The sequence below is a fragment of the Mustelus asterias genome, chromosome 6 (genome assembly GCF_964213995.1).
Source record: "Mustelus asterias chromosome 6, sMusAst1.hap1.1, whole genome shotgun sequence".
NCBI lineage: Eukaryota > Metazoa > Chordata > Chondrichthyes > Carcharhiniformes > Triakidae > Mustelus > Mustelus asterias.
In genome coordinates this window covers 141,183,316-141,327,494 of record NC_135806.1, presented here as the reverse complement: position 1 = coordinate 141,327,494, position 144,179 = coordinate 141,183,316, and the positions used below count along the sequence as shown (strand labels likewise).

At 48.2% G+C, this 144,179-nt stretch overlaps 1 protein-coding gene across 2 annotated transcripts; it reads left to right on the top strand.

Annotated features, from left to right (window-relative positions):
* The first annotated feature begins 33,379 nt into the window (after positions 1-33,379).
* phf24 (PHD finger protein 24) lies at positions 33,380-134,675 on the top strand. Of its 2 annotated transcripts, XM_078215476.1 has the most exons (9): positions 33,380-33,745; positions 62,365-62,550; positions 70,863-70,941; positions 101,021-101,223; positions 102,956-103,122; positions 108,470-108,495; positions 124,116-124,122; positions 126,463-126,564; positions 134,579-134,675. In XM_078215476.1, the coding sequence occupies exons 1-9, from the start codon at positions 33,380-33,382 to the stop codon at positions 134,673-134,675; spliced, it is 1,233 nt and encodes a 410-aa protein (XP_078071602.1). The 2 variants fall into 2 exon arrangements, with proteins under 2 accessions (XP_078071602.1, XP_078071601.1); XM_078215475.1 differs by lacking the exons at positions 108,470-108,495; positions 124,116-124,122.
* Positions 134,676-144,179: the final 9,504 nt, after the last annotated feature.

Sequence of the window (144,179 nt, the reverse complement as noted above, 5' to 3'; positions counted from 1 at the left end):
CAGAAACGCCTATCTGCACCCCTAACTATAGAGTCCCCTGTAACTATTGCTCTAGTCCTCTTTGTCCCTCCCTGCTTACAGAGGCAGCCATGGTACCACTGCTTTGGCTGCTGCTGCTGGTATCCCCTGATAGCCCATCTCCCCCAACAGTATCCAAAACGGTATACTTGTTAGAGAGAGGGACGACCACAGGGGATTCCTGCACTGACTGCCTGCCCCTTCTGGTGGTCACCCATCTATCTGCCTGCACCTTGGGTGTGACCACGTCTCTAAAGCTCCTGTCTATGACACTTTCCGCCTCCTTCATGCTCCTAAGTGCATCCAACTGCTGCTCCAACCTATCCATGCGGCTGTAAGGAGCTGCAATTCAGTGCACTGCCTGCAGACATAGTAAACCGAGACGCTGGAAACATCACGGATCTCCCACATCTCACACATGCAGCACTTAACCCCACTGACCAACATCTCGAGCACCAATTAAATTATTTGAAAAAATGTATAAAACTCTTATCTTCACTTTTACCTTCTCACAGTGGCCTTTTTTTTTGGTTAGAGGAGGAGGAGGGGGGAGGGAAACACTAATATAGTGTTTCGGGTTTACCGCTCCTTGACACCAGATTTTCTGCTTCCCACTTCTTGGTAAATGTTGCTGGTCCGACTTCTCCCAGAATGCACCAGTGAAGTCCCTCAGCCACTCTACCAGATCCAATCAGCACCATCCACATTCTGGAGCTGTCCATCCACACTTTTGCTGATAGCGATGAGGACCTTCAGAGGATACAGCAGGATATAGATCAGTTGGAAACTTGGGCGGAGAGGTGGCAGATGGAGTTTAATCCAGACAAATGTGAGGTAATGCATTTTGGAAGGTTTAATACAGATAGGAAATATACAGTAAATGGCAGAACCCTTAAGAGTATTGATAGGCAGAGGGATCTGGGTGTACAGGCACACAGGTCACTGAAAGTAGCAATGCAGGTGGAGAAGGTAGTCAAGAAGGCATATGGCATGCTTGCCTTCATCGGCCGGGGCATTGAGTTTAAAAATTGGCAGGTCATGTTGCAGCTTTACAGAACCTTAGTTACGCCGCACTTGGAATATAGTGTTCAATTCTGGTCGCCACACTACCAGAAGGATGTGGAGGCTTTGGAGAGGGTACAGAAAAGATTTACCAGGATGTTGCCTGGTCTGGAGGGCATTAGCTATGAGGAGAGGTTGGAGAAACTTGGTTTGTTCTCACTGGAGCGACGGAGGTTGAGGGGAGACCTGATAGAAGTCTACAAGATTATGAGAGACATGGACAGAATGGATAGTCAGAAGTTTTTCCCAGGGTGGAAGAGTCAATTACTAGGGGGCATAAGTTTAAGGTGCGAGGGACAAGGTTTAAAGGAGATGTACGAGGCAGATTTTTTTTACACGGAGGATGGTGAGTGCCTGGAACTCGTTGCCGGGAGAGGTAGTGGAAGCGGATACGGTAGTGACTTTTAAGGGGCGTCTTGACAAATACATGAATAGGATGGGAATAGAGGGATATGGTCCCCGGAAGGGTAGGGGGTTTTAGTTCAGTCGGGCAGCATGGTCGGTGCAGGCTTGGAGGGCCGAAGGGCCTGTTCCTGTGCTGTAATTTTCTTTGTTCTTTATTTTTTGTTCTGGAGCTGTCCAATCAGCATCATCCACAATGTGGAGCTGTCCAATCAACACCACCCACTCTCCGGATCTGTCCAATCAGCACCATGTACAATCCGGTGCTCCCTTCCACACACATGTCCATAATCTAAGAGGCCCAAGTCAGGAGTGTGATGGAATACTCTCCACTTGCCTGGATGAGTGCAGCTCCAACAACACTCACAGAATCGTAGAACCCCTACAGTACAGAATGAGGCCATTCGGCCCATTGAGTCTTCACTAACCACAATCCCACCCAGGCCCTATTCCCGTAACCCCACACATTTACCCTGCTCATCCCCTGACACTGAAGGGAAATTTAGCATGGTCAATCAACCTAACCCGCACACCTTTGAACGGTGGGAGGAAACCGGAGCACCCGGAGGAAACCCACGCAGACACGGGGAGAAGGTGCAGACTCCGCACAGACAGTGACCTGAGGCCGGAATCGAACCTGGGTCACTGGCGCTGTGAGGCAGCAGTGCTAACCACTGTGCCATAAAGCAGCCCACGTGATTGGCTTCATATTTACCACATTAAACATTCCCTCTCTCCAGCACGGCTGGACTCACTAAAGTCCCATTTTTATTATTTCACTCATTCATTCAATCCTGCCCACTCTTTGTCATTTTTCATGTCACTCTCTCTATTTTTCCCCGTGTTGTCCGTACCCAAGGAAATATCTCTGATAGTGCAGCATTCTGTCAGTACGGCACTGAGTGTTAGCATTGATTATGTGCTCGAGTGTCTGCATTTGGTCTCTGACACAGATTAGAGGATGCTATGCAATGAACCATGACTAACTCCTGTATAAGCAGTGAATGATTACAGCACTGGAATAGACTATTTTCTTTGTTGTTACCATGCCAGTTCTCCCCAGAGCTGCACACTCCCCTGCCATTTGCCCAGAACTTTGCAATTGGTTTCTCTGCAGGTGCTTATTCAAAGCCATGATTGAATCTACCTCCGCCACACTCTCAGTTCATTCCACATCCTCATAAACATAACACGGTCTTCCCTCTTGCTTCCTTTCCCAAGACAGATGAAAAGTAATAATTTTGTATCTCAGTCATAGTCTCTCCTCCCACATCTTAATCCCCTTTTGGAATCTACATTATCACATAGAAACATAGAAGATAGGAGCAGGAGGAGGTCATTCGGCCCTTCGAGCCTGCTCCGCCATTCATCACGATCGTGGCTGATTATCCAACTCAATAGCCTAATCCTGCTTTCTCCCCATAACCTTTGACCCCATTCGCCCCAAGTGCTATATCCAGCTGCCTCTTGAATACATTCAATGTTTTGGCATCAACTACTTCCTGTGGTAATGAATTCCACAGGCTCACCATTCTTTGGGTGAAGAAATGTCTCCTCACCTCCATCCTAAATGATCTACCCCGAATCCTCAGTCTGTGACCCCTGGTTCTGGACTCCCCCATCATTGGGAACATCCTCCCTGCATCTACCCTGTCTAGACCTGTTAAAATTTTATAAGTCTCTATGAGATCCCCCCTCATTCCTCTGAACTACAGTGAAAACAATCCTAATCTCAGCAATCTCTCCTCACACATCAGTCCCGCCATCCCCGGAATCAGCCTGGTAAACCTTCGCTGCACTCCCTCGAGAGCAAGAACATCCTTCCTCAGAACAGGAGACCAAAACTGCACACAATACTCTAGGTGTGGCCTCACCAAGACCCTGTATAATTGCAGCAACACATCCCTGCTCCTGTACTCGAAACCTCTCGCAATGAAGGCCAACATGCCATTTGCCTTCTTTACCGCCTGCTGCACCTGCATGCTTACCTTCAGTGACTGGTGCACAAGGACACCCAGGTCCCACTGCACACTCCCCTCTCCCAATTTACAACCATTCAGGTAGTAATCTGCCTTCTTGTTTCTGCTTCCAAAGTGAATAATCTCACATTTATCCAAATTATACTGCATCTGCCCTTGATTAGCCCACTCACCCAACCTGTCCAGATCATTCTGAAGGGTCTCTGCATCCTCGTCACAGTTCACCCTCCCACCCAACTTGGAATCATCTGCAAACTTTGAGATGTTACATTTTGTTCCCTCATCCAAATCATTAATATATATTGTGAATAGCTGCGGTCCCAGCACCGATCCCTGTGGCACCCCACTAGTTACTGCCTGCCAGTTTGAAAAGCACCCATTAATTCCTACTCTTTGTTTCCTCTCTGCCAACCAGTTTTCTATCCGTCTCAATACACTTCCCCCAATCCCATGAACTTTAATCTTGCGCGATAATCTCTTGTGTGGGACTTTGTCAAACGCTTTCTGAAAGTCCAAATATATCACATCGACTGGTTCCCCCTTGTCAACTCTACTAGTTACATCTTCAAAGAATTCCAACAGATTTGTCAAGCATGATTTCCCCTTCATAAATCCATGCTGACTCTGTCTGATTCTGCCACTGCTTTCTAAATGCTCTGCTATAAAATCCTTAATAATGGATTCGGGAATTTTCCCCACTACCGATGTTAAGCTTACTGGTCTATAATTCCCTGTTTTCTCTCTACCTCCCTTTTTGAATAGTGGAGTGACAGTCACTACCCTCCAATCTGCAGGGACTGTTCCAGAGTCTATAGAATCCTGGAAGATGATCACCAATGCATCCACTATTTCTATAATCACACTCCACCTTTCATTGCATCTTTGCTATTTATGTGCATATGGATTTCTGGATTCCTTTTCTTGTCAGCTGCTGATATCTTCTCATACTCTCTCATTGCTGCTCTTATTTCCATTTTCTTTTCCCCTCTAACCTTTCACTCTTCTGTGGTTTTCACTTGTGTTATCAACCTGACATCTGCCACATGCTTCATCTTTCTCTGTCTTTCAGCATGCAGGGGGCTCTGGCTTTGCATGGCCAATCTTACCTCCCTCATGGGAATGTATCTCGACTCCACTTGAATCATCTCCACTTTCAAAAACTTGTCATCAAATTGTTTTGCCAGTGAATCTTTCATTCCTTTTTGTTATTCATTTCTGGGACATGGGTGTCGCTGGCTCGGCCGGTATTTATTGCCCATCCCTAATTGCCCCTTCAGAAGGTGGCGATAGAACCATAGAACCATAGAAAATTACAGCTCAGAAACAGGCCTTTTGGCCCTTCTTGTCTGTGCCGAACCATTTTATGCCTAGTCCCACTGACCTGCACTTGGACCATATCCCTCCACACCCCTCTCATCCATGAACCCGTCCAAGTTTTTCTTAAATGTTAAAAGTGACCCCGCATTTACCACTTTATCTGGCAGCTCATTCCACACTCCCACCACTCTCTGCGTGAAGAAGCCCCCCCGAATATTCCCTTTAAACTTTTCTCCTTTCACCCTTAACCCATGCCCTCTGGTTCTTTTCTCCCCTAGCCTCAGCGGAAAAAGCCTGCTTGCATTCACTCTATCTATACCCATCAAAATCTTATACACCTCTATCAAATCTCCCCTCAATCTTCTACGCTCCAGGGAATAAAGTCCCAACCTATTCAATCTCTCTCTGTAACTCAGCTTCTCAAGTCCCGGCAACATCCTTGTGAACCTTCTCTGCACTCTTTCAATCTTATTTACATCCTTCCTGTAACTAGGTGACCAAAACTGTACACAATACTCCAAATTCGGCCTCACCAATGCCTTATATAACCTTACCATAACACTCCAACTTTTATACTCGATACTCCGATTTATAAAGGCCAATGTACCTCTTTACGACCCTATCCACCTGTGACGTCACTTTTAGGGAATTCTGTACCTGTATTCCCAGGTTCTTTTGATGAACTACCTTCTTGAACCCCTGCAGTCCATGAGGTGTAGGTACACCCACAGTGCTGTTAGGGAGGGAGTTCCAGGATTTTGACCCAGTGAAGGAACAGTGATATATTTCCAAGTCAGGATGGTGAATGACTTGGAGGGGAATCTCCAGATGATGATGTTCCCAGGTATCTGCTGCTCTTGTCCTTCTAGCTGGTAGTGGTCATGGGTTTGGAAGGTGCTGCCTAAGGAACCTTGGTGCAGTGCATCTTGTAGATGGTACACATGGCAGTGAAGGAACACAGATATATTTCCAAATCAGGACGCTGAGTGGCTTGGAGGGGAACCTCTTGGCCAGGTATGTTCACACTCCATTGGAGTTGTCTCTTCCATAAGGAAGTGTTTTTTATTCTGGATTGCACCTCCTCCTCTCCCATGGCCAGCTTAAACCTTCTGATACAATGGGTGCTATCCTCTACTTTCCCTCCTACTGACACTTGATGCACTCAACCCAGTTCATTCTCCAGCTCCAGCAACACCTCCTTCTCCACTGGGCCAGAAATTTACTGGTTAAGAAAGTTCTCCTGAATGCACTGCCCTCTCTGCTCATTACTGTATTATCACCCCAGGCTGTATTAGGATAATCAAAGTCTATCATTATTCCTGCTTGATAGTTTTTTTTATTCATTCATGGGACATGGGCATCATTTATTGCCCATCCCTAGTTGCCCTTGTTCAGAGGGCAGTTGAGAGTCAACCACATTGCTGTGGCTCTGGAGTCACATGTAGGCCAGACCAGGTAAGGACGGCAGATTTCCTTCCCTAAAGGACATTAGTGAACCAGATGGGTTTTTCCAACAATCGGCAATGGTTTCATGGTCATCAGTAGATTAATAATTCCAGATATTCTTTATTAAATTCAAATTCCATTGAATCTCCCACTTTCTGCGCCCTTTAGCTTTGACAAAGGGTCATCTGGACTCGAAACGTCAGCTCTTTTCTCTCCTTACAGATGCTGCCGGACCTGTTGAGATTTTCCAGCATTTTTTCTTTTAGTTTCAGATTCCAGCATCCGCAGTAATTTGCTTTTACCCATTGAATTCAAATTCCACCACCTGTCGTGGCAGGATTTGAACCCGGGTCCCCAGAACATTAGCTGAGTTTCTGGATTAATAGTCGAGCGATAATACCACTCGGCCATCGCCTTCCCAATAGTTTTTGCACTTCTTTGAAACTTGCTTGTCAAAGTTCCGCTCTGTATCTTTCCCACTATGTGGAGATGCCGGCGTTGGACTGGGGTAAACACAGTAAGAAGTCTCACAACACCAGGTTAAAGTCCAACAGGTTTATTTGGTAGCAAATACCATAAGCTTTCGGAGCGCTGCTCCTTCGTCAGATGGAGTGGAAATGTGCTCTCAAACAGGGCACAGACACAAAATCAAGTTACAGAATACTGATTAGAATGTGAATCCCTACAGCCAGCCAGCTCTTAAAGATACAGACAATGTGGGTGGAGGGAGCATTAAACACAGGTTAAAGAGATGTGTATTGTCTCCAGACAGAACAGCTAGTGAGATTCTGCAAGTCCAGGGGGCAAGCTGTGGGGGTTACTAATAACGTGACATAAATCCAGCATCCTGGTTTAGACCATCCTCATGTGTGCGGAACTTGGCTATCAGTTTCTGCTCAGCGACTCTGCGCTGTCATGTGTCGTGAAGGCCACCTTGGAGAACGCTTACCTGAAGATCCAAGGCTGAATGCCTGTGACTGCTGAAGTGCTCCCCCACAGGAAGAGAACAGTCTTGCCTGGTGATTGTCGAGCGGTGTTCATTCATCCGATGTCATGGCGTCTGCATGGTTTCCCCAATGTACCATGCCTCGGGACATCCTTTCCTGCAGCGTATCAGGTAGACAACGTTGGCCGAGTTGCAAGAGTATGTACCGTGTACCTGGTAGATGGTGTTCTCACGTGAGATGATGGCATCCGTGTCGATGATCCGGCATGTCTTGCAGAGGTTGCTGTGGCAGGGTTGTGTGGTGTCGTGGTCACTGTTCTCCTGAAGGCTGGGTAGTTTGCTGCGGACAATGGTCTGTTTGAGGTTGCGCGGTTGTTTGAAGGCAAGAAGTGGGGGTGTGGGGATGGCCTTGGCGAGATGTTCGTCTTCATCAATGATATGTTGAAGGCTCCGGAGGAGATGCTGTAGCTTCTCCGCTCCGGGGAAGTACTGGACGAAGGGTACTCTGTCCGCCGTGTCCCGTGTGTGTCTTCTGAGGAGGTCGGTGCGGTTTTTCGCTGTGGCGCGTCGGAACTGTTGATCGATGAGTCGAGCGCCATATCCTGTTCTTATGAGGGCATCTTTCAGCGTCTGGAGGTGTCTGTTGCAATCTTTCCCACTACCCAGAACTCAAATCGGCTCCACACTACACTCTAGACCACAATACACCCAACCTTTCTCCAATCCACATAAGGCCCATTTGTGTCAATTGTGGCTCAGTTCCAGCCACAGGAGAGGAAACTCTCGCTCCTTTATAAACTGAGCTTGGTCTACATTGCGTGGATTCTGGTCTCCGGCCTCAAACCCACCATGGAAAGATTAGCATCCTGAACTTACATCTGAAATGACAATGAAGGCTGCGGGATCATCAATAGGGACGTCATGGTAGCACAGTGGTTAGCACTGCTGCCTCACAGCGCCAGGGACCCGGGTTCGATTCCCGGCTTGGGTCACTGTCTGTGTGGAGTTTGCACGTTCTCCCCGTGTCTGCATGAGTTTCCTCCGGGTGATCCAATTTCCTCCCACACTCCAAAGATGTGTGGGTTAGGTTGATTGACCATGCTAAAATTGATCCTTAGTGTCAGGGGGATTAGGAGGGTAAATATGTGGGATTACAGGGATGAGACCTGGGTGGGATTCTTGCCGGTGCAGATTTGATGGGCCAAATGGCCTCCTTCTGTATTGCAGATTCTATGTTTCTATAAACTTCAACTGCCTGACAAATATTCCGTAGGGCAAGGAATCGGACCCATCTACCCAGTCTAGGTTATATGTGACTCCAAACCTAGCCTACATGATTGAACCGCAATGCCCTCAGGGTGACTAGGGAGGGGCAATAGATCAGCTGCAACAGTGGAGGCTGCCATACAGAGAAAAAATATGAATATGGGGCTCAGTGAATTAACTCACTCACAGGGTTCCTGCCATTGGTATGTTTGAAAAGATGATGCCACACCCATGCTGTCCTCACCTTTGGGTGGAGGTGCAATTTTTTTAAATGGATAAGGGAGATTTATTCTGAATCTGGCTGTGTTTAAAGCTGTCACTGAGATGGGGAGTGTTCATCGCTGTCATTAAAGTGGAAAAGATCCAATTTCCCAGCACTCACATCCTTCATCTTGATTAGCAAAAGAAACCGCATGTTCGAGAAGAAAGCAATTTGTATGAAATTGGCCACAGGACAAGAAAGGAAATGCGCTGAAACCTCAAACAAGAGAAAAGCAGCTAGGTCGGGCTTTAGCGAGAACTCTCTTACGTGCGAGCTGCCAACTTGGAGCCTGTCAGTGCCCTCGAAGGGAAGGGGAGATGTGGAGTAGCTGTTGGGGTTACAGCGGATGACATTGGGCGAGCTTGCCATCTGAGGGACTGAGGAGCGGAGCAGCAAGTTGCCAATGCCCGCGGCGTCAATCCTCAGAGTGTGCTCCAGCAAGCATGTGGCTCCTCCCCCGTTTCAGCCTTCCTCGCATTTCCATGACACAAGCGATAAGTGTCAACGTCCCATTGATTCTGCTCTGCCCAGTCAGTGCTGGAATGAGGACAGGCTGCTGATCACTGTCCAATTTCTATTAAATCATTTGTTCTGGGATTGTTTTTTCATCTTCCTGAAGACTGAATGCATGATTTACCTCAGGGTATGTAGCAGCTGCCACGACTGAGAGATTATAAATATCCTACGAGCGTGAATAATGGCCACCTCAGGCTTTACACTGATGGATTATACACTCCAAAATGGGGGCTGTATTTAAAGAGGCAGAGTCCTAATGGGGGGGGGGGGGGAGTGATTGTATAGACACAATGCTAAAGAAACCATTTGTTAGAAATTGGGGTCTTCCCATCACTTCCACATATACAGCTTTTATAAGATTGGCTAAGGAACAGGGAGGTGATGGCCCAGTGGTATTATCTCTAGACTATTAATCCAGAAACTCAGCTAATGTTCTGGGGACCCGGGTTCAAATCCCGTCATGGCAGATGGTGGAATTTGAATTCAACAAAAAATATCTGGAATTAAGAATCTACTGATGACCATGAAACACGGTAGCACAGTGGTTAGCACTGCTGCTTCACAGCTCCAGGGTCCCGGGTTCAATTCCCGGCTCGGGTCACTGTCTGTGTGGAGTTTGCACATTCTCCTCGTGTCTGCGTGGGTTTCCTCCGGGTGCTCCGGTTTCCTCCCACAGTCCAAAGATGTGCGGGTTAGGTTGATTGGCCAGGTTAAAAATTGCCCCTTAGAGTCCTGAGATGTGTAGGTTAGAGGGATTAGCGGGTAAATATGTGGGGATAGGGCCTGGGTGGGATTGTGGTTGGTGCAGACTCGATGGGCCGAATGGCCTCCTTCTGCACTGTAGGGTTTCTATGATTCTTTCTATGAATTGTCGATTGTTGCAAAAACCCATCTGGTTCACTAATGTCCTTTGGGGAAGGAAATCTGCCGTCCTTACCCGGTCTGGCCTACATGTGACTCCAGAGCCACAGCAATGTGGTTGATTCTCAACTGCCCTCCCAGGGTGACTGGGGATGGGCAATAAATGCTGGTCAGCGAAGCCCATGGCCCACGAATGAGTAAAAAAAAACCATTGGCCCTTCTCTCTGGAAAGGCAATTTCGAAAGACCTTGACTTCTAACCAATGGCTGGAATTATCAAGGTCACTTGGTTGAGGCAGCCATGTTAACATTGCTAAGTTGGTAGGACGGCATCTTGGGTTTATCGATGCAAATGTTTAAAAAGGTCCAGGAAATCACCCCTTCAGTGTGATGTAAATCACCAGGCTGACCTCGAGCAGGGTGGGAGGGAACCGCCCTGACATCTTGGATACCTGTCCTCTCTCCATTGGACAGCAAGGTTTGAATAGGTGATTGGCACTGGGTAAGCTCCCAGCCTCCAGTAACAACGCTATAGTCACAAGCACGAGGGTACAGGGGCCTGTCCTGAGGAGGTGGCAACATTCACTGGGCAGTGGCCTTCTTCCGATGGAGGAAGAAGCGGAAGAGGAGGAGGAGAGATAGGAAGAGAAGGAGAAGAAAGAGGAGGAGGAGGGGGAGGAAGAGGAAGAGGAGGAGGAGGGAAAGGTGGAGGGGAGGGAGGAGGAGGAAGAGGGGTAGGAAAAGGAGGAGGAGGAAGAGGAGGAAGACAAGCAGGAGGGGTAGGAAAAGGTGGAAAAGGAGAGGAAGGAGGAGGAGGAAGAGGAGGAAGAGGAAGACTGAGGGAATAGTTCCCCAAACACTTTGACAAGAGAGCAGATTGTGGTTTGTTGCAGCAACTGCGATCGATATCCTGAGTGCCAAGCACCTGTTGTTCTGTGGGATCAGTAAACCGTTCCCACTGTCAGGAACAGACTTCTTCTGCATAATGGATAATGCATCGTATCTAAACTGTTGCTGTTTCGTAAACTTCAATAAACTACCTTCAAATTGCTCCTGAATAATCGACAGCCAATCTGAGGTACCTGTGACCCCCCCTGCCTCCCCATTCCGGAAGCTTACACAGTGCACCGGTCTTGTATGATGAATGTGATGATTATCTGTCTTCTCAGCAGATGCTGGGAATCAAAAAACTGTTTCAACATCGAGTGCTTCATTTTACAGAAACACTTGGAATTGGCGGCGGGGACAGGGCAAAATACAGCTGGGAACATCAAAATGGGCTTTAGGAACCTACATTCCACCAGATATTCCTGATATTCCCACATCCTACACCCTGCCAGATATTCCTGATATTCCCACATCCTAAACCCTGCCAGATATTTCAAATATTCCCACATCGTAAACCCTGCCAGATATTCCAAATATTCCCACATCCTAAACCCTGCCAGATATTCCAGATATTCCACATCCTAAACCCTGCCAGATATTCCAGATATTCCACATCCTAAACCCTGCCAGATATTCCAGATATTCCCACATCCTAAACCCGGCCAGTTACTCCAGAAATTCCCAGTACAACCTCCTTGCTATTGTATTCTGTGCCCCTGTTATTAAACTCCAGGCTACCTTATGCATTATTAACTGTTCTCTCCACCTGTCCTGCCACCTTCATTGACTGATGCACAGAAACACCCAGATCCTTCAGTCCCTGCACACTTTTAGATTTGTATATTTGTCACAATTTTCAATTTAGCGGACCATCTTGCACTGTTGTTTGTGGGATCTTGCTGTGCACAAATGGGCTGATGCTTTTCCTACGTGACAACAGGGACTCTGCTTTCAGAGTAATCCACTGATTGAGACACACTTTGACACATCTTAAGGTTATAAACATTGCAAATTCTTTCATTGAAGACTTGCTTTATCTGCTTTATCATTGAGTCTGCAGCAGCACCGAGTGTGGGGACGTGTCTCTGCCAGACTGTTATTGAATAATCCCAAAGCAGAATCAGACTGAAAGAGGGAGCTACGATTGGCCGTTCACTGTCTACTCACTGATTTCATTCAACAATTATATCAATTGACAATGCAGGAAGAATGAATTGTCGGCTTTATCCTCCCTTCCTCCCTCCCCTCCATTACACCTCCCTCCATTACACTTCCCTTCATTACACCTCCCTTCCCTCCCTCAATTACACCTCCCTCGATTACACCTCCCTCCCCTCCCTCCATTACACCTCCCTTCCCTCCCTCCATTAAACCTCCCTTCCCTCCCTCCATTACACCTTCCTCCCCTCCCTCCATTACACCTCCCTTCCCTCCCTGCCATTACACCTCCCTTCCCTCCCCTCCATTACACCTCCCTTCCCTCCCTCCATTACACCTCCCTCCCCTCCCTCCATTACATCTCCCTCCCCTCCCTCCATTACACCTCCCTCCCCTCCCTCCATTACACCTCCCTCCCCTCCCTCCATTACACCTCCCTCCCCTCCCTCCATTACACCTCCCTCCCCTCCCTCCATTACACCTCCCTTCCTTCCTCCCCTTACCCTCCCTCCTCTCCACTCCCCTCTTCTCACTTCCTCTCCACTTTTCTCCCGCCTCAAAACCCCTCCCCCCACCGCGTTCAATAAAGAGGGAGTGCTACACTGTCAGAGGGTCAGTACTGAGGGAGTGCCGCACTGTCAGAGGGTCAGTACTGAGGGAGTGCCGCACTGTCAGAGGGTCAGTGCTGAGGGAGTGCCGCACTGTCAGAGGGTCAGTGCTGAGGGAGTGCCGCACTGTCAGAGGGTCAGTGCTGAGAGAGTGCTGAACTGTCAGAGGGTCAGTACTGAGGGAGTGCTGCACTGTCAGAGGGTCAGTGCTGAGGGAGTGCTGCACTGTCAGAGGGTCAGTACTGAGGGAGTAGCTCCAGGACATCACTGCAGAAGTCCCTCAGGGTAGTGTCCTCGGCCCAACCATCTTCAGCTGCTTCATCAATGACCTTCCCTCCATCATGAGGTCAGAAGTGGGGATGTTCGTCCATGATTGCACAATGTTCAGCACCATTCGCGACTCCTCAGATACTGAAGCAGTCCATGTTCAAATGCAGCAAGACCTGGACAATATCCAGGCTTGGGCTGACAAGTGGCGAATAACATTCACACCACACAAATGCCAGGCAATGACCATCTCCAATAAGAGTGAAACTAACCATCGTCCCTTGACATTCAATGGCATTACCATCACTGAAAAGAGGATTAGCGCTGCTCCTTCATCAGATGGAATGGAAATGTGCTGTTTTGTGTCTCTGTGCCCCGTTTGAGAGCACATTTCCACTCCATCTGATGAAGGAGCAGCGCTCTGAAAGCTAATGGTATTTGCTACCAAATAATCATGTTGGACTTTAACCTGGTGTTGTTAAAACTCTTACTGTAAATACTATGGCTACCAAAGCAGGTCAGAGCTGCGAATTCTGTGGAGAGTAAGCCACTTTCTGACTCCCCAAAGCCTGCCCACCAATCAACAAGTCAGGAGTGTGATGGAATACTCCCCACTTGCCTGGATGGGTGCAACTCCAACAACACTCAAGAAGCTCAACACCATCCAGGACAAAGCAGCCCCGCTTGATTGGCACCCCATCCACCACCTTTAATATTTATTTCCTCCACCACCAACACTCAGTAGCAGCCGTGTGTACCATCTACAAGATGCACTGCAGCAACTCAGCAAGGTTCCTTAGGCAGCACCTTCCAAACCCACGACCACTTCCATCTAGAAGGACAAGAGCAGCAGATACCTGGGAACACCAACACCTGGAGGTTCCTCTCCAAGTCACTCACTATCCTGACTTGGAAATATATCGCCGTTCCTTCACTGTCGCTGGGTCAAAGTCCTGGAATTCCCTCCCTAACAGCACTGTGGTTGTAACTACACCACAGGGACTGCAGCGATTCAAGAAGGCAGCTCACCACCACCTTCTCAAGGGGCAATTAGGGATGGGCAATAAATGCTGGCCTAGCCAGCGACACCCACATCCAATGAATTCATACAAATGACCCTGAGAATCGGATTTGATATGTCTGACCTTCCCAACTGTTCTTCAAAGATGTTGTGGGACATTTTCCCCCAGCTCCGAGAGCAGAGACGACTCGGGTTAACATCCTGTCTGAAAAGGCAGCACATGTTGTCACACCAGCCCTGCCCACCGGCCCTGCCCACCAACCCTGCCCACTGGCCCTGCCCACTGGCACTGCCCATTGACCCTGCCCACTGGCCCTGCCCACTGGCACTGCCCATTGACCCTGCCCACTGACCCTGCCCACTGGCCCTGCCCACTGACACACCCCACCGGCACTGCCCACTGGCACTCCCCACTGGCACTGCCCACCGGCACTGTCCATCAGCTGTGCTCACCAGCACTCCCCACTGGCACTGCCCACTGGCACTTCCCATCAGCACTGCACATTGGCACTGCACATTGGCACTGTCCATGGGCACTGCCCACCAGCTGTGCTCACCGGCACTCCCCACCAGCACTGACCACCGGCACTTCCCACTGGCACTCCCCACTGGCGCTGCCACCGGCACTGCTCATCAGCACTGCACATCGGCACTCTGCATTGACACACCCCACCGGCACTGCCCACTGGCACTCCCCACTGGCACTGCCCACCGGCACTGTCTATGGGCACTGTCCACTGGCACTGCCCAGTGGTTCTGCCCACCAGCACTGTCCATGGGCACTGTCCGTGGGCACTGTCCACTGGCACCACCTACTGGCACTGCCCACGTGCACTCCTCACTGGCATTGCCCACTGGCCCTGCCCACTGACCCTGCCCACTGGCTGTGCGCACTGGCACTCCCCACCGGCACTGCCCACCAGCACTGCCCACTGGCCCTGCCCACTGGCACTGACCACCAGCACTGCCCACCGGCCCTGCCCACTGGCACTCCCCACCGGTCCTGCCCACTGGCACTGCCCACTGGCACTCCCCACTAGCCCTGCCCATTGTCACTGCCCACCGGCACTGCCCACTGGCATTCCCCACCGGCCCTGCCCACTGGCATTCCCCACTGACCCTGCCCACTGGCTGTGCGCACTGGCACTCCCCACCGGCACTGCCCACCAGCACTGCCCACTGGCACTCCCCACCGGTCCTGCCCACTGGCACTGCCCACTGGCACTGCCCACTGGCACTACCCACTGGCACTGCCCACTGGCACTGCCCACTGGCACTCCCCACTGGCCCTGCCCATTGTCGCTGCCCACCGGCTCTGCCCACTGGCATTCCCCACCGGCCCTGCCCACTGGCACTCCCCACCGGCACTGCCCACTGGCACTGTCCATCAACTGTGCTCACCAGCACACCCCACTGGCACTGCCCACTGGCACTGTCCATCAGCACTGCACATTGGCACTGCCCACTGGCCCTGCCCACCAGCTGTGCTCACCGGCACTCCCCGCCAGCACTGACCACCGGCACTGCCCACTGGCACTCCCCACTGGCACTGCCACCGGCACTGCTTATCAGCACTGCACATCGGCACTCTGCATTGACACACCCCACTGGCACGGCCCACCGGCACGGCCCACCGGCATGGCCCACCGGTTCACACTGAGTGTCTGTCTTGGTTTTTGGACTCACACCTCTGGAGGTGAAACTGAAATGCCTTGGCTGGGGAAGCTAGTGTGCTCCCCACTGGGTCTGAGCAGACTGAGAGCACTGTCTGCTTCCTGCTCTCTCCAGCCCCGGCAAGATCAGTCCTCTCCTGTATTTGTCAGTTTGAAAGGAGTTATCGATTGAACTCCCTGAAATAGGCCTGATCTTTACTGAGGGAAAAGAGCATTTGGCTCACTTCCAAAGTGGGTATGCTGGCACAGAGAGGCAGAAATTCAATTTGTATTAAAAATACATCATGGTGTGACAGAGACATCACTGCGTTTCCTGCAGTTAAGTGTTCGAATTGTTTCCCATTTCAGATTTAAGGGTAAGATTGTGGAGGCTGAATTCCTTGGAGCTTGGGTCAAACGCAGCCCTCTATCTCGATCCAGATTTACTGCTTTCCGGGAACTGGTTTAGATTCCTGGCTGCAGTCCGGGATCATGGAGTCTTTCTGATTTTCCTGGAGCAGTTATCACTTCTTATCTACTGTGGTTCAGAAAGTTTCCACTCACTGAGGCGTCCTGGATGGCAGGGAGATCTAGAACACTCTCGCACAACGGCCGCCGTCAGTTAAAGTTTCCAATTCGAAGGTCAGTTAGATTTTCGCTTGTTAAAGATGTTAAGGAGAAAGGTCGGTAAAGAGGATTCCAATCAACCCCAATCCCAGTGTGTGACAGAGGGGCTGAATGGCCTCGTTCTGTCCCTGTGTCCCACAATTTCAACATTCTTGTCGAGTGCTTCATTCAGTTATGTGCCACACCGTTCAACAATGTTCAGTAATTGGTTTGGAGCCTATGCAGTGTTACCTGGTGAGGGATCCTGTGTATACATAGCCCTGTAATTCAGTCTATGCAAAGACTTCATTTTAAAATATATCTGCCTATGCACCATTACATTTAAATGCCAGACTGTAGGGGTTATCTAACTAATTGTAGCTATCTTGACTGCATGTAGAATCAGAAGGCATGATGGGTTGGCTAAAAATTGACTGCATTCCTGAAGGGTACACAGTGCAGACAAACAACAGTTTCCCATAACAGCAGCTGCAAGGATTGTTTTTCTAGACGGAGTCAGCAGGCGAAAAACACTTCCAATAACGAGATGTGATGTGGAGTTGCCGGCGTTGGATTGGGTGGGCATAGTAAGTAGTCTCACACCACCAGGTTAAAGTCCAACTGGTTTATTTGGAATCACGAGCTTTCGGAGCGCTGCTCCTTCATCAGGTGAGTGGATTTAAGGCTTGGTTAAGAGATGCCAGAGGGATGCGAGGATGAGGTTTTTTACACAACGAGAGGGAATGACCTGCAACTCTCTGCCCACAAGGGAGGGGGAAGCGGAGACGTGAATGATTTCAAAAGGAAATTGGATGGGCATTTGAGGAAAACATAGACACTAGAAGCAGGAGGAGGCTATTCGGCCCTTCGAGCCTACTCCGCCATTCATTTATATCATGGCTGATCATCAAATTCAATATCCTGATCCCCCCCCTTTTCCCCCACATCCTTGATCCCTTTAGCCCTAAGAAGTACATCTAATTCGTCATTGAAATCACCCAACGTTTTGGCCTGAGCTACATTCTGTGGCAGTGAATTCCACACATTCACCACTCCCTGCGTGAAGAAATTTCTCCTCACCTCAGTTCTAAAATCTTTAAGCCTTATCCTCAAACTGTGACCCCTAGTTCTGGATTCCCCCACCATTGGGAACATTCTTTCTGAATCTGCCCTGTCTAACCCTGTTAGAATTTCATAAGTTTGGAAAACTTGCAGGGTCAGAGCGGGGAATGGGACTGACTGGATTTCTGTACAAAGGGCTAGCATGGACTGAATGGGTGGAATGACCCTCATTCTCTGCTGTAATTACTCTGTGGGTCCTTCAGGGATCAAGGGTCTGTCAGCGGCCATAGGTAAGTCAGGGGCAGTAAGTGGACCCATTGATACATTGTCCAGTAAAATTCTAGGAACGAGAGGAGGCCATTCAGCCCCTCCACCATACCCTTGCATCCTGATCAATCTATAGCTCACCTCCATCACACTCCCTTCCCTCCAGAGCCCTCGATACCCTAATCCCAGCAGAAATCATTAGTTTGAAAGTTTCAGCTGACCCCCTGGCAGAGTCAGCAGATGTAACTGGGCAGTGGGGGATGGGCAGGGGTTGGTGGGTGGGTGAGGGGGGGAGGTGGTGTGGGCGCGGAAGCTGGGAGGAGTTGCAGAAGTGTGGGTACAATCACTTGGCAATCTGACCTGACTCGATCGATCGAGTGTGAATGATAACAATAAGTTTTAAATTCCTCTTGTATCTTTGGCAAATGGCAGCCAACAATGGAAACCATCATAAAGATTGTCCAAACGACGATGTGGCAAGTTCAAATCAGTAAAACAGCAACGGGCACTGAGATTGGAGACGGTACAGAGCTGGTTCGGATACACTTGGGGCAGCACGGTGGCACAGTGGTTAGCACTGATGCCTCACAGTGCCAGGGACCCAGGTTCGATTCCGGCCTCAGGTCACTGTGCGGACTCTGCACGTTCTCTCCATGTCTGCGTGGGTTTCCTCCGGGTGCTCCAGTTTCCTCCCACAGTCCAAAGGTTAGGATGATTGGCCATGCTAAATTGACCCTTAGATTTAGGGGGATTAGCTAGGGTCAATGCATGGGATGATGAGTGGGACTGTGGTTGGTGCAGACTCGATGGGCCAAATGGCCTCCTTCCGCACTGTTGATTCTCTGATTCTATGGTACACTGAGGGAGAATTTAGCATGGCCAATGCACCGAACCAGCACTCTCCCCACCATTCCCCCCTCCGCCATACCCCCCTCCCCCTGCCGCCTTGTCCTTGCACCATCAGCCAATGGGAACAGATTTTCTTTGTCCATCTCAGTTAAACCTGTCACAATCTTGTCCACCTCCATCAAACCTCACCTCGGTCTCCTTTTCAATCGCGGCCCCCTCGGGAACACATCCCTTGGAAAGAACCAAATGGACAAAATTAACCTCTTAAAACTGAGCAGGGAATGCTGGGATTACGTAGTCAAAACCCAGTTAATATTTTGGAGTGACAGTGGAGTTCCCGCTCGCTGTCGATTGATTCTGGCTTCATCAAAAGAGTGACTGAAATAATATAGCGCCTTTTGCCACCTCAGGACATCCCAGAGAGCACACAGCCAATGAAGAACGTTTGGAAATGTAGTCACTGTTGGAGCAATGGGAAGAATATGAAACTGCAAAATTGTACACAGCAAGATCCCACAAACAGCCATGTGATATTTCACACAATCCCAACAGTGCAGAAGGAGGCCATTCGGCTCATCGAGTCTGCACCGACCACTATCCCACCCAGGCCCTATCCCCATACATTTACCCTAGCTAGTCCCCCTGACACTAAGGGGCAATTTAGCATGGCCAATCCACCTAACCCGCACATCTTTGGACTGTGGGAGGAAACTGAAGCACTCGGAGGAAACCCACACAGACACAGGGAGAACGTGCAGACTCCACACAGACAGTGACCCAAGCCAGGAATCAAACCTGGGTCCCTGGCGCTGTGAGGCAGCAGTGCTAACCACTGTGCCGCCCCAATTTAACCAAGAAAGTCCCTTCTTTATTTTGATGTTGAGGGATGAACGTTGGGCAGTACACTGAGGAGAACAGCCCAGTTTTTGCTGGATTGTGGGTCATTTGGTCCAATCCAAGCGAAGGCCTCCTGACAGTGCACAACGCCCTCTGTACAACACTGTAGTGTCAGCTCACACTTTGAGCTCAGTTTCCCCGGAGTGAGGCCTGAAACCACAACCTCCGAACATCAAGAGGGAAGAGTGCTGCCCGCCGAGATCCAGCTCACAGCCAGACTGCCTCTTTCATCCCAGAGGCCCCTTCAAGCAATTTGTAAGGACAGGTTTGGAATCACGAGGAAGCCCTGTTCTCCCAGCAAGACTGATCAAAGGTCAGCTCACATCGACCGGCCGACTGCGAGACTCAGAGTAACACAGCAAGAGAGAACACTCGGCGTTGGCTGATTAAAGGCTGCTGTAAAGGCGGGAAAATGTTATCGAGAATTACATCGAATTTACAGCACAGAAACAAGGCCATTCAGCCCAATTGGCCAGTGCTCCACACAAACCTCCTTCCACTCCCTCTTCAGCTCACCCTCTCATATCCCCTTCTCGTGCCTCATGTGTTTATCTCACTTCCCCTTACACTCATCTTAAATTTCACCTAAGTCGCCTAACGACCAACCTCCAGTTTCGGACTCTTACACAGGAACATAGGAATTAGGAGCAGAATTCAGCAAATTCAGCTCTTCGAGCCTGCTCCGCCATTCAATCAGATCGTGGCTGATCTCTCCCTGCTCTCAAATCCACCTCCCCACCTGTTCCCCATATCCCCTTATCCCTTTTCTTTATTAGAAATATATCTATCTCTCTCTTGAAACCATTCAACGATTCAGACTCCCCCGCGCGATGGGGCAGCGAGTTCCACAAATTCACCCCCCTCTGCGAGAAGTGATTCCTCCTCATCTCAGTTTTAAATCTACCGCCTCTCAACCCATACCTGTGACTTCTTAATCAAAGCAAATTACTGTGGATGCAGGAATCTGAAACCAAAAGTGAAAACGCTGGAAAATCTCAGCCGGTCTGGCAGCATCTGCAAGGAGAGAAAAGAGCCGACGTTTAAAAAGCTTTGACAAAGGATCATCCAGACTCGAAACGTCAGCTCTTTTCTCTCCTTATGGATGCTGCCAGACCTGCTGAAATTTTCCACTTGTGACCTCTTGTTCGAGATTAACCCATAAAAGGAAACATTTGGTCTACATTTACATTATCAATCCCTTTGTAAAATTTTGTGTATAGGGGATCAGATCCCCTCATCCTTCTAAACTCCAGCGAGTATAAATCCAAACTGTTTAATCTCTCCTCATACGCCAACCCCTTCATCCCCGGAATCAATCTGGTGATCTCCTCTGAACTGCCTCCAATGCCACACCACTCTTGGGAACTTTGATGTTTATCATGGGTCAAAAGGTCGCTCGATAAAACCCTGACTAATGGGCCATTCTGGTGAAACATGCAGGAGGGATTTTCCAAAGAATTGTAAGATGGATGGGACCAGTGTCTGTTCCCCAAACCCAACACTGAGTCTGAGTCACATTCTGTGCAATGTGGGAACTGCTTCCTGTCTGTCAGTTATTGCTCAACCTTTGACCTCACGTGGAATTTGCAGAGTAGAAACTACCAATTAGTCTCAAATTTTTTAATTGATTGCTCCTGGGATATGAGAATTATCTTTAACATTTATGTTTTTAAGTAAGGTTATTACAATGTTTAGTTTTAAAGTTCATTATTAGTGTCACAAGTAGGCTTACATTAACACTGCAATGAAGTTACTGTGAAATTCCCCTAGTCGCCACACTCCGGCGCCTGTTCAGGTACACTGAGGGAGAATTTAGCACGGCCAATGCACCCTAATCAGCACATCTTTGAACTGTGGGAAGAAACCAGAGCACCTGGAGAAAACCTACGCAGACACGGGGAGAACGTGCAAACTCCACACAGGCAGTGACCCAAGTCGGGAATTGAACCCGGGTCCCTGGTGCTGTGAAGCAGCAGAGCTAACCACTGTGCCACCGTGCCAGTCTAGATAGTCTAAACCAGCAATGGAGATTGACGATTTGATAGTTTCAGAAAGACAAAGGTGCTTGTGCGGATGCAGATGTGACTCTAGAATGGTGCCAGCATTAAGGATGCAGCATTAAGGTGAACAGCTGCAGAGCACCCTGAGCAAGGAGGGCAAACAGCCAGATGTTTGTGGTCCACATTGGTACCAATGACTGAGGTGGAAATGGGGATGGAGTCCTCCAGTCTGAATTTAGATAGAAAATTGGCAAGCAGCACCTCAAAACTAGCAATCTCTGGATTACTCCCAGTATTCGCCATGTGAAAGCGAGTATGGAAATAGGGGGATAAGGCAGATGAATGTGTGGCCAGAAAGGTGGTGCAGGAGGGAGGGCTTTAGATTCCTGGGACACTGGGACTGGCTCTGGGGTAGGTGGCACCTGTAGAAGGGACGGTGGCAATGTGGATCTGACCCCATCAGCATAATTTTCTGCTCCTTATCCAACATCCATTTTCCTCATAAATGAATCGATATTATTCACCTCGACTGCTGCGTGTTGGAATGAATTCCGCACTCTCATTGTCTAAAGAGGGCATTCCGGATTTTTTCAGTGACATATCGGTGGCAATCTTTCTTTGATTTGATTTGATTTGATTTATTATTGTCACATGTATTAACATACAGTGAAAAGTATTGTTTCTTGCGTGATATACAAAGCATACCGTTCATAGAAAAGGAAAGGAGAGAGTGCAGAATGTAGTGTTACAGTCATAGCTAGGATGGAGAGAAAGATCAACTTAATGCAAGGTAAGTCCATTCAAAAGTCTGACAGCAGCAGGGAAGAAGCTGTTCTTGAGTCGGGTTGGTACGTAACCTCAGACTTTTGTATCTTTTTCTCGACGGGAGAAGGCGGAAGAGAGAATGTCTTATGTTCCCGGTCCCCTGCTTTTGATCGAATCTATTCCATCAAATCCTCTCAGATTCACGTGCTTCTGTACAGGAATCATAAAATTCAGCAGTGAGGACAAAATAAAATCCACAAAGCTCCTGGAAGGTTGAATGGAAGTGTTAGGATAGGGAGAGGAACAGGAGGAGATGATTCAGCCCCTTGAACCTGCTCCTTTATTCAATGTTATCATAATGCATCCTTACTCCATGGCTGGAATTTTACCATCCGGCCCACCACGGGAATCAGAGTGGGTGAGGGGCGGATAATGGAAAGGTCTGTCGACCTCGGGTGGGATTTCACGGTTTTAGGGCGATCGAGGCATAAAATCCCACCCCATGTGTTTTCTGCTGCCTTCAGGACTCAATGGTCCATGTGTATATTCATTGTGGGGGGTGGGGGGGATGCTACAGCCCCTCTATAATTATCCGGAGGGGCTGCCCTTTCACCTTTGGTTACACTTTAACCCATTGCTCCTAATATTGCTTCCAAGCAAGAAGTCTCACAACACCAGGTTAACGTCCAACAGGTTTATTTGGTAGCACGAGCTTTCAGAGCGCTGCTCCTTCATCAGGTGAGTGGAGAGTTGGGTTCACAAACAGGGCATATATAGACACAGACTCAACTGCAAGACACTTACAGATTGGAATGTGAAGAAGGGTTGGATTCCAATGTAATCCAACCTACCTCCACCTACCTACCTATCGCTTGACTGTTAATCCAGAAACACAGCTAATACTCTGGGGACCTGGGTTCGAATCCCGCCACGGCAGATGGTGGAATTTGAATTCAATAAAAAATATCTGGAATTAAGAATCTACTGATGACCATGAAACCATTGTCGATTGTCGGAAAAACCCATCTGGGTCACTAACATCCTTTAGGGAAGGAAATCTGCTGTCCTTACCTTGTCTGGCCTATATGTGACTCCAGACTCACAGCAATTTTCCAGTTTATTTATTAGTGTCACAAGTAGGCTTATATTACCACTGCAATGAAGTCACTGTGAAAATCCTCTAGTCACCACACTCCGGCGCCTGTTCGGGTACACTGAGGGAGAATTTAGCATGGCCAATGCACCCTAACCAGCACGCCTTTCGGACTGTGGGAGGAAACCGGAGCACCCGGAGGAAACCCACGCAGACACGGGGAGAACGTGCAAACTCCACACAGACAGTGACCCAAGCCGGGAATCGAACCCGGGTCCCTGGCGCTGTGAAGCAGCAGTGCTAACAACTGTGCCACCATAGTTGACTCTCAACTGCCCTTGGGCAACTAGGGATAGGCAATAAATGCTGGCCAGCCAAGCGACACCCATGCCCAGGAATGAATTTTTAAAAAGCACCACCTTCTCAAGGGGCAACTAGGGATGGGCAAAAAATGCTGGTCGAGACAGTGATGTCCAAAAATGAATAAAGAAATAAAGAATTCTACTATTCTAACCAAGTGAGATTCCTGACTGGCCCATAAGTGGGACCAGACTCGGGGTGTGGGAGGGGACTCAGTGTCGCCCCCTACAGACATTTCCAAAAGCCTGTCCATTCCTTGTCTGCAGGGTTGTAAGCTGCCTGCATTAGCCTGGGATCTTCCCGCATCGCTGTCAGTGCGCTGCTGCCGGCAGGAGCGGAGAAGGAGGAGACTGGGGAGGGATTAGCATCCCAGCTGTTGGTGCAGAGACACACACACAGAGAACTCTGCAATTGGAGACTGCTCCACAACACATCTCCAAACCGACACCGACTGACAGCAGCAAGAGTTGGGAATAAAATTCAGCCACAAAGCGAGAGCTCAGCACCCCCTCCCACCCACAGTAAATAGGAGCATCATTCTAACCGGGAGCACATTCCGACAGGACAAGGAGCATTGCTGTGAGTACACCTTTGATTCAGTGTGTGTCTGTGTGTGAGGGGTTTGCCTGACTGGGGTCTTTCCCTGCGGTGGATGGGAAAAGGTTACTTCCAACTCGCAAGCTGGAAGAAAGTGAATGTGGCAATCTCCAATCGCAATCATTCATCTAACACTCCAGGAATTAGCCAGCACAGAGTTAAAAGTGGTGATGAGATGTGACACTGATGGGGCCAATCATTTACTCCAGACTGTTTCTGAAAGAGCTGTCACTGATTCAAATATCTGTTCAAAAACTGCTTTCAAATGGATGCTTTGCCCCCCTCATCCTTCCCCCTCCCCATTTAAACCCCTCCCCCATTCACACCCCCTCCCTCACCCCCATCCACACCCACTCCCCCCATCCACACCCCCTCCCTCACCCCCATCCACACCCAATCCCCCCATCCACACCCCTCCCTCACCCCCATCCACACCCCCTCCCTCATCCCCATCCACACCCCCTCCCTCACCCCCATCCACACTCCCCTCACTTTCCTCCCCCCGCACCCCCCCGCACTGCCCTCCCCCCCAATACCCCACACTGCCCCTCCACCCCCCGCACTGCCCTCCCCCCCACCCCCCGCACTGCCCTCCCCCACACCCCCGCACTGCCCTCCCCCCCACCCCCCGCACTGTCCTACCCCTCACCCCCCGCACTGCCCTCCCCCCCAATACCCCACACTGCCCCCCCACCCCCCGCACTGCCCCCCCACCCCCCGCACTGCCCTCCCCCCCACCCCCCGCACTGCCCTCCCCCCCACCCCCCGCACTGCCCCCCAACCCCCCGCACTGCCCTCCCCCCCACCCCCCGCACTGCCCTCCCCCACACCCCCCACACTGCCCTCCCCCCACCCCCCGCACTGTCCTCCCCCCCACCCCCCGCACTGCCCTCCCCCCACACCCCGCACTGCCCTCCCCCCCACCCCCCGCACTGCCCCCCCCACCCCCTCACTGCCCTCCCTCCCCACACCCTCACTGCCCTCCCTCCCACACCCTCATTGCCCACCCCCCCACCCCCTCACTGCCCTACCCCCCCACCCTCACTGCCCTCCCTCCCACCCCCCGCACTGCTCTCCCCCCACCCCCCGCACTGCCCTCACCCCCCCACCCCCTGCACTGCCCTCACCCCCCACCCCCGCACTGCCCTCACCCCCCACCCCCTCACTGCCCACCATCCCCCACCCCCTCACTGCCCACCCCCCCACCCCCTCACTGCCCACCCCCTCACTCCCCACCCCCCCACCCCCCTCCCCCCACCCCCTCACTTCCCTCCCCCCCACCCCCTCACTCCCCACCCCCCCACCCCCTCACTCCCCACCCCCCCACCCCCTCACTCCCCACCCCCCCACCCCCTCACTCCCCTCCCCCCCACCCCCTCACCCCCTCACTCCCCTCCCCCCCACCCCCTCACTCCCCTCCCCCCCACCCCCTCACTCCCCTCCCCCCCACCCCCTCACTCCCCTCCCCCCCACCCCCACACCCCCCCACCCCCTCACTCCCCTCCCCCTCCCCCTCACCCTCCCCCTCACTGCCCTCCCCCTCACTGTCCTCCCCCTCACTACCCTTCCCCTCACTGCCCTCCCCCTCTCTGCCCTCCCCCTCACTGCCCTCCTCCTCCTGCCACACTGCCTTCCCCCAACCCCCTCACTGCCCTCTCCCCTCCCCCCTCATTGCCCTTCCCCCACCCCATTCACTGCCCTCCCCCCTCCCCCCCCTTCTCCCTCACTGCCCTCCTCCCACCCCCCTCACTGCCACCCCCACCCCTTCACAGCCCTGCCCCCAAACCCCTCACTGCCCTCCCCCCAACCCCCTCACTGTCCTCCTGCCTGGGTCTGAGGGGCTGGGCTGTCCACACTCCCCAGTTTCTGGTTAAGGGGGTATCGAGCAGGGGGCAATCCTAATGATGTAGGAGTGAGGGGCAGGGAGATGTTGGGGTACTGGGAGGGAGAGAGAGATGAGGGAGGGAGAGAGACTGAGGAGGGAGAGAGAGAGAGAGAGGGGAGAGAGAGAACAGGGTAGAAGGCGGGAGGGGGGAAGGAAGAGAAACAGAATGGGGAAGAGAGGAGAGGAGGAGATGAGGTGGGAAGAGGGGGATGAGAAAGAGGTAGGGGAGGAAGAATGGAGTGAATATTAGATAAATTCTAATTGAAGAGGGGCATTGTCCCTGTGAGGATGGATTCACAGTTTGGGGGAGTTGAGATGGCAAACGAGGTGAGGATTCTGCCTGTATGGTGTGTAAAAAACAGGAATGATTTTGAGATAAAATGAATGAAATCAGCCACACTCTGATTTGACAGCGTGGATGGTAGTTTGTGCTGTAATACCATGGTTGGTGAGAGTGTTTCTAACTGTTTTTAAATATATAAATCTGTGTTTAACCTCACCCAAATCCTCCCAGATCCCGGCTGATGGAAATGGTTTATGTTCAGATTCACAGACTCCTGTTACCCCCGTCTACAGAACCATTAATGTATGAGTTTGCATTGGTCTATAATCTAACTGAGGATTATCAGCCTTGAACATGTCTTCCGCTCTCCCCGTATAAATCCCTCCAACAACAACTATTTGTCTTTATGTAACACCATTTATGGCATAAAACGGCCCAAGGTCCTTACAGCTGTGTTATCAAACAAGATGTGATTGGATCAGATGATCTGAAGCTTAGCCAGGGAGGGATGCATGAGGAGAGTCTGAAAGGAGGTGAGGGGGGGGTTTCGGGAGGGGAATTCCAGAGCTTGGGACCAGGCAGCTGAAGGCAAGGCCACCAGTGGTGGAGTCATTAAAATCAGGGGGTGACCACGAGGACAGAACTGGAGAAACGCAGAGACCCCGGAAACCTGTGGGGCTGGGGGAGATTGCAGAGATAGGGAGGGCTGAGATCACGGAGGGACCTGTAAAACGGGGTAAGAATTTTAAAAATCGAGGCTTTGCCAGATTGGGCACTAAGATAGGTCAGTGAAAAGAGTGGACTACTGTTAAAATGGCAAATGGAGTGTTGACCTTTATCTCAAGTAGGTTGGAATACAAAGTGGTGAAAGCTATAATTAGAGTGATACAAAGCTCAGGATCGAGCCCATTCACAGCACTGTCTTCAGCTTTGGACAGCACACCTCAGGAAGGACACATCAGCCTTGGAGGGGATGCAGCACACATTTACCAGAATGTTATCTTGGCTAATAGGGTACAGGTTGGCTAATGGGTACAGGCTGGCTAATGGGCATGGGTTGGTGAATAGGGGGCAGGTTGGTTAATGTGTGGAGGTTGGCTAATAGGTACAGATTGGTTAATGGGTACAGGTTGGTAAATGGGGTACGGGTTGGCTAATGTGTAGAGGTTGGCTCATGGGGTACAGGTTGGTGAAAGAGGAACAGGTTGTTCACTAGATTGATTCCAGAGATGAGAGGTTTGTCACATGAAGGGAGATTGAACAGTTTAGGCCGATATTCTCTGGAATTTAGAAGAATGAGGGGAGATCAAATTGAGGTATACAAGATGATAAAAGGTATGAATAAAGAAGATGTGGAGCGGATGCTTCCTCTTGGGGACATTCTAAGACAAGAAGCCATAGCCTTAAGATAAGGGGTAACAAATTTAAAACAGAGTTGAGGAAAAACTACTTCTCCCAAAGGGTTGTGAATCTGTGGAATTCGCTGCCCCAAAGTGCGGTGGATGCTGGGACAGTGAGTAAATTTAAGGAGGAGTGAAGCAGATTTTTAATTGGTAATGGATTGAAGGGTTATGGGGAGACAGCAGGAAAATGGGGATGAGGAGCATATCAGCCATGATCGAATGGCGGAGCGGACTCAATGGGCTGAATGGCCTAATTCTGCTACTATATCTTATGAACTTATAAGGGTGCATAGACTTAATCTGCTCAGTTTAGAAGGTTAAGGGTAATCTACTTGGACTGTTCAGGATAATGAAAGGAGTTGATGGGAAGGGAGCTATTTCATTAGGGTGGGAGTGTCTATAATAGGTGGCACAATATTCAGATTAGGACTGGGATGTTCAGAAGTGATGTCTGATGCTCTCATTCGCAGAATGTCTGGTTGAATTCTGGAACTTTCTCTCCCAAAATGCTCGAGGTGCTGGTGGACAAATAGAAATGTCAACATTTGGAATCGATAGATGTAGGTTGGGAAAGTCAAGAGTCATTGTACCGAGAAGTGTAGACAAAGGGTTTTTTAAATTCAGTTATGGGATGTGGGCGTCGCTGGCTAGCCCAGTATTTATTACCCATCCCTAGTTGTCCTTGAGAAGGTGCTGGTGAGCTGCCTTCTTGAACCGCTGCAGTCCCCAAGGTGTAGGTACACCCACAGTGCTGTTAGGGAGGGAAGTCCAGGATTTTGACCCAGCGCCAGTGAAGGAATGGTCGATATATTTCCAAGTCAGGATGGTGAGTGAGTTGGAGTGGAACTTGCAGGTGGTGGTGTTCCAGGTATCTGCTGCTCTTGTCCTTCTAGATGGTCATGGGGTTGGAAGGTGCTGCCTAAGAAGCTTTGGTGAGTTGCTGCAGTGCATCTTGTAGACGTTACACACATCTGACATTGTGCGTCAGTGGTGGAGGGAGTGATTACTTGTGGATGGGGTGTCAATGAAGCGGGACTGCTTTGTCCTGGATGGTGTCAAGCTTCTTGAGTGTTGTTGGAGCTGCACCCATCTAGGCAAGTCCATTACATTCCAGACTTGTAGATTGTGGCAGGTTTTGGGGAGTTAGGAGGTGAGTTTCTCAGCGCAAGGTTTCTAGTCTTTGACATGCGCTGGCAGCCACAGTATTTATGAGTAGTTCCATTCAGTTTCTGGTCAATGGTGGACCTCAGGATGTTGATAGCGAAGATACTGATATTGATAACAATTAGTCATGGTCTAATTAAATGTTTGAACAGAGTTAAGGGGCTGATTGGCCTCCTCCTGTTCATGTGCATAGAGAACAGTAACAGGAACAGAAACGGAGGGTGCTGGATAATCTCAGCAGGTCTGACAGCATCTGACAACGGAGAGAGGATAGAGTCAACGCTTTGCATCTGGATGACCCTTCGTCAGAGCGCTCAGGCTGATTTCCCCACTACTGAGCCAAGGATTCTGAGACCAGTGATAACAACCTCTCCTGGTTTCTATGAGACAGCAGGACTCCGGATTGAGCCGTTCCAATTGTGCGATCAGCTACTCAGTCAATGAGAGTTTCTACTTGGACCTAGGTGGAGTCGCAGCTTGGACAGAACACTGCATCAGAGCTCCCATCCTCACGCTGACATTGGGAGTCTGTGTTCCTGTCTTCGCTGTCGGCTGGGGAGCAGTGGACAGTGTTCTCACCTCCCGACTCTCAAAGTTGTGTGTTCGAGCCTCACTTCTTCAATGTGAGTTCATAATGCAGGCTGACTCTCTCCGATGCAGCACTAAGGGAGTGCTGCACTGTCAGAGGGTCAGTACTGAGGGAGTGCCGCACTGTCAGAGGGTCAGTACTGAGGGAGTGCTGCACTGTCAGAGGGTCAGTGCTGAGGGAGTGCCGCACTGTCAGAGGGTCAGTGCTGAGGGAGTGCCGCACTGTCAGAGGGTCAGTGCTGAGGGAGTGCCGCACTGTCAGAGGGTCAGTGCTGAGGGAGTGCTGCACTGTCAGAGGGTCAGTACTGAGGGAGTGCCGCACTGTCAGAGGGTCAGTGCTGAGGGAGTGCTGCACTGTCAGAGGGTCAGTACTGAGGGAGTGCCGCACTGTCAGAGGGTCAGTGCTGAGGGAGTGCCGCACTGTCAGAGGGTCAGTGCTGAGGGAGTGCCGCACTGTCCGAGGGTCAGTGCTGAGGGAGTGCCGCACTGTCAGAGGGTCAGTACTGAGGGAATGCCGCACTGTCAGAGGGTCAGTACTGAGGGAGTGCCACACTGTCCGAGGGTCAGTACTGAGGGAGTGCCACACTGTCAGAGGGTCAGTACTGAGGGAGTGCCGCACTGTCCGAGGGTCAGTGCTGAGGGAGTGCTGCACTGTCAGAGGGTCAGTGCTGAGGGAGTGCCGCACTGTCAGAGGGTCAGTACTGAGGGAGTGCCGCACTGTCAGAGGGTCAGTACTGAGGGAGTGTCGCACTGTCAGAGGGTCAGTACTGAGGGAGTGCCGCACTGTCAGAGGGTCAGTACTGAGGGAGTGCCGCACTGTCAGAGGATCAGAAGGGAAAGTTGGAATATTCTCCCCGTTTTAGTGGCCAATATTCCTTGCTTAATTGTTGATTTCAGTTATCGTTCTGTGTGGAGTCTGCATGTTCTCCCCGTGTCTGCATGGGTTTCCTCCGGGTACTCCGGTTTCCTCCCACACTCCAAAGATGTGCGAGTTAGGTGGATTGGCCATGCTAAATTGCCCCGAATGTCAGGGGGATTAGCTGGGTTTATGGGGAGAGGGCCTGGGAGGGATTGTTGTTGGTACAGACTTGATGGGCTGAATGGCCTCCTTCTGCACTGTAGGGATTGTATGATTCTGTGACAATGCATGCACCCTGAACCCTTTCTGAGAAGAAAGTTATCGGATTTTACAGCACAAAATGTGGCTATTCATCCCATCGTGCCTGTGCTAGCTCTTTGAAAGGATGATCCAAATGGTTGCATTGGCTTGCTCTTTCACCTGAAGCAACTTGGATTTATTCAGGACCCTGAATGTAATAAAACGCAGCAACATTAGAAAACAGAATCTGAGACTCAGCAACAGAAGGAAGGATTAGATCAGGTGACCAAAGACTTGGCCAAAGAGGGAGGCTTCGAAGAGTGTCATAAAGGAGGGAAGCGGCGGGGGAGAGAAATTCCGGGAGGGAATTCCAGAGCTTGGAACCCAGGCAGCGGAAGGCATGGCCGTCGATGGTGTAGCGATTACAATTGGGAACACGAGAGGCCAGCATCAGAGGAGGGCAGATATCTCGGAGGGTCGTGAGACTGGAGGAGATTGCAGAGATAGGGAGAGGCGGGGCCATCGAAGGTTTGGAAATCTAAGGATGTGAATTTTAAAATCAAGGTGATGTTTGACTGGGAGCCAGTGTCGGTCAGTGAACACAGCGCATGCCAGGGGAATGGAACTCAGTGGCTGCAATCTTATGATCACGACCCGCTCGACTTTTGGGGTAAGATTGGGTGGGAGGCGAAACATCAGGTTCGTGCCCAGTTTTACACTTCCCCCCACCCACCCACCCCGGTGATCCCGGCACTACTCTGCCAGTGAAATTGGCTTTTGGGAGAATCCCGTAAGATTGCATTTTCAAACTCCCCTAAACAACCGGTCTGAAACTCTCCCGCCTCCTGGGCACATTCGACACTGGAATGTTTTCCGTACGATCGTGCCCAGTGCGTGTTAATACCCGGGCAGGAGAGATTCGGATAAGCTCACGTTTACAGAGGTGTGGTGAACCATAGTTGGTTACCACTATGAGTGCTGAGCCATGGATGGTTAGCACTATGTGTGTTTGTAGATATGTTACTGTAATTACTGTTGGGGTTAGGGTTGGGCTGTTCTACCTGTTGATATTGTTCTGTGGTACACTCCAGTTGGCTCCGCCTACCAGGGGAAGTATAAAGGTCACTGCACTGCCTGGTGACCCTTTAGTCTGGGATTGTATTGTATATAGTGTGCTCCATTCTTGTCAGTAATAAAAGCCTTTATTTCCCGGGTACATTCTAGCCTCCCGAGTGATTTAATTGCGCATCAAGGGGCTGGAATGTGGGAAAGTGTTGGAATAGCTGTGTCTGGAGGTAACTAGGTGTGGAGGATTGTTTCAGTAGCAGATGAGCTGTGACGGAGGTGAGGTTGGGCCTGTGGAAATAGGTGGTTTCAGGACTTGTGGCTAATTATCGTGCAGTTTGCCTCTTTCCCCATATTTTCCTTTCAAAGTATTTTCTTTTCCAAGCGTCTATTCCATTCTTTTCACATTGGGATCTGGAAGGCACTGCCTGAAAGGGCAGTGGATTCAATAATAACTTTCTGAATGGAATGGGTTTTTCACTTCAAGGGGGAACGGGGAGGCAGTAGGTGTAGTGGTATTGTCATTGGATCAATAACCCCGGTGGCACAGTGGTTAGCACTGCCAGCTCACAGCGCCAGGGACCTGGGTTCGATTCCCGGCTTGGGTCACTGTCTGTGTGGAGTTTGCACGTTCTCCCCGTGTCTGCGTGGGTTTCCTCTGGGTGCTCTGGTTTCCTCCCACAGTCTGAAAGACGTGCTGGTTAGGTGCATTGGCCGTGCTAAATTATCCCTCAGTGTACCCGAACAGGCACCGGAGTGGTGGCGACTAGGGGATTTTCACAGTAACTTCATTGCAGTGTTAATGTAAGCCTACTTGTGACACTAATAAATAAACTTTAAAACAGAGCAGAAGGTGAAATTTGAATTCAACAAAAATCTGAAATTAAAAGTCTACTGATGACCATGAAACCATTGTCGCAAAAACCCACCTGGGTTATTAATGTCCTTTTAGGGAAGGAAATCTGCCATTCTTACCCGGTCTGGCCTACATGTGACTCCAGAGCCTCAGCAATGTGGTTGACTTTTAACTGCCCTCTGAAATGGCCGAGCGAGACATTCCATTCAAGGGCAATTAGGGACGGCCAATAAATGTTGGCCCACATCCCCTGAATGAATCAAAAAAGAGAAACATGATATGGACAGCACGGTGGCACAGTGGTTAGTACTGCTGCCTCACAGCGATTCCCGGCTTGGGTGACGGTGTGGAGTTTCCTCCCACAGACAGTCTCCCATAGTCCAAAGATGTGCTGGTTAGGTGGATTGGCCATGCTAAATTGCCCCTCAATGTCCTGGGATGCATAGGTTAGAGGGATTAGCGGGGTGAATATGTGGAGCTACGGGAATAGGGTCTGTGTGGGATTGTTGTTGGTGCAGACTCGATGGGCCGAATGGCCTCCTTCTGCACTGTGGGGATCCTATGTTTCTATGAAGATTTTATGTACGGGTTTTCCAGAGGGAAAGACGCAGGGGTTGGGATTAATTAGTAAACTCGCCCAAAGGACTGGCACAAGCGTGTTGGACCTCCTTCTGTGCGGTTTCTATGATTCGATGATTTGAACTATCATTGTCTTTTCTCTTCACAGGTGCCTCAAGTTGTTTTATTAAGAAGTCGGAGCTTTGGCTAGATCATGGTGTAACTGAACGATTGGATCAGTCTCGATTGGATACTGGTGAAGGAAGGAGGATTTGTGTGTTGCCTGCTGAGCCTCGCTGCTATCCCAGTCTGCAATGGGGGTACTGATGTCCAAGAAGCAAACGGTGGAGCAGGTGCAGAAGGCCAGTGTGGTGGTCTCGGCCTTCAAAGAGGGCCTGAAGGACAAAGGGTCGACCAAAAGCAAAGCTGAGCCGCCCCGGGGCAAGACTGAGGCGGAGGGACCCGGCCAACAGGACAAGGAGGTGGCTGGAGCATCCCAGCCAAGGACGGAGGAGGCAAAGAGGAATCAGACAGCCTGGGAGAGACTGAGAGACGGCAAAGGCATCGAACCAGAGGATCTGGAGTGGAACGACGAAGCCATTCCGCCAGCTTTCATCAGACCCAAGCGGCAGCTGGGAGACGATGAATCGCCTGATATTAACCTGCAGGAGAAAGAGGAGGTAGGCTTGATTTTCACTTCTCCGTCCCATCTGACTGCCCTCCCTCCATCTCCTACTCTGTCCCAATGAAGCTCAATGGAAGCGTAAGGAACATTATTCTTCAATTAGACACTTCACTACCTCCCAGATTTAACACTGACTGTAACACATTGCAGACTTGAACTTCTGCTCCCACTTTTATCTTTGTGATTTTGAGATTTTGTGATTTTTTGACCGTTTATTTTAGGATTTTGTGATTTTTGATTTTCTGATTATTTTTAGTTTTTTGTGATTTTTTTTGTGTGATTTTGTTTTGTTTTGATTTTTATGTGTTTATTAATTTGTGATTTTTTTCCAACTACAACTTCTGGTTCTTCTTGGTTACTACAAACTATTCCAAATTTAGAATCACAATGTGTCAAAATCCTTTCTCATTCACATTGTACAGACTCACAATGGATCAAACCCCTTCCCATTCACTCCCAGTGGATCAAACCCCTTCCCATTCACTCCCAGTGGATCAAACCCCTTCCCATTCACTCCCAATGGATCAAAGCCCTTCCCATTCACTCCCAGTGTATAGATTCCCAATGGATCAAACCCCTTCCCATTCACTCCCAATGGATCAAACCCCTTCCCATTCACTCCCAGTGGATCAAACCCCTTCCCATTCACTCCCAATGGATCAAACCCCTTCCCATTCACTCCCAGTGGATCAAACCCCTTCCCATTCACTCCCAGTGGATCAAAGCCCTTCCCATTCACTCCCACTGTACAGATTCCCAATGGATCAGACCCCTCCCCATTCACTCACACTGTACAGAGCCCCAGTGGATCAAACCCCTTCCCATTCACTCCCAGTGGATCAAACCCCTCCCCATTCACTCCCACTGTACAGAACCCCAATGGATCATAGAAATCATAGAATCATAGAAACCCTACAGTGCAGAAGGAGGCCATTCAGGCCATCGAGTCTGTACCGCCCACAATCCCACCCAGACCCCACCCCCATATCCCGACATATTTACCCACCAATCCTCAAACCTACGCATCTCAGGACTCTAAGGGGCAATTTTTAACATGACCAATCAACCTAACCTGCACACCTTTGGACTGTGGGAGGAAACCGGAGCACCCGGAGGAAACCCACACAGACACGGGGAGAATGTGCAAACTCCACACAGACAGTGACCCGAGCCGGGAATCGAACCCAGGTTCCTGGAGTTGTGAAGCAGCAGTGCTAACCACTGTGCTACCGTGCCGCCCCAAACCCCTTCCCATTCACTCCCACTCTACAGAATCCCAATGGATCAAACTCCTTCTCAGTCACTCCCACTGTACAGATTCCCAGTGGATCAAACCCCTCCCCATTCACTCACACTGTGCAGAGCCCCAGTGGATCAAACCCCTTCCCATTCACTCCCAGTGGATCAAACCCCTCTCCATTCACTCCCATTGTACAGAATCCCAATGGATCAAACCCCTTCCCATTCACTCCCACTGTACAGATTCCCAGTGGATCAAACCCCTCCCCATTCACTCACACTGTGCAGAGCCCCAGTGGATCAAACCCCTTCCCATTCACTCCCACTCTACAGAACCCCAATGGATCAAGTCCCTTCCCATTTACTCCCACTCTACAGAATCCCAGTGGATCAAACTCTTTCCCATCCACTCCTATTATTCTTTTCAAGCACTGGTTAAATTATAGATGCCCGTTAAGTTCACGTTACTGAACACTGCACATCAGAGAAAACTGAGCACAAGCTGCAGGAAAATCTGGCTAACCTTGGGACTGGGACAGACAGAGAGCAAATGAGATTCAGTGCAGAGAAAGGTGAAGCATTTCACTGGGGATGTAGGACTCAGCAAAGGGATCAGTACTTCACTGGAAAGAGAATAGTGTGGATGACAGATTAAAGAGTTCCAGGGAGCAGACGGGCAATAAATTGAAGCCATAGTTTCAGTGTTTGATAGCAGTGAATAAAACAAGTTAGATGTTAGGAGATTTTGAAAGGTTCAATATTGAGCCAACAGAGTGAGGTAATCCTGCCACTTAATAAATTATTGGTGCACTTGCACTTAGACTAGCGTGCCTCGCTCTTGTCCTCACGGTGTAGAGAGGATATTACAGCAATTATAAAGATATAGATCCAAGCAGCCAGAATGATCGAGGGAATTGATCGAACTCCCACTTTCCAAACTATTTTCCAACAATTTCCCAATTTAACATTTAATAACTAACCTGACCCCAGATGCTAACATAAACGAAACATCAATGAAGCAGCACATTAACATTCAGTATAGAATTCTTCAGGTTTGCAAAATATAGGACATGTAAACAAGCATCATATCAATATAACCGGAATTTTCCGTGCCCGAGGGTTTGGTTTGATTTGATTTGATTTATTATTGTCACATGTATTAACATACAGTGAAAAGTATTGTTTCTTACGCGCTATACAGACAAAACATACCGTTCATAGAGAAGGAAAGGAGAGGGTGCAGAATGTAGTGTTACAGTCATAGCTAGGATGTAGAGAAAGATCAAGCTAGTGCGAGGTAGGATCATTCAAAAGTCTGACGGCAGCAGGGAAGAAGCTGTTCCTGAGTCGGGTGGTATGTGACCTCAGACTTTTGTATCTTTTTCCCGAAGGAAGAAGGAGGAAGAGAGAATGTCCGGGGTGCATGGGGTCCTTAATTATGCTGGCTGCTTTGCCGAGGCAGCGGGAAGTGTAGACAGAGTCAGTGGATGGGAGGCTGGTTTGCATGATGGATTGGGCTACATTCAGGACCTTTTGTAGTTCCTTGCGGTCTTGGGCAGAGCAGGAGCCATACCAAGTTGTGATACAACCAGAAAGAATGCTTTCTATGGTGCATCTGTCGTGGACGTGCCAAATTTCCTTAGTCTTCTGAGAAAGTAAAGGCGTTTGTGTGATCAGTGTCGAGATCAGAGAATCTCGCGTGAAGGCGCTGGGCTTGGTTTTCTGAAGTATAGATCACAGCCCCGCCCCCCCCCCCCCCCCCCACCCAAGTCAATGACAATGGAACCTCATTTGAATACATTTGCATCTCATTATTGTAGCCACACGCTGCAGTCACTGCCGAACATAATAAAGCCCAGCTCAGCGGGACTTACAACAGTGTGAGTTACAGCTGCCTTCAGAACGCTCTCTCCTGGTGACCTGAACGTCGACGGACTCAGAGCATACAACCTGGCACAGCGCTCGAGAGGATCCCAATGCACAGAAGTGGCTCCGCGGATTTGGGTGGGCGGGGAGGGGGGTGTGGCGGCGGGGGGGGGGGGGGGGGGGTGTGGCGGCGGGGGGGGGGGGGGGTGTGGCGGGGAGGGGGGGTGTGGCGGGGAGGGGGGGTGTGGCGGGGAGGGGGTGTGGCGGGGAAGGGGGGGTGTGGCGGGGAGGGGGGGTGTGGCGGGGAGGGGGTTGTGACGGCGGGGGGGTGTGGCGGGGAGGGGGGTGTGGCGGGGAGGGGTGTGTGGCGGGGAGGGGTGTGTGGCGGGGAGGGGGGTGTGGCGGGGAGGGGGGGTGTGGCGGGGAGGGGGGTGTGGCGGGGAGGGGGGTGTGGCGGGGAGGGGGGTGTGGCGGGGAGGGGGGGTGTGGCGGCGGGGGGGTGTGGCGGGGAGGGGGGGTGTGGCGGGGAGGGGGGGTGTGGCGGGGAGGGGGGGTGTGGCGGGGAGGGGGGTGTGGCGGGGAGGGGGGGTGTGGCGGGGAGGGGGTGTGGCGGGGGGGTGTGGCGGGGAAGGGGGGTGTGGCGGGGAGGGGGGGTGTGACGGCGGGGGGGTGTGGCGGGGAGGGGTGTGTGGCGGGGAAGGGGGTGTGGCGGGGAGGGGGGTGTGGCGGGGAGGGGGGGTGTGGCGGGGAGGGGGGGTGTGGCGGGGAGGGGGGCTGTGACGGCGGGGGGGTGTGGCGGGGAGGGGTGTGTGGCGGGGAGGGGTGTGTGGCGGGGAGGGGGGATGTGGCGGGGAGGGGGGGTGTGGTGGGGAGGGGGGGTGTGGCGGTGGGGAGGGGGTGTGGCGGGGAGGGTTGTGTGGCAGGGAGGGGGGGTGTGGCGGTGGGGGGGTGCGGCGGGGAGGGGGGGTGTGGCGGTGGGGAGGGGGGTGTGGCGGCGGGGGGGTGTGGTGGGGAGGGGGGTGTGTGGTGGGGAGGGGGGCGGTGGCGGGGAGGGGGGTGTGGCGGGGAGGGGGGGTGTGGCGGGGAGGGGGGTTGTGGCGGGGAGGGGGTGTGGCGGGGAGGGGGGTTGTGGCGGGGAGGGGGTGTGGCGGGGAGGGGGTTTGTGGCGGGGAGGGGGGGTGTGGCGGGGAGGGGGGGGGTGGCGGGGAGGGGTGGTGTGGCGGGGAGGGGGGTTGTGGCGGGGAGGGGGTGTGGCGGGGAGGGGGGTTGTGGCGGGGAGGGGGTGTGGCGGGGAGGGGGGTTGTGGCGGGGAGGGGGGTTGTAGCGGGGAGGGGGGGTGTGGCGGGGAGGGGGGGTTGTGGCGGGGAGGGGAGGTGTGGTGGGGAGGGGAGGGTGTGGTGGGGAGGGGGGTTGTGGCTCTGAGAGCTTTAGGTTGATCAGAATCGACTTTCCAGTCAGGTTATTGTGCCCACTCGGGCTGCACTCATTCCTGACAGTGTCACTGATTGCTGTTCCACTGTTAACCCCTCGCCTGTACACTTTACACCCTGTGAGTGCCATGGTGCTGCCACTGGGCAGGCTCAGGGATCCTCTTGGGAAAGCTGGCACAGTGGAGCAGGGCGCCATCTATAGTCATTTGCAATATGGTCAAGTTGACGGTAAAAGGTTCCACTCCTGGTGCAGGCGAAGCACGATGCCTTGGCGTGCAGGTCAGGGCAGTGCCAGCACCTGAGATGAGAGGTCAGCAGAGTGACCGAAGCTGTTGCCGCTCGATCATGTGGGTGAGGGCTTGGTGAACCATCTTGTGCACCAAACACTGGGCACCCACGTGGTGGCCTGGACTCTCTGGCAGGGGGGTGACTTGACCAAGGGTCACCCTTAGGAGACAAAGGCTGACCCTTCCGTCCCTCTCTTTGATAGCGCAGTGAAGCTTCCGTCAGAAACCTGGTGATCGCACTGTCTGACTCATTGGTTCGAGGCAGCAGAGAAGGAGAATGTGAATCAGAGACCACCCTGCTCGCGATCTAATGTAACTCCCACGCCTCTCAATTTTTCAAACCAAGTGGCACACACACAGTACGACAGAAAACTGTCTCCGAGTCACACGCCGGTTTCCCTGCCTGATATCGAACTTTGCTGATTTCTGGAACAACTCCGCCCTCTGTGTTTTTGTATAAATGTTGCTATTTTATGTGCTCACCAGTCCATGACTTCACCATGATTTCATCTGAGCTGATCCAGGGAAGATAATGGTATTTGGTATTGTCACTAGGTTAGTAATCCAGAGACCCAGCGTAATGCTCTGGGGACCTGGGTTCGAATCCCACCACGGCAGATGGTGAAACTTGAATTCAATAAAAAATATCTGGAATTAAGAATGATGTCCATGAAACCATTGTCGATTGTCGGAAAAACCCATCTGGTTCACTGAAGTGGTTGAATCTTAACTGCCCTCTGAAATGGCCCAGTCCCTCAGTTCAAGGGGCAATTAGGGATGGGCAATAAATGGTGGCCCCACCAGCAAATCCCACACAACATGAATAAATTTAACAAAAAGCTGATTGACCAAGTCCGGGGAGCAGCAGAAACACAGCCCCAGGCTCCTGGCTTTGGAGCCCAGGTCATTCTGCAGTGTTAGGGTGAGAGTCAGAGAGGTTTACAGCATGGAAACAGGCCCTTCGGCCCAAATTGTCCATGCCGCCCTTTTTTACCACAAAGCTAGTTCCAATTCGCCAAGTTTTCTCAACTGAGCTACTGTCTTCCCCAATAGTTTTAGGTATTGTCAGGTTCTCAGGAATGTCCCGGTCTTCACTTAAAGTTAAAAGTTTATTTATTAGTCACAGGTAGGCTTACATTAACACTCCAATGAGGTTACTGCGAGAATCCCCTAGTCGCCACACTCCGGTGCCTGTTCGGATACACTGAGGGAGAATTTAGCATGGCCAATGCACCCTAACCAGCACGTCTTTCAGACTGTGGGAGGAAACCGGAGCACCCGGAGGAAACCCACGCAGACATGGGGAGAACGTGCAGACTCCACGCAGTGACCCAAGCCGGGAATTGAACCTGGGTACCTGGCGCTGTGAAGCAGCAGTGCCAACCACTGTGCCACCGTGCTGCCTGGCACAGCTTGTTGTGGACTCTTGGTAAACTCTGGCAAACTGGCTCTGATTGCCAGTTGGTCAGCGTGCCTTCTCCACACTACATTGCCTCGAGTTTGTACGGTATAGGAGACAGGTCCTGCCTGTGCTAATACGATGACAGGTATCCACTTCTCACTGGTGGTGTGGTTCCTTGTCAATACCTCCTGATCTTTCTGAAACACGTGGCGTTTAGCCCGGTTCTCAAATCACATAACCTGACTTTGCTGCTTCTCCAAGACAATTTCTCTTGTCTTGGGGGACTTCAGCAATTCAAACACTGTGAGTAATCGATGTTTTATCATAAACAATGCAGGAGAACTTTGCAGTGTTGAATATCAGAGCCATAGAGGTTTACAGCATGGAAACAGGCCCTTCGGCCCAACTTGTCCATGCCGCCCTTCTTTTATCACTAAGCTAGTCCCAATTGCCTGCGTTTGGCCCATATCCCTCTATACCCATCTTACTCATGTAACAGTCTAAATGCTTTTTAAAAGGCAAAATTGTACCCGCCTCTACTACTACCTCTGGCAGCTTGTTCCAGACACTCACCACCCTCTGTGTGAAAACATTGCCCCTCTGGACACTTTTATATCTCTCCCCTCTCATAAACCTATGCCCGCTAGTTTTAGACTCCCCTACCTTTGGGAAAAGATATTGACTATCTAGCTGATCTGTGCCCCTCATTATTTTATAGACCTCTATAAGATCACCCCTCAGCCTTCTACGCTCCAGAGAAAAAAGTCCCAGTCCATCCAGCCTCTCCTTATAACCCAATCCATCAAGTCCCGGTAGCATCCTAGTAAATCTTTTCTGCACCCTTTCTAGTTTAATAATATCCTTTCTCTGATAGGGTGAACAGGACTGTACACGGTTCTGTGTTATGATGTGTTAAGATCAGGCAGGCTATATTAGCGCCAGGGTTCAGAGTCTGGGCTGAGCTTCAGGGAGCAGTCACTGGCAGGAGACCATGGCTCGGAGAGAGAGAGAGACTGCGAGGTGAGGGGTGTGCCAGGGCAGGGCTGGTTGTTGCCTGGGTCTTGGTGCTGCTGTGAGACACCTTCTCGGAAGAGGGAGGAGCTTTGTTATCTCGTTCGCTGTTTCTGTGACACCCCCCCCACCCCCCCCGCCCCCCCACAACCCAACGCCCCCAACAACACCCCCTGTCCGCCTGCCCCACAATCACAACTGGCAGTATGGGAACTATTGGATGAGATGATGTAAGTTGGGCGTGTGAAGGCTGAGAGGTGGCCTGAACTCTGTATTTCAGATCCTACAGAGACTTTGATAATGTTGAGCAGAACAAAGTTTTTCACTCTGTTCCCAGCAGTAGAACCAGGGGATGCCCTTGCAGGTTAATCCGTGGAAATGTTTCAGTAAGTGAGCAGCCAGCTTCGGGTGAGTTGGTGGCAGAGTGGGAATGTCACTGGGCTAGAACTCCAGAGAACCGGCTTAACGCTGTGGAACTCAACACAAACAGAGCAGCCATGAATGGTGGAGCAGGCGCGAGGGGCTGAATGGCCTGCATCTGCTCCTATTTCATATGTTAGCTTGTTTGTATGCTCCGGAGAAAATGGTTCAAATCCTACCTGGTTAAATTCAATTAATAAAATCTGGAATCTGAATAAAACTAATCTCAGTAATGGCGGCCGTAACAGCAATCATCAACTGTTCACGGGATGGCACGGTGGCACAAGGGTTAGCACTGCTGCCTCTCAGCGTCAGGGACCCGGGTTCGATTCCCTTCTTGGGTCACTGTCTGTGCGGAGTCTGCACATTCTCCCCGTATCTGCATGGGTTTCCTCCGGGTGCTCCAGTTTCCTCCCACAGTCCAAAGATGTGCGGCTTGGTGGATTGGCCATGCTAAATTGCCCGTTAGTGTCAAGGGGACTAGCTAGGGTAAATGTGTGGGGATAGGGGGATAGGGTCTGGGTGGGATTGTGGTTGGTGCAGACCTGATGGGCTGAATGGCCTCCTTCTGCACTGTAGGGATTCTATGAATTGCTGTTAAAAACAAACCCATCGGGGTTCACTGATGTCCGTTAGGGAAGGAAATCTGCCGTCCTTTCCTGGTCTGGCCAACCCCTGACTCCAGAGCCACAGCAATGTGGTTGGTTCTTAACTGTCCTTTGAAATGACCCAGCAAGTCACTCAGTTCAAAAGTAATTAGGGATGGGAAACAAATGCCCACATTTCAGGAAAAAAAGGAAAATGAGATGTGTGGGAGCAGCTCCCCAAGGAGAAGATGGAGACGGTTAATATGAATTCATTCACAAATATTCTGGGATACAGCATGTGAGTTATTCAAGAGTTGGCGTGTGATGAGTGTAGTCGGAGCTTTGGGAGGATTAGATTACTTTGGGCCTTGGTTGCCAAAGCTCTCCACCAATGGGAGTTTTCCTGAACACATGTCGTGGCCTGTTGAAGACTCATCGATGAGGGATTGATCATGGCGATTAGTTAACTCCAGGACTATCAGGGTACAAGGAGATGGTGGGCCAGATCTCGGCTTTCATTGTCCAATATTTCCAACATCTTGTCCACATGGAATTTCAATTTAAGTTATCAAATCTGGAAGTCCCAGTAATGGCGAACATGAAGCTAACATTGCTATTATGCGTGGCACAGTGGTTAGCACCCGCTGCCTCACAGTGCCAGAGACCCGGGTTCAATTCCCACTTTTGGGTCACTGTTTGTGCGGAGTCTGTACATCCTCCCCGCGTCTGCGTGTGTTTCCTCCGGGTGCTCCGGTTTCCTCCCACACCCCAAAGATTTTTTTAAAAGTTTTTTTTATTAGTGTCACAAGTAGTCTTACATTAACACTGCAATGAAGTTACTGTGAAAATCTCCTAGTCGCCACACTCTGATGCCTGTTTGAGTGCACTGAGGGAGAATTTAGCAAGGCCAATGCATCTAACCAGCATGTCTTTCGGGCTGTGGGAGGCAACCGGAGCACCCAAAGGAAACCCACGCAAAGATGGGGAGAATGTGCAAACTCCACACAGACAGTGGGCCAAGCCAGGAATCGAACCCGGGTCCCTGGCGCTGCGAGGCAGCAGTGCTAACCACTGTGCCACCAGTCTGCAGGTTGGGATTGGCCATGCTAAATTGCCCCTTAGTGTCCCAGGATGTGTAGGTTAGAGGGATTAACCATGGGAAATGGGTTGGGTTACAGGGATAGGGCAGGGGAGAGGGCCTGGGTGGAATTGACTTTCGGAGAGTCGATGCAGACCCGATGGCCAAACAGCCTCTTTCTGCACTGTCGGGATTCGATGATTCCATTTCGCTCCATGAAAAAGATTTCCCAAATTCCCATATTTGTCTTTAATCTAGATTTCTAATAGCAGTGAGATTACTCATGCTTTGAACAGTAATGTGAGTTGCATATGTAAGTGAAAAGCTGAGCTGAAGATTAACTTTTTAAATTATTCTGCTACCGTATCCTTCCAATGACTCAGATTGTGAGAAATCAGCAACTGACGTCATCATGCGAAACCTCAATAAATCAACAAAGTACAAATACACTGGAAAAAAACTCAACACATGAGAAACAAGATAGTTCAGATTCCCCTGTCGTTTAATTCCCAAACACTCCCAGCTCGGGGTTAGATACAGAGTAAAGCTCCCTCTACACTGTCCCCCATCAAACACTCCCAGGACAGGTACAGCACGGGGTTAGATACAGAGTAAAGCTCCCTCTACACTGTCCCCCATCAAACACTCTCAGGACAGGTACAGCACGGGGTTAGATACAGAGTAAAGCTCCCTCTACACTGTCCCCCATCAAACACGCCCAGGACAGGTACAGCACAGTGTTAGATACAGAGTAAAGCTCCCTCTACACTGTCCCCATCAAACACTCCCAGGACAGGTACAGCACGGGATTAGATACAGAGTAAAGCTCCCTCTACACTGTCCCCATCAAACACTCCCAGGACAGGTACAGCATGGGGTTAGATACAGAGTAAAGTTCCCTCTAAACTGTCCCTATCAAACACTCCCAGGGCAGATACAGCACGGGGTTAGATACAGAGTAAAGCTCCCTCTACACTGTCCCCCATCAAACACTCCCAGGACAGGTACAGCACGGGGTTAGATACAGAGTAAAGCTCCCTCTACACTGTCCCCCATCAAACACTCCCAGGACAGGTACAGCACGGGGTTAGATACAGAGTAAAGCTCCCTCTACACTGTCCCCCATCAAACACGCCCAGGACAGGTACAGCACAGTGTTAGATACAGAGTAAAGCTCCCTCTACACTGTCCCCATCAAACACTCCCAGGACAGGTACAGCACGGGATTAGATACAGAGTAAAGCTCCCTCTACACTGACCCCATTAAACACTCCCAGGACAGGTACAGCATGGGGTTAGATACAGAGTAAAGTTCCCTCTAAACTGTCCCTATCAAACACTCCCAGGGCAGGTACAGCACGGGGTTAGATACAGAGTAAAGCTGCCTCTACACTGTCCCCATCAAAAACTCCCAGGACAGGTACAGCACAGGGTGAGATACAGAATAAAGCTCCCTCTACGCTGTTCATATCAAACACTTCCAGGACAGATACAGCACCTGATCCCTTTGCCCAGATCCCTTTGCCTATCGATACTCTTAAGGGTTCTGCCATTTACTGTATATTTCCTATCTGTATCAGACCTTCCAAAATACATTACCTCACGTTTGTCACCGCTCAACCTCCGTCATTCCAGTGACAACAAACCAAATTTCTCCAACCTCTCCTCATAGCTAATGCCCTCCATACCAGGCAACATTCTGCTAAATCTTTTCTGTACCCTTTCCAAAGCCTCCACATCTTTCTGGTAGTGTGGTAACCAGAATTGAACACTATATTCCAAGTGCGGCCTAACTAAGATTCGATAAAGCTGCAACACGACTTGCCAATTTTTAAACTCACTGCCCCGGCCAATGAAGGCAAGCATGCCGTATGCCTTCTTGACTACCTTCTCCACCTGTATTGCCACTTTCAGTGACCTGTGTACCTGTACACCCAGATCCCTCTGCCTATTAATACTCTTAAGGGTTCTGCCATTTACTGTATATTTCCTATCTGTATTAGACCTTCCAAAATACATTACCTCACATTTGTCTGGATTAAACTCCATCTGCCATCTCTCCGCCCAAGTCTCCAACTGATCTATATCCTGCTGTATCCTCTGATGGTCCTCATCACTATCTGCAAATCCAGCAACTTTTGTGTCATCCACAAACTTACTAATCAAACCAGTTACATTTTCCTCCAAATCATTTATATATATATTACAAACAACAAAGATCCCAGCTCTGATCCCTGAGGAACGTCACTTGTCACAGCCCTCCATTCAGAAACACACCCTTCCACTGCTACCCTCTGTCTTCTATGACCGAGCCAGTTCTGTATCCATTTGCAGCTCACCTCTGACCCCATGCGACTTCATCTTCTGCCATGAGGGACCTTGTCAAAGGCCTTACTGAAGTCCATGTAGACAACATCCGCAAACCGACCCTCATCAATAATCTTCGTCACTTCCTCGAAAAACTCGATCAAGTTGGTGAGACACGTCCTCCCCTTCACAAAACCATGTTGCCTCTCACTATTACATCCACTTATTTCCAAGTGGGAGTAAATTCTGTCTCGAAGAATCCTCTCCAATAAATTCCCTACCACTGACGTAAAGCTCACTGGCCTGTAATTGCCTGAATTATCCTTGCTACCCTTCTTAAACACTCCCAGGACAGGTACAGCACAGGGTTGGATTCAGAGTAAAGCTCCCTCTACACTGTCCCCATCAAACACTCCCAGGACAGGTACAGCACGGGGTTAGATACAGAGTAAAGCTCCCTCTACACTGCCCACATCAAACACTCCCAGGACAGGTACAGCACGGGGTTAGATACAGAATAAAGCACCCTCTGTACTGTCCCCATCAAGCACTCCCAGGACAGGTACAGCACGGGGTTAGACCCAGAGTAAAGATGTGAAGGAGTAGGACCCATCAAATGTGACGGTGGGAAAGTCTGTATAGAACCGGTAGAAATAGCAGAGGTACTCAATGAATACTTTGCTTCAGTATTCACAGTGGAAAGGGATCTTGGTTGTTGCAGTGTAGACTTGCAGTGGACTGAGAAGATTGAGCATGTGGGCATTAGGAAAGAGGATGTGTTGGAGCTGTTGAAAAGCATCAAGTTAGATAAATCGCCGGGACCGGATGGGATGTACCCCAGGTTACTGTGGGAGGCGAGGGAAGAGATTGCTGAGCCTCTGGCGATGATCTTTGCATCATCAATGGAGACGGGAGAGGTTCCGGAGGATTGGAGGATTGCGGATGTGGTTCCGTTATTCAAAAAGGGAGAAAAGATAGCCCTGGAAATTATAGACCGGTGAGTCTAACCTCAGTGGTTGGTAAGTTGATGGAGAAGATCCTGAGAAGCAGGATTTATGAACATCTGGAGAGGAATAGTATGATCAGAAATAGCCAGCACGGCTTTGTCCAAGGCAGATCATGCCTTACGAGCCTAATTGAATTTTTTGAATATGTAACTAGACACATAGACGGGGGAAGAGCGGTAGATGTGGTTTATATGGATTTCAGCAAGGCGTTTGATAAGGTGCCCCATGCAAGGCTTATGGAGAAAGTGAAGGGGCATGGGATACAAGAGGACGTTGCTTTGTGGATTCAGAACTGGCTTGCCCACAGTAGGCAAAGAGTGGTTGTAGATGGGTCTTTTTCAGAGTGGAGGTCGGTCACCAGTGGAGTGCCCCAGGGATCTGTTCTGGGACCCTTGCTCTTTGTGATTTTTATAAATGACCTGGATGAGGAAGTGGAAGGATGGGTTGGCAAGTTTGCTGATGACACAAAGGTTGGTGGTGTTGTGGATAGTGTAGAGGGATGTCAGCAGTTGCAACGAGACATAGATAAGATGCAAGACTGGGCGGAGAAGTGGCAGATGGACTTCAACCCAGATAAGTGTGTGGTGGTTCATTTTGGCAGGTCGAATAGGATGAAAGAATATAATATTAAGGGTAAGACGCTTGGCAGTGTGGAAGATCAGAAGGATCTTGGGGTCCGGGTTCATAGGACGCTCAAAGCAGCGTCGCAGGTAGAGGCTGTGGTTAAGAAGGCATATGGAATACTGGCCTTCATCAATAGAGGAATTGAGTTTAGAAATCGGGAGATAATGCTGCAGCTGTATAGGATCCTGGTCAGACCCCACCTGGAGTACTGTGCCCAGTTCTGGGTCGCCTCATTACAGAAAGGATGTCATAGAATCATAGAAACCCTACAGTGCAGAAACAGGCCATTCGGCCCATCGAGTCTGCACCGACCACAATCCCACCTAGGCTCTACCCCCATATCCCTACATATTTACCCGCTAATCCCCCTAACCTACGCATCTCAGGACACTAAGGGGCAATTTTAGCATGGCCAATCAACCTAACCCGCACATCTTTGGACTGTGGGAGGAAACCGGAGCACCCGGAGGAAACCTACGCAGACATGAGGAGAATGTGCAAACTCCACACAGACAGTGACCCAAGCCGGGAATCGAACCCAGGTCCCTGGAGCTGTGAAGCAGCAGTGCTAACCACTGTGCTACCATGCCGCCCAATGGAAGCCATAGAAAGGGTGCAGAGGAGATTTACAAGGATGTTGCCTGGATTCGGTGGCATGCCTTATGAGGATAGGTTGAGAGAGCTAGGTTTTCTCCTTGGAGAGGCAAAGGATGAGAGGTGACCTAATAGAGGTATATAAGATGTTGAGGGGTATTGATAGAGTGGATTCTCAGTGGCTTTTACCCAGGGCTGAAATAGTTGCCACAAGAGGTCACAGGTTTAGGGTGCTGGGGAGTAGGTACAGAGGAGGTGTTCGGGGTAAGTTTTTCACTCAGAGGGGGGTGGGTGCATGGAATCGGCTGCCGGTAGTGGTGGTGGAGGCGGATTCGTAGGGTCTTTTAAGAGACTTTTGGATAAGTTCATGGAAGTTAGTAAGATAGAGGGTTATAGGTAAGCCTAGTAGGTAGGGACATGTTCGGCGCAACTTGTGGTCCGAAGGGCCTGTTTGTGCTGTAGCTTTTCTATGTTCTATGTTCTAAAGTTCCTTCTACACTGTCCACATCAAACACTCCCAGGATAGGTACAGCACGGGGTTAGACACAGAGTAAAGCTCCCTCTACACTGTCCCCATCAAACACTCCCAGGACAGGTACAGCACGGGGTTAGACACAGAGTAAAGCTCCCTCTACACTGTCCCCATCAAACTCTTAACAAACAGAAATTTACTGGTCTCAAATATAAAATCCTAAATTTAACCTAGCATCGACTCAGATTCACTGCAGCAACTCACCAAAGTCCCTTACCTAACCCACGACCACTTCCATCTAGAAGGACAAGGGCAGCAGATACCTGGGAACACCACCACCTGCAAGTTCCCCTCCAAGCCACTCACCATCCGGACTTGGAAATATATCACTGTTCCTTCACTGTCACTGGGTCAAAATCCTGGAACTCCGTCCCTAACAGCACTGTGATTTGATTTGATTTGGTTTATTATTGTCACATATATTCGTATACAGTGAAAAGTATTGTTCCTTACATGCTATACAGACAAAGCATACCATTCATAGAGAAGGAAAGGAGAGAGTGCAGAATGTAGTGTTACAGTCATAGCTAGGATGGAGAGAAAGATCAACTTAATGCAAGGTCGGTCCATTCAAAAGTCTGATGGCAGCAGGGAAGAAGCTGTTCTTGAGTCGGTTGGTACGTGACCTTAGAATTTTGTATCTTTTTCCCGACGGAAGAAGGTGGAAGAGAGAATGTCCGGGATGCGTGGGGTCCTTAATTATACTGGCTGCTTTGTCGAGGCAGTGGGAAGTGTAGACAGAGTCAATGGTTGGGAGGCTGGTTTGCGTGATGGATTGGGCTACATTCACGACTCTTTGTAGTTTCTTGCGGTCTTGGGCAGAGCAGGAGCCATACCAAGCTGTGATACAACCAGAAAGAATGCTTTCTATGGTGCATCTGTAAAAGTTGGTGAGAGTCGTAGCTGACATGCCAAATTTCCTTAGTCTTCTGAGAAAGTTGAGGCGTTGGTGGGGCTTTCTTAACTATAGTGTCGGGATGGGGGGGACCAGGACAGGTTGTTGGTGATCTGGACACCTAAAAACTTGAAGCTCTCGACCCTTTCTACTTTGGCCCCGTTGATGTAGACAGGGGCATGTTCTCCTTTACACTTCCTGAACTCAATGACAATCTCCTTTGATGTGATTTGTTTTGATTTGATTTGATTTATTATTGTCACATGTATTAACATAGAGTGAAAAGTATTGTTTCTTGCGCGCTATACAGACAAAACATACTGTTCATAGAGAAGGAAAGGAGAGAGTGCAGAATGTAGTGTTACAGTCATAGCTAGGGTGTAGAGAAAGATCAACTTAATGCAAGGTAAGTCCATTCAAAAGTCTGACAGCAGCAGAGAAGAAGCTGTTCTTGAGTTGGTTGGTACGTGACCTCAGACTTTTGTATCTTTTTCCCGACGGAAAAAGGTGGGAGAGAGAATGTCCGGGGTGCGTGGGTCCTTAATTATGTTGGCTGCTTTTCCGAGGCAGCGGGAAGTGTAGCCAGAGTCAATGGATGGGAGGCTGGTCTGCGTGATGGATTGGGCTACATTCACGACCTTTTGCAGTTCCTTGTAGTCTTGGGCAGAGCAGGAGCCATACCAAGCTGTGATACAACCAGAAAGAATGCTTTCTATGGTGTATCTGTAAACGTTTGGTGAGAGTCGTAGCTGACATGCCAAATTTCCTTCGTCTTCTGAGAAAGTAGAAGCATTGGTGGGCTTCTATAGTGTGGGCATTGGGGGACCAGGACAGGTTGTTGGTGATCTGGACACCTAAAAACTTGAAGCTCTCGACCCTTTCTACTTCGTCCCCATTGATGTAGGCAGGGGCGTGTTCTCCTTTACGCTTCCTGAAGTCGATGGCAATCTCCTTCGTTTTGTTGACATTGAGGGAGAGATTATTGTTGCCGCACCAGTTCACCAGATTCTCTATCTCATTCCTGTACTCTGTCTCGTCATTGTTTGAGATCCGACCCACTACGGTGGTGTGGTCAGCAAACTTGAAAATCGAATTGGAGGGGAATTTGGCCGCATAGTCATAGATGTATAAGGAGTATAGTAGGGGGCTGAGAACACAGCCTTGTGGGGCACCGATGTTGAGGATGATTGTGGAGGAGGTGTTGTTGCCTATCCTTACTGATTGTGGTCTGTGGGTTAGGAAGTTCAGGATCCAGTCGCAGAGGGAGGTGCCAAGGCCCAGGCCACGGTGTTTGGAGATGAGTTTTGTGGGAATAATGGTGTTGAAGGCTGAGCTGTAGTCAATAAATAGGAGTCTGACATAGGTGTTCTTGTTATCTAGGTGTTCCAGGGTTGAGTGCAGGGCCAGGGAGATGGCGTCTGCTTTGTTTTGTTGTGGGTGTATCTACATCACATGGACTGTAGCAGTTCAAGAAGGCAGCTCACCACCACCTTCTCAATGGCAGTTAGGGGTGTGCAGTATATGGTGACCTAACCAGAAACGCCCACATCCGTTCATCAATAAAAAAAATACTCATACCAAGCAGTGTTTAGCTCAGTGCTTGGATGTTTGAACCAGGTACACGTTGTCCGGTGCACTGAGGGACAATTGTTCCTGTAATTTGTAACGTTTCCTTCCTGCGCGCCTAGCGGGTCAGTTTCAGGGCACTCGGTGAAAACTGTGCTGATGCTTCGTGCAATCAATTGGGGCTATTCTTATGTAAACGAGAGTGAGAGGAAGAGGCGGGGGAGGCTGGCTCTGATCACTGACAGCCTGAGTAAGAGGCTGAATGATTCGCACTGTATGGGCCACACACACACTGCTCTGTTTACAACCTTGTCAGAAATGATTCCCTAATTACTTGCCTTCGTCGCCATATTCACTCATTTGGCTGACAAGCTTTCCCTGCGCCCCCCGTGGCTCTTGGCTGTTCAGATCACACCACCCCTCGCGTCCCCCCCCCCCCCGATAAAAGTTTAGTTTAAAGTTTTTATTTATTAGTCACAAGAAGGCTTACATTCACACTGCAATGAGGTTACTGTGAAAATCCCCGATTCGATTAAGTGCATTGGCCATGCTAAATTCTCCCTTCGGCACCTGTTCGGGTACACCTGAGGGAGAATTTAGCTCGGCCAATGCACCAAACCAGCACGTCTTTCGGACTGTGGGAGGAAACCCGGAGCACCAGGAGGAAATCCGCGCAGACACGGGGAGAATGTGCAAACTCCACACAGACAGTGGCCCAAGCCGGGAATTGAACCTGGGTCCCTGACGCTGCGAGGCAGCAGTGCTAACCATTGTGCCTCTGTGTCGCCCAGATTTACCCAACACTCCCTCTGAACTGGGTGGATAACAAGGACACCTGTGTCACACTCCTATTTATTGACTACAGCTCAGCCTTCAACGCTATTATTCCCACGAAACTCATCTCCAAACTCCGTGGCCTGGGCCTCGGCTCCTCCCTCTGCGACTGGATCCTGAACTTCCTAACTCACAGACCACAATCAGTAAGGATAGGCAACAACACCTCCTCCACGATCATCCTCAACACCGGTGCCCCACAAGGCTGTGTTCTCAACCCCCTACTATACTCCTTGTACACCTATGACTGTGTGGCCAAATTCCCCTCCAACTCCATTTTCAAGTTTGCTGACGACACCACCGTAGTGGGTCGGATCTCAAACAATGACGAGACAGAGTACAGGAATGAGATAGAGAATCTGGTGAACTGGTGCAGCAACAATAATCTCTCCCTCAATGTCAACAAAATGAAGGAGATTGTCATCGACTTCAGGAAGCGTAAAGGAGAACATGCCCCTGCCTACATCAATGGGGACAAAGTGGAAAGCGTCGAGAGCTTCAAGTTTTTAGGTGTTTAGATCACCAACAACCTGTCTTGGTGCCCCCATGTCGATACTATAGTTAAGAAAGCCCACCAATGCTTCTGCTTTCTCAGAAGACTAAGAAAATTTGGCATGTCAGCTACGACTCTCACTAACCTTTACAGATGCACCAGAGAAAGCATTCTTTCTGGTTGTATCACAGCTTGGTATGGCTCCTGCTCTGTCCAAGACTGCAAGGAACTACAAAAGGTCATGAATGTAGCCCAATCCATCACGCAAACCAGCCTCCCATCCACTGACTCTGTCTACACTTCCCGCTGCCTCGGCAAAGCAGCCAACATAATTAAGGACCCCACGCACCCCGGATGTTCTCTCTTCCACCTTCTTCCGTCAGGAAAAAGATACAAAAGTCTGAGGTCATGCACCAACCAACTCAAGAACAGTTTCTTTCCTGCTGCTGTCAGACTTTTGAATGGACTTACCTTGCATTAAGTTGATCTTTCTCTACACCCCAGCTATGACTGTAACCCCACATTCTGCACTCTCTCGTTTCCTTCTCTATGAATGGTATGTTTTGTCTGTATAGCATGCAAGAAACAATACTTTTCACTGTATGTTAATACATGTGACAATAATAAATCAAATCAAATCAAAAAGGAAGATGTCAGGGGCACTTAGAAGGGGAACTGTAAAGTTACACGAGGGTTGGATGGGGCAGACAGAGTTCACACTTGTAAATATGGGGTGGTGATGGCCTCGTGGTATCATCGCTAGACTATTAATCCAGAAACTCGGCCAGTGTTCTGGGGACCCCGGTTCGAATCCCACCACGGCAGATGGTGGAATTTGAATTCAACAAAAAATATCTGGAATTAAGAATCTACTGATGATCATGAAACCATTGTCGATTGTCGGAAAAATCCATCTGGCTCACTAATGTCCTTTAGGGAAGGAAATCTGCCGTCCTTACCTGGTCTGGTCTACAAGCCTACATGTGACTCCAGAGCCACAGCAATGTGCTTGACTCGCAACTGCCCTCTGAACAAGGGCAACTAGGGATGGGCAATAAATGCTGGCCAGCCAGTGACACCCATGTCCCATGAATGAATAAAAAAAATATAAAACAGTCACTAATGAATCCAACAAGAAGTTCAGGAGAAGCTGCTTCACCCTGAGGGTGGTTGGAATGTGCCACTTATTAGCACAGGGGGAGGAATAACAGAAAGGCATTGAAGTGGGGCTGCGGGGGAGGGGCTTCCAGTTGCCAACCCTCTAGGATTGGCCTGGAGTCTCCGGGAATTTATGATCAATCTCCAGGACACTGCTGTGTGCCATCCCGGAGAAACATCTTTCAAAAAAACACTGGTTTTGTCATTTTGTTTGAACATTTCTCTTCACCAGACAGACAGACACTGAAACTAGGCGAATCAGTAGCTATTTGGCTGACAGTCATCCAATTGGGTCATGAATCTTTTTGCTTTCTGATTGGCAGAGGAAGGCAGTGCACCACAAGGGTAGATGTGTCGGCCGACTATTGGCTGGAGCGTGAGGGGGCAAGTCATGTGACGAAACCTCCAGGAATGAATTCTAATCGCAGTTGGCAACCAGAGCGACACCTGAGGCTGGGTCACCGACTCTCATGAGGAAAGAGGGACCCGTTGACGTTTGGGACTTTGTAGGAGAGAGGGGGCTGGTGACCATAAGAGTGGGGCGGGGAGTTACAAAGAGCAAAGAACAGTACAGCACAGAAACAGGCCCTTCAGCCCTCCAACCCTGCGCCAAACACGTCGTCCTATCCAGAGCAACCGCCTGTATCCCTCTATTCCCCGTCTGTTCATGTGTCTATCCAGATAAGTCTTAAATGTGGCTAACGTGTCTGCCTCAACCACCTCACTGGGCAGCGCATTCCAGGCCCCACTGCTCTCTGTGTAAAGAAACCTCCCACGCACATCTCCACTGAACCTTCCCCCCCTTATCTTGAACTTGTGCCCCCTTGTAATTGTCATTTCTGCCCTGGTTGCGGGGGTGAGGGGGATGGAGGTGCTGAATGAGGGGGTGTTGAACGAGGGGGTGTTGAACGAGGGGGTGCGGAGATGTTTGCAATGACCACAGCTTTCAGCGTACCTTGTGGAGTCACGACAGTAATGTCCCTCGGAGGGTCTCCCTGCATCGCCAGTCCCACTGAGATCCACTGAGGTTCCCGGGCCTGGCCTGGGGGGAAAGGACGAGGGACGTGGGACAAAAAGTCAGAATGAGGAACAATGGCTGAAAGTCCAGCTGACAGAAAGTCACCCTGAGGTGTTAATGTTGAAGTTGAGCTGCATTAGAATACATGCTTTAAACCCAGCTAGGCCCGACCCGGCAAGTGTTAGTGGAACGGTATACGAGTATATTCAGGGTGGGGTTTTCTGCCCCTCCCCCCATACAGCGTGTTTTGCGGTGGCGGCCCGCCATTGGCTGGCAGCAGGATCTTCCAGTCCCGCCGCTGTCAATGGGGTTTCCCCTCATTCACACCCTCCAACACCAGGGAAATGCCACCCTCGCTCTGGGTGCCTGGGAGGAACTGGGAGAGTCTGTGACTTCACTGTCTTGGGAATAAACCTGGTTGAAAGGTAAAGCCTCAGCTTCAGGCTCATTCCGTCTCAAACTACTATTCATAGAATCATAGGATCCCTACAGTGCAGAAGGAGCCCATTCAGCCCATCGAGTCTGCACTAACTCTCCAATCGAGCACCTTACCCAGGCTCTCTCTCCCTCCCTATCCCAAGAAGCCAATGCATTTATCCTGCTAATCCCCCTAACCTACACATGTTTGGACACTAAGGGGCAATATTTCATGGCCAATCCATCTAACCTGCACATCTTTGGACTTAATTTGAGGCAGAAAGGAATAGGTGAAGGACATATTTTACACAGAGGGTGGTGGGGGCCTGGAATGCGCTGCCGGGCAAGGTGGTGGAGGCGGACACACTGGGAACTTTTAAGACTTATCTAGACAGCCATATGAATGGAGTGGGAATGGAGGGATACAAAAGAATGGTCTAGTTTGGACCAGGGAGCGGCACGGGCTTGGAGGGCCGAAGGGCCTGTTCCTGTGCTGTATTGTTCTTTGTTCTTTGTTCTTGTGTCAGGGTTAAAAGTAAAGTTTATTTATTAGTCACAAGTAAGGCTTACATTAACACTGCAATGAAGTTACTGTGAAATTCCCCTAGTCACCGCAGTCCGGCGCCTGTTCGGATCGATGCATCTAACCAGCACGTCTTTCAGACTGAGAGGAAACCGGAGCACCCGGAGGAAACCCACACAGACACGGGGAGAATGTGCAGACTCCGCACGGACAGTCACCCAAGGCTGGAATTGAACCCAGGTCCCTGGCGCTGTGAGGCAGCAGTGCCAACCACTGTGCCACCGTGCCGCCAGTTAGAGAGGGAGGTGGAGGCTGATGGATTTTACATCCCAGCGTCAGAATGTTCTGCCCATCTAGTGCACGGGAGCCTCCTGCCTCCTACCTTATTGCATCTCGCTCTATCAAGGTATGGCGGACATTTTGGGTGACCAATGATGTGAAGTGTGTGGGTGGGGGGAGGGGAGGCTGGGTATTAGGCCTCCAGCAATGCGTCCAGCCAGCGTTGCTAACGTCTGGGCAGTCTGTTCTAGTGGCTGTCCGGGTAAAAGTTCTCTCAGAAGATTGATGTGCCGATATAGCTGTGAAAAACCGAAGTGGTGAACTGGCAAGAAGAAAGTTCAATGCGAGCTTCCACCTAATTTAATTAGAAACTTTTAAAGGCTTGTGGAAGGTGTTGGATTTCTGTTCTGAAGAGCAGGGATGGTGTGGTGACTCGGAGTTAATGCACTTTGATGAGATTGTTTATGTAGTTTTGCCAATTAATTTGCAAAGGCCAGAGCGTCCTGAGCAATGGTAATGTTTAGAGGACGGTTAAGTGTTGTCATCAATCTCTCCGTTCAGCAGTTGTCGTCTGCTCTCTCTCTCCTGTCTCTGCTGAACTTTCCGGAGGAAAGACAATAAGATAGACAGCTTGGCGTCTGCTCAGGCGAGGGCTGGCTCGCGGGAACAGGAGAAGGCCATTCAGTCCCTTCAGCCTGTTCTGCCATTGACAGTGCCTAGACTCTAGCTTGTCTTGTTTCTCTCTCCCTCGATTCTCTCTCTCCCCGGTGGCATGGTGGCACAGTGGTTAGCACGGCTGCCTCACAACGCCAGGGACCCGGGTTCAATTCCCGACTTGGGTCACTGTCTGTGCAGAGTCTGCGCGTTGTCTGCGTGGGTTTCCTCCGGGTGCTCCGGTTTCCTCCCACAGTCCAAATGACGCGCTGGTTAGGTGCATTGGCCATGTTAACTTCTCCCTGAGTGTACCTGAACAAGTGGCAGAGTGTGACGACTAGGGATTTTCACAGCAACTTCATTGCAGTGTTAATGTAAAATTACTTGTGACACTAATACTTAAACTAAAAAATGCCCTTTACCCAAGATTTTTTGTAGTGGGTTTTTAACCCTTGTCCCTGACCCCTTCCCCTCATCCTGAGTCTCTGGATTACTAGTCCAGGGACAATGTATAGAATAGAATCCCTACAGTGCAGAAGGAGGCCATGCGGCCCATCGAGTCTGCACCGACCACAATTCCACCCATTCCCGTAACCCATCGTATTTACCCTGTTAATCCCTCTGATACTGAGTCAATTTAGCATGGCCAATCAACCTACATATTTGGAGTGTGGGAGGAAACTGGAGCACCCGGAGGAAACCCGCACAGACATGGGGAGAACGTACAAACTTCACACAGACAGTGACGTGAGGCTGGAATTGAACCTGGGTCCCTGGCGCTGTGAAGCAGCAGTGCTAACCACTGCGTTACCATCTCCCCGATTGGATCGTCCCTTAATCTTCCATATTTGAGGGGCGAATAATATACGGTTGTAAGTAACAAAACCTCCAGAGGTCTGTAGCAGTGAGATTGGAGTAAAGAAGTCTCCATTTTATTTCCTCTCATCCCCTCTGCTCCTGGCCTGATCTATTCAGTTGTTTCATTGCCTATTTGTGACAGCTGGGCTGCACATGAATTGTCTGCTGAATATCCGACGCCACAGGGGTCGATACTTTTCCTGAAGCACTTCATTGGCCCCGGGCTGCTTTGAGATGCCCGTGGTTGTGAAAGGTGCCAGGTAAATGCACAATTCCTCCTTTTTTGGGGGGTTTAGTGCACATGAGTTTTGTACTCACAGCACTGAGGGCTCGTTCCAGGTCTGGCTGGTGCTCAGAGCTCAGGAGTAAATCGCAGAGCTGAAAACCTTGTAATATTGCAACATCTGCCTCTGCAAATCCCAAGTGCTCCTTTAGCCAGTTAGAGAAAGTAATGAGCCATTAGGAGATGAGATGCTTTTGGTTAATGGAGTATCAGTCCCCAGCAGACAATTCCATCGCATTTCCAAAGCACTGAAAGTTTCCCATCAACATTCACTCCAACACTGTGCTCAACGGTGAAGCAGATTTTGTTTGGCTCTGAATGGTTTCAACCTATTTGCATTTATCCTGACAACCAAAGTGGACTCTTCCCCACCTCCATCAATTATTACAGCGGCACGCTGGCACAGTGGTTAGCACTGCTGCCTCACAGCGCCAGGGACCCGGGTTCGATTCCTGGCCTGGGTCACTGTCCGTGCGCAGTCTGCACATTCTCCCCGTGTCTGCGTGGGTTTCCTCCAGGTGCTCCAGTTTCTTCCCACAGTCCGAAAAGCGTGCTGGTTAGGGCGCATTGGCCATGCTAAATTCTTCCTCAGCGTACCCGAACAGGCGCCGGAGTGTGGCGACTAGGGGATTTTCACAGTAACTTCATTGCAGTGTTAATGCAAGCCTACTTGTGACTAATAAATAAGGTTTAAATTTTTACAAAGCATTTACAGCACAGAAACTGGCCATTCAGCCCAACATGTCTCTGCTGGTATTTATGCTTAATGTTATCAACTTTTTTTTCTTAAATCATTCATGGGACATGGGCGTCGCTGGCTGGTCAGCATTTAGTGCCCATTTCTAATTGCCCTTGAGAAGGTGGTGATGTGTTGGTTGGCTTGCTAGGCCATTTCAGAGGGCAGTTGAGAGTTAACCACATTGCTGTGGATCTGGAGTCACATGTAGGTCAGACCAGGTAAGGACGGCAGATTTCCTTCCCCAAAGGACATTAGTGAACCAGATGGGCTTTTCCGACAATCGGTAGATTCTTAATTCCAGATTTTAAAAACTGAATTCAAATTCCACCATCTGCCGTGGCGGGATTCGAACCCGGGTCCCCAGAAAGTTAACTGAGTTTCTGAATTAATAGCCTCACAATAATACCACCAGGCCATCATCTTCCATAGAAACCATAGAAACCCGACAGTACAGAAAGAGGCCATTCGGCCCATCGAGTCTGCACCGTCCACAATCCCACCCAGGCCCTACCTCCATATCCCTGCATATTTTACCCACTAATCCCTCTAACCTACGCATCTCAGGACACTAAGGGGCAATTTTAGCATGGCCAATCAACCTAACCCGCACATCTTTGGACTGTCCCCAACTAAAATCCCCAACTAATGTGCCGTAACTAACTATAATTAAATGTATTCCTGGAGGTTTGCCCCCCCATGCTCCACCTATTAGTTGGCCAATGCACCCACCCTTGTGACGCAATGCCACCCTACACCAATTGGAAAGCAAGAAGTCTCATTACCCAATTCAAGATGCATGACCGTCAACCAATAGCCTTCGGATTTTCTAATTTCAATATTTTTATATCTGGGAAAGAGAAATGTTTAAAGAAAATGAAAAAAGAAACAATTTTCTGTGATGCCCCAATGCTCTTTCTCCAGCGTGGCACACAGCAGGTCCTGGACTTTGTACTTTAATTCTTGGAGACTCCAGGGCCAATCCTGGAGTGTTGGCAACTCTATTTATGCACTATATCAGCCTCCTTCTGACTCTTCAGCAAACTCCAGCAGCACGGTGGCACAGTGGTTAGCACCACTGCCTCACAGCGCCAGGGACCCGGTTCATTTCTGGCCTCAGGTCACTGTCTGTGTGGAGTTTGCACATTCATAGAATCATAGAATCCTACAGTGCAGAAGGAGGCCATTCTAACCATCAAACCCAGAGAATTCCCAAAATATAGTTATCTTTAAACCTCAGAATTACAACAAGTCCAGGATGTCTCTAGGCTTTGTTGTGGGGCTGTTGGTGCCAAGCGTTTTAATTTGCTACAGACATTGTTCCTTTCAAGTAGCCAGACAAAGTTTAAAATCAGCTGTTTATTACTGGCTAGAGCAACGGCTCTAGTACGCCAGCTAGTGGCGAGCCTGAGCACTGAATACAGAGTTACACCAACAGATATACTTCCAGATTCAATTACAAGTAATTAGCATATGCCAATCAATTATGTACATTTGTATACAAGTTATCTATGTCCACTCGCAACTATTGATTAGAGTTACATCATGCATTGGTGAGTGTCTGGAACGAGCTGCCAGAGGCAGTAGCAGAGGTGGGTACAATTTTGTATTTTAAAAAGCATTTAGACAGTTACATGGGTAAGATGGGTAGACAGAGATATGGGCCAAATGCAGGCAATTGGACTAGATTAGTGGTAAAAATTGGGTGGCATGGAAAAGTTGGGCTGAAGGGCCTATTTCCATGCTGTAAACCTCTATGGCTCTATGAAATGGGTGTTATCAACCAATCACAACATCTGCACGTCTATTTGATTATAATATCCAATCAGTGTAAAAGTTTGAATGTGCTAGCTGGTAACATCACAGTTTGTGTTTAGCTTGTAGATATCAATTATCTCCCATGTCCAAGATTCCTGCTGTTAATGAATACTCTCAGGCGAGGGAGGCCTCGTTAGATAAACAGACCCTGTGTCCAAGCCATAGACCATGTTGCCTCCCCATGTCACCTTTAGGCCTTGTGGTTCTCCAAACAGCTTGACATTGTTTTACTTGCTGCAATGCTTCTGCCTGAGAACCGGCAGGCCACAGCCTTGTGCTCCTGTGCACTGACCCCCAGCAAGCAGTGCACATGGCTTTTCTGTTAAACTCCATCTTTTAACCCTTTCTCTGAGTGTGATCATTAATATGGCTACCAGCCCCCTCAGCTTCATTAACTACTTAATTCATTGTCCTATCATCTTCGAATGTATCTGCACAATGCCCCACCCACCTTCAGGCACCCAGTTTAAAACCCGACCATTTCATGTTTTTAGCTCCTCTCATTTTTTTTGAACACCTTCCCCCCCCGAATCATAGAATCCCTAGAGTACAGAAGGAGGCCATTTGGCCCATCAAGTCTGCCCCAACCACAATCCCATCCAGGCCCTATTCCCCTAACCCCATGTATTTACTCTAGCGAGTCCCCCTGACACTAAGGGGCAATTTAACCTGGCCAATCCACCTAACCCGCACATCTTTGGAGTGTGGGAGGAAACCGGAGCACCCGGAGGAAACCCACGCAGACACGGGGAGAAACTCCACACAGACATTGACCCAAGGCCGGAATTGAACCCGGGTCCCTGGCGCAGTGAGGCAGCAGTGCTAACCACTGTGCCGCCCCCTGATTTTCATTCCGAGGCCAATTTTGTATCCGTGCTATTTCTATTGTTCCAGGGGTTGCAGTTTTATTCATGAGCTTTACATGTGGCACTTTAACTAATGTCTTTTGTAAATCCATTACCATAATGTCACTGCCCACGTTCACCCTCACTGATAGATCATTGTGAGGTTCAATGGGATTCTATATCGGGGTCTGTAATCCAGTTAGACTGGCCGTCACACACACATGTTTACTATGGAGTTGTCATCCCAACACTCATAGCTCTAGTGAAAGCCCTCTATTAAATCTTGGTGTTTTAATGGAAGGTCTTTCACTTGCAGAATGGACATTAATGTACAGCTTACTCTTATGTATCATAGAGGTCTTGTGGTTCAGTGGGTAGCATCCCTGCCTCTGAACCAGAAGCTCTGGGTTCAAGTCCCACCCCAGGACTCGATGGCCAAGGAAGGTGCGGTTGGAGAAACTTGGTTTGTTCTCACAGGAACGATGGAGTTTGAGGGCGACCTGATAGCAGTCTGCAAGATTATGAGTGGCATGGACAGAGTGGAACATCAGAAGCTTTTTCCCAGGGTGGAAGTCTCAATTACTAGGGGGGGATAGGCTCAAGGTGCGGGGGCAACGTTTAAAGGAGATGAGGCAAGTTTTTTTACACAGAGGGTGGTGGGTGCCTGAAACTTGTTGCCGGGGAGGTAGTGAAAGCAGATATAATAGTGACTTTTAAGGAGTGTCTTGACAAATACATGAACAGGGTGGGTCTCGGAAGGGTAGGGGGTTTTAGTTCAGTCGGGCAGCATGGTCGGTGCAGGCTTGGAGGGCCGAAGGGCCTGTTCCTGTGCTGTAATTTTCTTTGTTCTTTGTTCATAACATAGTCAAACAGTTTGAGTGTGCTAACCTGCAAATCCTTTCTAACACGCCAATGGTTGACAGTAAGAGTAGGAGGGACACCTAGTCAGCCAGATGATGTGGAATGACACCCTCCTCAAGCTATAATCCCCCTGGCGACAGACTAGCGACCTGTTCTGGGAATTGCTAGCTATGGTCTGCCTTAGTGCACCAGTCGGTGCGGGAAGGGAATTGGAATTACTGTATATCTCGCAGACTAAGTTGTGAGAGAGGGAGAGAGGAAAATTGAGACAGAGCAAGAGAGAGAGAAGTCTGAGGATAAGGGGCAGCAAATTTAAAACAGAGTTGAGGAGAAACTACTTCTCCTAAACGGTTGTGAATCTGTGGAATTCGCTGCCCCAAAGTGCGGTGGATGCTGGGACAGTGAGTAAATTTAAGGAGGAGTTAGACGGATTTTTAATTGGTAATGGGGTTGAAGGATTATGGAGAGAAGGCAGGAAAATGGGGATAAGGAGCATATCAGCCATGATCGAATTGGCGGCACAGTAGCACAGTGGTTAGCACTGCTGCTTCACAGCTCCAGGAACCTGGGTTCGATTCCCGGCTTGTCTGTGTAGAGTTTGCACATTCTCCTCGTGTCTGCATGGGTTTCCTCCGGGTGCTCCGGTTTCCTCCCACAGTCCAAAGATGTGCGGGTTAGGTTGATTGGCCATGCTAAAATTGCCCTTAGTGTCCTGGGATGCGTAGGTTAGAGGGATTAGTGGGTAAAATATGTAGGGATATGGGGGTAGGGCCTGGGTGGGATTGTGGTCGGTGCAGACTCGATGGGCCGAATGGCCTCTTTCTGTGCTGTAGGGATTCGAATGGCCTAATTCCACTCCTATATCTCATGAACTTATGACTCAATAAACACGTGTTTGCGGAAGGAAAAGGTGATTGTGTTGAGATTGCGAGCCGGGCTATTCCTTTGGGGAGAGGTGTGATGTGTTCTAAACTTTCCTCTGGTTTTGACAGGTGGTCAATGATGAAATGTGTGACGTGTGTGAGGTCTGGACGGCTGACGACCTTTACCCCTGCAGGATCTGTACCCGGGTCTTTCACGATGGCTGCCTGAGTCGCATGGCCCACCTGAGTGCCAGCAGCATCCAGGAGCTGAAGGAGACAGCCCACACCACGGTGGGCTGGAGCTGCCAATACTGTGTGAGTTCAAGCTTTGGAAAGAGTGGGAATGGGCTCCCGGAGGCAAGGAGTGGCATTCCTCGCTGAGCTAATCCGCAAGGCTGCCTCTGTTTAAAACAGTTCGAACCTTGCTTCCACATCCCGGCCTGGCCTCAGCATCGCTTCTTATCCCAGTAACTTCCCCAGACATCTCTTCCTCAGAATCTCCATGTTTCTCCAGCTCATTCCCAATTCCTATCCCTGCACCGCTGGCCATACATTCAGCTGCCGACACACCAAACTCCAGAATTCCCTCCTTAACCCTTTCTGCTTCTTAAGATGCTCCTTAACGTCCACCCCCCTGCCTTCCTGTGATATGCTTTTATGTTTGGTTTGATCACGCTGCCATAAAGCCCCTTGGAGATATTTTGGGATGAAGCAGGTGCTAGAGAAATGCAGGTTGTTGTTCAGTTGGAAGTGTTGCCTTTCTCCAACATTGAGGGATGTGCAGAGGAGCAGGAACTCGAGCAAAACATTCAGATACTCAATGAGGATCTCTGTGTGGGGACAATCCCAACCCCACTGCCCCCTACCCCTCCCCACTGCCACCTCCCCCTCCCCACTGCCACCTCCCCCTTCCCACTGCCCCCTCCCCCTTCCCACTGTCCCTCCCCCTCCCCACAGACCCTCCCCCTCCCCACGGACCCTCCCCCTCCCCACAGACCCTCCCCCTCCCCACGGACCCTCCCCCTCCCCACAGACCCTCCCCCTCCCCACGGACCCTCCCCCTCCCCATGGACCCTCGCCCTCCCCACGGAACCTCCCCCTCCCCACAGACCCTCCCCCACCCCACGGACCCTCCCCATAGACCACCCCCTCCCCACGGACCCTCCCCCTCCCCACGGACCCTCCCCCTCCCAACGGACCCTCCTCCTCCCCACGGACCCTCCTCCTCCCCCTGCGTCTCCCCCTCCCGCTGCCCCTCCCCCTCCCACTGCCCCTCCCCCTCCCGCTGCCCCTCCCCCTCCCGCTGCCCCTCCCCCTCCCGCTGCCCCTCCCCCTCCCGCTGCCCCTCCCCCTCCCGCTGCGCCTCCCCCTCCCGCTGCCGCTCCCTCTCCCGCTGCCGCTCCCCCTCCCGCTGCCGCTCCCCCTCCCGCTGCCCCTCCCCCTCCCGCTGCCGCTCCCGTTCCCGTTCCCGCTCCCCTTCCCGCTGCCCCTCCCCCTCCCGCTGCCCCTCCCCTTCCCGCTGTCGCTCCCGTTCCCGCTGCCGCTCCCGTTCCCGCTGCCGCTCCCCTTTCTGCTGCCCCTCCCCTTCCCGCTGCCGCTGCCGCTCCCGTTCCCGCTGCCGCTCTCCTTCCTGCTGCCCCTCCCCTTCCCACTGCCCCTCCCCTTCCTGCTGCCCCTCCCCTTCCCGCTGCCCCTCCCCTTCCCGCTGCCCCTCCACTTCCCGCTGCCCCTTCCCTGCCCGCTTCCCCTCCCCTTCCTGCTGCCACTCCCCTTCCCGCTGCCCGTCCCCTTCCCGCTGCCCCTCCCCTTCCCGATGCCCCTCCCCTTCCCTCTGCCCCTCCCCTTCCCTCTGCCCCTCCCCTTCCCGCTGCCCATCCCCTTCCCGCTGCCCCTCCCCTTCCCGCTGCCCCTCCCCTTCCCCGCTGCCCCTCCCCTTCCCCGCTGCCCCTCCCCTTCCCCACTGCCCCTCCCCCTTCCCCACTGCCCCTCCCCCTTCCCCACTGCCCCTCCCCCTTCCCCACTGCCCCTCCCCCTTCCCCACTGCCCCTCCCACTTCCCCACTGCCCCTCCCCCTTCCCCACGGACCCTTCCCCATGGACCCTCCCCCCCCAAGGAAACTCCCCCTCCCCACAGACCCTCCCCCTCCCCACTTCCCCTCCCCACTGCCCCCTCCCCGCCGCCCCCTCCCCCACCCGCCGCCTCTCCCCCACCCGCCGCCCCCTCCCCGCTGCGCCCTCCCCCTCCCCCTGCCCCTCCTCCTCATCCTGCCCATCCACCTCCCCACTGCCCCCTCCCCACTGTCCTTCCCCATTGCAACCTCCCCCTCCCCGCCACCCCTCCCCCTCCCCATTGCTGCATTGATACCAGCTATGGAGGATTGAGGCTTTGAAATGGCCATTTACTGCCCACTTGAAGGCTTCGATTGCAATGTGTTCAGAAGTCTGACCTTTCCACCCTGGATTTAATGGTGTTGGGGTTTGGGTTGGGGTGCCCGTCCCTGCCACAGAGCACATTACCATTCTGCTCAGTCAGACTGCACTCGTGCAGAGTGAATTTACCACACATAATATCCCATCACTCACTGAGAATGGTTTGAGTTGTGTTTAACTCCCTGACTCGGTTTCTGTCGCTTTCATTCTGTGAGGTCATATAAACATTCTCACCTCACTCCCACCAATTAACTCCCATATCTGCGGCACTCTGAGCACTGCACCTTACTCTGCAGATGTCCCAGTTCCCCACACTCCGGGTAATCACTGCATTAAAAACATTCTTGCTTCTTTTTGATTGAAATTGGGGGCAAAACTTGAAAAATAACAGAAGCAGAAAAATGGGACGTTCAAGACGGAGATTTTAAGAAATCACCCCCCAGATCAGACAGAAAAAAACAGCTGCGGAACGCATAATACATTCCCGGATCCGGCACATTGATCACATTCCCGGATCCGGCACATTGATCACATTCCCGGATCCCACACACTGATCACATTCCCGGATCCAACACATTGATCACATTCCCGGATCCCACACATTGATCACTTTCCCGGATCCCACACATTGATCACATTCCCGGATCCCACACATTGATCACATTCCCGGATCCCACACATTGATCACATTCCCATATCCCACACATTGATCACATTCCCGGATCCCACACATTGATCACATTCCCGTATCCCACACATTGATCACATTCCCGGATCCCACACATTGATCACATTCCCGTATCCCACACACTGATCACATTCCCGGATCCCACACACTGATCACATTCCCGGATCCCACACATTGATCACATTCCCGGATCCCACACATTGATCACATTCCCGGATCCCACACATTGATCACATTCCCGTATCCCACACATTGATCACATTCCCGGATCCCACACATTGATCACATTCCCGGATCCCACACATTGATCACATTCCCGTATCTCTCACACATTGATCACATTCCCGTATCTCTCACACATTGATCACATTCCCATATCCGACCGATATCGATTACATTCCCGCATCTGACACATTGATCACATTCCCGTATCCCACACATTGATCTCATTCCCGTATCCCACACATTGAAATCATTCCCGATCTCACACATTGATCACATTCTCGGATCCCACACATTGATCACATTCCCGTATCTCTCACACATTGATCACATTCCCGTATCTCTCACACATTGATCACATTCCCGTATCCGACAGATATCGATCACATTCGATGAGGAGAGATTAAACAGATTGGGTCTGTACTCGTTGGAATTTAGAAGGCTGAGGGGTGATCTTATAGAGACATATAAGATAATGAAGGGGCTGGATAGGGTAGAGGTGGAGAGATTCTTTCCACTTAGAAGGGAAACCAGAACTAGAGGGCACAGCCTCAAAATAAGTGGGGGCCGGTTCAGAACAGAGTTGAGGGGGAACTTCTTCTCTCAGAGGGTAGTGAATCTCTGGAATTCTCTGCCCATTGAAGTGGTGGAGGCTACCTCGTTGAATATGTTTAAATCACGGGTAGATAGTTTTCTGATCGATAAGGGAATTAAGGGATATGGGGAGCAGGCGGGTAAGTGGAACTGATTCGCTTCAGATCAGCCATGATCTTGTTGAATGGCGGGGCAGGCTCGAAGGGCTAGATGGCCTACTCCTGCTCCTATTTCTTATGTTCTTATGTTCTTACATTCCCGTATCCCACTCATTGATCACATTCCCGTATCAGACTGATTTCGATCACACTCCCGTATCGCACACATTGATCACGTTCCCGTATCCGACACATGGATCACGTTCCCGTATCCGACACATGGATCACGTTCCCGTATCCGACACGTTGATCACGTTCCCGTATCCGACACATTGATCGCATTCCTGTATCCGACACATTGATCACATTCTCGTATCCGACACATGGATCACGTTCCCGTATCCGACACGTTGATCACGTTCCCATATCCGACACGTTGATCACGTTCCCGTATCCGACACATTGACCGCATTCCCGTATCCGACACATTGATCACATTCCCGTATCCGACAGATATCGATCACATTCCCGTATCCGACACATTGATCACATTCCCATATCCGACAGATATTGATCACATTCCCGTATCCGACACATTGATCACATTCCCGTATCTGACCGATATCGATCACATTCCTGTATCCGACACATTGATCACATTCCCGTATTTCACACATTGATCACATTCCCGTATCTCACACATTGATCACATTCCCGTATCCCACACACTGATCACATTCCCGTATCCCACACACTGATCACATTCCTGTATCCCACACACTGATCACATTCCTGTATCCCACACATGTTGACTCAGTGTTGAAGTTTTCTCAACTCACCTCCTGTCTTCCCCAGTAGTTTTGGATATTGTCCGGTTCTCAGGAATGTCCCGGTCTTTATTGAAAGTAAAAAGTTTATTTATTAGTATCACAAGTAGGCTTACATTAACACTGCAATGAAATTAGTGTGAAAATCCCCGAGTCGCCACACTCCGGCACCTGTTCGGGTCAATGCACCCTAACCAGCAGGTCTTTTGGACTGTGGGAGGAAACCGGAGCACCCGGAGGAAACCCACGCAGACACGGGGAGAACGTGCAAACTCCACACAGACAGTGACCCGAGCCGGGAATCGAACCCAGGTCCCTAGCACTATGAAGCAGCAGTGCTAACCACTGTGCCACCGTGCTGCCTGGCACAGCTTGTTGTGGACTCTTGGTTAACTCTGGCGAACTGGCTCTGATTGCCAGTTGGTCAGCGTGCCTTCTCCACACTACATTGCCTCGAGTTTGTACGGTATAGGAGACAGGTCCTGCCTGTGCTAATACGGTGACAGGTATCCACTTCTCACTGGTGGTGTGGTTCCTTGTCAGTACCTCCTGATCTTTCTGAAACACGTGGCGTTTAGCCCGGTTCTCAAATCGCATAACCTGACTTTGCTGCTTCTCCAAGACAATTTCTCTTGTCTTGGGCGACTTCAGCAATTCAAACACTGTGCGTAATCGATGTTTTATCATAAACAATGCAGGAGAACTTTGCGGTGTCGAATATCAGAGTCATAGAGATTTACAGCATGGAAACAGGCCCTTCGGCCCAACTTGTCCAGGCTACCCTCCTTTTACCACTAAAGCTAGCCCCAATTGCCCGCGTTTGGCCTGTATCTCTCTATACCCATCTTACACATGTAACTGTCTAAATGCTTTTTAAAATTGTCCCCACCTCTACTACTACCTCTGGCAGCTTGTTCCAGACATTCACCACCCTCTGTGTGAAAAAATTGCCCCTCTGGATCCTTTTGTGTCTCTCCCCTCTCATGGATAATTAATCTTAAAAAAAACCTTCTGCCCTTACTCAGTCCCTGTCCCTCTATTCCCTTCCTATTCATGGACCCATCCAGATGCCTCTTAAATGTTGTTAATGTGCCTGCTTCCGCCACCTCCTCTGGCAGCGCGTTCCAGGCACCCACCACTCTCTGTGTGAAAAACCTCCTCCGCACATCTCCCTTAAACTCTCCCCCTCTCACCTTGAACCTGTGTGCAGTTGCTGGCTGTGGGAATGTGATTCTGTATTCAAAGTTTCTTCTTGGCTGCAGACTTTGTAATGAGACTCTGTGCATCCTGGTCTAGGTCCTGAATATGCTGCAGAAAGATCCCTGATCCTAAACCCCACCTCACTCTGACAATCAACCAGTCACCACTGATCTCTGCTTTCTGCCCCTTAATCGATTCTGCATCTCATAGAATCCCTGCAGTGCAGAAGGAGGCCATTCGGCCCATCGAGTCTGCACCGACCACAATCCTACCCAGGCCCTATCCCCATAACCCCATGCATTTTACCCTAGCTAGTCGCCCTGACACTCAGGGGCAATTTAGCACAGCCAATCCACCTAACCCGCACATGTTTGGACTGTGGGAGGAAACTGGAGCACCCGGAGGAAACCCACGCAGAAACGGGGAGAAATTGCAAACTCCACACAGACAGTGTCCCAAGCCGGGAATTGAACCCGGGTCCCTGGCGCTGTGAGGCAGCAGTGCCAACCACTGTGCCACCGTCCCGCCCTCGGTTAGCATTATTGCTTTAAACACACAGGCTTTAAGTTTGCGAGGGCTGTGAGAGTGTCATTAAAAAACACTCAAAGAGAAATGGATGTGAGATTAAAATTAATTTTTAAACACACACAATGAAAGAAAAACTCTTCAAGCAATCTGGAAGCTGTTAAGAGTCCAATTGATGTGGTGCTCTGGAAGTGGGTTGACAAGTGCAGTGACACTGAGTGGCTGAGTGCATTCGGAGACAGAATTCCTTCGCCTCCCACAGATTCCTACTGTGGCACTGTGCGCAGAAAGATGTGTGTGTGTGAGCTGCAAGGATAACGATGCACTGAAGATTGGATTTGCCTCACACCTTGGCAAGACTCCCAGGAAGCCCTGAGCAACAGAATGGCATTGACAATCCGCAGGCCACGCGCCTCAGTGCAAGTGAAGCCAACGCTAATCTCAGGCACTAACTCTGTCTTTTGATGGTCAGTGGGTCCGATTTCTCTCTTTACACAATCCAGGCAATGGCCTCTCTCATTGGCACCAAGTCCCTGAGGAAGACAGTGGCGGAGCCACCATGTTGCTGCATACTCTGGGGACCCAGGTTCGAATCTCGCCAAGGCAGGTGGTGAAATTTGAATTCAACTTAAAAAGAAAAAAAATCTGGAATTAAATTTTTTTAAAAAAGTCTTCTGATGACCACGAAACCATCGTCCATTGATGTAAAAACCCATCTGGTTCACTGGTGTCCTTTAGGGAAGGAAGTCCGCTGTTCTTACCTGGTCTGGCCAACATGTGACTCTTAACTGCCATTCAGTTCAAGGGAAATTAGGGATGGGCAATGAATATTGGCCTTGCAGTGATGCCCACATCCCATGAAAGAATAAAGAAAAAATCACCATATAATGGAGACCATTCATCCCCTTGAACCCGCTCTGCTATTTGCAGAGAATATGGCTGACCTGTAACTCCACCCATATCCATTTATGCTCTTGTCGAACTAAAATCTATCGACATTTGATTTAATTGCCTTTGCTGCTGCAGTTTTGTACACATATGTATGGCACGGAAACAGGCCATTCAGCCCAATCAGTCCATACTAGTGTTTATGCTCCACTCAAGCCTCTTCCCATCTTTCCTCATCTAAATTTACCATCTTAACCCCCCATTCCCTTCACCCTCCTTTGCTTGTCTAGGTTCCTCCCACTAAGGTATCTCGTCTTCGCCCTACAAACTCTCCTGGGAGAGTTCTATATTCTAAGCCTTTTGAATTAAGTGCTTCTGAGTATTCTGATTTTTAAGGTGATTTCCCTGTCCTGGACCCAACCCCCAGTGGAAAATGCATCTCTCTATCTACCCTCTCAATTCCTGTCATAATCCTAAAAGCAAACCTCAAGTGGATCACCCCTCAACTATCTATTTACTGGAAAAGAGAAGCGGAGTTTAACTAACCGATTCTCAGAATCTAACCCTTGCAGCCTGGTTAACATTCTGGTCATTTTATGTTCCGCTCATTCCGTTCTGGGGTACGGTGCCCAGTATACAGTGTACACAGTATTCCGCGTGTGCTCCAACCAGGGCTTTGTAGCAATACCTCTTCCCCTTTGTATTTTGGAAAGAACTTTCTAAATTTCTAAAGCTCCTTGCACAACCTTGGGATGTCCCAGAGCAGCTCACAGCCAGTAACGTACTTGTTGGCTGGTTGTCATTGCTTCAATGCAGGAAATGCGACAGCCAATTTACACACAGCAAGCTCCGGGAAGCAGGCACATCAGAATGCACCTCACTTCACTCACATTTGCTTAATGTGCAAATCACTTCAGTCATCCTGGTAGGAAAAAGCCTACGCAAGCGGAAATTAGCGGAACGTGGCAACTCTGTGCATGGGCAACAGTCAACAAAGTGTCTCGTGGGCCGCACTCAGAACCAAGATGGGCCGCATGTGGACCCCGGGCTGCAGGTTGTCTATCGCTGCTGTAGTGTGAACAGCGCTGTCAATGTCAACTACATCCTAATCCTCTCTCTCTCTCTGTCTCTCTCCCTCCCTCTCTCTCTCTTCCAGGATAACGTAAACCTGCTGCTGACTGATGAGGAGATGTTTAGCCTGAAGGAAGTTCTCCGACAATGCAGGATTATCCCAGGTCAGTCCAAACATTGACCATTCCCTCACATCACCTCTCCGTGAACCTCTCCCTGACACAGAATCGCTACGACAGTGCAGGAGGAGGCCATTCGGCCCATTGAACCTGCACCGACAACACTCCCACCCAGGCCCTATCCCCGTAACCCCAAGTATTTTACCCACTAATCTGCCTGACACTAAGAGGCAATTTAGCATGGCCAGTCCAGCTAATCCGCACATCTTTGGACTGTGGGAGGAAACCGGAGCACCCGGAGGAAACCCATGCAGACACGGGGAGAATGTGCAGACTCCACACTGACAGTGACCCAAGCCGGGATTGAACCCAGGTCCCTTCTATTTACTAATGTTTCTGTTTTACACGAGCCTCCTCCCAGCCCAGCTCATCTCATCCTATCAATATCTCCTTTTGTTCCTTTCACACTCCTGTGTTTATCCAGCTCTCCCTTAAGTGCACCTGTACAATTCACCTCAACCACTCCCTGTGGAAGCGCATTCCACATTCTCCCCATTCTCTGGGTACAGACGTTATTCTGAATTTTCGATTGGATTTACCAGTGACTATCTTATATTTTTGGCCCCCTAACAAAGTGGAAACATTTCGAATTGTGAAAATGTGCTGCTTGATACTTCACTTTTTAACAGTTTGCTCGCAGTTTAAGATTATAGAATCACAGGATCACAGAATACGACAGTGCAGGAGAGGCCCTTCGGCCCATCGAGTCTGTACCGACACATGTAAGGCCCTGACCGGCCCACCTAATCCCACTTGCCAGCACTTGGCCCATAGCCCTGAATGTTATGATGTGCCAAGTGCTCACCCAGGTACTTTTTAAAGGATGTGAGGCATCCCGCCTCCACCACCCTCCCAAGCAGCGCATTCCAGACCCTCACAACCCTCTGGGTAAAAATGTTTTTCCTCTCATTCCCCTAAACCTCCCACCCCTCACTTTTAACTTGTGTCCCTTCGTAACTGATCCTTCAACTAAGGGGAACAGCTGCTCCCTATCCACCCTGTCCATGCCCCTCATAATCTTGAACACCTCAATCAGGTCGCCCCTCAGGCTTCTCTGTTCCAACAAAAGCAACCCAAGTATATCCAGCCTCTCCTTATAACATGAATGTTCCATCCCAGGCAGCATCCTGGTGAATCTCCTCTGCACCCCCTCCAGTGCAATCACATCCTTCCTACAATGTGGCGACCAGAACTGCACACAGTGCTCCAGCTGTGACCTCACCAAAGTTCTATACAACTCCATCATGGCCTCTGTGCTTTTGTAATCTATACCCCGATTGATAAAGGCGAGTGCACCATATGCCTTTTTCACCACCCTATTAACCTGCCTTTCCGCCTTCAGAGATCTATGGACAAACTCGCCAAGGTCCCTTTGTTCTTCGGAACCTCCCAGTGTCAGACCTTTCACAGTATACTTCCTCATCAAATTACTCCTTCCAAAGTGTATCACCTCTCACTTTTCAGGGTTAAATTCCATCTGCCACTTATCCGCCCATTTGACCATTCCGTCTTCCTGTAACCCAAGACACTCAACCTCACTGTTAACCACCAGGCCAATCTTTGTGTCATCGGCAAACTTACTGATCCTGCCCCCACATAGTCATCTATGCCATTTATATAAATGATGAACAATAGGGGGCCCAGCACGGATCCCTGTGGTATGCCACTGGTCACTGGCTTCCAGTCAAAAAAGCAACTGTCTGGCACCGCCCTCTGTCTTCTACCGCTGAGCCAATTATGTATCCACCTTGTCAGATCACCCTGTATCCCATGTACATTTTAATAAGTCTCCCTTGTGGGACTTTGTCAAAGGCTTTGCTGAAATCCATGTAAATTACATCAACCGCACTCCCCTCATCCACACACTTGGTTACATGCTCAAAAAATTCAATCAAATTTGTTAGGCATGACTTCCCTCTGACAAAACCATGCTGACTATCCCTGATCAAACCTTGCCTCTCCAAATGGAGATAGATTCTCTCCTTTAAAATCTGCTCCAGTAGTTTCCCAACCACAGACGCGAGACTCACTGGTCTGTAGTTCCCAGGCTTGTCTGTACAACCTTTCTTAAATAGTGGGACCACATTAGCTGTTCTCCAGTCCTCTGGCACCTCCACAGCGACCAGAGAGGAACTAAAAATTTGGGTCAGAGGCTCTGCAATTTCCTCCCTTGCCTCCCACAACAGCCTGGGACACAATTCATCCGGACCTGGAAATTTCTGTGCTTTTAAGCCCCCCAATACCTTGTCACTCTCTATGATAATTTTCTCTAGAGCCTCACAGTCTCTCTCCCTGAGTTCCATAACTGCCTCCTCATTCTGACGGGTGAAGACAGATGTGAAATATTCATAGAATGAATCATAGAAACCCTACAGTGCAGAAGGAGGCCATTCGGCCCATCGAGTCTGCACCGACCACAATCCCACCCAGGCCCTACCCCCACATATTTTACCCGCTAATCCCTCTAACCTACGCATTTTAGGACTCTAAGGGGCAATTTTTTTAACTTGGCCAATCAACCTAACCCGCACATCTTTGGACTGTGGGAGGAAGCCGGAGCACCCGGAGGAAACCCACGCAGACACGAGGAGAATGTGCAAACTCCACACAGACAGTGACCCGAGCCGGGAATCGAACCTGGGACCCTGGAGCTGTGAAGCAGCAGTGCTAACCACTGTGCTACCGTGCCGCCCCGGTATATTCGTTTAACACCCAACCAATGTCCTCTGCCTCCACCCACAGATTTCCTCCTTGGTCCCTAATGGGCCCTACTCTTTCCCTGGTTATCCTTTTCCCATTGATATACTTATTGAATATCTTAGGATTTTTCCTACTTTTACCGGCCAGAACTTTCTCATATCCCCTCTTTGCTCTCCTAATTGATTTCTTAAGCTCCGTCCTGTACTTTCTGCACTCCACTAATGTCTCCGCAGTCTGACTCCCTTTATACTTGTTAAAAGCCTCGCTTGTCCTTCTCATTGTATCCTGAATGTCTCTGGTCATCCATGGTTCTCTGGGTTTGTTACACCTTCCTATTACCCTGGAGGGAACTTGTTGGGCCTGTACCCTCCCCATTTCATCTTTGAACACCCCCCCCCCCCCGCCCCCCTACTGCTCTTCCCAAGTAGATTTCCCAAGTAACCCATTCCAGTCTACCTTGGCCAGATCGTGCCTAATTTTGTTAAAATCTACTCTCCCCCAATCCAAGTCCTTTTTCTCCAACTTGTCAGCTTCTTTGTCCATAACAAATGTGAATTGAACCGTGTTGTGATCGCTATCACCAAAATGCTCCCCCACCAACACATCAACCACCTGTCCGACCTCATTCCCCAGAATTAGGTCCAGCACAGCTCCTTCTCTTGTTGGATCCTCTACATACTGACCCAAGACGTTTTCCTGTGTACATTCTAAGAACTCTACTCAATCTAAGCCCTTAACATGATGTCCATCCCAATTAATGTTGGGAAAGTTGAAATCACCTAATATAATTACCCTCTTATTATTTTACACCCCTCTGCGAATTGCACACATATTTGCTCTTTAATTTCCCGCTGACTATCTGAGGGTCTATAATAAACACCTAAAGTTAAAGTTTATTTATTAGTCACAATGAAGTTACTGTGAAATTCCCCTAGTCGACACAGTTTGGCGCCTGTTCGGGTCAATGCACCCTAACCCGCACATCTTTCAGACTGTGGGAGGAAACCGGAGCACCCAGAGGAAACCCACGCAGACACGGGGAGAACGCGCAAACTCCACACAGACAGTGACTCAAGCCGGGGATTGAACCCGGGTCTCTGGCGCTGTGAGATAGCAGTGCTCACCTAGCAGTGTAGCTGTCCCTTTTTTATTCCTAAGCTTTACCTACAAAGCTTCATTTGATGCCCCCTCCAAGATATCATCTCTCCTTACTGCAGTAACTGACTCCTTAACTAATAATGCAACGCCTCCTCCTCTTTTACCCCCTCATCTGTGCCGCCCATCGCTTTCAGATTATAGTTCATGATTTTCCCACCAGAAGAAGAAGATTCTCAGGAGTGAACAGCCCCGCGATGGGTGTAGAGACTAGCTCAGCAGGATATGAGGTTTATGGTAGCATTATCGCAGTCAGACACCTGGACAAAGTGATGATGGGACATTCTGTTATGGTAGCTATGGAACTTAAAGTTAAAAATGAGATTTTAATTAATCCTGAAATAAAAAGCTAGTATCAGTAATGGAGGGAGACAAGGTCGCTGTTAAAACCTATCAGAGTCAGTAATGTCCTTTAGGGAAGGAAATCTGCCACCCTTACCTGGTCTGGCCTACATGTAAATCCAAAGCCACAGCAATGTGGTTGACTCTCAACTGCCCTCTGAAATGCATAGGCAGCATGGTTTTGTGAAGGGAAGGCTGTATCTTAGAAACTTGATTGAGTTCTTTGGGGAAGTGAGAAGATTTGATTTGATTTGATTTATTATTGTCACATGTATTAGCATACAGTGAAAAGTATTGTTTCTTGGGTTCTATACAGACAAAGCATACCGTTCATAGAGAAGGAAATGAGAGAATGCAGAATGTAGTGTTACAGTCATAGCTAGGGTGTGGAGAAAGATCAACTAAATTCAAAAGCCTGATGGCAGCAGGGAAGAAGCTGTTCTTGAGTTAGTTGGTACGTGACTTCAGACTTTTGTGTCTTTTTCCCGAAGGAAGAAGGCGGAAGAGAGAATGTCCGGGGTGCGTGGGTCCTTAATTATGCTGGCTGCTTTGCCGAGGCAGCGGGAAGTATAGACAGAGTCAATGGATGGGAGGCTGGTTTGCGTGATGGATTGGGCTACATTCACCACCTTTTGTAGTTTCTTGCGGGCTTGGGCAGAGCAGGAGCCCATACCAAGCTGTGATACAACCAGAAAGAATTGACCAGGGCAGGGCAGGATGTTGTTTACATGGACTTTAGTAAAGCCTTTGCTAAGGTTCCTCATGGCAGGCTGATACAGAAGGTGAAGTCATATGGGATCTGAGGTGAGCTGGTAAAATGGATGCAAAACTAGCTTGGGCATAGAAAACAGAGTAGCAATGGAAGGGTACTTTTCTAACTGGAGGTCTGTGATAAGCCGTGTTCCACAAAGATCAGTGCTGGGGCCTCTGTTGTCTGTAATCTATATAAATGATTTGGAGGAAAATGTAGGTGATCTGATCAGTAAATTTGCAGATGATACAGAAATTGGGGGAGGAGCGGATAGTGAGGAGGATTGTCAGAGGATACAGTAGGATATAAATCAGCTGGAAACCTAGGCCGAAAGATGGCAGATGGAATTTAACCCGGACAAATGTGAGGTGATGCAATTTGGAAGGTCTACTGCAGAAGGAAAGTATACAGTAAATGGTAAAGCCCTTAGAAATATTAGCATACAGAGGGATCTAGGCGTGCAAATATACAGTTCCCTGAAGGTGGCAACTGAGGTGGACAAGGTGATCAAGAAGGTATATGGCATGCTGTCCTTCATTGGTCGGGACGTTGAGTATAGGAATTGGAAAATCATGCTGCAGCTGTATAAGACTTTGGTTAGGCCGCATTTGGAGTATTGTGTACAATTCTGGTCGCCACCCTACCAGAAGGATGTTGATGCATTGGAAAGGGTGCAGAAGAGATTTACCAGGATGTTGCCTGGTTTGGAGGATATGGACTATGAAGAAATGTTGAACAAACTTGGATTGTTTTCATTGGAGCGTCGGAGGATGAGGGGGGACCTGATAGAGGTTTACAAGATTATGACAGGCCTTGGATAGAGTGGATAGTCACAGTCTTTTTCCCAGGGTCAAAGAGTCAATTACTCGGGGGGATTAGTTTAAAGTGAGAGGGAGAAAGTTTAACAGAGATATAAGGGGTGGTGAGTGTCTGGAACGCGCTGCCGGAGGAGGTGGTGGAAGCAGATTCTATAACAATGTTCATGAGGCATCTGGATAGATACATGAATAGAGAGGGAATAGAGGCATATGGACCACATAGAGGCAAGAAAATATTAGATTAGAGAGGCATCTGTGCCGGCACAGACTTGGTGGGCCGAAGGACCTGTTCCTGCGCTGTACTGTTCTTTGATTTTTGAAATGATCTCGCAAAGCACTCAGTTATATTCAAGAAGGCAGCTCACCATCAACAGGGCGACTAGGGCTCAGCAATCAATGCTTGTTGCAAAGCCCATATCCCATCAATTAATAAAAAGAAATGTTCCTGTGTATATTGTAGAGAATAGCAGCCCCTGTGTATATTATAGAGAATAGCAGCCCCTGTGCATATTATAAAGAATAGCAGCCCCTGTGTATATTATCGAGAATAGCAGCCCCTGTGTATATTATAGAGAATAGCAGCCCCTGTGTATATTATAGAGAATAGCAGCCCCTGTGTATATTATAGAGAATAGCAGCCCCTGTGCATATTATAAAGAATAGCAGCCCCTGTGTATATTATCGAGAATAGCAGCCCCTGTGTATATTATAGGGAACAGCAGCCCCTGTTTATATTATAGAGAATAGCAGCCCCTGTGTATATTATAGAGAATAGCAGCCCCTGTGCATATTATAAAGAATAGCAGCCCCTGTGTATATTATCGAGAATAGCAGCCCCTGTGTATATTATAGGGAACAGCAGCCCCTGTTTATATTATAGAGAATAGCAGCCCCTGTGTATATTATAGAGAATAGCAGCCACTGTGTATATTATAGAGAATAGCAGCACCTGTGTATATTATAGAGAATAGCAGCCCCTGTGTATATTATAGAGAATAGCAGCCCCTGTGTGTACTATAGAGAATAACAGTCTCTGTGTATATTGTAGAAAATAGCAGCTGCTCTGTATATTATAGAGAATAGCAGCCCCTGTGTATATTATAGAGAATAGCAGCCCCTGTGTATATTATAGAGAATAGCAGCCCCTGTGTATATTATAGAGAATAGCAGTCCCTGTGTATATTATAGAGAATAGCAGCACCTGTGTATATTGTAGAGAATAGCAGCCCCTGTGTATATTGTGGAGAATAGCAGCCCCCGTGTATATTATAGAGAATAGCAGTCCCTGTGTGTATTATAGAGAATAGCAGCACCTGTGTATACTATAGAGAATAGCAGCCCCTGTGTATATTATAGAGAATAGCAGCCCCTGTGTATATTATAGAGAATAGCAGCCCCTGTGCATATTATAAAGAATAGCAGCCCCTGTGTATATTATCGAGAATAGCAGCCCCTGTGTATATTATAGAGAATAGCAGCCCCTGTGTATATTATAGAGAATAGCAGCCCCTGTGTATATTATAGAGAATAGCAGCCCCTGTGCATATTATAAAGAATAGCAGCCCCTGTGTATATTATCGAGAATAGCAGCCCCTGTGTATATTATAGGGAACAGCAGCCCCTGTTTATATTATAAAGAATAGCAGCCCCTGTGTATATTATCGAGAATAGCAGCCCCTGTGTATATTATAGAGAATAGCAGCCCCTGTGTATATTATAGAGAATAGCAGCCCCTGTGTATATTATAGAGAATAGCAGCCCCTGTGCATATTATAAAGAATAGCAGCCCCTGTGTATATTATCGAGAATAGCAGCCCCTGTGTATATTATAGGGAACAGCAGCCCCTGTTTATATTATAGAGAATAGCAGCCCCTGTGTATATTATAGAGAATAGCAGCCCCTGTGCATATTATAAAGAATAGCAGCCCCTGTGTATATTATAGAGAATAGCAGCCCCTGTGTATATTATAGGGAACAGCATCCCCTGTGTATATTATAGAGAATAGCAGCCCCTGTGTATATTATAGAGAATAGCAGCCCCTGTGTATATTATAGAGAATAGCAGTCCCTGTGTATATTATAGAGAATAGCAGCCCCTGTGTATATTATAGAGAATAGCAGCCCCTGTGTATATTATAGAGAATAGCAGCCCCTGTGTATATTATAGAGAATAGCAGCCCCCTGTTTATATTATAGAGAATAGCAGCCCCTGTGTATATTATAGAGAATAGCAGCCACTGTGTATATTATAGAGAATAGCAGCACCTGTGTATATTATAGAGAATAGCAGCCCCTGTGTGTACTATAGAGAATAACAGTCTCTGTGTATATTATAGAGAATAGCAGCCCCTGTGTATATTATAGAGAATAGCAGCCCCTGTGTATATTATAGAGAATAGCAGCCCCTGTGTGTACTATAGAGAATAACAGTCTCTGTGTATATTGTAGAAAATAGCAGCTGCTCTGTATATTATAGAGAATAGCAGCCCCTGTGTATATTATAGAGAATAGCAGCCCCTGTGTATATTATAGAGAATAGCAGCCCCTGTGTATATTATAGAGAATAGCAGTCCCTGTGTATATTATAGAGAATAGCAGCACCTGTGTATATTGTAGAGAATAGCAGCCCCTGTGTATATTGTGGAGAATAGCAGCCCCCGTGTATATTATAGAGAATAGCAGTCCCTGTGTGTATTATAGAGAATAGCAGCACCTGTGTATACTATAGAGAATAGCAGCCCCTGTGTATATTATAGAGAATAGCAGCCCCTGTGTATATTATAGAGAATAGCAGCCCCTGTGCATATTATAAAGAATAGCAGCCCCTGTGTATATTATCGAGAATAGCAGCCCCTGTGTATATTATAGAGAATAGCAGCCCCTGTGTATATTATAGAGAATAGCAGCCCCTGTGTATATTATAGAGAATAGCAGCCCCTGTGCATATTATAAAGAATAGCAGCCCCTGTGTATATTATCGAGAATAGCAGCCCCTGTGTATATTATAGGGAACAGCAGCCCCTGTTTATATTATAGAGAATAGCAGCCCCTGTGTATATTATAGAGAATAGCAGCCCCTGTGCATATTATAAAGAATAGCAGCCCCTGTGTATATTATAGAGAATAGCAGCCCCTGTGTATATTATAGGGAACAGCAGCCCCTGTTTATATTATAGAGAATAGCAGCCCCTGTGTATATTATAGAGAATAGCAGCCACTGTGTATATTATAGAGAATAGCAGCACCTGTGTATATTATAGAGAATAGCAGCCCCTGTGTATATTATAGAGAATAGCAGCCCCTGTGTGTACTATGGAGAATAACAGTCTCTGTGTATATTGTAGAAAATAGCAGCTGCTCTGTATATTATAGAGAATAGCAGCCCCTGTGTATATTATAGAGAATAGCAGCCCCTGTGTATATTATAGAGAATAGCAGCCCCTGTGTATATTATAGAGAATAGCAGTCCCTGTGTATATTATAGAGAATAGCAGCACCTGTGTATATTGTAGAGAATAGCAGCCCCTGTGTATATTGTGGAGAATAGCAGCCCCCGTGTATATTATAGAGAATAGCAGTCCCTGTGTGTATTATAGAGAATAGCAGCACCTGTGTATACTATAGAGAATAGCAGCCCCTGTGTATATTATAGAGAATAGCAGCCCCTGTGTATATTATAGAGAATACCAGCCCCTGTGTATATTATAGAGAATACCAGCCCCTGTGTGTACTATAGAGAATAACAGTCTCTGTGTATATTGTAGAAAATAGCAGCTGCTCTGTATACTATAGAGAATATTATAGAGTATATTATAGAGTATATTACAGAGACCACTCCATCTGATGAAGGAGCATTGCTCCGAAAGCTTATGGTATTTGCTACCAAATAAACCTGTTGGACTTTAACCTGGTGTTGTGAGACTTCTTACTGTGCTTACCCCAGTCCAACGCCGGCATCTCCACATCATTATAGAGAATAGCAGCCCCTGTGTATATTATAGAGAATAGCAGCCCCTGTGTATATTATAGAGAATAGCAGCCCCTGTGTATATTATAGAGAATAGCAGCCCCTGTGTATATTATAGAGAATAGCAGCCCCTGTGTATATTATAGAGAATAGCAGCACCTGTGTATATTATAGAGAATAGCAGCCCCTGTGTATATTGTGGAGAATAGCAGCCCCTGTGTATATTATAGAGAATATCAGCCCCTGTGTATATTACAGAGAATAGCAGCCCCTGTGTATATTATAGAGAATAGCAGCACCTGTGTATATTATAGAGAATAGCAGCCCCTGTGTATATTGTGGAGAATAGCAGCCCCTGTGTATATTATAGAGAATATCAGCCCCTGTGTATATTATAGAGAATAGCAGCCCGAGTGTATATTATAGAGAATAGCAGCCCCTGTGTATATTATAGAGAATAGCAGCCCCTGTGTATATTATAGAGAATAGCAGCCCTGTGTATATTATAGAGAATAGCAGCCCGAATGTATATTATAAAGAATAGCAGCCCCTGTGTATATTATAGAGAATAGCAGCCCGAGTGTATATTATAGAGAATAGCAGCCCCTGTGTATATTATAGAGAATAGCAGCCCGAGTGTATATTATAGAGAATAGCAGCCCCTGTGTATATTATAGAGAATAGCAGCCTCCTGTGTATATTATAGAGAATAGCAGTCCCTGTGTATATTATAGAGAATAGCAGCCCTGTGTATATTATAGAGAATAGCAGCCCCTGTGTATATTATACAGAATAGCAGTCCCTGTGTATATTATAGAGAATAGCAGTCCCTGTGTATATTATAGAGAATAGCAGTCCCTGTGTATATTATAGAGAATAGCAGTCCCTGTGTATATTATAGAGAATAGCAGTCCCTGTGTATATTATAGAGAATAGCAGTCCCTGTGTATATTATAGAGAATAGCAGCCACTGTGTATATTATAGAGAATAGCAGCCCCTGTGTATATTATAGAGAATAGCAGCCCGAGTGTATATTATAGAGAATAGCAGCCCCTGTGTATATTATAGAGAATAGCAGCCTCCTGTGTATATTATAGAGAATAACAGTCCCTGTGTATATTATAGAGAATAGCAGCCCCTGTGTATATTATAGAGAATAGCAGCCCCTGTGTATATTATAGAGACTAGCAGCTCCTGTGTATATTATAGAGAATAGCAGCCCCTGTGTATATTATAGAGAATAGCAGCCCCTGTGTATATTATAGAGAATAGCAGCCCCTGTGTATATTATAGAGAATAGCAGCCTCTGTGTATATTATGGAGAATAGCAGCCCCTGTGTATATTATAGAGACTAGCAGCTCCTGTGTATATTATAGAGAATAGCAGCCCCTGTGTATATTATAGAGAATAGCAGCCTCTGTGTATATTATGGAGAGTAGCAGCCACTGTGGATATTATAGAGAATAGCAGCCCCTGTGTATATTATAGAGAATAGCAGCCTCTGTGTATATTATGGAGAGTAGCAGCCCCTGTGTATATTATAGAGAATAGCAGCCCCTGTGGAAATTTTAGAGAATAGCAGCCCCTGTGTATATTATAGAGAATAGCAGTCTCTGTGTATATTATAGAGAATAGCAGCCCCTGTGTATATCATAGAGAATAGCAGTCCCTGTGTATATTATAGAGAATAGCAGCCCCTGTGTATATTATAGAGAATAGCAGCCGCTGTGTATATTATGGAGAATAGCAGCCCCTGTGTATATTATAGAGAATAGCAGCCCCTGTGCATATTATAAAGAATAGCAGCCCCTGTGTATATTATAGAGAATAGCAGCCCCTGTGTATATTATAGGGAACAGCAGCCCCTGTTTATATTATAGAGAATAGCAGCCCCTGTGTATATTATAGAGAATAGCAGCCACTGTGTATATTATAGAGAATAGCAGCACCTGTGTATATTATAGAGAATAGCAGCCCCTGTGTATATTATAGAGAATAGCAGCCCCTGTGTGTACTATAGAGAATAACAGTCTCTGTGTATATTGTAGAAAATAGCAGCTGCTCTGTATATTATAGAGAATAGCAGCCCCTGTGTATATTATAGAGAATAGCAGCCCCTGTGTATATTATAGAGAATAGCAGCCCCTGTGTATATTATAGAGAATAGCAGTCCCTGTGTATATTATAGAGAATAGCAGCACCTGTGTATATTGTAGAGAATAGCAGCCCCTGTGTATATTGTGGAGAATAGCAGCCCCCGTGTATATTATAGAGAATAGCAGTCCCTGTGTGTATTATAGAGAATAGCAGCACCTGTGTATACTATAGAGAATAGCAGCCCCTGTGTATATTATAGAGAATAGCAGCCCCTGTGTATATTATAGAGAATAGCAGCCCCTGTGCATATTATAAAGAATAGCAGCCCCTGTGTATATTATCGAGAATAGCAGCCCCTGTGTATATTATAGAGAATAGCAGCCCCTGTGTATATTATAGAGAATAGCAGCCCCTGTGTATATTATAGAGAATAGCAGCCCCTGTGCATATTATAAAGAATAGCAGCCCCTGTGTATATTATCGAGAATAGCAGCCCCTGTGTATATTATAGGGAACAGCAGCCCCTGTTTATATTATAAAGAATAGCAGCCCCTGTGTATATTATCGAGAATAGCAGCCCCTGTGTATATTATAGAGAATAGCAGCCCCTGTGTATATTATAGAGAATAGCAGCCCCTGTGTATATTATAGAGAATAGCAGCCCCTGTGCATATTATAAAGAATAGCAGCCCCTGTGTATATTATCGAGAATAGCAGCCCCTGTGTATATTATAGGGAACAGCAGCCCCTGTTTATATTATAGAGAATAGCAGCCCCTGTGTATATTATAGAGAATAGCAGCCCCTGTGCATATTATAAAGAATAGCAGCCCCTGTGTATATTATAGAGAATAGCAGCCCCTGTGTATATTATAGGGAACAGCATCCCCTGTGTATATTATAGAGAATAGCAGCCCCTGTGTATATTATAGAGAATAGCAGCCCCTGTGTATATTATAGAGAATAGCAGTCCCTGTGTATATTATAGAGAATAGCAGCCCCTGTGTATATTATAGAGAATAGCAGCCCCTGTGTATATTATAGAGAATAGCAGCCCCTGTGTATATTATAGAGAATAGCAGCCCCCTGTTTATATTATAGAGAATAGCAGCCCCTGTGTATATTATAGAGAATAGCAGCCACTGTGTATATTATAGAGAATAGCAGCACCTGTGTATATTATAGAGAATAGCAGCCCCTGTGTGTACTATAGAGAATAACAGTCTCTGTGTATATTATAGAGAATAGCAGCCCCTGTGTATATTATAGAGAATAGCAGCCCCTGTGTATATTATAGAGAATAGCAGCCCCTGTGTGTACTATAGAGAATAACAGTCTCTGTGTATATTGTAGAAAATAGCAGCTGCTCTGTATATTATAGAGAATAGCAGCCCCTGTGTATATTATAGAGAATAGCAGCCCCTGTGTATATTATAGAGAATAGCAGCCCCTGTGTATATTATAGAGAATAGCAGTCCCTGTGTATATTATAGAGAATAGCAGCACCTGTGTATATTGTAGAGAATAGCAGCCCCTGTGTATATTGTGGAGAATAGCAGCCCCCGTGTATATTATAGAGAATAGCAGTCCCTGTGTGTATTATAGAGAATAGCAGCACCTGTGTATACTATAGAGAATAGCAGCCCCTGTGTATATTATAGAGAATAGCAGCCCCTGTGTATATTATAGAGAATAGCAGCCCCTGTGCATATTATAAAGAATAGCAGCCCCTGTGTATATTATCGAGAATAGCAGCCCCTGTGTATATTATAGAGAATAGCAGCCCCTGTGTATATTATAGAGAATAGCAGCCCCTGTGTATATTATAGAGAATAGCAGCCCCTGTGCATATTATAAAGAATAGCAGCCCCTGTGTATATTATCGAGAATAGCAGCCCCTGTGTATATTATAGGGAACAGCAGCCCCTGTTTATATTATAGAGAATAGCAGCCCCTGTGTATATTATAGAGAATAGCAGCCCCTGTGCATATTATAAAGAATAGCAGCCCCTGTGTATATTATAGAGAATAGCAGCCCCTGTGTATATTATAGGGAACAGCAGCCCCTGTTTATATTATAGAGAATAGCAGCCCCTGTGTATATTATAGAGAATAGCAGCCACTGTGTATATTATAGAGAATAGCAGCACCTGTGTATATTATAGAGAATAGCAGCCCCTGTGTATATTATAGAGAATAGCAGCCCCTGTGTGTACTATAGAGAATAACAGTCTCTGTGTATATTGTAGAAAATAGCAGCTGCTCTGTATATTATAGAGAATAGCAGCCCCTGTGTATATTATAGAGAATAGCAGCCCCTGTGTATATTATAGAGAATAGCAGCCCCTGTGTATATTATAGAGAATAGCAGTCCCTGTGTATATTATAGAGAATAGCAGCACCTGTGTATATTGTAGAGAATAGCAGCCCCTGTGTATATTGTGGAGAATAGCAGCCCCCGTGTATATTATAGAGAATAGCAGTCCCTGTGTGTATTATAGAGAATAGCAGCACCTGTGTATACTATAGAGAATAGCAGCCCCTGTGTATATTATAGAGAATAGCAGCCCCTGTGTATATTATAGAGAATACCAGCCCCTGTGTATATTATAGAGAATACCAGCCCCTGTGTGTACTATAGAGAATAACAGTCTCTGTGTATATTGTAGAAAATAGCAGCTGCTCTGTATACTATAGAGAATATTATAGAGTATATTATAGAGTATATTACAGAGACCACTCCATCTGATGAAGGAGCATTGCTCCGAAAGCTTATGGTATTTGCTACCAAATAAACCTGTTGGACTTTAACCTGGTGTTGTGAGACTTCTTACTGTGCTTACCCCAGTCCAACGCCGGCATCTCCACATCATTATAGAGAATAGCAGCCCCTGTGTATATTATAGAGAATAGCAGCCCCTGTGTATATTATAGAGAATAGCAGCCCCTGTGTATATTATAGAGAATAGCAGCCCCTGTGTATATTATAGAGAATAGCAGCCCCTGTGTATATTATAGAGAATAGCAGCACCTGTGTATATTATAGAGAATAGCAGCCCCTGTGTATATTGTGGAGAATAGCAGCCCCTGTGTATATTATAGAGAATATCAGCCCCTGTGTATATTACAGAGAATAGCAGCCCCTGTGTATATTATAGAGAATAGCAGCACCTGTGTATATTATAGAGAATAGCAGCCCCTGTGTATATTGTGGAGAATAGCAGCCCCTGTGTATATTATAGAGAATATCAGCCCCTGTGTATATTATAGAGAATAGCAGCCCGAGTGTATATTATAGAGAATAGCAGCCCCTGTGTATATTATAGAGAATAGCAGCCCCTGTGTATATTATAGAGAATAGCAGCCCTGTGTATATTATAGAGAATAGCAGCCCGAATGTATATTATAAAGAATAGCAGCCCCTGTGTATATTATAGAGAATAGCAGCCCGAGTGTATATTATAGAGAATAGCAGCCCCTGTGTATATTATAGAGAATAGCAGCCCGAGTGTATATTATAGAGAATAGCAGCCCCTGTGTATATTATAGAGAATAGCAGCCTCCTGTGTATATTATAGAGAATAGCAGTCCCTGTGTATATTATAGAGAATAGCAGCCCTGTGTATATTATAGAGAATAGCAGCCCCTGTGTATATTATACAGAATAGCAGTCCCTGTGTATATTATAGAGAATAGCAGTCCCTGTGTATATTATAGAGAATAGCAGTCCCTGTGTATATTATAGAGAATAGCAGTCCCTGTGTATATTATAGAGAATAGCAGTCCCTGTGTATATTATAGAGAATAGCAGTCCCTGTGTATATTATAGAGAATAGCAGCCACTGTGTATATTATAGAGAATAGCAGCCCCTGTGTATATTATAGAGAATAGCAGCCCGAGTGTATATTATAGAGAATAGCAGCCCCTGTGTATATTATAGAGAATAGCAGCCTCCTGTGTATATTATAGAGAATAACAGCCCCTGTGTATATTATAGAGAATAGCAGCCCCTGTGTATATTATAGAGAATAGCAGCCCCTGTGTATATTATAGAGACTAGCAGCTCCTGTGTATATTATAGAGAATAGCAGCCCCTGTGTATATTATAGAGAATAGCAGCCCCTGTGTATATTATAGAGAATAGCAGCCCCTGTGTATATTATAGAGAATAGCAGCCTCTGTGTATATTATGGAGAATAGCAGCCCCTGTGTATATTATAGAGACTAGCAGCTCCTGTGTATATTATAGAGAATAGCAGCCCCTGTGTATATTATAGAGAATAGCAGCCTCTGTGTATATTATGGAGAGTAGCAGCCCCTGTGGATATTATAGAGAATAGCAGCCCCTGTGTATATTATAGAGAATAGCAGCCTCTGTGTATATTATGGAGAGTAGCAGCCCCTGTGTATATTATAGAGAATAGCAGCCCCTGTGGAAATTTTAGAGAATAGCAGCCCCTGTGTATATTATAGAGAATAGCAGTCTCTGTGTATATTATAGAGAATAGCAGCCCCTGTGTATATCATAGAGAATAGCAGTCCCTGTGTATATTATAGAGAATAGCAGCCCCTGTGTATATTATAGAGAATAGCAGCCGCTGTGTATATTATGGAGAATAGCAGCCCCTGTGTATATTATAGAGAATAGCAGCCCCTGTGCATATTATAAAGAATAGCAGCCCCTGTGTATATTATAGAGAATAGCAGCCCCTGTGTATATTATAGGGAACAGCAGCCCCTGTTTATATTATAGAGAATAGCAGCCCCTGTGTATATTATAGAGAATAGCAGCCACTGTGTATATTATAGAGAATAGCAGCACCTGTGTATATTATAGAGAATAGCAGCCCCTGTGTATATTATAGAGAATAGCAGCCCCTGTGTGTACTATAGAGAATAACAGTCTCTGTGTATATTGTAGAAAATAGCAGCTGCTCTGTATATTATAGAGAATAGCAGCCCCTGTGTATATTATAGAGAATAGCAGCCCCTGTGTATATTATAGAGAATAGCAGCCCCTGTGTATATTATAGAGAATAGCAGTCCCTGTGTATATTATAGAGAATAGCAGCACCTGTGTATATTGTAGAGAATAGCAGCCCCTGTGTATATTGTGGAGAATAGCAGCCCCCGTGTATATTATAGAGAATAGCAGTCCCTGTGTGTATTATAGAGAATAGCAGCACCTGTGTATACTATAGAGAATAGCAGCCCCTGTGTATATTATAGAGAATACCAGCCCCTGTGTATATTATAGAGAATACCAGCCCCTGTGTATATTATAGAGAATACCAGCCCCTGTGTGTACTATAGAGAATAACAGTCTCTGTGTATATTGTAGAAAATAGCAGCTGCTCTGTATACTATAGAGAATATTATAGAGTATATTATAGAGTATATTACAGAGACCACTCCATCTGATGAAGGAGCATTGCTCCGAAAGCTTATGGTATTTGCTACCAAATAAACCTGTTGGACTTTAACCTGGTGTTGTGAGACTTCTTACTGTGCTTACCCCAGTCCAACGCCGGCATCTCCACATCATTATAGAGAATAGCAGCCCCTGTGTATATTATAGAGAATAGCAGCCCCTGTGTATATTATAGAGAATAGCAGCCCCTGTGTATATTATAGAGAATAGCAGCCCCTGTGTATATTATAGAGAATAGCAGCCCCTGTGTATATTATAGAGAATAGCAGCCCCTGTGTATATTATAGAGAATAGCAGCCTCTGTGTATATTATAGAGAATAGCAGCCCCTGTGTATATTGTGGAGAATAGCAGCCCCTGTGTATATTATAGAGAATATCAGCCCCTGTGTATATTACAGAGAATAGCAGCCCCTGTGTATATTATAGAGAATAGCAGCACCTGTGTATATTATAGAGAATAGCAGCCCCTGTGTATATTGTGGAGAATAGCAGCCCCTGTGTATATTATAGAGAATATCAGCCCCTGTGTATATTATAGAGAATAGCAGCCCGAGTGTATATTATAGAGAATAGCAGCCCCTGTGTATATTATAGAGAATAGCAGCCCCTGTGTATATTATAGAGAATAGCAGCCCTGTGTATATTATAGAGAATAGCAGCCCGAATGTATATTATAAAGAATAGCAGCCCCTGTGTATATTATAGAGAATAGCAGCCCGAGTGTATATTATAGAGAATAGCAGCCCCTGTGTATATTATAGAGAATAGCAGCCCGAGTGTATATTATAGAGAATAGCAGCCCCTGTGTATATTATAGAGAATAGCAGCCTCCTGTGTATATTATAGAGAATAGCAGTCCCTGTGTATATTATAGAGAATAGCAGCCCTGTGTATATTATAGAGAATAGCAGCCCCTGTGTATATTATACAGAATAGCAGTCCCTGTGTATATTATAGAGAATAGCAGTCCCTGTGTATATTATAGAGAATAGCAGTCCCTGTGTATATTATAGAGAATAGCAGTCCCTGTGTATATTATAGAGAATAGCAGTCCCTGTGTATATTATAGAGAATAGCAGCCACTGTGTATATTATAGAGAATAGCAGCCCCTGTGTATATTATAGAGAATAGCAGCCCGAGTGTATATTATAGAGAATAGCAGCCCCTGTGTATATTATAGAGAATAACAGCCCCTGTGTATATTATAGAGAATAGCAGCCCCTGTGTATATTATAGAGAATAGCAGCCCCTGTGTATATTATAGAGAATAGCAGCCTCTGTGTATATTATGGAGAATAGCAGCCCCTGTGTATATTATAGAGACTAGCAGCTCCTGTGTATATTATAGAGAATAGCAGCCCCTGTGTATATTATAGAGAATAGCAGCCTCTGTGTATATTATGGAGAGTAGCAGCCCCTGTGGATATTATAGAGAATAGCAGCCCCTGTGTATATTATAGAGAATAGCAGCCCCGGTGTATATTGTAGAGAATAGCAGCCCCTGTGTATATTGTAGAGAATAGCAGCCCCTGTGTATATTGTAGAGAATAGCAGCCCCTGTGTATATTATAGAGAATAGCAGCCCCTGTGGAAATTTTAGAGAATAGCAGCCCCTGTGTATATTATAGAGAATAGCAGTCTCTGTGTATATTATAGAGAATAGCAGCCCCTGTGTATATCATAGAGAATAGCAGTCCCTGTGTATATTATAGAGAATAGCAGCCCCTGTGTATATTATAGAGAATAGCAGCCGCTGTGTATATTATGGAGAATAGCAGCCCCTGTGTATATTATAGAGATTAGCAGCCCCTGTGTATATTATAGAGAATAGCAGCCCCTATTTATATTATAGAGAATAGCAGCCCCTGTGTATATTATAGAGAATAGCAGCCCCTGTGTCTATTGCAGAGATTAGCAGCCCCTGTGTATATTATAGAGAATAGCAGCCCCTGTGTATATTATAGAGAATAGCAGCCCCTGTGTATATTATAGAGACTAGCAGCTCCTGTGTATATTATAGAGAATAGCAGCCCCTGTGTATATTATAGAAAATAGCAGCCCCGTGTGTATATTATGGAGAATAGCAGCCTCCTGTGTATATTATACAGAATAGCAGCCCCTTCTGTATATTATAGAGAATAGCAGTCCCTGTGTATATTATAGAGAATAGCAGCCCCTGTGTATATTATAGAGAATCGTAACCCCCTGTGTATATTATAGAGAATAGCAGCCCCTGTGTATATTATAGAGAATAGCAGCCCCTGTGTATATTATAGAGAATAGCAGCCCCTGTGTATATTATAGAGAATAGCAGCCCCTGTGTATATTATAGAGACTAGCAGCTCCTGTGTATATTGTAGAAAATAGCAGTTGCTTTGTATATTATAGAGAATTGCAGCCCCTGTGTATATTATGGAGAATAGCAGCCCCCTGTGTATATTATGGAGAATAGCAGCCCCTCTGTATATTATAGAGACTAGCAGCTCCTGTGTATATTGTAGAAAATAGCAGTTGCTTTGTATATTATAGAGAATTGCAGCCCCTGTGTATATTATGGAGAATAGCAGCCCCCTGTGTATATTATGGAGAATAGCAGCCCCTCTGTATATTATAGAGAATAGCAGCCCCTGTGTATATTATAGAGAATAGCAGCCCCTGTGTATATTATAGAGAATAGAAGCCCCGTGTATATTATAGAGAATCGTAACCCCCTGTGTGTATTACAGAGAATAGTAGCCCCTGTGTATGTTATAGAGAATAGCAGCCCCTGTGTATATTATAGAGAATAGCAGCCCCTCTGTATATTATAGAGAATAGAAGCCCCGTGTATATTATAGAGAATCGTAACCCCCTGTGTGTATTACAGAGAATAGTAGCCCCTGTGTATGTTATAGAGAATAGCAGCCACTGAGTGTATTACAGAGATGATGTGTCAATGCCGGCGTTTGACTGTTGTGGGCACAGTAAGTAGTCACACAACACCAGGTAAAAGTCCAACTGGTTTATTTGGAGTCAGAAGCTTTAGGAGCGCTGCCCCTTCATCAGGTGAGTGATCTGAAATCCGAAAGCTCATGATTCCAAATAAACCTGTTGGACTTTAACCTGGTGTTGTGAAACTACTTGCTGTATTATCGAGAATAGCAGCCCCTGTGTATATTATAGAGAATAGCAGCCCCTGTGTATATTATCGAGAATAGCAGCCCCTGTGTATATTATAGAGACTAGCAGCCCCTATTTATATTATAGAGAATTGCAGCCCCTGTGTATATTGTAGAGAATAGCAGCCTCCTGTGTATATTATGGAGAATAGCAGCCCCTGTGTATATTATAGAGAATAGCAGCCCCTGTGTATATTATAGAGAATAGCAGCCCCTGTTTATATTATAGAGAATAGCAGCCGCTGTGTATATTATCGAGAATAGCAGCCTGTGTATATTATGGAGAGTAGCAGCCCCTGTGGATATTATAGAGAATAGCAGCACCTGTGTATATTGTAGAGAATAGCAGCCTCTGTGTATATTATGGAGAGTAGCAGCCCCTGTGGATATTATAGAGAATAGCAGCCCCTGTGTATATTATAGAGAATAGCAGCCCCGGTGTATATTTTAGAGAATAGCAGCCCCTGTGTATATTGTAGAGAATAGCAGCCCCTGTGTATATTGTAGAGAATAGCAGCCCCTGTGTATATTATAGAGAATAGCAGCCCCTGTGGAAATTTTAGAGAATAGCAGCCCCTGTGTATATTATAGAGAATAGCAGTCTCTGTGTATATTATCGAGAATAGCAGCCCCTGTGTATATCATAGAGAGTAGCAGTCCCTGTGTATATTATAGAGAATAGCAGCCGCTGTGTATATTATGGAGAATAGCAGCCCCTGTGTATATTATAGAGATTAGCAGCCCCTGTGTATATTATAGAGAATAGCAGCCCCTATTTATATTATAGAGAATAGCAGCCCCTGTGTATATTATAGAGAATAGCAGCCCCTGTTTATATTATAGAGAATAGCAGCCGCTGTGTATATTATCGAGAATAGCAGCCTCTGTGTATATTATGGACAGTAGCAGCCTCCTGTGTATATTATAGAGAATAGCAGTCTCTGTGTATATTATCGAGAATAGCAGCCCCTGTGGATATTATAGAGAATAGCAGCCCCTGTGTATATTATAGTGATTAGCAGCCCCTGTGTATATTACAGAGAATAGCTGTCCCTGTGTATATTATCGAGAATAGCAGCCCCTGTGGATATTATAGAGAATAGCAGCCCCTGTGTATATTATAGAGATTAGCAGCCCCTGTGTGTACTATAGAAAATACCAGTCTCTGTGTATATTGTAGAAAATAGCAGCTGCTCTGTATATTATAGAGAATAGCAGCCCCCTGTGTATATTATGGAGAATAGCAGCCCCCTGTGTATATTATAGAGAATAGCAGCCCCTGTGTATATTATAGAGAATAGCAGCCCCTGTGTATATTATAGAGAATAGCAGCCCCTGTGTATATTACAGAGAATAGTAGCCCCTGTGTATATTATAGTGAATAGCAGCCCCTGTGTATATTATAGAGAATAGCAGCACCTGTGTATATTATAGAGAATAGCAGCCCCTGTGTATATTATAGAGAATTGCAGCTCCTGTGTATATTATAGAGAATAGCAGCCCCTGTGTATATCATAGAGAATAGCAGTCCCTGTGTATATTATAGAGAATAGCAGCCCCTGTGTATATTATAGAGAATAGCAGCCGCTGTGTATATTATGGAGAATAGCAGCCCCTGTGTATATTATAGAGATTAGCAGCCCCTGTGTATATTATAGAGAATAGCAGCCCCTATTTATATTATAGAGAATAGCAGCCCCTGTGTATATTATAGAGAATAGCAGCCCCTGTGTCTATTGTAGAGAATAGCAGCCCCTGTGTATATTATAGAGAATAGCAGCCCCTGTGTATATTATAGAGAATAGCAGCCCCTGTGTATATTATAGAGACTAGCAGCTCCTGTGTATATTATAGAGAATAGCAGCCCCTGTGTATATTATAGAAAATAGCAGCCCCGTGTGTATATTATAGAGAATAGCAGCCTCCTGTGTATATTATACAGAATAGCAGCCCCTTCTGTATATTATAGAGAATAGCAGTCCCTGTGTATATTATAGAGAATAGCAGCCCCTGTGTATGTTATAGAGAATAGCAGCCCCTGAGTATATTATGAAGAATAGCAGCCCCCTGTGTATATTATGGAGAATAGAAGCCCCGTGTATATTATAGAGAATCGTAACCCCCTGTGTGTATTACAGAGAATAGCAGCCCCTGTGTATATTATAGAGAATAGCAGCCCCTATGTATATTATAGAGAATAGCAGCCCCTGTGTATATTATAGAGAATAGCAGCCCCTGTGTATATTATGGAGAATAGCAGCCCCTGTGTGTACTATAGAGAATAACAGTCTCTGTGTATATTGTAGAAAATAGCAGTTGCTTTGTATATTATAGAGAATTGCAGCCCCTGTGTATATTATGGAGAATAGCAGCCCCCTGTGTATATTATGGAGAATAGCAGCCCCCTGTGTATATTATAGAGAATAGCAGCCCCTGTGTATATTATGGAGAATAGCAGCCCCCTGTGTATATTATGGAGAATAGCAGCCCCCTGTGTATATTATGGAGAATAGCAGCCCCCTGTGTATATTATAGAGAATAGCAGCCCCCTGTGTATATTATAGAGAATAGCAGCCCCTGTGTATATTATAGAGAATAGCAGTCCCTGTGTATATTATAGAGAATAGCAGCCCCTGTGTATATTATAGAGAATAGCAGCCCCTGTGTATATTATAGAGAATAGCAGCCCCTGTGTATATTATAGAGAATAGCAGTCCCTGTGTATATTATAGAGACTAGCAGCCCCCTGTGTATATTATAGAGAATAGCAGCCCCTCTCTATATTATAGAGAATAGCAGCCCCTGTGTATATTATAGAGAATAGCAGCCCCTGTGTATATTATAGAGAATAGCAGCCCCTCTGTATATTATAGAGAATAGAAGCCCCGTGTATATTATAGAGAATCGTAACCCCCTGTGTGTATTACAGAGAATAGTAGCCCCTGTGTATGTTATAGAGAATAGCAGCCACTGAGTGTATTACAGAGATGATGTGTCAATGCCGGCGTTTGACTGTTGTGGGCACAGTAAGTAGTCACACAACACCAGGTAAAAGTCCAACTGGTTTATTTGGAGTCAGAAGCTTTAGTAGCGCTGCCCCTTCATCAGGTGAGTGATCTGAAATCCGAAAGCTCATGATTCCAAATAAACCTGTTGGACTTTAACCTGGTGTTGTGAAACTACTTGCTGTATTATCGAGAATAGCAGCCCCTGTGTATATTATCGAGAATAGCAGCCCCTGTGTATATTATAGAGAATAGCAGCCCCTGTGTATATTATCGAGAATAGCAGCCCCTGTGTATATTATCGAGAATAGCAGCCCCTGTGTATATTATAGAGAATAGCAGCCCCTGTGTATATTATAGAGACTAGCAGCCCCTATTTATATTATAGAGAATAGCAGCCCCTGTGTATATTGTAGAGAATAGCAGCCTCCTGTGTATATTATGGAGAATAGCAGCCCCTGTGTATATTATAGAGAATAGCAGCCCCTGTGTATATTATAGAGAATAGCAGCCCCTGTTTATATTATAGAGAATTGCAGCCGCTGTGTATATTATCAAGGATAGCAGCCTGTGTATATTATGGAGAGTAGCAGCCCCTGTGGATATTATAGAGAATAGCAGCACCTGTGTATATTGTAGAGAATAGCAGCCTCTGTGTATATTATGGAGAATAGCAGCCCCTGTGGATATTATAGAGAATAGCAGTCCCTGTGTATATTATAGAGAATAGCAGCCCCTGTGTATATTATAGAGAATAGCAGCCCCGGTGGATATTGTAGAGAATAGCAGCCCCTGTGTATATTGTAGAGAATAGCAGCCCCTGTGTTTATTGTAGAGAATAGCAGCCCCTGTGTATATTATAGAGAATAGCAGCCCCTGTGGAAATTTTAGAGAATAGCAGCCCCTGTGTATATTATAGAGAATAGCAGTCTCTGTGTATATTATCGAGAATAGCAGCCCCTGTGTATATCATAGAGAATAGCAGTCCCTGTGTATATTATAGAGAATAGCAGCCGCTGTGTATATTATGGAGAATAGCAGCCCCTGTGTATATTATAGAGATTAGCAGCCCCTGTGTATATTATAGAGAATAGCAGCCCCTATTTATATTATAGAGAATAGCAGCCCCTGTGTATATTATAGAGAATAGCAGCCCCTGTTTATATTATAGAGAATAGCAGCCCCTGTGTATATTATCGAGAATAGCAGCCTCTGTGTATATTATGGACAGTAGCAGCCTCCTGTGTATATTATAGAGAATAGCAGTCTCTGTGTATATTATCGAGAATAGCAGCCCCTGTGGATATTATAGAGAATAGCAGCCCCTGTGTATATTATAGAGATTAGCAGCCCCTGTGTATATTACAGAGAATAGCTGTCCCTGTGTATATTATCGAGAATAGCAGCCCCTGTGGATATTATAGAGAATAGCAGCCCCTGTGTATATTATAGAGATTAGCAGCCCCTGTGTGTACTATAGAAAATACCAGTCTCTGTGTATATTGTAGAAAATAGCAGCTGCTCTGTATATTATAGAGAATAGCAGCCCCTGTGTATATTATGGAGAATAGCAGCCCCCTGTGTATATTATAGAGAATAGCAGCCCCTGTGTATATTATAGAGAATAGCAGCCCCTGTGTATATTATAGAGAATAGCAGCCCCTGTGTATATTACAGAGAATAGTAGCCCCTGTGTATATTATAGTGAATAGCAGCCCCTGTGTATATTATAGAGAATAGCAGCACCTGTGTATATTATAGAGAATAGCAGCCCCTGTGTATATTATAGAGAATAGCAGCTCCTGTGTATATTATAGAGAATAGCAGCCCCTGTGTATATCATAGAGAATAGCAGTCCCTGTGTATATTATAGAGAATAGCAGCCCCTGTGTATATTATAGAGAATAGCAGCCCCTGTGTATATTACAGAGAATAGTAGCCCCTGTGTATATTATAGTGAATAGCAGCCCCTGTGTATATTATAGAGAATAGCAGCCCCTGTGTATATTATAGAGAATAGCAGCCCCTGTGTATATTACAGAGAATAGTAGCCCCTGTGTATATTATAGTGAATAGCAGCCCCTGTGTATATTATAGAGAATAGCAGCACCTGTGTATATTATAGAGAATAGCAGCCCCTGTGTATATAATAGAGAATAGCAGCTCCTGTGTATATTATAGAGAATAGCAGCCCCTGTGTATATCATAGAGAATAGCAGTCCCTGTGTATATTATAGAGAATAGCAGCCCCTGTGTATATTATAGAGAATAGCAGCCGCTGTGTATATTATGGAGAATAGCAGCCCCTGTGTATATTATAGAGATTAGCAGCCCCTGTGTATATTATAGAGAATAGCAGCCCCTATTTATATTATAGAGAATAGCAGCCCCTGTGTATATTATAGAGAATAGCAGCCCCTGTGTCTATTGTAGAGAATAGCAGCCCCTGTGTATATTATAGAGAATAGCAGCCCCTGTGCATATTATAGAGAATAGCAGCCCCTGTGTATATTATAGAGACTAGCAGCTCCTGTGTATATTATAGAGAATAGCAGCCCCTGTGTATATTATAGAAAATAGCAGCCCCGTGTGTATATTATGGAGAATAGCAGCCTCCTGTGTATATTATACAGAATAGCAGCCCCTGTGTATATTATAGAGAATAGCAGTCCCTGTGTATATTATAGAGAATAGCAGCCCCTGTGTATATTATAGAGAATAGCAGCCCCTGTGTATATTATAGAGAATAGCAGCCCCTGAGTATATTATGAAGAATAGCAGCCCCCTGTGTGTATATTATAGAGAATAGCAGTCCCTCTGTATATTATAGAGAATAGCAGCCCCTGTGTATATTATAGAGAATAGCAGCCCCTGTGTATATTATAGAGAATAGAAGCCCCGTGTATATTATAGAGAATCGTAACCCCCTGTGTGTATTACAGAGAATAGTAGCCCCTGTGTATGTTATAGAGAATAGCAGCCACTGAGTGTATTACAGAGATGATGTGTCAATGCCGGCGTTTGACTGTTGTGGGCACAGTAAGTAGTCACACAACACCAGGTAAAAGTCCAACTGGTTTATTTGGAGTCAGAAGCTTTAGGAGCGCTGCCCCTTCATCAGGTGAGTGATCTGAAATCCGAAAGCTCATGATTCCAAATAAACCTGTTGGACTTTAACCTGGTGTTGTGATACTACTTGCTGTATTATCGAGAATAGCAGCCCCTGTGTATATTATCGAGAATAGCAGCCCCTGTGTATATTATCGAGAATAGCAGCCCCTGTGTATATTATAGAGACTAGCAGCCCCTATTTATATTATAGAGAATTGCAGCCCCTGTGTATATTGTAGAGAATAGCAGCCCCTGTGTATATTATAGAGAATAGCAGCCCCTGTGTATATTATAGAGAATAGCAGCCCCTGTTTATATTATAGAGAATAGCAGCCGCTGTGTATATTATAGAGAATAGCAGCCCCTGTTTATATTATAGAGAATAGCAGCCGCTGTGTATATTATCGAGAATAGCAGCCTGTGTATATTATGGAGAGTAGCAGCCCCTGTGGATATTATAGAGAATAGCAGCACCTGTGTATATTGTAGAGAATAGCAGCCTCTGTGTATATTATGGAGAGTAGCAGCCCCTGTGGATATTATAGAGAATAGCAGCCCCTGTGTATATTATAGAGAATAGCAGCCCCGGTGTATATTGTAGAGAATAGCAGCCCCTGTGTATATTGTAGAGAATAGCAGCCCCTGTGTATATTGTAGAGAATAGCAGCCCCTGTGTATATTATAGAGAATAGCAGCCCCTGTGGAAATTTTAGAGAATAGCAGCCCCTGTGTATATTATAGAGAATAGCAGTCTCTGTGTATATTATCGAGAATAGCAGCCCCTGTGTATATCATAGAGAATAGCAGTCCCTGTGTATATTATAGAGAATAGCAGCCGCTGTGTATATTATGGAGAATAGCAGCCCCTGTGTATATTATAGAGATTAGCAGCCCCTGTGTATATTATAGAGAATAGCAGCCCCTATTTATATTATAGAGAATAGCAGCTCCTGTGTATATTATAGAGAATAGCAGCCCCTGTTTATATTATAGAGAATAGCAGCCGCTGTGTATATTATCGAGAATAGCAGCCTCTGTGTATAGTATGGACAGTAGCAGCCTCCTGTGTATATTATAGAGAATAGCAGCCGCTGTGTATATTATCGAGAATAGCAGCCCCTGTGGATATTATAGAGAATAGCAGCCCCTGTGGATATTATAGAGATTAGCAGCCCCTGTGTGTACTATAGAAAATACCAGTCTCTGTGTATATTGTAGAAAATAGCAGCTGCTCTGTCTATTATAGAGAATAGCAGCCCCTGTGTATATTATGGAGAATAGCAGCCCCCTGTGTATATTATGGAGAATAGCAGCCCCCTGTGTATATTATAGAGAATAGCAGCCCCTGTGTATATTATCGAGAATAGCAGCCCCCTGTGTATATTATAGAGAATAGCAGCCCCTGTGTATATTATAGAGAATAGCAGCCCCTGTGTATATTACAGAGAATAGTAGCCCCTGTGGATATTATAGTGAATAGCAGCCCCTGTGTATATTATAGAGAATAGCAGCTCCTGTGTATATTATAGAGAATAGCAATCCCTGTTTATATTACAGAGAATGGCAGCCCCTGTGTATATTATAGTGAATAGCAGCCCCTGTGTATATTATAGAGAATAGCAGCCCCTGTGTATATTATAGAGAATAGCAGCTCCTGTGTATATTATAGAGAATAGCAATCCCTGTTTATATTATAGAGAATAGCAGCCCCTGTGTATATTATAGAGAATAGCAGTCCCTGTGTATATTATAGGGAATAGCAGCCCCTGTGTATATTATAGAGAATAGCAGCCCCTGTGTATATTATAGAGAATAGCAGCACCTGTGTATATTATAGAGAATAGCAGCCCCTGTGTATATTATAGAGAATAGCAGCCGCTGTGTATATTATGGAGAATAGCAGCCCCTGTGTATATTATAGAGATTAGCAGCCCCTGTGTATATTATAGAGAATAGCAGCCCCTGTGTATATTATAGAGAATAGCAGCCCCTGTGTATATTATAGAGAATAGCAGCCCCTGTGTATATTATAGAGAATAGCAGCCCCTGTGTATATTATAGAGAATAGCAGCCCCTGTGTATATTATAGAGAATAGCAGCACCTGTGTATATTATAGAGAATAGCAGCCCCCTGTGTATATTATAGAGAATAGCAGCCGCTGTGTATATTATGGAGAATAGCAGCCCCTGTGTATATTATAGAGATTAGCAGCCCCTGTGTATATTATAGAGAATAGCAGCCCCTATGTATATTATAGAGAATAGCAGCCCCTGTGTATATTATAGAGAATAGCAGCACCTGTGTATATTATAGAGAATAGCAGCCCCCTGTGTATATTATAGAGAATAGCAGCCGCTGTGTATATTATGGAGAATAGCAGCCCCTGTGTATATTATAGAGAATAGCAGCCCCTGTGTATATTATAGAGAATAGCAGCCCCTGTGTATATTATAGAGAATAGCAGCCCCTGTGTATATTATAGAGAATAGCAGCCCCTGTGTATATTATAGAGAATAGCAGCCCCTGTGTATATTATAGAGAATAGCAGCCCCTGTGTATATTATAGAGAATAGCAGCACCTGTGTATATTATAGAGAATAGCAGCCCCTGTGTATATTATAGAGAATAGCAGCCCCTGTGTATATTATAGAGAATAGCAGCCCCTGTGTATATTATAGAGAATAGCAGCCCCTGTGTATATTATAGAGAATAGCAGCCCCTGTGTATATTATAGAGAATAGCAGCACCTGTGTATATTATAGAGAATAGCAGCCCCCTGTGTATATTATAGAGAATAGCAGCCGCTGTGTATATTATGGAGAATAGCAGCCCCTGTGTATATTATAGAGATTAGCAGCCCCTGTGTATATTATAGAGAATAGCAGCCCCTATGTATATTATAGAGAATAGCAGCCCCTGTGTATATTATAGAGAATAGCAGCCCCTGTGTATATTATAGAGAATAGCAGCCCCTGTGTATATTATAGAGAATAGCAGCACCTGTGTATATTATAGAGAATAGCAGCCCCTGTGTATATTATAGAGAATAGCAGCACCTGTGTATATTATAGAGAATAGCAGCCCCTGTGTATATTATAGAGAATAGCAGCCCCTGTGTATATTATAGAGAATAGCAGCCCCTGTGTATATTATAGAGAATAGCAGCCCCTGTGTATATTATAGAGAATAGCAGCCCCCTGTGTCTATTATAGAGAATAGCAGCCCCTGTGTATATTATCGAGAATAGCAGCCTCTGTGTATATTATAGAGAATAGCAGCCCCTGTGTATATTATAGAGAATAGCAGCCCCTGTGTATATTATAGAGAATAGCAGCCTCTGTGTATATTATCGAGAATAGCAGCCCCTGTGTATATTATAGAGAATAGCAGCCCCTATTTATATTATAGAGAATAGCAGTTTGGGAGAGCCTGTTATAGGGAAGGCCAGCCCCTGTGTGTGAGGAATCGTTGGTGCTGTATCCAGTTAGTCGCCACACTGCTGATTTTCTCCCTTACCTTACAGAATCCTGCCTGACCTTGGATGATTTTCTCCACTACAAGCATTTCATTCACAAGCAGCTCTTTGATGAGCAGATGAACGAGGAGAAGGAGGAGCTGGTGGTCCTCCAGTTCTCTGCTTTGGACGGTGATAAGAAGGGGCAGTTGGAATGGGCAGACTTTCTGTACCACGAGTCGTTACTGGTGTTGCAGAGGTTCCGATCAGAGGTATGTCCATGTTGTGCAAGAGAATACAATTCCACTGAGATTCAAAACTCCATAAACCACAGCAGGAACAATCCCCCAGAAAACATCTTACAGCAGAGTGTCTGAGAACGCCCACCAATATCACTCAAAGACTGAGGGTCGGGGGGGGGGCGGGGGGGGGGGGGGGTGTGGAGGAAGGGAGGTGTGGGGGAGGGGTTGGGATCAAAGGGGGATGGGGGGAGGGGGATGGGACGTGCGGGAGGGGTTGAGGTCAGGGGGGTGGGGTTTGGGGGAGGGGCTGGGCTCAGAGGGGGATGGGATGTGTGGGAGGGGTTGGGGTCGGAAGGGGATGGGATGTGGGGGAGGGGCTGTTGGAGAGGATGATATGTGTGTATGATTGTAAAGGAGTGGGATGTGGGGGAGGGTATTTGGGGGGAGATGTGGGTGTGGGAATGTGAGGAATGGGAATGTGGGGTTTTGGGGGAGGGTGGCATGGGGGAGAGATGTGGGGGAGGGGATTTGGATGTTGAATGTGGAAAGCACATGGGATTGCAGGCAATGTTTTGAGTTGGATAGAAAGCTGGTTAGCAGAAAGGAAGCAAAGAGTTGGCATAAATGGGTCTTTTTTTGATTGGCAGAGAGTGACTCGTGGGGTTCTGCAGGGATCTGTGATAGATCCCCAACTGTTCACATTATATATTAATGATTTGGAAGAGGGAACTGAATGTATTATCCCCAATTTTGCAGATGATACAAAGTTGGGTGGGAGGGTGAGCTGTGAGGAGGATGCAGAGATGCTTCAGCGTGATTAGAACAGGCTGAGTGTGTGGCATCTGCATGGCAGATGTAGTATAATGTGGATAAATGTGAGGTTTTAGGAAGACAGATTATTATTTGAATGGGTGTAAATTGAGAGGTGGATACTCAGCGAGAACTTGGTGTCCTCATGCATCAGTCACTGAAAGTAAGCCCGCAAGTACAGCAGGCAGTAAAGAAGGCAAATGGTATGTTGGCCTTCATAGCGAGAGGATTTGAGTTTAGGGATAGGGATGTTTTACTGCAATTGTATAGGGCGTTGGTGAGGCCACATCTGGAGTATTGTGTGCAGTTTTGGTGTTCTTATCTGAGGAAGGATGTCCTTGCTATAGAGGGAGTACAACAAAGATTTACCAGGCTGATTCCTGGGAGGGCAGATCTGTCATATGAGGAGAGACTAAGTCGGTTAGGATTATATTCACTGGAGTTCAGAAGAGTGAGAGAGGATCTCATAGAAACTTATAAAATTCTAACAGGGTTAGACAGGGTAGATTCAGAAAGAATGTTCCCAATGATGGGGGAGTTCAGAACTAGGGGTCATAGTTTGAGGATAAGGGGTAAACCTTTTAGAACTGAGGTGAGGAGATATTTCTTCACCCAGAGTGTGGTGAATGTGTGGAATTCACTCCCACAAAATGTAGTTGAAGCCAAAACGTTGGGTGTGGGATGCGGGGGTGGGGAGTGGGGAAGGGGAGTGGGGGTGGGGCTTTGGGTGTGTCTGAGGCAGATTCATTAACCACCATTTCTTGATTTCCTCTGTTGTCTCTCAATCTTTCGGGGCTTTGTTGATGTCCACATTCTGATATCCGCCCCTTGAGTGTTCCTCAGTCCGCACTCGAGTTCTTTGTTGTGAGATTCTCTCCCATGAGTTTTCTCTCCAATCCTGGCCTGGCTTTCTTCACTCCTCTGATCCGGAATGTTTATTTTTTTTCCCCAGAATTCATTGCTGAGGCTCCTAACAGCCAAAGAGCGAGTGAGGGCTCGGATCTGCTTCCTGGGCCTGGATCAGAAACGCACCGGCTTAATCACCGGCACTGAGTGTAAGCGAGCGCACAACTCCTGGTTCCACAAAAATTCCAAGGAGTCTCAATCCTGCAATGTCAGGTGAGAATATTGCAGTTTTATTGGTGTACACGGAGACCAGCTTTAACCGGGACACCATAGTAACCACCTGACTAACGCCCCAGTGAGAGAAGGTGGATTCCCTCCACATCACTGGGAGAATTTAAATTCAATTAATCAAAATAAAACCAGAATAAGATGTTCGGAACAAGGAAAAGTGACAATGGAACCGAATAAATATTGTTTAAAAAAACCCATCTGGGTCACTAATGTCCTTTAGGGAAGGAAATCTGCCGTCCTTAGCCGGTCTGGCCTACATGTGACTCCAGAGCCACAGCAATGTGGTTGAGTCTCAACTGCCCTCCAAGGGCAACTAGGGATGGGCAATAAATGCTGGCCCAGCCAGTGATGCCCATGTCCCACGAATGAATAAAAACGTTAAGAGTCAACCTCATTGCTGTGGGTCTGGATTCACATGTAGGGCGGACCAGGTAAGGATGGCAGCTGCCAAGAGATTGTTTCCCCTTGTGGGAGAGTCTGGGACCAGAGGGCAGAGTCTCAGAGTAAGAGGGTCACCCTTTCAAGAGAGATGAGGAGGAATTTCCTCCCTCAGAGTAGTGGGATTAGGAGGGCAGGTCGGGGCATTCCATACATCGGTGCAGATTCGATGGGCAGAAGGGCCTCTTCTGCACTGTAGTATTCTGTGATTCTAGTGAATCTGTGGAATTCTTTCCCGCAGAGGGCTGTAGACACTGGGTCGTTCAGTATGTTCAAGACTGAGACAGATTTTTAATCAGTAAGGGAATCGAGGGTTATGGGGATAAGACAGGAAAGTGGAGTTGAGGATTATCACATCAGATCAGTTATGATCTCACTGAATGGTGGAGCAGATTCGATGGGCAGAATGGCCTTCCCTGCTCCTACATCTTATGATCTTGTGGTCTTATTCTCTTCCCTGTGGGACACTGGTGTGGTGAACCATTGTTGGTTCCCACCAGGTAGTGCTGAGCCAGGGTCTGGCCAGTACTATGAGTCTGTATATATGTTACTGTTGGGGTTAGGGTTGGGCTGTTCTACATGTTACTGTTGGGGTTAGAGTTGGGCTGTTCTACATGTTACTGTTGGGGTTAGGGTTGGGCTGTTCTACATGTTACTGTTGGGGTTAGGGTTGGGCTGTTCTACATGTTACTGTTGGGGTTAGGGTTGGGCTGTTCTACCTGTAATATAGTTCTTATGGTACATCCCAGTCGGGCTCCGCCTCCTGGGAGAGGTATAAAGGTCACTGCTCTGTCTGGGACCCTTTAGTCTGGGATCGTGTATTATATATGGTAGCTCTATTGTTGTAGTCAATAAAAGCCTTTATTTCCCCGAGTACCTCTAGCCTCGTGAGTTATATCGCGCATCAATTTTATTGACTACAATTGAACTCTCTTCGTTGAAAAAAAAACGACACAGAGAACATGGAGCAAATGCTTAAACCCGAACGGCTTACGTTGGACCCACGTGCGGCGGGCGCCTCGAACACCTTCGACCACTGGTTGAAATGCTTTCAGGATTACCTCGAAGCCTCCGCAGCGGTCACCACCGACACCGACAGACTCCGGGTCCTCCACACGAGGGTAAGCGACGCTGTAAATTTAGCGATCCGTGGGGCCACCGACTACAAAGGGGCCCTCGAGCTTCTTAAGAAGCGCTACGTTAAACCGCCGAACGAGATGCATGCTCGATATCTCTTCGCCACTCGACGACGGCAGCCCGGCGAAACGACGGAACAGTACGCGTGCGAGCTCCTACAGCTAGCCAGGGGCTGTAACTGCAAAGCAGTGTCGGCAGACCAGAACATGAACGACCTCGCTCGAGATGCGTTTGTGGCGGGAATCGGCTCGTCTTACATCCGTCTTCGGCTGTTGGAGCAAGGTAATCTCGATCTCACTAAGTCCATAGAGCTAGCGGATGCACTAGAAACGGCCTCCAAACGTCTGGCGATGTACCCCGCGACCACGTGGAGACAGTGTGGCAGGAGCAGTCACAGACCCCACTTCATTCAGCGGGTCCGAAAAACTGCGTGATTGCGTTCCCACCCTCGGGCCTGACGACGGCAGCAGCTCCAGGCGGCCCGCGGTGTTACTCCTGTGGGGGAGTGAAGCACCCTCGGCAGCGATGTCCCGCTAAAGCGGTGTTGTGCTCCGCCTGCGGCAAGAAGGGCATTATTCGAAGGTATGCGGATCCAAACTTCCATCCAGGAACAGCAGTGCGGCCTGTGACGACGACATTCCAGACGACGGAGTCGCAAGAGACGCGCGACCACCAGGGGCCGCTGGTTTTGGCGCCATCGCCCACGTGCGACCTATGGGGGCAGCCATTTTGGTCGGCACCGACCGCGAATGACCAGCAGGGGTCGTCATCATCCATCTCAGCTGCCTGCAGTGGCACCCACGAACCAACGGTGGCGTCGATCATCCTGGACCAGGCAAAGCCTCACAGACTCGACAAGTCCATGATGGACATACAGGCAAACAAATGCACGATTTATTGTCTGTTTGACAGCGGGAGCACGGAGAGATTCATTCACCCAGACGCCATGAAGCGGTGTGGCCTACGGATTCAGCCTGTCAAGCAGACAATTTCGATGGCGTCAAGGTCCCGGTCTGTCACCGTGCTAGGGAGTTGCGTGGTAAATCTGACGGTGCAGGGCACGGTTTACGAGAGCTTCAAGCTCCTGGTGTTACCGCACCTTTGCGCGCCAATACTCCTAGGACTAAATTTCATGGTCCACTTGAAGAGTGTAACCCTACAGTACGGTGGGCCACTCCCTCCGCTTTCAGTGGGAGACTCGCAGCCTCTAAATTGCCCAACGCGCTCCATCTGTAGCCTCTCGACGCTTAAGATTACCACACCCTCTTTATTCCAGAATCTCGTGCCAGGCTGCAAGCCCATCGCGACTAAGAGCAGGCGTTACAGCGCTGAGGATCGGATCTTCATTCGATCTGAGGTTCAGCGGCTCCTCAAGGAAGGGATCATACAACCTAGCGCTAGTCCTTGGAGAGCGCAGGTCGTGGTGGTCAAGAGTGGGAACAAACCCCGGATGGTCATAGACTATAGTCAGACCATTAACAGATACACGCAGCTGGATGCGTATCCCCTTCCGCGCATTTCTGACATGGTCAACCAGATTGCGCAGTACCGGGTGTTCTCCACCATCGACCTAAAGTCTGCCTACCACCAGCTCCTCATTCGCCCAGAGGACCGACAATACATGGCTTTTGAGGGGGATGGTCGCTTGTACCATTTTCTAAGGGTTCCTTTTGGTGTCACGAATGGGGTCTCGGTCTTCCAGCGTGCTATGGACCGAATGGTGGACCATAACGGACTGCGGGCTACCTTCCCGTACCTGGATAATGTCACCATCTGCGGCCATGACCAGCAGGACCACGATGCCAACCTTCTGAGGTTCCTACGCACTGCATCTCGCCTGAATCTGACCTACAACAGGGAGAAGTGTGTATTCCATACGCGCCGCCTAGCTATCCTCGGATACGTGGTGGAAAACGGGGTCATTGGCCCTGATCCAGACCGTATGCGTCCCCTCCTCGAACTTCCCCTGCCCACTAGCGTAAAAGCACTGAGAAGATGCTTAGGCTTCTTCTCATACTACGCACAGTGGGTTCCCAATTACGCGGACAAAGCCCGTCCGCTCATCAAGTCTACCTCTTTTCCCCTAGCACCAGAGGCTCGTTTGGCCTTTGAAAAACTAAAAGCCGACATCGCGAAAGCCACGATGCACGCTATCGATGAGTCCATCCCCTTCCAGGTGGAGAGTGATGCATCGGATTTCGCCCTGGCCGCCACACTTAACCAGGCGGGCAGGCCCGTCGCCTTTTTCTCTCGCACCCTCCAAGGCCCCGAAATTTGACATTCGGCGGTGGAAAAGGAGGCCCAGCCCATTGTGGAGGCCGTCCGGCATTGGCGCCATTACTTGGCGGGAAAACGGTTCACCCTGCTCACGGACCAGCGGTCCGTGGCGTTCATGTTCAATAACACGTTACGGGGCAAGATCAAGAACGATAAGATCTTGAGGTGGAGAATCGAACTCTCCACCTATAATTACGACATCATGTATCGTCCAGGGAAACTCAACGAGCCCTCGGATGCCCTGTCGCGTGGAACATGCGCTAGTATGCAGGAGAATCGATTGCAGGCTCTCCACAATGACCTCTGCCATCCGGGGGTCACTCGGCTCTTCCACTTCATAAAAGCCCGGAATCTACCCTACTCGGTGGAGGATGTCAGGTCTATAACCAGAAGCTGCCGGGTATGCGCGGAATGCAAACCGCACTTCCACCGACCTGACAGGGCACAACTCGTCAAGGCCACTCGTCCATTCGAAAGACTGAGTGTAGATTTTAAGGGCCCCCTTCCCTCGACAGATAGGAACGTGTACTTCCTCAATGTGGTTGATGAGTACTCACGATTCCCCTTTGTCATTCCTTGTTCCGATATGACCGCTGCCACGGTTATCAAGGCATTTTGTGATCTTTTCACCCTGTTCGGGTACCCCTGTTACATCCACAGCGATAGGGGCTCGTCGTTCATGAGCGATGACTTGAGGCAATTCCTGCTCTCATACGGAATTGCCTCTAGTAGAACCATGAGCTACAACCCTAGGGGTAACGGACAGGTTGAACGTGAGAATGCTACAGTCTGGAAGGCTGTCTTACTGGCGTTGAAGTCTAAAGGCCTTCCAGTCTCCCGTTGGCAAGAGGTGCTCCCTGATGCGCTCCACTCCATACGCTCACTCCTGTGTACGGCAACCAACGCTACTCCCCATGAGAGACTGTTTTCATTCCCTCGGAAGTCTTCCTCTGGGACCTCATTACCGTCTTGGTTGACGTACTCAGGACCTGTCCTCTTGCGGTGACATGTTAGGACCCACAAGTCCGACCCTTTGGTTGAACAGGTCCATCTCCTCCACGCCAACCCTCAGTATGCCTATGTGGCATACCCTGACGGGCGAGAGGACACGGTCTCGATTCGAGACCTGGCGCCAGCAGGGGGCTTGGAAACCCCTGTCGCTCCCATACCTCCTGTTAGAGACCCCCCAACTATTGTTTCCCCTCCTGACACGGCGCGGGCAGCATCGGGACCATCACTTAACCCTTTTACTCCTGTGTACAGCTTGCCTGAGTCCAGGAGATGGTCGCCACTTCAAGGCGTGCCCGAGTTCAGCGGATTGTCACCACCTCGGGGTCTACCGGCCCGTGAGACATTGGAGGAGCCGTTGGACACCGCCTTGGGGAGAACGTCACCGCGAGTGCCTACTCCGGTGTCATCGCCGGTGTTGAGGAGGTCACAACGACGGTGCGGTCCCCCAGACCGTCTGAACTTATAGACTGATGAACAATTGTTCTGTGTTTTGTACCCCGCCGGCCTTTGTTTTCAAAGGAGGGGTGAATGTGGTGAACCATCGTTGGTTCCCACCAGGTAGTGCTGATCCAGGGTCTGGCCAGTACTATGAGTCTGTATATATGTTACTGTTGGGGTTAGGGTTGGGCTGTTCTACATGTTACTGTTGGGGTTAGGGTTGGGCTGTTCTACCTGTAATATAGTTCTTATGGTACATCCCAGTTGGGCTTCGCCTCCTGGGAGAGGTATAAAGGTCACTGCTCTGTCTGGGACCCTTTAGTCTGGGATCGTGTATTATATATGGTAGCTCTATTGTTGTAGTCAATAAAAGCCTTTATTTCCCCGAGTACCTCTAGCCTCGTGAGTTATATCACGCATCAACTGGTGAAGCAGATGGGTTTTTATAATAACCAGTGATAGTTACTTGGTTACCATTACTGTGAGTATCTTTCCATTCTGGCCTAGGTAGGATTCTCTGTCGGGGAGTCGGTGCCGACTCGATGGGCTGAATGGCCTCCTTGCACACTGTAGGGATTCTATGATTAGTCAAAGCTGCAGATTGGAAGAAGTTTGTCAGTTCAGAATCACCAGGCTGTTTTACATCTGTCGACAAAGGATAATTATTTTCCCTCCATTAAAATAGCAGATAGCAGGCAGGCCGAGAGTGCTTTGCTTTTACAGTGACTGCACCTGCGGAGCACAATCCACCTGACTTTAAATTCACTCATTACCATAATAATCAAGATGGTATAATTAAGGCTAATTACGCTGCCGATTTATCCTGAACTTATCAATGACAGGACCTGCCAGCACGTTTTCTCACCTCCACGCTGCCCCCCGGTGGCACTGTCTGAAATCACAGTGTTCGTTTTCCCATGGACACTGACCACCCCCGCAGACCCACCCACACCCCTCACCCACCTCCCCCCCACCCACACCCTCACCCACCTCACCCTCACCCCCCCGCAGACCCACCAACACCCTTCACCCACCTCTCCCCAACCCTCCACCCACACCCCCCGCAGACCCACCCACACCCCTCACCCATCCCTCCCCCAACACCCCACCCACCCCCTCACCCCCCGCAGACTCACCCACACCCTCACCCCCCGCAGACTCACCCACACCCTCACCCCCTGCAGAATCACCCACACCCTCACCCCCACCCCCCGCAAACCCACCCACACCCCTCGCCCACCTCCATTCCCACCCCCCTCCCACACCCTCACCCACCTCACCCTCACCCCCCGCAGACTCACCCACAGCCCCATCCCCCGCAAACCCACCCACACCCCTCGCCCACCTCCCTACCCACCCCCCACCCACACCCTCATCCACCTCACCCCCACCCCCCACAGACCCACCCACACCCCTCTGCCACCTCTCCCCCCACCCATCTCTCCCCCACCCCCCACCCACACCCTCACCCCAACCCCCCGCAGACCCACCCACCCACACCCCTCACCCACCTCACCCTCACCCCCCGCAGACCCACCCACACCCCTCATCCACCTCACCCTCATCCCCCGCAGACCCACCTACACCCCTCACCCACCTCACCCCCATCCCCTCGGCGACCCACCTCACCCCCACCCACACCCCTCACCCACCTCACCCCAACCCCCTGCAGACCCATCCACACCCCTCTCCCCCCCACCCCCACCCACACCCTCGCCCCCATCCCCCGCAGACCCACCCACACCCCTCACCCACCTCACCCTCACCCCCGCAGACCCACCCACACCCCTCACCCACCCCCCCACCCACACCCTCACCCACCTCACCCTCACCCCCGCAGACCCACCCACATCCCTCACCCACCTCACCCCCACCCATCCACACCCCTCACCCACCTCCCCCCCCACCCACCTCCCCCCCCACCCTCACCCTCACACCCACTCTCCCGCTGGCGCTAAATTCTCCGACTGCTTATCCCACATCTCGGGCTGGATGGACAGGAATTCCCTCCAGTTCAATATTGGGAAGACCGAAGCTATTATTTTTGTTTCCCGTTCCAAACCCCCGTTCCCTGGGTGACCACCTCCACCCTTCGAAGATAAAAGCAAAATACTGCGGATGCTGGAATCTGAAACAAAAACAGAAAATGCTGGAAAATCTCAGCAGGTCTGACAGCGTCTCTGGAGAGAGAATGGAGACAATGTTTTGAGGCTGGATGACCCTTCATTTGCAATCTTAGTGTCACAGCTGAGCCTGCGATGAGCTTCTGAGCTCATACTCATGCCGTTTACAAAAGGTTGTGAATGTAGCCCAATCTATCACGCAAACCAGCCTCCCATCCACTGACTCTGTCTACACTTCCCGCTGCCTCGGCAAAGCAGCCAGCACAATTAAGGACCCCATGCATCCCGGACATTCTCTCTTCCGCCTTCTACCGTCGGGAAAAAGATACAAAAGTCTGAGGTCACGTACCAACTGACTCAAGAACAGCTTCTTCCCTGCTGCTGTCAGATTTTTGAATGGACTTACCTTGCATTAAGTTGATCTTTCTCTACACTCTAGCTATGACTGTAATGCTACATCCTGCATTCTCTCATTTCCTTCTCTATGAACGGCAGCGTCTGCATAGTTTCCCCAATGTACCATGCCTCGGGACATCCTTTCTTGCAGCGTATCAGGTAGACAACGTTGGCCGAGTTGCAAGAGTATGTACCGTGTACCTGGTGGATGGTGTTCTCACGTGAGATGATGGCATCTGTGTCGATGATCCGGCACGTCTTGCAGAGGTTGCTGTGGCAGGGTTGTGTGGTGTCTTGGTCACTGTTCTCCTGAAGGCTGGGTAGTTTGCTGCGGACAATGGTCTGTTTGAGGTTGTGCGGTTGTTTGAAGGCAAGAAGTGGGGGTGTGGGGATGGCCTTGGCGAGATGTTCGTCTTCATCAATGACATGTTGAAGGCTCCGGAGGAGATGCCGTAGCTTCTCCGCTCCGGGGAAGTACTTGACGACGAAGGGTACTCTGTCCACTGTGTCCCGTGTTTGTCTTCTGAGGAGGTCGGTGCGGTTTTTCGCTGTGGCGCATCGGAACTGTTGATCGATGAGTCGAGCGCCATATCCTGTTCTTATGAGGGCATCTTTCAGCGTCTGGAGGTGTCTGTTGCGATCCTCCTCATCCGAGCAGATCCTGTGTATTCAGAGAGCTTGTCCGTAGGGGATGGCTTCTTTAACGTGTTTAGGGTGGAAGCTGGAGAAGTGGAGCATCGTGAGGTTATCCGTGGGCTTGCGGTACAGTGAAGTGCTGAGGTGACCGTCCTTAATGGAGATGCGCGTCTTAACCCACATCAAACCCCATTCCCGCAGGGGTGGGGGGGGGGGGGGGGGGGGTGGGTGGCGGGGTGTGACCGCACGATATTTTAAAGGGCCTTCCCACCGAGTTTCCACCCTGAACTCTCCACGGTTTTACCGAGGCCTCAAGCGAAGCCTAGGCTGGCCCACCCTCCCTCGTCTCAACTGAGGCCCTGGAGTGGCCAATTGTTGACCACTGAAGGGACACCTCCTACCCCCCTGAAACTTAAGGAGTTCAAGCCTCTCCATCTCTTTAACCAACATCCCAACCCCATCCTCTGCCAACCCTGCCCTCTGCCTCACCAACCCCAGCCTCCCCGGAACCCCCACACCGAGCCCTGAACTCCCAGGGTTTGGCCGCTGGCGATTCCTTGCACTCCTAAGTCTGTCCACTAGGGCAGCTTGGACTAGGGAGCTACTGGCCAATCTGATTGGCTGACAGCTCTCTGAGGCAGGACCTCTTCAAACTGAAGGAGCAAAGTCCCTCCTCCAGATGTTTCAGAGTGAAATAGCTGTGTGGGATGGCGGTGGAGGGGAGTAGTCAGTTTACCGCCCGTTCCTCACGTCACACGAAGGAAAACTCCACCATCCAAAATACCCTGGCTGGTGTTTCACCCCTCACCAGATGTGAGCTTCCCTCAAAGCTGAAACATTGGGCAGAATGTCCCCACGCTCCTCGAGGTGAGTTTGGAGGTGTTTTGGGGCGAGGGGGTAGAATTGGAAAGAGGTGCATCAGAGTCACTGGGTCACTGTCTGTGTGGAGTCTGCACGTTCTCCCCGTGTCTATCTATGAAAGGCATAGATAGGGTGAACGGTGGGAAGCTTTTCCCCGGGTCGGTGGTGACGTTCACGAGGGGTCATAGGTTCAAGGTGAAGGGGGGGAGGTTTAACACAGATATCAGAAGGACATATTTCACACAGAGGGTCGTGGGGGCTGGAATGGGTTGCCGGGCAAGGTGGTGGAGGCGGACACACTGGGAACGTTTAAGACTTATCTAGACAGCTATATGAACGGAGTGGGAATGGAGGGATACAAAAGAGTGGTCTAGTTTGGACCAGGGAGTGGCGCGGGCTAATTGTTCCTTGTTTCTCGTTTCAAGGCTTCATTCTATGATCATCTTGCTGGTGCCAGTACAGAGCGAGACTGCGGATAGTTGGGAACCTGTCTCGGGGGCAGGGAATTCATATGGTGTTCGTGGAAGTGGAAATGACTAGGGTTGGGAAGCATTTTCCGATCAGGGCCATTGTGATCTCCTGGACTCGTTTCGATCGCCTCAGGGGGTCGGAGAGGAATTTCCCAGATTTTTTTTCCCCATATTGGCCCTGGGGTTTTCACTCTGGGTTTTCGCCTCTCCCTGGAGATCACATGGTCTGGAATGGGGGGGAGGGGGTGAGTTAATAGGTTGTAATGAACAAAGCATCGTAGCTGTGAGGGACAGCTCGGTGGATAGGATATTGGTATGTAGATAGGCTGGAAAATTGGGCGGGGATCCTGGATTCAGGATTCAATCCTGGACCGGGGAGCGGCGCGGGCTTGGAGGGCCGAAGGGCCTGTTCCTGTGCTGTATTGTTCTTTGTTCTTTGTTCTTTGTTCTTGTCTCCGTGGGTTTCCTCCGGGTGCTCCGGTTTCCTCCCACACTCCAAGGGTGTGCAGGTTAGGTGGATTGGCCAGGCTAAATTGCCCCTTCGTGTCAGGGGGACTAGCAGGGTAAATGCATGGGGCTACGGGACCTGGGTGGGATTGTGCTCGGTGCAGATCCGATGGGCTGAATGGCCTCCTTCTGCATTGTCTGATTCTGTGGAAAATTCTCTCTGAGGGCTAGCCTTGGGCTGGGCTGCAATCATGGATGAGAACACCAATGAAGGTCATTATAGTGGAGATAACGGGGGTTTTTAGCAAGGGTGGCAGCAATTTGCCATTGTATCTGTAGCTCATCCCATTACAGAGGTGAGAGACAGCAGGAGATGCTTATGCAAAGCTGTCCTTAATACATCGCAAATGTTCAGAGCATCCGCTGTGAAATGTTTTCCGTTGTGACTGTTTCGCTTTCAGTGGCACCAAATGGTGCTGGATATGAGATTCAGCTGTGGATCCAGTTTATTTATTAGTCACAAGTAAGGCTTACATTAACACTGCAATGAAGTTACTGTGAAATTCCCCTAGCCGCCACACTCTGGGGCCTGTTCGGGTCAATGCACCCTGACCAGCACGTCTTTCAGAATGTGGGAGGAAACCGGAGCTCCCGGAGGAAACCCACGGAGACACGGGGAGAACGTGCAGACTCCACACAGACAGTGACCCAATCCGGGAATCGAACCCAGGTCCCTGGAGCTGTGAGGCAGCAGTGCTAACCACTGTGGCACCCTGTTGGCCCAAGGAACTGTTCCTCTAGGAACAGCATCGTGACTTAATCCCGTACAGCCCTCTCTGTCTCTCGTACCTGAACCACCCTCGAACAGGAATTCACAGAGGGTCTGCCAGACACCTTTCACTTTGTTGAAGCTCTTCGCTGAGCTGATGGAACCCTCTCACCATCCCTCTAACTGGACGGCGATCTCCGAGGCATCTGGAACATTCCACCCCACCATCTTCACGTCCGGCTGTCCGACCTCTGTAAGTGGACAGTGAAATCCTCTCTGATGTTCAGTCACTGTTGTGGGACGTGTGACAGCCAATTGGCACACAGAAAGATCCCACACACAGCAATGTGATCAATGGTTGGTTAATGGGACTTTAGTGGTGTTGGTGTCTCAGAGAGTGCAGCACTCTGTCAGTGCTACACGGTGCCTGGCAGATTGGATTAGGAACTCCTGTCTCAGGCGGACTCCGAGCCAGTGTTACATTGATCTCCATGCTCCCAACGGAGAACTGGGTGTCTCCTGGAGATTGTCGGTTGTCCACAGGAACTCTGGCAGGAACATTTCCCTGGTTCTGGCAAGAACCCAATATCCCGGTTGAGGCCGTCCTCATGTGTGCGGAACTTGGCTATCAGTTTCTGCTCAGCGACTCTGCGTTGTCGTGTGTCGTGAAGGCCGCCTTGGAGAAGGCTTACCCGAAAAGGTTTGTGTCTATATCTGCCCTGTTTGTGAAACAAATCCTGCACTCACCTGATGAAGGGGCAGTGCTCTGAAAGCTCGTGCTACCAAATAAGCCTGTTGGACTTTAACCTGGTGTTGTGAGACCACTTACTGTGCCTACCCCAGTCTTGCCGGCAACTCCACATCGTGACTTCCAGGGAAACTATAGACATCTGCCATTTAGGGTGGCACGGTGGCACGGTGGTTAGTACTGCTGCCTCACAGCGCCAGGGACCCGGGTTCGATTCCCAGCTTTGGTCACTGTCTGTGTGGAGTTTGGACATTCTCCCTGTGTCTGTGTGGGTGTTGTGGGAAAACCACCGGAGTCAGGCTTGAAGGTTTCAACAATACAGTTTTATTTAACGAAGCTTCGTGGAGAGAGGCACTGGCACTCCGCAGTACTTAGCAGCTACCTTCTCTCAATGATACAATAGGAGTGGTTAATTTTTATACTTTTCAGACAATGGATAGTCTGGACATTCGCCATTTAACACATCGTTATAGCGGAGTAGGATCGATAGTTTAACACATCGTTACAGCCAGACATATACAGACATTGGTTTTTCACATCGCATTGTTTCATAGAATGGATACATTTCCTCTTTCAGTGACTATCAATCACTTTAGTTTCGGTCTATACATAATTGGTTTTCCTGCATTTATGTATTCCCGTTCCCATTTGTGGCTAATCTCTTTATCAGTCCTTATTGTCCTTATCTTGAAGTGCCTCAAGCCCTGGCTGGCTTCCTGCAGTATCTGATTCCTGCATGTTTAACTTTAAATAACTGTCTGTCCTTCATGTTTTAATTTCAAGTAGCTGTCTGCGCTAAAAGTCAGTGCCTGTTTAATGTCTCTCTCCCAGGTGACTATTTATGTGCCAGGCAGCCATTTTATGTGTTATGTACCCATCTTTATGTTTTTCCCCACTTCACTCCCCACTTTTGGTCTGGATTACGTCTTTAATAATCCCTAGACCAACAATTATACATTTATATATATATATATATAGGTCAATCTTCTTTCCTTCTTCGTTTCTTTTGATGTCTTTGGGGATCTTCATCATGGGTTCTTCCTCGATGGATACACTGGCTCCTGGCACAATTCTAGTCACCATAACCTTGCAGCAGACTTTTAGGCATCCAACAATGAGACAACAGACAATTACAATTGACATGAGTGACCAATCCATGTAATAAGTAAGATTCCCAGGACCCCCCTACTAGCCATTCCAGCCAGTTACTTCCTTTCTTGGGTCCCTGTCTGAAGCTATCAAGTTGTTCTCTGATGTTGTTGATGACCTGTGTAATGTTATAGGACTCGTCTGTGACATGGGTTATGCATTTATTGCCTATAATTGTACGCACTCCCCCTTGTTGTGCTAACTGATAGTCCACTGCGTATCGTGTCTGTTGTGCATATAATCTCAGTTCAGCCATTTCGTGGTTAACAGCCTCCAGTGCTTTTGAAGTGCTGTTTCCCAGAACTGTTAATCCACAAACAATATGATTCCTATTCTTTGCACTAATCACCCCTGCTGCCCCCCCCCCCCCCCCCAGGGATAAGGCTCCAAGGAACCCATATCCCAATGAGAATCCCATTGTGCCCGGGGCTTCCCAGTCAGTGCAGAATTCTTTGCGGATAACCCGAGTTACTATTCTCCTCCGAATATGCCCCTTCTGATTGTCCCAACTGCAAAACGGTTTGGGAGGTTTGGTGTTTCTGTCATGTAAGTACTATTGAAGAGGAACACATATCCCTTCTTAGCCCAGTAACATTTAGTGTCCAGATTATGAGTTTGTTCATATTGCCAATTGTTCGGTTTACTTGACTCCCCGTTTGATCCCACCACCTGGTAAGTATCAAATGGGTATGTCCATCTGGCTGAGCTTACGTGAGTTCCATTGCATTGTCCACAAATAAGCTGTCTTCCCGCGGTTATATTCAGACATTTCTGTTCATGACAAGTGCAAGTAAACTGTCCCTTATTAACCCGACAATGTTGACGGACGCACTGCGTCTGTATGCAGGGATAATTCTTAGGGACCAAGGCATAGGCACATCCCCATCCCTGCCCCGTAAAACAAAACGGATAGCTTGCAGTATCTGAACAAGCGTTTCCACCCACCCGTTGGAACCCACTGCACACAGGATCTGTGGGGTTTACAAGTCCCACACATCTCCCCTGTATACCTCTTTTATATTTGCCAATTTGTCCCTTACAGGGTGCATCTGATGTATCTACAGTATATAAGTCATGAGGGGTCCACCCAGGGGTGGCTACAAATAGGGCTTCTACTGATTGTGCTAACGGGTAACATACAGTTCGATTCCCGTGTAAATGTATGTGAGCTTTGTAAAACAAGCTATCCTCCAATCCAGTTAAATTTACAGTTGCGACAACGCAAAGTAGTACAGTTACATACGCGATTACATACATATTCGCAACGATCAAATATCAAACCTAACACTATAATTCATATAATCTTCAAAAGTTATATTATCTATCAACACGCACGCGCCAGTTGTTCTTGCTTGCAGTCTTTGCCTGTTTTGAGGAAAGCAGTTGTTAGTTTATTAATTCTGTCATTCATTTATTCCTTTGTGTAATTTTAGCTGTGTCCAGTGTTTCCAGACACCTTTCCCTCTTATGTCTATACAGGCACAGGTGTCTCCACTGATTATAACCTCATATGGCCCATTCCATTTTGGTGCAAACCCTGGTTTGTCGGGTAGTGTTTTCACTAGGACGCGACTTCCCACTGTTGGGACGTCAGGGAGCATTTCCAGCTCTCTCTCGGCGTCTTTTATTTCCTGATTGTCTTTTGCCGATTTGCGCATCCCTTTGAGTTGGGTGCTTAGTTGCAAAACATATCTCCTGATTTTGTCTTTTAGTGGACCTACATCGGTCCCACCTGTCATGATGCTTCCTGGTAATTGCATCGCCCGTCCTGTCATTAGCTCATAAGGGGTTATGTTGTCCGGTTTGTGGTAGCTCTTAATCTCATTAGTATAGTGGGCAGTACCTCTGTCCACATTTTCCCCGATGTTTGTATGGCTTTAGCTAGTGCATTATACATTTAATTACATATCCCCCTTCGATAGAAAGCTTAGTGTGAATCAAATAACACTTTGTACTGGCCTTTTTTGGCAGCAGCTGGACATCCATTCATTTGTATATAATCTTATCAAAAGACATCGCTTTCCCCATTAAAATCACATGCCATACAGTTCCGATCTTTATATGATGTACTCTTACATTATATCTAATTTCATCATTTGTTTGCGTGCAAGCGCCGCACCACAGTACTTCACAAAATAATTATGTTTTTATCAATACACAATATAGTATATAAATATATCATACAAAGTTGGTTAAGGCTTTTCAGGATTTGATGTTATTCTCGGGTCTATATGGCAGTGCTATACTGTATAATAAAAATAATCAAGCGGCAGTTGCATCATACCACTTTACACATCGTAACCGTGATATCCCTTTTAACCCATTTAATTCAAGCCGTTTCCATTTTTAAACTGAGCTCCAGATCAAAACCCCCACACTCTAGGAAAAATAACAGGCGCCGAATCAAAATCAAAGTAGGTACAATACATACCAGTTATTTGATTAGAAACGTTTTGGTTTGATTCTTAACTGGCTAGATTTTAAGCTTTGCAGTGTTTTTATATTTGGAAAACCTTGAACAATCGATGGCACATGTAATTCCGACGGCAGTATATAATTTTAACCAGTTACGGAATACTAAACTATCAGATGTTCGTAAATCGTGATATTCTGCGGACCTTAATACTGTATTTCACTGACTTGATATATTTTAAACTGACTCATAGACAATATATTTACCTTATTCTTTTGTTCCTGCTTTTCTACTTTTCCACAAAATTACTTCTTCTCCTAACTTCTCAACTAACTCTCATAATATCTACTTCAAGACAAAGGAAAGAGCACATGGGTCCCTCCACGGTTTAAATCCTTTCTGAAATTTCAATTTACTTTCCAATGTTTATTTAAACTCTTTATCAAACCCACTGTTGTAAAATCACAATTAGGGTAAGAACATTAAAACATTAAAGCAAACAACAACAAAACATCCACGCAACCACTTTGTTTAAACACACACAGACACACATGGAAGCTTCCAACAGTCATTCCACACCACATCCTTTTTTATTCAAACTTAACATTTTAAACTGGGATGAACGTAAAACATTCAAAGAGAATACAGAACGTTGATTAAGGCAGTCGCTTTTATTCTTCTTTCTTCCAAACTGTAATTAAACTCAAAATAGAAGTAAATTCAATAAAGCTTATCACTTTAATCTTTAACAGTTTTAACACTTCCCCAGCCCCCCTGAGGCTAAACCAAGATGCAAAGCACTGCACCCACTGCCTGCAACAAACACTTCACAGGAACAAACAGGCTTCAGCTCCTGCTCTCAATCTAATACAACAACAACCACCTACGTTCAACAAGCTACCAGATCACGCAAACACACTGAAATACAAAAACTAAGATCTCTCCTATCCACCTCCAGGTATGCTACTAGCCCATTCTACCAATTCATCGTAATCTTGGGACATAATCGCTCCCATTTTTAGGATGACTTGGTGAGCACTAGAGAGTCCATCCTTAAAAGCCTGGATGAACGCTCGATCTCCTCGACCTGGGTTCCTTTGTCCTGAGCACTCTTGATTTACAGGAAGGATGTGGAAAAGATTGAAAGGGTGCAGAGGAGATTTACAAGGATGTTGCCTGGATTGAGTGGTATGCCTTATGAGGATAGGCTGAGGGAGCTCGGTCTTTTCTCCTTGGAGAGACGTAGGATGAGAGGAGACCTAATAGAGGTATACAAGATGTTGAGAGGCATAGATCGGGTGGACTCATAGAATGATAGAATCCCTACAGTACAGAAAGAGGCCATTCGGCCCATCGCGTCTGCACCGACCACAATCCCACCCAGGCCCTACTCCCATATCCCAACATATTTTAGCCGCTAATCCCAGGACACTAAGGGGCAATTTTAGCATGGCCAATCAACCTAACCCGCACATCTTTGGATTCTGGGAGGAAACCGGAGCACCCGGCGGAAACCCACGCAGACACAAGGAGAATGTGCAAACTCCACACAGACAGTGACCCTAGCCGGGAATCGAACCCAGGTCCCTGGAGCTGTGAAGCAGCAGTGCTAACCACTGTGCTACCGTGCCGCCGGTAGAGGCTTTTTCCCAGGGTGGAAATGGCTGCTACGAGAGGACACAGGTTTAAGGTGCTGGGGGGTAGGTACAGGGGAGATGTTAGGGGGAAGTTTTTCACACAGAGGGTGGTGGATGAGTGGAATCGGCTGCCGTCAGTGGTGGTGGAGGCAAACTCAATAGGGTCTTTTAAGAGACTCTTGGATGAGTACATGGGACTTAATGGGATGGAGGGTTATAGGTAGGCCTAAAAGGTAGGGATATGTTCGGCACAACTTGTGGGGCCGACGGGTCTGTTTTGTGCTGTAGTTTTTCTATGTTTCTATATACCTGGAACAATCGTTCCCCGTATTCAGAAGCCCCTTCCCCTTTTAACTGTTTTGTTGTGGTAATTCTGCTCCAGTTAGTGGGAGCATTCCCTAATACCCTCTGAATCTCTGCTTTAAACTGGGTGAACAAAGAACAAAGAACAAAGAACAATACAGCACAGGAACAGGCCCTTCGGCCCTCCAAGCCCGCGCCGCTCCCCGGTCCAGGATTGAATCCTGAATCCAGGATCCCCGCCCAATTTTCCAGCCTATCTACATACCAATATCCTATCCACCGAGCTGTCCCTCACAGCTACGATGCTTTGTTCATTACAACCTATTAACTTACCCCCACCCCCCCATTCCAGACCATGTGATCTCCAGGGAGAGGCGAAAACCCAGAGTGAAAAACCCCAGGGCCCAAGGGTGCCTGTTGGGCATCTACCTCCGATGTTAGGGCGACTGCATGTGTCCACCGTCCCCCACTATAATCCTGTGCTGGAGGAGTGGTGGGTCCACCCGTTACCTGCCTCCACTTATCCGCTGGACAGGCTGCCCTGACCAGCTGGTGTACGTCTCTCAGGTGTAATTGTTGTCCTACCCAGATTGTGTCTAATTCTTCCCAGAATTTAGTGTTTGCGCTTCTAGGTTGTAATTTACCCAGGGAAGCCATTATCTGCTGTCTCTCACCTGGGGTGAAGGGTTTATAATTTGCCTTTGGCTGCGCATCTGTTCCCCCTCGGGTTACTGGTGCTAAGTTGTGTTCTAGGGCTTCCCACTCCTCTGGAGAAGCGGTTGGTCCCTGTTGTGTGGACTCATAAGGAGGTAGAGGAACAGTTTGCCCTCTCCATTGCTTTTCTTCTAAAACCTGGTTTTGTTTCTCCAGTTCCCTCACTCGGGATTCTAATTCTCGAATCTTTTCTTTATCTTCACTCCACTTCTTAGTAGAGGTGACTACTTGCTCAATTAGACCAGCTAACTGATGTATTAACAATACTCCTATCTTCTTTGTTTTGTTTCTCTTTTCTTTATCTATCCACTTTCTCTGCTGCTCTAAGGTGTGAGAAGTATCCCAGCCACCCTTTTGCATCCTCTTTATTAATGCTTTCCTGTCTATCATGTACACTTCAATGAGAGAACCTGCAGATCCCCTCTTTACTTCATTATCTGCCATTTCGCAGACTTCCCTACCCCCGGTCACTATTGCCACCTTGGCAACGTGTTTTAGGCACCGTACAGCCACGATTACTTCCTAGTAAAGTGTGCTCTCTACCGTAGGGACTTCACTACCCCCGGCCACTATTACTACTCTAGCACCATGTTTCACTACCATCTCAGGGTTTCAATCTACTCTGTCCAACCCCCTCGTGATTTTGAAGATTAGTTTACAAAGCAAGTGATGGGGGAGATCTCAATCCTTTCTGGGGGTCCCACATCCCTTATGGACTCAGTGGAGATGATAAGCTCCAGTGAGTTGAGGTTGTTTTCATAGAATCATAGAATAGAGTCCCTACAGTGCAGAAGAAGGCCATTCAGCCCATCGAGCCTGCACCGACAACAATCCCACTCAGGCCCTATCCCCATAAGCCCATGTATTTACCCATCTAGTTCCCCTGACACTAAGGGTCAATTTAGCACGGCCAATCCACCTAACCCGCACATCTTTGGAGTGTGGGAGGAAACCGGAACACCTGGAGGAAACCCACGCAGACACGAGGAGAACGTGCAGACTCCGCACAGACAGTGATCCGAGGCCAGAATTGAACCCAGGTCCCTGGCGCTGTGAGGCAGCAGTGCTGACCACCGTGTCACCGTGCTGCCCCATTGCTTGTTTTCAGAACCTCGCTGGCTAGGCCTGTGTTTATTGCCCATCCCTGGTTACCCTTGAGAAAGTGATGCTGAGCTGCCTTCTTGAATCGCTGCAGTCCCTGAGGTTGATAGTTTCTCATGGATATTTTTGATACAACTGAGTGGCTCCAAGTCCATTGACCTGAGCCGCTCAACACACGCACCAGTGTGACTGGTTTGTTGCTTGACCTTGTAATGAATCCAATGAGATGGGCAGCCCGCTGGCACAGTAGTTAGCACTGCTGCCTCACAGCGCCAGGGACCCGGGTTCGATTCCCGGCTTGGGTCACTAACTGTGCGGAGTCTGTACATTCTCCCTGTGTCTGCGTGGGTTTCCTCCGGGTGCTCCAGTTTCCTACCAAGGTCCAAAGATGTGTGGGTTAGGTGGATTGGCCATGCTAAATTGCCCCTTAGTGTCAGGGGGATTAGCAGGGTAAATGTGTGGGGTTACAGGAATAGGGCCTGGGTGGGATTGTGGTCAGTACAGACCTGATGGGCTGAATGGCCTCTTTCTGCACTGTAGGGATTTTATGATTTCTATGATTAAATCAGGTCACTAAAACCCTCCTGAGAAGCTAATCCGGCCTCTTTGTAACCCCAGTGTGTTAGCTGCCCTCTAACATGGTCAGTTGGTCACACCCTCTGCACCAGTGGTTTAGTGCCCGCCACCTTGTCAGGAGATTTGGGAATGGGTGGTCATTGTCGATCTTGTTGACGGAAATTACTAAAAGAAACAAAGGTGATGTGAGGAAAATCTTTCTCACACAGCGAGTGCTGAAGATCGAGAATGCGCTGCCTGAACATGTGCTCGTGGTGGAGACAAATTTATCGTGGCCTTCAAAAGGGAATTGAAATTCACCCAGACAAAACTTCTGGAATCCTTCAATTTCCACGGATTCTGTCTCCTTGACCAGAGAATGTCATCCCACCTGTATTCTGGCTAGTAGCTAACAGAGAGACCGTCTTTTCCCCCTACCTGACTGCACCATCTGCTGCCTCTGTCTCTCTCTCTCTAGGGCCAAGGTTTTGAATCATACTGCCCGAGGATCTGTCTCGTACAGCCCGAGGGTCTGTCTGGTACTGCCCGAGGGTCCCTCATACTGCCCGAGGGTCTGTCTGGTACTGACTGCCCAAGTGTCTGTCTGGTACCGACTGCCCGAGAGTCTGTCTGGTACCGGCTGCCCGAGAGTCTGTCTGGTACCGGCTGCCCGAGAGTCTGTCTGGTACCGACTGCCCGAGAGTCTGTCTGATACTGACTGCCCGTGAGTCTGTCTGGTACCGACTGCCCGACAGTCTGTCTGGTACCGACTGCCCGACAGTCTGTCTGGTACCGACTGCCCGACAGTCTGTCTGGTACCGACTGCCCGACAGTCTGTCTGGTACCGACTGCCCGACAGTCTGTCTGGTACCGACTGCCCGACAGTCTGTCTTGTTCTGCGTGAGACTCTGTTAGTCCACCCATAACAAAACCAGCTGCCGTGCCTTTTATTAGTAGACATTACACTCAGCGTGTGGAGTTCAATCGTACTTGAGCAGTCCCCATGGCAACCAAGTCACTTCAGTTTATCACCGCACAGGATCAGTCGATGGTCCGAAACATAACCATCTTATAAAACCTCACATTTGTGACAACACTTCCAACAAATATCTTTTCCCAAAGGTAGGGGAGTCTAAAACTAGAGGGAAGAGGTTTAAGGTGAGAGGGGAGAGATACAAAAGTGTCCAGAGGGGCAATTTTTTCACACAGAGGGTGGGGTGAGTGTCTGGAACAAGCTGCCAGAGGTAGTAGTAGAGGCGGGTACAATTTTGTCTTTTAAAAAGCATTTAGACAGTTACATGGGTACGATGGGTATAGAGGGATGTGGGCCAAACGTGGGCAATTGGGACTAGCTTTGGGGTTAAAAACTAGCAGCACGGACAAGTTGGGCCGAAGGGCCTGTTTCCATGCTGTAAACCTCCTTGACTCTATGACCTCTGTAATATCTCCACCCATTCAGCCAATAAACCTCTTCACCCATGAGCATTTATTTTCTGTAAAGACAGAGAGTTTGCAAGTGGCTTGAATAAAATACTAAATACTTAACATCTGTCGTAGGAACATTGCTGGAATCTATTATTAGGGAGGTTTTATTGGAGCACTTAGAAAATCTCAAGGCAGTCAGGCAGAGAAAGTATGGTTTTGTGAAAGAGAAAACATGTTTGACTAATATTTTGGAGTTTGGGAAACCTGTGGATGTACTTGGATTTCCAGAAGGCATTTGATAAGGTGCCAGATCGAAGATTACTATACAAAGTTAAAACTCATGGTGTCGGGGGCAACATATTTTCATGGATAGATAATTGGACGGGAAGCAGAGTAGAGAAACAATTGGGTCATTTTCAGGTTACAGAGGAAGATAGAAACTAGGAGCAGGAGGAGGCCAATCGGCCCATCGAGCCTGCTCCGCCATTCATTTTGATTGTGACTGATCATCGAATTCAATATCCTGAATCCCCCCTTCCCCCATATCCCTTGATATCTTTCGCCCCAAGAGCTATATCTAATTTCTTCTTGAAATCAGACAACATTTTGGTCTCAACCACATTTTGTGGTCGTGAATTCCACACATTCACCACCCTCTGGGTGGAGAAATTTCTCCTCACCTCAGTTCTAAAAGGTTTACCCCTTATCCTCAAACTATGACCCGAGTTCTGGACTCCCCCACCATCGGGGAACATTCTTTCTGAATCTACCCTGTCTAACCATGTTAGAATGTTATAAGTTTCTATGAGATGGTTGGGAAGATGTAACGAGTTGGGTGTCACAGGGATCAGTGCTGGGACTTCAGTTGTCATTCAATGACTTGAATGAAGAGAGCGAAGCTTTGATTGCTCAGTTTACTGGTGAAACAAAGGAAGTAAAAAAAGTAAGTTGTGAAGAGGATGTAATGGGTGGGATTTTCCAGCCGTGCTTGCCCAAGATCGGAAAATCCCGCCCGAGGTCAATGGACCTCTGCATGGTCTGTGTCCCGCCCGCGGCGATTCCCCTGGTGGGCGGGACAGGAAAACTCCACCAAATGAGTGTGCAAAAGGAAATAATGGGCTGGATTCTCCGGCCGGAGATTCCCACCCGACTTCAATGGACCTTCACATGGTCCCCCCCCCCCCCCCCCCCCCCCCCAACCACCCCGGTAACCCCCCCCCCCCCCCGCCCCCCGCCCCGCCCCCCCCACCCCCGCCCCCGCCCCCGGCCTCTCCGTGGTTTCCTCCCACAGTCTGAAAGACGTGCTGGTTAGGGTGCCAGACTGTGGCGACTAGGGGAATTTCACAGTGACTTCATTGCGGTGTTAATGTAAGCCTTACTTGTGACACTAATAAATAAAGTTTCAACTTTAAGTGAGTAGGCAAAGATTTGACAGATGGAGTGTTACGTGGGAAAATGTGAACTTGTCCACTTTGGCAGGAAGATTGGAAAAGCAGTCTAGTATTTCAATGGTCAGAACTCTGAGGTTTTATTTATTTATTAGTCACAAGTAGGCTCACATTAACACTGCAATGAAGTTACTGTGAAAACCCCCAGGTCGCCACACTCCGGCGCCTGTTCAGGTGACACTGCGGGAGAATTTAGCACGGCCAATGCACTCTAACCAGCACGTCTTTCAGACTGTGGGAGGAAACCGGAGCACCCGGAGGAAACCCACGCAGACACGGGGAGAATGTGCAGACTCCACATGGACAGTGACCCGAACCCGGAATCGAACCTGGGTCCCTGGCGCTGTGGGGCAGCAGTGCTAACCACTGTGCAGTTGTGCCGCCCCTACAGGTACAGAGGGATTTGGGTGTCCTTGTACATGAATCAGTGGAAGTCAGTATGCAGGTACAGTGAGTGGGTTCGAAGGCAAATGGAAAATTGGAATTTGTTGCAATATGAAATATAGAAGTCGGTATGCCTAAGCTTCAGTTGTACAGGGCATTGCGGACACCACAGTTAGAGCACTGTGCTCTCCTTGCTGGAACTGCAGTTGAGACTGGCTGATTCGAGCTATCAGGATTGAGAGTGATCCAAAATTGAGGGAACAAAGGAATGTCAATCAAAGGCGGCTAAATGATATGAGGATACAGATCAGCAATAAGCCAGCTGAGTGAAAGAACAAACTCAAGGGGTCGAATGGCCTCCTCCTGTTCGTGTGCTGTCTCTGTTGTCACTGGCAATGTCATTGCCAGAATAATAACCATCCATGGCTTGTTTCTTTGCCAGTATCAGTCAGGTGGGACCCATCTCGGAGAGTAGTCCAGGCAGCAGAGGAAGAGGGAGGACACAGGACAGGTCACTGCTGTTCAGGGAGCAGGAGGAGAACAGGTGAGTAGAAAGACAGACTCCCTGTAACAAAGCAAGCAGAAATGGGCAGATCTACCACTGAGATACAATCAAGGAATCCCCCTCAAGACAAAACAATCATCAGAAATAAGTCTGTCAACAATGAAAAGCTCGACTACAGAAATCATCCAAATTTCATAATTACATTCCAGACTGTATCTCACGCCCGGGTATCTGTTATTCTATATATAAACCACCCCGAACCCCTCGATTAGATTCCAGTCTGTAACTCACTCCCGGGTATCTGTTATTCTGTATATAAACCACCCCGATCCCCTCGATTAGATTCCAGTCTGTAACTCACTCCCAGATATCTGTTATTCTATATATAAACCACCCCGAACCCCTCGATTAGATTCCAGTCTGTAACTCACTCCCGGGTATCTGTTATTCAATATATAAACCATCCCGAACCGCTCGATTAGATTCCAGTCTGTAACACACACCCGGGTATCTGTTACTCTATATATAAACCACCCGAACCCCTCGATTAGATTCCAGTCTGTAACTCACTCCTGGGTATCTGTTACTCTATATATAAACCACCCGAACCCCTCGATTAGATTCCAGTCTGTAACTCACTCCTGGGTATCTGTTATTCTATATATAAACCACCCCGAACCCCTCGATTAGATTCCAGTCTGTAACTCACTCCCGGGTATCTGTGATTCTATATATAAACAACCCCGAACCCCCCCCATTCGATTCCAGTCTGTAACTCACTCCCAGGTATCGGTTATTCTATATATAAACCACCCCGAACCCCTCGATTAGATTCCAGTCTGTAACTCACTCCTGGGTATCTGTTATTCTATACATAAACCACCCTGATCCCCTCGATTAGATTCCAGTCTGTAACTCACTCCCAGATATCTGTTATTCTGTATATAAACCACCCCGAACCACTCGATTAGATTCCAGTCTGTAACTCACTCCCAGGTATCTGTGATTCTATATGTAAACCTCCCCGAACCCCCGATTAGATTCCAGTCTGTAACTCACTCACGGGTATCTGTTATTCTATATATAAACCACCCCGAACCCCTCGATTAGATTCCAGTCTGTAACTCACTCCCAGGTATCTGTGATTCTATATATAAACCATCCCGAACCCCTCGATTAGATTCCAGTCTGTAACTCACTCCTGGGTATCTGTGATTCTATATATAAACCATCCCGAACCCCTCGATTAGATTCCAGTCTGTAACTCACTCCTGGGTATCTGTGATTCTATATATAAACCACCCCGAACCCCTCGATTAGATTCCAGTCTGTAACTCACTCCCGGGTATCTGTGATTCTATATATAAACCACCCCGAACCCCTCGATTAGATTCCAGTCTGTAACTCACTCCCGGGTATCTGTGATTCTATATATAAACCACCCCGAACCCCTCGATTAGATTCCAGTCTGTAACTCACTCCCGGGTATCTGTGATTCTATATATAAACCACCCCGAACCCCCGATTAGATTCCAGTCTGAAACTCACTCCCGGGTATCTGTGATTCTATATCTAAACCATCCCGAACCCCTCGATTAGATTCCAGTCTGTAACTCACTCCTGGGTATCTGTGATTCTATATATAAACCACCCTGAACCCCTCGATTAGATTCCAGTCTGTAACTCACTCCTGGGTATCTGTGATTCTATATATAAACCATCCCGAACCCCTCGATTAGATTCCAGTCTGTAAATCACTCCCGGGTATCTGTTATTCTATATATAAACCATCCCGAACCGCTCGATTAGATTCCAGTCTGTAACTCACTCCCGGGTATCTGTTATTCTATACATAAACCACCCCGATCCCCTCGATTAGATTCCAGTCTGTAACTCACTCCCGGGTATCTGTTATTCTATATATAAACCACCCCGAACCCCTCGATTAGATTCCAGTCTGTAACTCACTCCCGGGTATCTGTTATTCTATATATAAACCACTCCGAACCCCTCGATTAGATTCCAGTCTGTAACTCACTCCCGGGTATCGGTTATTCTATATATAAACCATCCCGAACCCCTCGATTAGATTCCAGTCTGTAACTCACTCCTGGGTATCTGTTATTCTATATATAAACCACTCCGAACCCCTCGATTAGATTCCAGTCTGTAACTCACTCCCGGGTATCGGTTATTCTATATATAAACCATCCCGAACCCCTCGATTAGATTCCAGTCTGTAACTCACTCCTGGGTATCTGTTATTCTATACATAAACCACCCCGATCCCCTCGATTAGATTCCAGTCTGTAACTCACTCCTGGGTATCTGTTATTCTATATATAAACCATCCCGAACCGCTCGATTAGATTCCAGTCTGTAACTCACTCCCGGGTATCTGTTATTCTATACATAAACCACCCCGATCCCCTCGATTAGATTCCAGTCTGTAACTCACTCCCGGGTATCTGTTATTCTATATATAAACCACCCCGAACCCCTCGATTAGATTCCAGTCTGTAACTCACTCCCGGGTATCTGTTATTCTATATATAAACCACTCCGAACCCCTCGATTAGATTCCAGTCTGTAACTCACTCCCGGGTATCGGTTATTCTATATATAAACCATCCCGAACCCCTCGATTAGATTCCAGTCTGTAACTCACTCCTGGGTATCTGTTATTCTATATATAAACCACTCCGAACCCCTCGATTAGATTCCAGTCTGTAACTCACTCCCGGGTATCGGTTATTCTATATATAAACCATCCCGAACCCCTCGATTAGATTCCAGTCTGTAACTCACTCCTGGGTATCTGTTATTCTATGCATAAACCACCCCGATCCCCTCGATTAGATTCCAGTCTGTAACTCACTCCCGGGTATCTGTTATTCTATATATAAACCACCCCGAACCCCTCGATTAGATTCCAGTCTGTAACTCACTCCCGGGTATCTGTTATTCTATATATAAACCACTCCGAACCCCTCGATTAGATTCCAGTCTGTAACTCACTCCCGGGTATCGGTTATTCTATATATAAACCATCCCGAACCGCTCGATTAGATTCCAGTCTGTAACTCACTCCTGGGTATCTGTGATTCTATATATAAACCACCCCGAACACCTCGATTAGATTCCAGTCTGTAACTCACTCCCGGGTATCTGTGATTCTATATATAAACCATCCCGAACACCTCGATTAGATTCCAGTCTGTAACTCACTCCCGGGTATCTGTGATTCTATATATAAACCACCCCGAACACCTCGATTAGATTCCAGTCTGTAACTCACTCCCGGGTATCTGTGATTCTATATATAAACCACCCCGAAAACCTCGATTAGATTCCAGTCTGTAACTCACTCCCGGGTATCTGTTATTCTATATATAAACCATCCCGAACCCCTCGATTAGATTCCAGTCTGTAACTCACTCCCGGGTATCTGTTATTCTATATATAAACCACCCCGAACCCCTCGATTAGATTCCAGTCTGTAACTCACTCCCGGGTATCTGTTATTCTATATATAAACCACCCCGAACCCCTCGATTAGATTCCAGTCTGTAACTCACTCCCGGGTATCTGTTATTCTATATATAAACCATCCCGAACCCCTCGATTAGATTCCAGTCTGTAACTCACTCCCGGGTATCTGTTATTCTATATATAAACCACCCTGAACCCCTCGATTAGATTCCAGTCTGTAACTCACTCCCGGGTATCTGTTATTCTATATATAAACCATCCCGAACCCCTCGATTAGATTCCAGTCTGTAACTCACTCGTGGGTATCTGTGATTCTATATATAAACCACCCTGAACCCCTCGATTAGATTCCAGTCTGTAACTCACTCCTGGGTATCTGTGATTCTATATATAAACCATCCCGAACCCCTCGATTAGATTCCAGTCTGTAACTCACTCCCGGGTATCTGTTATTCTATATATAAACCATCCCGAACCGCTCGATTAGATTCCAGTCTGTAACTCACTCCCGGGTATCTGTTATTCTATACATAAACCACCCCGATCCCCTCGATTAGATTCCAGTCTGTAACTCACTCCCGGGTATCTGTTATTCTATATATAAACCACCCCGAACCCCTCGATTAGATTCCAGTCTGTAACTCACTCCCGGGTATCTGTTATTCTATATATAAACCACTCCGAACCCCTCGATTAGATTCCAGTCTGTAACTCACTCCCGGGTATCGGTTATTCTATATATAAACCATCCCGAACCCCTCGATTAGATTCCAGTCTGTAACTCACTCCTGGGTATCTGTTATTCTATATATAAACCACTCCGAACCCCTCGATTAGATTCCAGTCTGTAACTCACTCCCGGGTATCGGTTATTCTATATATAAACCATCCCGAACCCCTCGATTAGATTCCAGTCTGTAACTCACTCCTGGGTATCTGTTATTCTATACATAAACCACCCCGATCCCCTCGATTAGATTCCAGTCTGTAACTCACTCCTGGGTATCTGTTATTCTATATATAAACCATCCCGAACCGCTCGATTAGATTCCAGTCTGTAACTCACTCCCGGGTATCTGTTATTCTATACATAAACCACCCCGATCCCCTCGATTAGATTCCAGTCTGTAACTCACTCCCGGGTATCTGTTATTCTATATATAAACCACCCCGAACCCCTCGATTAGATTCCAGTCTGTAACTCACTCCCGGGTATCTGTTATTCTATATATAAACCACTCCGAACCCCTCGATTAGATTCCAGTCTGTAACTCACTCCCGGGTATCGGTTATTCTATATATAAACCATCCCGAACCCCTCGATTAGATTCCAGTCTGTAACTCACTCCTGGGTATCTGTTATTCTATATATAAACCACTCCGAACCCCTCGATTAGATTCCAGTCTGTAACTCACTCCCGGGTATCGGTTATTCTATATATAAACCATCCCGAACCCCTCGATTAGATTCCAGTCTGTAACTCACTCCTGGGTATCTGTTATTCTATGCATAAACCACCCCGATCCCCTCGATTAGATTCCAGTCTGTAACTCACTCCCGGGTATCTGTTATTCTATATATAAACCACCCCGAACCCCTCGATTAGATTCCAGTCTGTAACTCACTCCCGGGTATCTGTTATTCTATATATAAACCACTCCGAACCCCTCGATTAGATTCCAGTCTGTAACTCACTCCCGGGTATCGGTTATTCTATATATAAACCATCCCGAACCGCTCGATTAGATTCCAGTCTGTAACTCACTCCTGGGTATCTGTGATTCTATATATAAACCACCCCGAACACCTCGATTAGATTCCAGTCTGTAACTCACTCCCGGGTATCTGTGATTCTATATATAAACCATCCCGAACACCTCGATTAGATTCCAGTCTGTAACTCACTCCCGGGTATCTGTGATTCTATATATAAACCACCCCGAACACCTCGATTAGATTCCAGTCTGTAACTCACTCCCGGGTATCTGTGATTCTATATATAAACCACCCCGAACACCTCGATTAGATTCCAGTCTGTAACTCACTCCCGGGTATCTGTTATTCTATATATAAACCATCCCGAACCCCTCGATTAGATTCCAGTCTGTAACTCACTCCCGGGTATCTGTTATTCTATATATAAACCACCCCGAACCCCTCGATTAGATTCCAGTCTGTAACTCACTCCCGGGTATCTGTTATTCTATATATAAACCACCCCGAAGCCCTCGATTAGATTCCAGTCTGTAACTCACTCCCGGGTATCTGTTATTCTATATATAAACCATCCCGAACCCCTCGATTAGATTCCAGTCTGTAACTCACTCCCGGGTATCTGTTATTCTATATATAGACCACCCTGAACCCCTCGATTAGATTCCAGTCTGTAACTCACTCCCGGGTATCTGTTATTCTATATATAAACCACCCCGAACCGCTCGATTAGATTCCAGTCTGTAACTCACTCCCAGGTATCTGTTATTCTATATATAAACCACCCTGAACCGCTCGATTAGATTCCAGTCTGTAACTCACTCCCGGGTATCTGTTATTCTATATATAAACCATCCCGAACCCCTCGATTAGATTCCAGTCTGTAACTCACTCCCGGGTATCTGTTATTCTATATATAAACCACCCCGAACCCCTCGATTAGATTCCAGTCTGTAACTCACTCCCGGGTATCTGTTATTCTATATATAAACCACCCCGAACCCCTCGATTAGATTCCAGTCTGTAACTCACTCCCGGGTATCTGTTATTCTATATATAAACCACCCTGAACCCCTCGATTAGATTCCAGTCTGTAACTCACTCCCGGGTATCTGTTATTCTATATATAAACCATCCCGAACCCCTCGATTAGATTCCAGTCTGTAACTCACTCCCGGGTATCTGTTATTCTATATATAAACCACCCAAACCCCTCGATTAGATTCCAGTCTGTTACTCACTCCCGGGTATCTGTTATTCTATATATAAACCATCCCGAACCCCTCGATTAGATTCCAGTCTGTAACTCACTCCCGGGTATCTGTTATTCTATATATAAACCATCCCGAACCCCTCGATTAGATTCCAGTCTGTAACTCACTCCTGGGTATCTGTTATTCTATATATAAACCACCCTGAACCGCTCGATTAGATTCCAGTCTGTAACTCACTCCCGGGTATCTGTTATTCTATATATAAACCATCCCGAACCCCTCGATTAGATTCCAGTCTGTAACTCACTCCCGGGTATCTGTTATTCTATATATAAACCACCCCGAACCCCTCGATTAGATTCCAGTCTGTAACTCACTCCCGGGTATCTGTTATTCTATATATAAACCACCCCGAACCCCTCGATTAGATTCCAGTCTGTAACTCACTCCCGGGTATCTGTTATTCTATATATAAACCACCCTGAACCCCTCGATTAGATTCCAGTCTGTAACTCACTCCCGGGTATCTGTTATTCTATATATAAACCATCCCGAACCCCTCGATTAGATTCCAGTCTGTAACTCACTCCCGGGTATCTGTTATTCTATATATAAACCACTCCGAACCCCTCGATTAGATTCCAGTCTGTAACTCACTCCCGGGTATCTGTTATTCTATATATAAACCACCCAAACCCCTCGATTAGATTCCAGTCTGTTACTCACTCCCGGGTATCGGTTATTCTATATATAAACCATCCCGAACCCCTCGATTAGATTCCAGTCTGTAACTCACTCCCGGGTATCTGTTATTCTATATATAAACCATCCCGAACCCCTCGATTAGATTCCAGTCTGTAACTCACTCCCGGGTATCTGTTATTCTATATATAAACCACCCCGAACCCCTCGATTAGATTCCAGTCTGTAACTCACTCCCGGGTATCTGTTATTCTATATATAAACCACCCAAACCCCTCGATTAGATTCCAGTCTGTTACTCACTCCCGGGTATCGGTTATTCTATATATAAACCATCCCGATCCCCTCGATTAGATTCCAGTCTGTAACTCACTCCCGGGTATCTGTTATTCTATATATAAACCATCCCGAACCCCTCGATTAGATTCCAGTCTGTAACTCACTCCCGGGTATCTGTTATTCTATATATAAACCACCCCGAACCCCTCGATTAGATTCCAGTCTGTAACTCACTCCCGGGTATCGGTTATTCTATATATAAACCACCCCGAACCCCTCGATTAGATTCCAGTCTGTAACTCACTCCTGGGTATCTGTTATTCTATATATAAACCACCCTGAACCCCCGATTAGATTCCAGTCTGTAACTCACTCCCGGGAATCTTTCTATCTTTGTTTACTCCCTTTTCCCCTCTGATTAAGTTGGAATTTCTCACCCTCTGATGTCCATTTGTACACAGTTCACCTTCCCTTCACAGGGGCTGAATGATCCGTCACCATGGATACTGTTGGAAACGCGAGGCTGCTTTGAATTGGGGCTATATCGGCCAATAATGCTTTCCTTCCGCCCACGAGCAGAGCAGCCACAAGTGACCCTGAGGATTGAGTGAATTCGCTTTGATTCTGACAGTTTCCTTGTTTCTCTCCACAGACGTGTCGATTGGAAAACATTTCTGAAGGAAAATGCCATCTATACACTTGCTGCTCGTCCCAATAGTGCATCCATTCACCTCCGCCCCACCGTCTAACTCCGAGGAGAAGATGTCTAGTCTTTGGCCGTGGGCCCCTCCCCTCCCCTTCCCCACCCCTCCCTGCTCCCCCCCTCACCCTCCCTGCTCCCCCCCTCACCCTCCCTGCTCCCCCCTCACCCTCCCTGCTCCCCCCCTCACCCTCCCTGCTGCCCCCCTCACCCTCCCTGCTCCCCCCTCACCCTCCCTGCTCCCCCCTCACCCTCCCTGCTCCCCCCCTCACCCTCCCAGTTCCCCCCCTCACCCTCCCAGTTCCCCCCCTCACCCTCCCAGTTCCCCCCCTCACCCTCCCAGCTCCCCCCCCTCACCCTCCCTGCTCCTCCCCTCACCCTCCCTGCTCCCCCCCTCACCCTCCCTGCTCCCCCCCTCACCCTCCCTGTTCCTCCCCCTCACCCTCCCTGCTCCCCCCCTCACCCTCCCTGCTCCCCCCCCTCACCCTCCCTGCTCCCCCCCTCACCCTCCCTGCTCCCCCCCTCACCCTCCCTGCTTCCACCCCTCACCCCTCCTGCTCCCCCCCTCACCCTCCTGCTCCCCCCCTCACCCTCCCTGCTCCCCCCCTCACCCTCCCTGCTCCCCCTCCTCACCCTCCCTGCTTCCACCCCTCACCCCTCCTGCTCCCCCCCTCACCCTCCCTGCTCCCCCCCTCACCCTCCCTGCTCCCCCCCTCACCCTCCCTGCTCCTCCCTTCACCCTCCCAACCTATCCAACACCCAGGGTGGAGATCAGCAAATGACAGAGGGAGACCTCAGCCAGAAAGCTCGGGGCTTCACAAAGCTTTTCTCAGCAACCCTTCCCCTGCCGGTCAGCTTTGTGTAGTTGACACTCACTCATTACTCAGCTGAGGCATCGCTGAATAGAATTCACTCTAGTATTCTTACCGATATAATTCATGTATATAATGTTGTCTCAGGCAGTCTGCTACTAATACGTGTAGAGAAATGTTACTTAATTCCACAGTGCATTAGGCCTGTCACAGAGGCCTGATTGGAGTTGAAGGTCTATTCCCATCTCATGAGTTTACACAACTCACTAAACTACCACCAGAAACTGCACTTCTCCAAATTCAGGCCACAAAGTTTAATATTTAATGATGGAAGCCAACAGCCTCCCACACCCCCATGTAGACTCCCCCCTATCACTGACTCTACCCATTTAATCTTGCGAGGATAGTTGAGTTTACCTACTCTCTGATAATTATCAGTGACACACGGTGATGTTTAGCAGTGCTGAACTCTCGCTGACTGTTTCATGCTAACACGGCTGCTTCATGAAGATAGTTGGACTGTTACCAAGGAGCCCGATGAATGGCCGAACCAGCTTTAACCACTTCCCATCGGCTTGGTAACGGTGACCGCTGCATTCGGACGCTGAGGATGGCTGCATTGTCACAGGGCAAAGGAATATCAATAAGATTGGGTATAGGCCTCCTGCCCTGGCAGCTGGGATTTGGGCTAAGGAGATGGTGATGGGGCTGATGGGGTTAATGGCAGTAAGATGTGTGGCAGGGCATGGGGAGCTGGGTTGGGGGTTGGATGTGAAGGCTTCATGTTGTTGAGGCTTTTAAATTAGCGCAATAGAAGTAGATTTAATCACAAGTGATGTGAATATTGAAGCTCAGAACGATGGTGTTGATGTGAAGCCTCGGTTAGAATGCTGTGTGCATTCACAGACTCTGTAGTGTAGGCACAATGTGAAGACTCTGGGGTGTGTGCAGTACAGATTCACTGCGATGACGGAATGCACTTATCAAGAACTGTAACAGTTGGAACTTTTCTCCTGAGCACACGGCAGACTGCGGGTCGAGAATCCGCTATTGATCTCCCAGTGAGATGTGTACACTCCCTCGCTATCACTGACTCTCCCGCTATCACTGGACCCTGCCCCCTATCACTGACTCTCCCCCCGATCACTGACTCTCCCCCCCGATCACTGACTCTACCCCCCGATCACTGACTCTCCCCCCGATCACTGACTCTCCCCCCCGATCACTGACTCTCCCCCGATCACTGACTCTCCCCCCCGATCAACTGACTCTCCCCCCGATCACTGACCCCCCCCCCCCCATCACTGACTCTCCCCCCGATCACTGACTCTCCCCCCGATCACTGACTCTCCCCCCTATCACTGACTCTCCCCCCGATCACTGACTCTCCCCCGATCACTGACTCCCCCTCATCACTGACTCCCCCCCCATCACTGACTCTCCCCCGCTATCACTGACTCTCCCCCCTATCACTGACTCTCCCCCCTATCACTGACTCTCCCCCCGATCACTGACTCTCCCCCTATCACTGACTCCCCCCCCTATCACTGACTCCCCCTCTATCACTGACTCCCCCCTCTATCACTGACTCTCCCCACCTATCACTGACTCCCCCGCCCGATCACTGACTCCCCCCCCCCATCATTGACTCCCCCTCCCTATCACTGACTCCCCCCCCCATCACTGACTCTCCCCCCCTTATCACTGACTCTCCCCCTTATCACTGACTCTCCCCCCTATCACTGACTCCCCCCATATCACTGACTCTCCCCTATCACTGACTCTCCCCCTATCACTGACTCTCTCCCCTATCACTGACTCTCCCCCTTATCACTGACTCTCCCCCTATCACTGACTCTCCCCCCATCACTGACTCCCCCCTATCACTGACTCCCCCCCTATCACTGACTCTCCCCCTATCACTGACTCTCCCCCCTATCACTGACTCTCCCCCCTATCACTGACTCTCCCCCCTTATCACTGACTCTCCCCCCCTATCACTGACTCTCCCCCCATCACTGACTCCCCCCCTATCACTGACTCTCCCCCCTATCACTGACTCCCCCTCTATCACTGACTCCCCCCCTATCACTGACTCTCCCCCTATCACTGACTCTCCCCCCTATCACTGACTCTCCCCCCTATCACTGACTCTCCCCCCCTATCACTGACTCTCCCCCCCTATCACTGACTCTCCCCCCCATCACTGACTCCCCCCCCTATCACTGACTCCCCCCTATCACTGACTCCCCCCTCTATCACTGACTCTCTATCTACCCCTATCACTGACTCTCCCCACCTATCACTGACTCCCCGCCCCGATCACTGACTCCCCCCCCCCCATCATTGACTCCCCTCCCTATCACTGACTCCCCCCCCATCACTGACTCTCCCCCCTTATCACTGACTCTCCCCCTTATCACTGACTCTCCCCCCTATCACTGACTCCCCCCATATCACTGACTCTCCCCCCTATCACTGACTCTCCCCCCTATCACTGACTCTCTCCCCTATCACTGACTCTCCCCCCTTATCACTGACTCTCCCCCCTATCACTGACTCTCCCCCCCATCACTGACTCCCCCCCTATCACTGACTCCCCCCTATCACTGACTCTCCCCCCTATCACTGACTCTCCCCCCTATCACTGACTCTCCCCCTTATCACTGACTCTCCCCCCCTATCACTGACTCTCCCCCCATCACTGACTCTCCCCCCCTATCACTGACTCTCCCCCCCATCACTGACTCCCCCCTATCACTGACTCCCCCCCTATCACTGACTCTCCCCCCTATCACTGACTCTCCCCACCCATCACTGACTCTCCCCCCCATCACTGACTCCCCCCCTATCACTGACTCCCCCCCTATCACTGACTCTCCCCCCTATCACTGACTCCCCCTATCACTGACTCTCCCCCCCTATCACTGACTCCCCCCCCTATCACTGACTCCCCCCCCTATCACTGACTCCCCCCCTATCACTGACTCCCCCCCTATCACTGACTCTCCCCCCCATCACTGACTCCCCCCCTATCACTGACTCTCCCCCCCTACACTGACTCCCCCCCCTATCACTGACTCCCCCCCTATCACTGACTCTCCCCCCATCACTGACTCCCCCCCCATCACTGACTCCCCCCCCATCACTGACTCTCCCCCCATCACTGAGTCTCCCCCCTATCACTGAGTCTACCCCCCGTTTCCCTTCCCACATCCCCATGTACGCTCTCCCCTCCCTATCACTGACTCTCCCCCCTATCACTGACTCCCCCCCCCCCCCTATCACTGACTCCCCCCCCTATCACTGACTCTCCCCCCTATCACTGAGTCTCCCCCCTATCACTGAGTCTCCCCCCTATCACTGAGTCTACCCCCCGTTTCCCTTCCCACATCCCCATGTACGCTCTCCCCCTCCCTATCACTGACTCGACCCATTTAATCTTGCGAGGATAGTTGAGTTTACCTCCTCTCTGATAATTATCTGTGACACGCTGTGATGTTTACCAGTGCTGAACTCTCGCTGAATGTTTAAAGTTTATTTATTATTCACAAGTAGGCTTACATTAACACTGCAATGAAGTTACTGTGAAAATCCCCTAGTCACCACACTCCGGCGCCTGTTTGGGCACACTGAGGGAGAATTTAGCATGGCCAATGCACCTCGCCAGCACGTCCTTGGACTGACCTGCTGATGTTGAGGGTAGTTTAACAGGATGGAGAGGCACAGAATTACAGAATACTACAATGTACAAGAGGCCTTTCGGCCCATCGAGTCTTCACTGACTGGGGTGGCATGGTGGCACAGTGGTTAGCACTGCTGCCTCACAGCGCCAGGGACCCGGGTTCAATTCCGGCCTCGGGTCACTGTGTGGAGTTTGCACGTTCTCCCCATGTCTGCGTGGGTTTCCTCCGGGTGCTCTAATTTCCTCCCCCAGTCCAAAGATGTGCGGGTTAGGTGGATTGGCCATGCTAAATTGCCCCTTAGTGTCCTGAGATGTGTGTGTTGGGGGGTAATAGTGGGATAAATACTTGGGATTACGGGGCACAGGTCTAGGTGGGTTTGCCCCTTAGTATCAGGGGGATTATATGGGTTTATGGGGAATGGGGCCTGGCTGGGATTGTTGTCAGTACAGACTCAATGGGTCGAATGGCTTCCTTCTGCACTGTCGGGATTCTATGATTCATGAAAGGCCCCGACCTGCCCACCTAATCCCACTCGCCAGCACTTGGCCCATAGCCCTGAATGTTATGATGTGCCAAGTACTCACCCAGGTACTTTTTAAAGGATGTGAGGCAACCCGCCTCCACCACCCTCCCAGGCAGTGCATTCCAGACCATCACCATCCTCTGGGTAAAAAGGTTTTTCCTCAAATCCCCCCTAAACCTCCCACCCCTCACTTTTAACTTGTGTCCCCTCGTAACTGACCCTTCAACTAAGGGGAACAGCTGCTCCCTATCCACCCTGTCCATGCCCCTCATAATCTTGAACACCTCAATCAGGTCGCCCCTCAGTCTTCTCTGCTCCAACGAAAACAACCCAAGACTATCCAACCTCTCTTCATAACTTAAATGCTCCGTCCCAGGCAGCATCCTGGTGAATCTCCTCTGCACCCCCTCCAGTGCGATCACATCCTTCCTATAGTGTGGCGACCAGAACTGCACACAGTGCTCCAGCTGTGACCTCACCAAAGTTCGATACAACTCCATCCTGACCCCTCTGCTTTTGTAATCTATACCCCGACTGATAAAGGCGAGTGTGCCATATGCCTTTTTCACCACCCTATTAACCTGCCTTTCCACCTTCAGCGATCCATGGACAAACACACCAAGGTCCCTTTGTTCTTCGGAACTTCCCAGTGTCAGACCTTTCACAGTATAAATAGTATAGGCAGCTAGTGATACAATAGGGATGGTGAGGCAGTGGGAGCATGGTGATATGGAACAGTGTTATATGGTAGGACGGTGATGCATTGAATGATGGTAATCCTACAGTGGGATAGTAACACACTCCAGGAGAGCATGAGAAGGTAATTTTATATTTATCCGTTCACAGGATGTGGGTGTCGCTGTCTAGGACAGCATTTATTGCCCATCCTTAATTGCCCCTTGAGAAGGTGGTGGTGAGCTGCCTTCTTGAATCGCTATAATCCATGCGGTGTAGGTACACCCACGGTGCTGTTAGGGAGGGAGTTCCAGGATTTTATCCCAGGGAAAGTGAAGGAATGGCCGATATATTTCCAAGTCAGGATGGTGAGAGACTCAGAGGGGAACCTCCAGGTGGTGGTGCTCCCAGGTATCTGCTGCCCTTGTCCTTCTGGAAGGAAGCTGTCATGGGTTTGAAGTGTGTCGAAGGGGATGCGATGGCCTCGTGGTATTATCACTAGACTATTAACCCAGAAACTTACCTAATGTTCCGGGTTTGCCACGGCAGATGGTGGAATTTGAATTCAATAGAAAAAAATACCTGGGATTCAGAATCTACTGATGACCATGAAACCATTATCGATTGTCGGAAAAACCCATCTGGTTCATTAATGTTCTTTATGGGTGGCACAGTGGCACAGTGGTTAGCACTGCTTCCTCACAGCGCCAGGGACCCAAGTTCAATTCTGGCCTTGGGTCACTGTCTGTGCAGAGTCTGCACGTTCTCTCTGCATGGGTTTCCTCCGGGTGCTCCAGTTTCCTCCCACCAGTCCAAAGATGTGCGGGTTAGGTTGATTGGCTATGATAAATTCTCCCTCAGTATCAGGGGATTAGCAGGGTAAACATGTGGGGTCATGGGGATAGGGTCTGGCTGGGATTGTTGTCAGTGCAGGCTCGATGGGCCAAATGGACTCTTTCTGCACTATAGGGATTCTATGATTTGCAAATTGCTGCTGTGACTTGCTCTGGTAGCCATAGTATTTACATGGATAATCCAGTTCAGTTACTGCTCAATGGTAACCCCCAGGATGTTGATAGTAGTGACATTGAATGTCAAAGGGTGAAGGTTGGATCCTCTCTTGTTGGAGATGGTCATTGCCTGACACGTGTGTGACGTGAATGTTATTTGCCACTTGGATATTGTCCAGGTCTTGCTGCATTTGGACACAGATTGCTTCAGTGTCTGAGGAGTCACGAGTTGTGCTGAACATCAGGGAACATCATCACCTCTGGCCTTATGATGGAGGGAAGGTGGTCAAAATACTTAAAGGAATGGACAGGACAGATGCAGGAAAGATAGTTCCCTTGCTTGGGGAGTCTAGAATCAGGGAGCACAATTTCAAAATGTGGGGGTATTCAGTGAAGACCGACAGAGGTTTGTGAATTTTGGAATTCTCTATGGCAGAAGAAGCTCAGTCATTGTGTGTGTTTAAAGCAGGGATTTACAGAGCGTAAAAGATATGGGGTGAGTGTGGGTAAAAACCATTGAAGTGTCCAATTAGCCATGATAGTATTGAATGGGCAGAACAGCTTTGATGGGTTGATATGTACCGTCTACAAGATGCACTGCAGCAATTCACCAAAGACAGCACCTTTCAAACCCACAACCACTTCCATCTGGAACGACAATGGATGCAGATAAATGGGAACACCACCACCTGCAAGTTCCCCTCCAAGCCACTCACCATCCTGACTTGGAAATATATCGCCGTTCCTCCACTATCGCTGGGTCAAAATCCTGGAATTCCGTCCCTAGTGGCACTGTGGGTCAAATCCACAGCACGTGGACTGCAGCGGTTCAAGAAGGCAGCTCACCACCACCTTCTCAGGGGCAATTAGGGATGGGCAATAAATGCTGGCCAGCCAGCGACGCCCATGTCCCACGAATGAATGAAAGATGGCTTACTCCTGTTTCTATGTTCCAATGTTTGTGAGTATTCTATGCTATGGGAGTGGAAGGAGTTTGGGTCATTGGGATATACAGTACAGGAGTGAATGGAGAGGGGGTTTGGAATAAGGCACAGCACGAATGATTGGGAAGTAGTTTGACTAATTGACAAAGATTCTTTGATTACCTTTTCACATCACCAGGCACTGAAATGGAAGCCATTATTGCTGTGTAAGTCTATATTACTGATATGTGAACTGTTTTTGGACATTCTCTGATATGAAAGGATTAAGACACTAATAAAGTGATTAAATAGAGTATACCTCTTTACCCCATGGCTCTGCGACTATTTTACATTGGCAGGCATCATTTACTGATGATCGAGAGTAGACTGATGGGGTGGTAATTGGCCGGGTTGGATTTGTTCTGTTTCTTGTGTACAGGACATACCTGGACAATTTTCCACAAGATGCCAGTGTTGTAACTGTACTGGAAGAGCTTGGCTAGGGGAGCGGCAAGTTCTGGAGCACAAGTCTTCAGTACTATTGCCGGAATATTATCAGGGTCCACTGCCTTTGCAGTATCCAGTGCCTCCGACTGTTTCTTGATATCATATTGGGTGAATCGAATTGGCTGGAGACTGGCATCCGAGATGCTGGGGACCACTGGAGGAGGCCGAGATGGATCATCCACTATTGCTGTGAATGCTTCAGCCTTATCTTTAGCACTGATGCGCTGGACTCCTCCATCATTGAGGATGGGGATATTTGTGGAGCCTCCTCCTCCAATAAGTTGTTTAATTATTCACCAGCATTCACAGCTGGATGTGGCAGGACTGCAGAGCTTAGTTCTAATCCACTGGCTACGGGATTATTTAGCTCAGTCTATCACTTGCTGTTTTTGCTATTTGGCATGCAAGTGGTCCTGTTTGGTCACCAGATTGACACCTCATTTTTCGGTCTGCCTGGTGCTGCTCCTGGCATGCCCTCTATTGACCCAGAGTTGTTCCCCTGGCTTGGTGTAATGGTTGAGTGGGGGATATGCCGGGCCATGAGGTTACAGGTTGTGCTGGAGTACAGTTCCACTGCTGCTGATGGCCCCACAGAGCCTCATGGATCTGCTAGTTCTGTTCCTGGACTAAGACTGAGACCGGAATTTTACTGGCACGCCCGCCCCGATTCCGGGAGCGGGTGAGGCTCGGAGAACGGCATTCTCCATTGGCCTCGGGCGCGATTGTACGAACCTCGGGCGGACGAGCAGGTAAAATTCCGCCCTGAGTTTCAGATAACTTATGTTAGGAGACCAAGCGATAACCTAAGAACACGGGAAACAAACACTTGTTCTCTGTTTCTCTCCTCGTGCCTGCTCTGCCTTTTAGTAAGATCATGGCTGATTTTATTACACTATCACCGTATCCCTTAATTCCTTCAGCGTCCAAGAATCTACCGATCTCTGTCTTGAATACACTCAAGAACTGTTCATCCACATTCCTCTGAGTTAAAGAATCCTTCTCAGTGACAGCATTCCTCCACATCTCAGACCAGAACGATCTTCCCATTTGAAGGAAACATTCACTATTCACGGTGTGATTTGATTTGATTTATTATTCACATTTATTAGCATACAGTGAAAGGTATTGTTTCTTGCGCGCTGTACGGACAAATCATACCGTTCATAGAGAAGGAAAGAAGAGGGTGCAGAATGTAGCAGTGGGCATATGGCGGCACGGTGGCACAGTGGTTGGCACTGCTGCCTCACAGCGGCAGGAACCCGGGTTCAATTCCCAGCTTGGGTCAGTGTCTGTGCGGAGTCTGTACATTCTCCCCGTGTCTGTGTGGGTTTCCTCCGAGTACTCCGGTTTCCTCCCACAGTCTGAAAGATGTGCTGGTTAGGGTGCATTGACGATTATACATTAACGATTTGGAAGA

Excerpts from the sequence above, each read along its gene's own strand:
- phf24 (XM_078215476.1), top strand. The coding sequence starts at position 33,380 with ATGGGGGTACTGATGTCCAAGAAGCAAACGGTGGAGCAGGTGCAGAAG. Across the intron at positions 62,551-70,862 it reads GCTGGAGCTGCCAATACTGT|GATAACGTAAACCTGCTGCT; the intron begins GTGAGTTCAAGC and ends TCTCTCTTCCAG. Across the intron at positions 126,565-134,578 it reads AGGGAGCAGGAGGAGAACAG|ACGTGTCGATTGGAAAACAT; the intron begins GTGAGTAGAAAG and ends TTCTCTCCACAG.